Source organism: Cavia porcellus, unplaced genomic scaffold (genome assembly GCF_034190915.1).
Source record: "Cavia porcellus strain 051 isolate PalLab524CR breed Dunkin Hartley unplaced genomic scaffold, mCavPor4.1 scaffold_19, whole genome shotgun sequence".
Lineage (NCBI taxonomy): Eukaryota > Metazoa > Chordata > Mammalia > Rodentia > Caviidae > Cavia > Cavia porcellus.
Window position 1 is genome coordinate 59,235,893 of NW_026947502.1, and position 129,625 is coordinate 59,365,517.

At 44.8% G+C, this 129,625-nt stretch overlaps 1 protein-coding gene and 1 long non-coding RNA gene across 12 annotated transcripts; one reads left to right on the forward strand and one right to left on the reverse strand.

The window, feature by feature from the left end:
• Nucleotides 1–265: 265 nt before the first annotated feature.
• On the reverse strand, nt 266–64,369 carry LOC106027132 (uncharacterized). 11 transcript variants are annotated; one of them, XR_010041229.1, is made up of 4 exons: nt 64,070–64,369; nt 41,832–41,928; nt 5,376–5,551; nt 266–692 (listed from the first exon to the last, which is right to left on the reverse strand). XR_010041229.1 is itself a non-coding variant. In XM_063231111.1 (4 exons), the coding sequence occupies exons 1-2, from the start codon at nt 61,596–61,598 to the stop codon at nt 44,767–44,769; spliced, it is 948 nt and encodes a 315-aa protein (XP_063087181.1). In that variant the 5' UTR covers nt 61,599–64,063; the 3' UTR covers nt 24,532–27,735; nt 31,194–31,381; nt 41,832–44,766. The 11 variants fall into 11 exon arrangements, 4 of the variants coding, with proteins under 4 accessions (XP_063087181.1, XP_063087180.1, XP_063087183.1 ...); XR_001200709.3 differs by lacking the exons at nt 266–692; nt 5,376–5,551 and adding exons at nt 24,532–27,835; nt 31,194–31,381; XR_010041225.1 differs by lacking the exons at nt 266–692; nt 5,376–5,551 and adding exons at nt 24,532–27,835; nt 31,194–31,381 and having other exon boundaries at nt 41,832–44,999.
• On the forward strand, nt 17,872–21,357 carry LOC134471664 (uncharacterized). Its single transcript, XR_010041231.1, has 3 exons — nt 17,872–18,240; nt 19,328–19,485; nt 20,925–21,357. It is a non-coding gene; the product is annotated as an uncharacterized LOC134471664 (long non-coding RNA).
• Nucleotides 64,370–129,625: the final 65,256 nt, after the last annotated feature.

Here is a 129,625-nt window from a genome sequence, read left to right on the forward strand (position 1 = left end):
TAAATGAACACATGTAGTGCATCCATTGCTGCAAGGATGGACACATTGAATTATAAATAATATTATTAATATAAGGTTAACTATAAATATTATGACATTAATACTTAAGTAAGTAAATTATAAATTATAGTTAAGTATTTGTGCCTTTAGATGAGAGGTAAATGCCTATGTAAACAGATGAACTTGAGACTTAACCACCAAGTGACCAATTGGAGCACAGACACAACACACAAATAATACAAATGACAGACTCGGTTGTGTCCAACACAAATTTTCATAATTTGCTATGTTGTGTGTTACAGCAGATTACTTAATTCATGTAATGAAATAAACATTTTCTGGGTTTTGATGCCTGCAATTTTTCATCTTTTTTGTGTGGACTATCACTCGTGACTGTCACCGTTTTTGTTGCCTCTCCTGTCTCTCGAGTCTTCAGGGAACACAGATCTAATGGGAACTTGGTGAACTCCCGCCCACAGGAGGTCGTGCCTGGGGTGAAGGATTCAGGGATAAAATCACTGAGGGCTTTGTTGCGCTCAGAGAAGGCTGCATGGATAAGAAGCGCTCCTGTGAGGAGAGCCCCGTTGCTGGATGCCAGAGATCAGCACCAATGGTCCCAAAGGAGATGGAACTGCAAGAAATTCAGCGTGTGCAGCGCCGGCATGGCAGGTGTGAATGCAGGAGATCAATTCCTGGTTTAAAAAAAAAGAGAGAGAGAAAAAAGGGAAAAAGAAATTCAGACTTTAGGGAGTTATAATAATGCCCTAGAAAAAGATGACAGGATTGTATTTGAATAAATGTGGATTTTTAGTTGCAAATGATGAATAAATATAGAAAACACAAGATACCCCCCTAAAATAAGCCCTATTGCATTTTTTAGAGCAAAAATTAATATAAAACCAGGTCTCATTGTCAGAAAAGTACGATGGTAGAGCCAATACACTACCCTGATTCTCTCCTTCGGACTGGGCACTATTCCCTCAGCTGCCACAGACTTTGATAGCTCGAAGCTCAACTGGACGCCCTGCTGACAAAGATCCTTTGCTTGGACAAATTTAGGCTCTTGAACTCCCCAGCCCTATCAGAGCACTTCATGTAAAATTTAGTTTTAACAAGAAAGCTGCTGGGTCATGTTAGCGAGAACATGCCATGCCAACACCCAGTGCATTCCTCATCCTCTTCCTCCCGGCCTCTGCTCTGCCCCAAGTAGAGCCTGGCCAGCTGGCCTGTCTTCAGCAAGAATCCTGTTAGGTCATCTTAGTGGAAGCCTCTTTGCCCCTGATCTTTCATCACCCTGCTCTCCGGCAACTTCCATTGCTGCAACGGTTCTGAATAACTTCTGTTTCCACCGCTTTAACTAAAGTCCAGCTCGGGCTTTTCTTTGACACCACTCCCTGCCTCAAGAGTGCCTCGGCCAGGGTCATGCCCCATCCTGGGCAGCCTGTGTCCGGTGACCAGAGAGTGCGGGGCCATCGGTGTTCAGAACAAGTCCTTAATGCCATCCCTGTGCCAGTACCAGCCCACCTGGCTGAGGTCATCACTGCCAGTGCCTCACAGCCCGGCTTCTCCTTTGGCCCAGTTCCACTTTCTACTCACAGATTTTGCTCCCCAAATGTAAACCTGTCTCTTTCTATAAAACTGGCCCCATAAACTTACCTGCAATTTACATATAAACAATGTCACATGTGTACAGACTATTTCACACTTCTTCAATTTTGCTGTGCACAAAGCCTTGCTCTAAGTGTGCTAAATCCTTTTAACAACTTTATGAGAGGACACTTTATTATATTGCACAGATGAGCAGAATATAGTGCCAGTGCAGATGAGGAAACTGAGGCACAGGACAGTGCAGGAACTTGACTGAAGTGTCAGACAATGCCTGGCAGAGGTGGCATTCACACCCCAGCACTCAGGCTTCAGGAGTCTCTCTCTGTTGCCAGAATAAATCAACCAAAGGTGCACAGAGGCATCAATCTCTTAGCTCTTATCCTGATATCCTCCACTTTTTCTTCCACCGTAAGGTGGTTTATTAGTATGCGGGTTACAGGAAAAACCCCAAGGATTTTGAATTTACCAGTTTGGCCTTTGGGGAGTTGTTTTTATCTACAGCAGTGTGATAAACCCAGAAGCAGATGTTTAGTCAAATCTAAGAATCTGAAGGAACTGGAATTGTACAGCCTGCAGGGGTCAGGCAGGTGGCCTAAATGAGGGAAGTAGGAGACTCCGGCAAACTGGGACACTTCGACGTGTGCAAAGGGGGGCAGCTATTCCCCAGCCCCAGTCTAGCGCTCCCAGTAAGAAAACAAATCCAGTGGAGACAGATCTTACCATTATTTCAAGCAACCCGGAAATACAGATAAAATATTGTAATTTTTAAAAATTACTTAAAAAAATAAGAATGTGTTGCAAGCCAAACAAAATGTTTCAGCAGGCTGTCATGGCCCATGATCACCATTTTGAAACTTCTGACCTGGATGACAAGAGGGTGGCTTCCCAGGTGGTAGAATGAAGGAGCATTGGGAAAGTGACCTCGTTCCCCTGAGTACCTTCCCTAGCATGGCCTGAATTGCCACTATTTTTAATTTATCCTCCAAGTTAAAATTAAGTTCTCTGCCTTCATTTAAAAATGTGATAGGGAAGGGCAACCTATTAAAACCCATCTTCAAGCTGTGAAAAAGCGATCGGGCACTCCAAACCTCCTGCTGGATGGGGACACCGTCAAAACCGTCCTTAGATGGCAGGGGACAAGGCCACCACCCAAACGGAGGGCTCGTGGGCTCCGGAGCTTTCTTCCCTCGGCACACACCCCTCCGGTGCCTTCCTCTTTACCTCAGCAGACCCCGGCTGTCCTGCTCTACTGGGGAGAAAAAAGAGTAGGACAGAGAACAAGAAAGACAGAGGCAGAGACAGGAACAGACTGGTTCTAGAAACTAGACACTGCGCTCTGGGAAATCCAAGGCAGAGCTGGCTGGCGCGAAGGCTTTCTCCATCTATCAGCTCCAAGTTATGCAGGCTGAGTGTCCCCCACCCTGAAATTCGTGCACTGAAACCCTAATCTCCATGTGAGTGGAGTAGGAGGTTGGACCTTTAGAAGTTGATTTTGTTGTAACTTGGCATAACTGACACCATCTTGAGCCCTACATTTAACTAGTGTCCTGTATTTGACCCAGGAAAAAGGAAAATTACTCAGGGTATAAGTGCCATGAGAAAAGTACCCACAGAAGAAAAATTAAGCTGCTCAACAAATAAGCAGGATACAGGTGTCAACCAAATTTTAAAGTAAGGTTCTAGCTAAATTTCTTCAAACAGGATGTCTTTTTGTGGTTCTATGTTTAAAAGCTTTGTAATTTTCCAGTTTGTGGCCACTTGGTGAGACTCTGCAATGGGTCCATGCGAGTGGTCACTGAGCTCAGCTAATTACATTCCAAATTTATCAATTTGGACTCCTATGTTGTTTGTGAACCCATCTCAGATTCGCTCACAAAAGGTGCAGCCCACATGAACAGGACCAATGCCTCTAAAAGAGGCCCAAGGGAGACTCCTACCCCTCCTGCATGGGAGGACAGACAGAGACGGTATCAGTGATGAGCCAACTAGGAAGCAGACCTCATCACCGTCACCTCAGTCGTAGACTTCCCAGCCTCTAGACCATGAACAGTCAATTTCTGTTGTTGTCCTAAGGTTTTGTTGCAGCAGCCTCAATGGACTAAGAGAAGTGGCCACCTCTGAGTTCATGAGACAGCCAGAGATACCAAGTCCTGCTCCCCTCCGGCTTAGCCCGCAGCTGATCACACATCTGAGGTGGGACTTAGGCCTTCAGAGAGTGACAGGAGGGCATTCTGGAATCAACAAGGCCAAGCCTGCCTGCCTCTCTGGAATTCTGCATTCATCTTCCACAGGTTCCTTGGTTCTCTGCCCATTGTCTACATCTAGTTGTTTCTGTTCCTGGCAGCTCTGTGAGCTCCACCTCTCCCCACACACTTCATCCTGTGTGCCCCTCCCGGCAGGGAAGAGCTAATTTACTTCTCTGGCCCTGACCTTATTCCCACTGTCAGTGGCAGGTCTGAGACTGTCACTGCTGCAGGATCATAATGCCCGACACACCCAGGAGTCATGAACCCATAGAACAAGTGGAGAACAGGTTTGCCCTGCCCCAGATACTCCTAGCATCTCTGGAGGGCCCCAAGGACAGGTCTAATGTCACGTTCTGATCACACCTGTGGTTAGGAATGGCTGCTTTTCTCATTTGAGAAATTTCCTTTAAAACTTGTATAAATAATCCATGTACATTATAAGATATTAGAAAAATATAACCGAGAAAAAGAAGAATACAAATTATCTTTAGTCCCACCACTCATAAGAAATCCGTAGCTGAACTGTGGAACGAATATAATTGAACACATACGTTTTTGCTGTTCTATTGTCCTATGTTTTTCCAGACTTTTTTCTATGTATCTACATGGTCTTTATAAAACCAAAATCTTATTGATTCTTGTTTGCTTTGGTGAGGAGAAGCTTTAAACAAGTCATGGTGAGAGCATTTATGCCACAAAAACGATCAAATGTTATACACAAGAAATTTTTAAAATTCCTTTTGTACTTACTCTTTTTTTTTGTCTTTTCTTGTACTAGTGTACATTTGCAGTGCACGCTATTTACCTTCATCATAGAGGCGGGATGTATGCGTATAATATGTTTTTGTCTATGTTTTTAGATTTCCTTCCCCCTCCACCCATCTCCCTTCCCTCTGCCTCTAAATGCCTTTCTCCATTTTCTTTCTTGTTACTGTCATTCTTAGCTCATGTCCATCACATGTGATGTTTACAGTCCCTGAGGTGATTAGACTCCTGGACACAGCACACCTTAGTTCTGCTTACCTCCTGTCCCTCTGCCCTTCTCTTCTCCATCTCCTAGACTCCTTTCCCATTTGCAAGAGGGCTCCCTTGTTTCTTTCTGTCCATCCTTTATTATTTGTTCGTGCTTTGTCTTATCCAAATGAGAGATACCCTGTGCTCTTTAAGCTTGCACGACTGACTTCTTTCATTCAGCATTATATTTTCCAGATTCTACATTTCTCTAAGTTACTTCTGTCAGTTAAAAACATATATTAAGCTTCTCTGTGTCTCAGAGTGGCTTTATATCACCATTTTATGGTAGATGAGTAGCTCAGTATGTAGTACTGGAAGAATCAAAACTCAGAGAGATAGAAGCTCAACTCAAACCAGCATGAGACCACTGAGGAATGTGCTCAGGCCTAGAGGCAGACATTGAGCATGGCTGGACCTGAGGACCCCAATGACCCCCTCAGGACCCAGCCTCCTTCCACATCCTTGGTGTTGGCTCTCTCCTGCATGCTTAGATTCTCCAAGCCTTACCTCCAGAGAAGACTCCTGGGTCTCAAATGTTCCAACAAGAAGACCCCAGGGAGTTTCTCATTGGCTCGGCTTAGTTTGAATCAGTCACTGTCGGCAAGGTTTGGAAGGCTGAGTGGTCAGGCCAAGGTTCCTGTATCCCCAGTGGAGCTGGGTTGGGGATTAGTCCCTTCCAGCACCTGCAAGGATACATTTTTCAAGTTGAGATGCTGTAACTATTAGAAAAGGGACAGTTGCAAGGGTGGCCAAAACATGGAATGTTAATGATAGAATTTTGGCATGACTTTATTTTAAGAATGTGGGGAGAGACCCCCTGACCCTCCGGGGTCTGGCATTGTCTCCGGGGGCCGGAATTCTCTCTGCCGGACACGTGGGGTGGGGGCATACATGTAGCTTAGGTTTGGGGTGGTGCCTAAAGGGCCTTAGTGATGCACAGGTAGCCTATTGGTATTCATTTCGTGCCACAGGTAAATTCTTAGGGGCAAGGAAGATGACCTCAAGATAGAGCCTCTTGGTTCCGCCTCCAAGGCTTTATCAGCTACAGTGTCCCAAGTGGGGCAAAACCCTTTCTTGAGCAAGCATCTTCCTTTCTTGAGAGTTATAATAGATACAAGAAGGGGTTAGGTGCAAAGACAAGCGGTGGTAACCAGGGACAGGAGTGGGCTGAATTAAGATTATAGAATAGGATGCAAAAGCTGATGAGTAGCTGAGGTGTAAGATGAAAGGAAATAAAGGAATTGAGAAGCAGGAACACTGGGAGTTTTATCTGGATGAAGCCCCCACACCCACAGATCTGCCTCTTTGTCAGTCAGTCAATATTTATTTAGATGCCGAAAACACAATAGATGTGTCAGTTCTTCCTTTGCTGTAACAAGCTGCCAGACACCTGCAACTTAGAGGTGGGGAGGTTTATTTTTGGTGCAGTTTCACACATTTCTGTCTGTGATTAGCTGGCTCCAACACATAAACATCATGGCAAAAGGGCTGGGCAGGGCAGAGCACACAGGAAGAGCATCTGAGAGAGACGCACCCTCCAAAGCCATGCCTCCACCTGGACTCCGCCTCCTCGAAGACATTCAGTGGTGCATACACATGGACTAGTGCACTGATGCACACAGCTCCCCCAGGGCCCGTCAGCTCTCCAGGAGTCTCTCGGTTCAGTCAAGTTGACTGCTAAGGTTAATCACCATAGCAGAGAACAAGCTACGGAGGTTATGATTGACTGCAAAGAGAGACCTTAGCCAAATGCTTAAAGATAACAACGGTCCCTGGGGTGACTGGATGGAGAGAAAGGAAAACTCACTACAAGCCTGGCATTCGTGTGGAAGCACAAGTATAGGGTCCAGGACTGTGCGGAGCACTCACTGGGCATTACTTGTCTCTGCTTGCCTCCCTGAGTTGATTTTCTCTGTCTTCACTGGGATAGGCAGCTATGAGCGCTCAGCCATCAGCACCAGAAGCAAAACAGAAAGGAAAACTACAAATTGGGTCTTCAGAAGGGGAGGGAAGGACTCTAACTGGTCAGCACAGTTCACCTATGCCCTGAATCATTAGAAGGGCAAGGCATGTGATGCACAGGTAGCCTATTGGGGAGAAGAAATGGGCAGGCGAAAACAACAAATACCCTCCCCAGGGCCAGTCCTAGCTCTCCAGGCTAGGCTTGGGAATGCATGGCAGGAAAAAGTTTGAATTGTGAGAGGCCTTGAGAGAAAAGGTACAGGTAGGCTGTAGGGCCTCTTGTACCGTGAAGGAAGGTGGACCTTACCTCACTGACCGTGGGAAACTATTGGAAAGTTTTAAGCAGGTGGATGATACACATTTTAATGTTATCAGCCATGGAGCAGGAAGACGTCTCTGAATTTGTAATCGTCTGTGTGAGAGATGATGGAGATCTGAACCAAGGTAGTGGAAACCGACATGATAGACTTAAGAGCTCCAAGAAATGGATTTTACAGGAGGAGGGAGGGTAAGAGAGAAGAAGAGACTGAGTTTCCTCCAGTTCCCATTTGATAGGTCTTAGAGTTATTTACGAGGTCTTAGAGGTATCTCCCAGTCCAAGGCAGCTCCAAACTGTGAGAAAGACTGGGACGCTGTGATTAGAAAGCACAGTAACACGAGAGACAGTTTGTGCCGCTGGGGAACTTTCTAAAGGCTGGGAGCTCAGACGAGTGTGGATGAGGTGTACAGTTGAGTGTAGCTCGGTGGGAGAGCACTGATCTGGTGTGTGTGTGAGCCCCTAGTTCTGATCCCCAGCACCGAAAAAGAGAAGAGAGAAAGGGAGGAAGGAAGGAAAGAAAAGAAAGGGAGAAGAAAAAGTAAAAAGAAGTAAAGAAAGGAAGAGGAAGAGAGGAATGTGCAGCATAAAGTCAGTTCATTCAAGAAAAGAAATGAGATTATAAGGAAAAGATACTTCCATCTGGTTGGCTGATGAGGACAGGCGTGCACACGCACACACACACACACACACACACACACACACACACACATCTCGTCAAGATGGGTTTTAAAGAATGTGAAGGATTCCTGGAGGGTCGAGTTGGAAGTGGCATTTCAGAAAAAAGAAGCTGCATGAGCAGTCATGGGTTGAGCAGACACAGCATCGCTGGAATGCACAGCTGACTCATCCGGCTGAATACTAAGCAGCTGCGAGACCACAGACTGCAGGTGTGGAGAGGGAGCAGGTTGTTGGCTTTTTCATGCTCTTCCACATGATTAAGCTATTTGGAGTTAGGGGAACTTAAGAAAAGGAGGCCATTTGAGGGAAGGATACTGAGTTTTATTTTGAGCCAATCTCCTCGGAGCTAACTGTAGGTCAACCCTGTGGAGATACTCAGAGAGCACCACTAAGTCAGCATTTGAATTCTTGATGCACGAAGAGGACCAAACCATGTACAAAGGCGTCACTTTGCATAAACATGCATTCCTTTATACCCGACTCATTCAGAAAACAATTCGACTGCCATACACAAATATGAACAACACAATTTTACAAACAGAAAAATCGAGTGAAGAAAAGTAAATACAGTAAAATTAAATTATTAAATTAAATTGAATTACATGGAAACCATTGTGTCTAATACATGATCTGCCTACCAGAAGGTCAGAACCTTATCAGGGGGCTGAAAGGCAAGTTTGGTTGAACTTCCCTCCACCGGAGCAAGGAGGGAGGCAGCCTCAGCTGTAAGATTTCTGGTGGGTGAAAAGCGCACCCAAGCCTTCTGCAGAGAGACAGAGCCAAGGCCGCTGAGAAGGGTCATCGGCTTTGGCAGGGGCATCTGCGGCTTTCCTCTTCCTGAGTGCCTGCTGGTTGGAGTTCACTGTGTGCCTGAGACTTGTCCTGTCCCGTGAGCGGCAAGCACAGCACTGGGTCCCCTGTCCATGTGGAAGCTCAAAGCCAGGACAAGACATCTGTTTTCTACCCTCCCCACAGTGGCTGTGAGGATGTAGAGAAGAGAACACAGAGGAGGAGAAGGAGGACGGAAGGAGAATGGACCGCTCAGCAACATCGGAAGGATGAGATTAGAAGAAAGCTGGCAGGGAAAACCAGAGTGCAAAGTGAAAGCCAAGGACCCAGCACACCCCGAGCGTGGTAGGCCAGACTCTCGCCTCGGCCAGCTCCAGCGTTCGCCCACAGTCATGCAACCAGAGCTGCAGACTAGTTGGTCTTCATAAGGGCAGGGAAGGCTGTTGTTCCACAACAGATTGTGCTTCCTGCTGAGAAAAAGGAAACGGACGTGCTCTATCTCTTACCGCCACAGACCCTAGCAGAGCTGCCTGCAGCCTGCTTCTCTGTCGGATGGGAATGATTCCCCTCTGCGGCGCTCTGAGCATGAGCACACGCTGTCCACAGGTACAGGGTACAGGCGTCTGTGCAGTGAAGACCTGGGCTTTTCAAGTTTAATTGTTTCATGTTTTTGTGGTTTGTTTACCTATTTACAAAAGTAACACATATTCATTTTTACCTTTTGAACCCAAATATATCAGTAACAGGCGTGTTCCAGTGAAGGGAAATCGAGGCGCGGGCATCCATTCTCGACACGCCAGGCCCTGCAGTCCCCAGCAGGCTGTGGTGGGGACCTCTGGCCAGCCTTCCACCTGACCCGAAAGGAAAGTGGATGAAATCCCAAGGCTTGCCACCATCCAACCCTGCAAACACTCCACAACAGTCTCATGGAAGGAGAGGAAAATAATCATGTTCCTCGACTCCTTTTGCTCCAGTTTGAGCAAAAGTCCTCTTTTATTAAACAAAAGAAGTGATCTGGCAAATAAATGAATTTTTAAGTTAGATGCATACTAATAAGAAACACTACCACCTAGTGAACATACCATGCCACACGCCATGCCAGGTGCCAGGTGCTCACATCCGCCTCTTCTGTCCACAATGTGGTCTGAATGTCCTCTGGTATCCAGGAGGTGGCTCCATCCTCCCTGATGTCTGTCATACGGTCTACCTGGCTTCAGAGGCCGCCAGCTCATTCTGGATCCACCCTTTGTACTTAAGTTCCCACCTAGGTAAGAGGCTCTGGGAGCTGGCAAGTTTGGGGCACTTGTCTGTAAAAACCCTTCGTATGAGATCATTCCCAAGCCAGGAAGTGTCTGAAAGGTAATTCAGATCTGCTATGTATACAGGCTGGCAAAATGTACCCCCAGTCTGCACTTGAATATTTTAATGATGGAGACACTTCACTAACAGTCAGAGAAGAGTGTTCTTCCAATCAGTGTCTGCACGATGGGACTCATCACCCGACATGAAGGCTGTGCCATGGAAAAGCCCCTTCTGGAAGCTCGGCCTCCTTCTGTCCAGGCAGTCTAGCCCTCTGCCCCCTATGCACAGGAGCCTTCTTTGCCCCTCAGTACAACCTAATTCCATTCATCATGTACACAACAGCACTTTTGAACATCTGCCGCATGCCAGACATTGTGTTAGGCTCTAGGCAGAAAGACCGGTGTGACCGTCCTGCTCTCCAGGTAAAGCCCGGGCACGGGCATTAGTTACACTGAGCCTAGGGTGAATCCTGCTGATAAAATGTGTGACTTCACATCAATTACTAGACTCCTCTGAGTCCCAATTGCTTAATCTGTAAAGCAGGCTAGACAATAATTTCTACTTCAGAGGACTGAAGGGCTACCTACATGAAACAATGAACACAAACTTCTCATTAGAGTGACACAGGACAGCATTTTGAAAGTGACAGTTAATAAATACAGATATTAGAATACTGTCAGTATTCATTTTAATCCCAGGTTCAAGCATCACTTGTTCAGGAAAGTCACTGCCCCAGAATAAAATGTTCCTTGATTTCATAGCCTCAAGGTGCTGCTCACTGACCTTCATAGACTGATCACATTTCACCCACATATTATTATTATTATTAGTACTATTATTTTGGTGCTGAGAATACACATATACGCATATTGCGCCCAGGGCCTCACATGTGCTAAGCTCACCTTGTACCACTGACTGTACTCCCAGGACCCTGCATTCAGACAATTAACTAATATCTCTCCACGCCCTCTCCCATCCCTAACCCAGTCAGACAAGGATCTTTTCTATTTTTCCTGACTGTTCTAAGCCTTGAATCACAAACAGTTTCCAGAACCAAGCAGGCACTCAGGAAATGATTAGGAAATGAAGAAATAAATAATATATGCAATTAAACCTATTCTAATAACACCGAGGTATTATGTAGTGGAATCAAAACTTTTAGCATCTGTAAAACCAATTAGTAGCTATTAAGGAGCTAGAATTGGATCAGGGGGGGAAATGGCTCTGCCCTGGCAGCTGAGAGAATTTGAAGCAATGTGAAAAGCAGAGGGGGGCTCACTGCTCGCTAGAATAGCAGCTTTCAGAAGACAAGGAGTGGCTGACAGTTGTGCAACACGCACACCTTGCCAGTCATCATCATGCTTTGCACGTGTAGCTCGTTTAATCTTTATACGGGGCCATGCAGTAGGAGTCATGCAAAGGGAATAAGCAAGAACCTTAGGTTATGCAACACCTGAGGGTCTTACTGCTGGCCCTTGGGTCTTGGTCATAATGCCCCTCTACTTTCTGGATCTGCCTCTTAGCGCTTATCCCTGACTCCCAGACAGCCTTGCTTCTGAGCATTCGTAACTGCAGTCTTCACCTCTTTCTTTCCAGGCCCTTGATATGGTTGGATTTCCAACATCCGTGAGAACGCTAGTACTCAAGCAGTTGACAGGGATTATTTGTGTCTTCCTGCTACACTCATCCTCATGACAGTCACCCTAGATGCCTACTTCTGACCCAAAGACCCTTGTCTAGCTCAAACAGAGTTGTCTCAATCATTAACTGGTTAGTCCTGGAGTCAGCTGGTGTCTTCAAGGTCATTTAAGGTAATCCTCCATTGAATTCGCTAATCTACCGACTAACATTCCAGCAATAGAGCTTTCCAGCCTCTATTTGTATACTGCCAGTGATGGATAATTTATCAACCCCAAGATAGCACAGCCCATTATTGCCTGTTAGGGAGATCTTTCTTTATCAAAGTTGAAACTTAGCTCCCTATAATTTGTCCTCATTGGCAGTGGTAGATCAAGTGGTGGAGGAGCTGTGGAGCTGTCTGTTCCAACAGGAGGGAACAGAATATCACTGAAGCTGTTCAGCATTTCCAGAGTACAACGCTAACACAGTACATCTCCACCTTGTGAGGTCTGTCATTATTTTAAATTCTCCAGGGAGAATGCACACCCTCATTGCCTGGGCAGAAGCAACTCTCCGTTCCCACTTTCTAGGGCATCAGAGGATGTGTCTTCCTCCTTTCCCGTGGCGGTTCTTCCCATGTGGGAGGCAGCCTGCGTGCCTCCCCCACCCCATCTTCCTTTTAGCTAGCTTTTCCTAGTATGATCTCATCATCCTGTTTAGCCTTCTCTAAAGAGCTGTGTACCACTTAACAACCCTGTACCTCCTACAGCGCTTTCAAGTTTCTTGTCATAAAAAATCATCTCCAAAGAGTTTGAACAGTAAGGAAGCTTGACTTCAGACAAGTCTCTGATCTAGATGTTCATGCCAGCGTTAGGGGTGCATGTTCACATCCCTGTAATGTTCTCAGCCTTCGATTTTGTCCTCAGAATGATGTGTTGAGGGTAGCAAGATGGCAGCTTTTCATTCTCTTCTCAGAAGGAAAATTATATTTTTCCTCCATCAAGAAATAAAAATCCTGAGCCTCTCCATGACTGGTTTCTTAGGTAACAATCTCTAATTGTATTGTTTCTCGTGCCGCATGATGCAGCCAATGGGAAGGGGTAGCATGGAGGTTGGGAGGTGTTTCATCTGCTAGGAAGCTGTAACAGAGAGCCTGACTGGACATTTGAATCAGCAGAAATGTATCTCCTCTCAGCTCCGGAGGCTTGAATTCTGAGATCAAGGTGTCAGCAGGATTGGTTCCTTCTGAAGGCTGTGAGAACAGCTCTGGGTCTCTCTTCCTGGCTTACTGATGGGTCTCTTCCCTGAGGCTCTCTACAGTATCTTCTGTGTGTGTGTCTGTTTTTTGTTTAAAGACATTTATCCTGTTGGGTCAGAGGCCAACCCTATTCCACTATGATCTCATCTGAACTAAGTGTATCAGCAACAATTTGCTTCCAAATAAGATCACAGTCTGCTGTACTAGGATCTGCAATATAGGGGGTTAGGGTCCCAGCATACCTTTAGAGGATACAGGGTTCATCACATGACCCACTTTAAAACTAGAGGCTTGGAACTAAGCACAGCCTGAGGTGCAATTTAACTTGTAGGAAGAACTGTAGCATAGATTTAATTTCTGGCTTTAGAAGAATGGGAGTTCTTGACTTATCGCCTAGTTACCAACTCAGCTCCAGATGAGATACTGTATGCCATTGTCATGGGATGGCACCACGTGAGCTCTGGAACCTTATCAAACACCCTTCATGTGATGGCAGAAAGCTCTACCAGGATTGCTCAAATACAGTGCCACTCTGGAATCTTCTGGCACAGTTGGCAAAGAGAGAGACCAAGCACTAACATCAATAAAATCCTGTTCGTGAGCCAGATACGTAGCTAGAGCTTGATCCTCTGTGGTATGACAAGTTTTGGCAGATTTTTCCCCTGCCATAGAGGCAATTTATTCACTCATTCACTCACTGACAAACATTTTCCAAGTACTTGTTATGTTCTATGCTCAGATGCAAAGGAGATGGAGGGTTACAACGAGCACTGTCACTGTCACAGTCCTGGGTCTGCAGGGAAGGGGATGACAGGGACACTGAAGTCAGAGTTGAGGCTGGGTGGCACCCCAGCATCCACTTTTTGAGAGGTGGGTAAACTTGGGCAAGTTGCTTCATCTCTGTGGGCCTTGATTTCTTCATATTTTAAAGGATGAAATCTGACAGACACTGTCAGGAAATAGGCGGGGACTTGCCATGGAGTCCCATGCTGAGCCTCGGGATCCAAGAAGAAGCGACTTCGGAGCTCCAGGGACTAACAGGAAGGCAGAAGTGGGAGTCTAATGAGATCCAGATGGTGAAAAGAATGGGGACTGATAAGAAAAGTATGAACCCAGGAATGGGACAAAACACTAATGGGACCCAGGATAATGGTATACTGGCTATCACACACCCAACACTCATGTTCTCAGCATATTCTAACGTGTTTGTGTATTCTAAGCACTTGGCTCACACTGACTCAGGAACATTTCGTAAGGGCTCTGAGATAAGAACTAGGCAGCCATGAAAATGGAGGCACAAAACGACTGAGCCCCTTGCCAGGGTTGCATATCCTGGAAGTGTTTTGTTTTGTTTTTTGTCTTTTTCGGTACCAGGGATCAAACTCACGACTGGCTGCTTGCAAGGCAGGCACTTATGCTGCTGAGCTAAATCCCCAGCCCCTTATCCTGGAAGTGTTAAAGCAAGGATTTGAACCCAGAGCATCTGGCTCAGAGCTGTGATCCTTTGGGGGAGCAAACCCCAAGTGAGGGAGCAGCTGGGTGGTGGGTTTGCACCGCAGCTCTGAGACCTCCTGAAGCTGAGGAGTGAGCTGGCCTCTGGGAAAGAAAAGAAAGGAAGCTCTCAGCAGTGAGACGGAAACACAGGAGCAGAGCAGAGCTGCAGACTCAGCTCCACTGTGTCAGAAGCCCAGAGGTAAGTCCTCGAAGAAGGGTCCTTCCCAGATTAGACACCATGCATCATTCCTGGTGCTGGGCCTGGTGCTAACCATTCTGTTCTTATTATCTGCACAACAGCCTGCGAGAGGGAGTTACCTGCTTTCTGGCTGAGAAAACCTGTTGGTAGGGTTGGGTAATTTGCCCTCAATGGCAGAGGTGGAGACTGAGCCAGGATCTAAAGATGGTTTTGGCTGATGCTACCTGTCTCAGGTTCCCTTGGCTCCCTCACACCATCGCTAAGCTTGTGTCGCCTGCTTCTGCCCCCTTTTCCTGCTAGCAGCCCACCCTAAGGCCGTCTTCCAAGGCCTGCCCTTGGGCGATCAGGCCTGCTGTGCCCACAGAGAGCTCGAAGCTTTGGAAGATTCGGGTCTAGGCAGTCCTCAATTGATGAGAGCACCATCGCCCTGCTGGCCCCAGTGGAATGGATTCCAAGGCATGCCCTACGTGACAGAGGCCTCCTGTGGGGTCACACGGAGGCTGGGAATTGGTGGACATCAGCCCACGGTGCCAGACTAGAGTCTCCCTGGTTTGAGGCCTGCCCTCTCCCTTGCTTATCGTTTTCTCCCCTCCCTATCCCACTGCCCCCATTCCCATCCTGGTCTCTCCTGAGAGTTGGTTGAATCTGAATCCTCTTCCCACAGAGTGCATTGGAGACCCCAACCCAGGATACCCTTAGCCTCCTAACACTCTGACATTTTGCTCGCCACCCACTCCTTCTAGGAGCTACTCCAAATTCCCGCTGGAGCGGAGGCCACTCGTCCCTAAGCCCCTTCCCCTGCCATGTGCTCCAAAGGCTTCTCCTGCCCAGTCCTGAGGCCACACCACTGGCTGGAGCCCCGCATCCAAGCAAGTATGAGCTGAGCAGGCTGGGGCCGGACTTCTCTGCTCCAGCAAGCTGAGACACAGCCCACCTCCCAGGGTGTGGGCCGGGCCGGTAAACTCAGCGTGGTTTTCAGGCCCTGTTCAGACTTGTGGGTGGTGCTGAGCCAGACTCGAAGGGGATCAGCCTTAGGCATCTGGGAAGAGACAGCCAGACAGACCACTCCCCAGGGAAATACGCCAGACCAATAAATAAAGGCCCTGCATGGAAGAGTAGGTCCCGGCTCGCTAATTTCCTGCACCATGAGTAACACACAGTCAGGCATAGTCACTAAGGTGCATTGTGTCAGATTTCCCCCCGGCCAAATGTCTGGCTACAACTAACAGGGAAAAGATGCTAGGAAACCCCGTGGCCCCTCATTGAGCACTGACGCACGGGGGCTGTGTCTTAGTCCATGTGGACTCAGGAATTGAGACTTAAGATGCTGCTGTTTGCTGTGGCAATATGTGTCTTCCAAACCAGTCTACTTTCAACTCAAAGGAGAGGGCGGGAGGGGGACTTGGGGACTTGGCTGGGGACTGAAGCATGGTTGGGGTCACTCTCCATGAACCTCATTTTCCTCATCTGTGAAGTGGGCCTGGCATTCTCTGTCAAGTCTCCTCCAACTTTCCACCTAGCACCAGCACTTCTTTGCACTCCCGACTCTCAAATATGAGGAGTCCGTCTGACGTCCAATCCCAGTTCACCCTCTGACAGGGCTTGGATGTACCTGTTCATCTGTTAAGGCTCAGTTCAGGCCACGTCTTCCCTAAAACCAGACTGGTCTCTCCCCACTGCTGGATTGAGTTGTGTGACCTTCTTTGGGTCCCCATGTGGCCTTGTAGTTTTCTGTCACTGCATCATTAGCACGTGTGCTGGCCTCTGTGGCTAGGTTAGACCTGTGTACCGCGGTCAGATCTTACCTCTGAAGTTCTAAGGCCTGCCACAGTGTCTCGGACGTAATGGACACTCACTAAACATTGATCGAATAAACATCCCTCTTACGGGAATGTTAGAAGAACAAATGAGGTCATGAATGAGAGGGCACCAACTGTAAGATGCTACTGCATTTGTCATTGCTTTCCATGGGTATTCTTTTTTTTTTTTTGTCTTTTTCCTTTTTATCGGTACCAGGGATCGAACTCACAGCTGCCTGCTTGCAAGGCAGGCGCTTATGCCACTGAGCTAAATCCCCAGCCCCTCCATGGGTATTCTTGAGAGTTTTAGCTACCTTGCCATAAGTATTTATGTAACAATACGTGCCACCTCTCACGCTGAAGTCAAATGTTGCAATGATCATCAGAAATACACCTACCTAGCTTTATCTGTGTGTTCATCTCTAATCATAAAACTAACAAGAGGACATTATTGCAATCAGCTGGTGGAGGGAGAGGTGCACCAGGGCCCTCCCACTTAGCTCGTATTTCTCAGGAGAGCAGGAATGCTGACAGACTAAGCCATTTCCTCCTTTCTGGGAGTGGGGAGGTGGCTGAGGAGGGGACCTTGGGATGTTGATAGTATTGTGGGAGTTGCTTCAGAAAATCAAGGCAGAGCCCAAGCTTGCTGTCCCAGCCCTGTCAGAATATAGCCTGCCAGGCGGGGCTGCCACCTCTCCTAACACCTGACTCTACCTGCTGAGTCAGCGAGCGACTCTTCCTTATCACCCCAATACTCAGGCCCAGTGATCCGTGCACAGAGCTGCAGAGGCACCTCCTGGGCTCTCAGCCTGCACCAGCCGCAGCTGACCGTGCACACTCTGCCAGGACTTCTAGAAATGGTCTTCCCTCTCTCCATTCTCCCTTCTTTTTTCCCATGATGAAATTTACTTAATTTTTTTAACACATTCTCAAAGTTAGAAAATGATTATCAAGAAGTTAAAGTGTTCCCCCGCTGGCTGCCTCAGAAGCTCTGGACCTGCTGTGAGTACTCTTCCAGGGATTTTAAAAGACTGTATACATGGCATACTCACATGCTAATTTCCACATACATCCGCACCCTCTACGTTCCTCTTTACTATTAGTCTGCCAGTACGCAGTGTTTTGCTGCTCAATTTTCCCAATAAACAATATGTCTTGGAAATCTTCCCGCATTAGAACAGAAAGAGCTTTTGCTATCATTTTTCATAACTATCGAGTTTTTCAGGCCACATGACTTCTTTAATCAGGCCAAAACTGGGGAACATTTACAACCAGTGCTGCCTGGTAACCTGGAGCGTATGCCATTTCCCAGTAATCTACTAGAACTGAAATGGAATTGGTGGGGCAAAGGGTGGATGGACCTGTAGATTTCATAGCTATTACCAAACTGTCTGTAATAAAAATTGCACCAACTTAGACATTTGCCAACGAGTTGTAAGAAATGTAAACGTTTAAAATAGAAATAATACAATCAGCGCCATCCTACATACTGAACACGTTTCATGTATTATCTAATTTAACCCTCATTGCAACCATTTGAGGTGGGTTATTGTTCTATCGTCAGGGGAAACCAAGATTAGCTGATGGTGAGAAACGTTTGGCTCTTCCACACGCCTCGCTGCCTTTGATCTCTCATCCAGAAGCCTAGGAACCAATGGATAATCACCTCCATCACCAGCCTTTGTGGGACACCTAATTAGGCCAGGCAGACTACTGGCCGAACCCGTAGAACAGTCCTATAACACAAGTTCTGTTTCCACCTCCCAAGTTCAGAAATGAGAAAATTGGAGCTGGAGGGACAGGAGCCCTCAGACCAAGGTTACAGGACTGCAGCCCACACAGGCTGACCCCACAACACGAGCCTTTCCCAACATGACACGGAGGTCTCAGGACACGCGGACTTGGTAATCACCTGCGGAGACTGATGCCCAGACACCAGGTGAAGGGACAGGGTGAGTGGCTGAGTGGGGCTGGTTCCTTTCCCTTGACTCACAGACAATCCCCTTGTCTTTACCCCTTGCTGCACATAAGGGCCTGACATCCTCAGCCCTGAGCTGCTTCAGAAGCATGTGTGGCAGGTCGGGTTTTTCAAACTGCTTCTAGCCAAGAAGACAGAGAGGCTGGATTCTCGGCTTGGCTCTGCTACACACTTGCTACCCTTTATGATAATGATAAACTGTTATAACTTAAATCTAAATTATCCCCCAAATTCCTCACTGTTCAGAAGTGGAGTTTTTCAGGTGACCAGATTGTGAGGGTTCTAACTGCATCCGTGTGCTAATTATCGAGAAGTCACAGAAACTTAGGAGGTACAGTGTAGCCGAAGGGCTAGGTCTTGGAGGTACACCCTTGGGGATCACAGCTTGTCCCCCAGCCCCTTCCTCCCTGGTTCTCTCTCTCTCTCTCTCTCTCTCTCTCTCTCTCTCTCTCTGCTTTCTGGCAGCTATGACAGGAGCAGACTTCCTCTTCCCTGTTTTTCCACCATGGTGTTTCTGCCTCACCTAGGACCACGGGGAGTGAAGCCAGCTGACCATGGACTGACCCCTGGGAACCCGTGAGGCACCTTTCTCAGATGCTGGGTCACAGGGTGAAAGTTTGATGAATATAAAAACTAAAGCCAGTACCCATGCTCTGTACTAGGCAGTGTAATTAATCACTTTGTTCCTTTAATTCTTACAATAGCCTACAGCTCAGAGGTTAAGTGCTTTGCTCATTGTCACAGTCATTTAGTGACAGAGCTAGAGTTTGAAATGAGACATTCATTTTCTCTCTCTCTCTCTCTCTCTCTCTCTCTCTCTCTGTCTTTCTCTCTCTCTCTCTCTTTCTCTTTGGTACTGGGGATTGAACCCAAAACCTCACACTTGCCAGGCAGGCGCTTATGCCACTGAGCTAAATCCCCAGCCCTATCTGTCTTTTCTTGATTCTCCTATTTATCGCATCAAAGAGCCCGTTGCCTTCCATGGGAGCAGCTTCAGAGGCTTCTCTGTCCTGTCTGTCTGTGGAATCTTCACAGAACTCTCCCTCTTTTCCAAATTTCAGCACCCAGTGCCACCCCTGTGCCCACCTGCCATATGTGACATCAGCTGAATGTGGAGGACTCGGAGAACCCTTCAGACGATTTGGCCAGAAGACCTCTTTCTGAGGGAAGCAAGCTCAGTCCCTCATGAGCTGGGGCCCCACCCAGGGCAGTTTATCCAGTAAGTGTGTAGCTGTCCATCCCTGCACACTCGGGCTCTACAGACAGGTGGGCATTGCCCCCTGGGGAAGGGAGGGAGGGAAGGGGAGGCACGGGAGAGCTAATCCAGGGAAAGTAGAGGACTGGCCCTCACAGGAAAAGGTGATTCAGGACACGAGCTGCCTAGTTGTTTTCCATGGTTTTCATTACACAGTTTGAACTTCCATGGAGTAAATGTTTCTCAGACTTATTTTGGGGAATCTAATTCTGGAATGACAAGGGGCTTTCACTTCAAGGGAGGGAAGGAAACGCCTGCCACGCCCACTTAGCACAATTTGCCAGGGAATTCTGTGTCCCATAACTGCATATTACTTTTTCTGGTAGGGCTTGTTACCAGTCATGGAGGGGTGTGGTGGCAATGAATACTGGAGTGGCCACTCTGAGACAAGGCATGGGGACGTTAGGTGATTAGTTTGAAGAGATACGGCAAACCCTTGAAGCCAACTCAAGTGGTCTGAGGCTGAGCTAAGACTGCTTCCTGCCTCTAGAAGATTTCACAAGGCCAGGAAGCTAGCAGTTCTGGGGTCAAGTGAAGAGGAGGCAGCTCCGGACACACCCAGAACAGCTTCTGGTCAGGCATTCCTGGCCACGTGTGGTGCCACAGTGCACCCACGCCTCTTCCATGATGAAAGCTGATAGGCAAGGCTGAGTGCCCACTGGGGCCGCCTGCGTGGTTTAGGGGCACTGAGCGGTCTCCCTGCTAAAAATATCTCCTCCCCTTCCTGTTGTGGAGGCTGAAGTAATCACATGGAAGTTTCCTCCCTTGATCTGAAGCATTACTGTCCTCGTAGATCTGGTTTAAAAATTAAATACAGTTACGTGTAGAACAGAGTTACTGACATCTTCTAATTGGCCTTCATTTATAACCACAGAAGGATTTGAAAGCTTTCGCATTTATTTCTCAGATTAGACAGCTGAGGGAAATTTTCCTCGTTCTGGAAAATCCAGGGGTGGCAAGAGAAGCAGAGTTCTCCCTTGGACACCTCGAACACCCTTTTTGCAGTCAGATTTTACACATTTTAATACCTTTTGCTGGTAGCGTTAGTGGCTGTTTCAGAGGGTCCCTAAGTGTGGTGCTGTGACGCTGCCCAGCACCCTAAGTGCGTGTACCTCACAGAGGGGTCAGCGCACTGGGTCAGAGGCACTCAAGCAGGAGTCTGTTGCTGTTGGCCATGTGTCCAGTGTCAATCAATGGGTTCTATTCAATAGGGCATCTTTGCACAGAAGCACATGTAAAACAAGATTAGGCATCGATTGGTCCACCATGCCAGAAGCTCATAGGAACCCAGCCCTGTTTTCCCAGGTGCTATGGTCCAGTATTTGTTAATTCAGTGCTTGCAGTGACTTTATAGAACTTGTACCAATAATGAGGATAATCTGTATTTTTAATCCTTTTTTTAGGGATGCATAACAAAGGCAACCAACAGGGTGGCTTGAAGCAACAGACCTTTATTCTCTTACTGGAGGCTGGAAGTCTACAATCTCCAGGAACAAGGCTCTGCCCTGGGTCCTTGAGGGATCCTGCCATGCTGCTTCCCCATCCCTGATGACTCTTGGGCAACCTCAGTCCTCCGTGCTCTGCCTTGGTCATGGCTCAGCCTCTTCCTGGGCGTCCCTGGCTCCGTGTCCCTTCTCTTCTTGGATGCGTGAGTTCTATTAGACATTGGGCCCAACCTTCTTCATAATACACGGCCTCAGCTTCATGAAGTCTATCTCAGAGACCCTGTCTCCAAACACCATCACATGCTGAGTCCCCAGGACATGAACGAGGGAGCACTGTGGGACCCAGGAAAATATGAGGGCCAATAAAAAAAGATGGTGTGTTTAAATAAAAGTGTGTTACAGTAAAAGACACATTGCCATCAATCCTCCTCAGAAGATGGCCCCTTGCTTCAAACATGCTTGCCACTCTGAAGCAGTTCTAGGAGTCCCCTTTCATGTCTTCATGAGGAATGATAGAAAAAATGTGGGGAAGGCTCTGATGGTGACATCTGAGGTGAAGGCAGGCTCATGGAAACATTCGAGTGGTCCTTACCCTCCTTACTCACCCAATTGGGAACTATGAGACTTCTGGCTCTTCCCCAGAGTCAATAAACGATTTAAATCAATTTAGGGCACCGAGGCGGACACAACAGCACACCTAAAGACACTCAAGAAAGAGCACTTCCAGAGCAGGACCAATGGAGAGAATACACATGTCGGGGAGAGATTATTTTAAGGGGGATTAATGGTGAAGGGTCTTTATTGTAGTACACTTAAACATCTTTGAATATCCATCAGTTTCATCGTACTTAGTATATATGCACAGAGACCACTAATTTTAGTTTACCAAATTGGTATCTCTCTCTCTGCAACTTGGTAGAAAGGTCCGTGAGGTAGTAAAATAGCTTACTTATTTATCCTTTTTCTCCCAGTATTAAATCCAGCCTAATAAATGATAGGAGCTTCACAAATATTGGTTGAGATAGAATGAGTGAATGAATTGCAAAGCTTCGAGTCAGAGATCATCATAGCAGCAAGGATCAAATTCACCTGGAGTCCTGGGCTCCTGTGCAGGCCTCATCTCTTGGGTGGGTCAAGCAAAGAGACCAAGTGGATGGGCTCGTGCTCTCCATGCCCTCTCTACCCCACCACATCTGGCACTCTGCTGGTATTGGTTTGTGCATTCTGCTTCTCTGCAATATCTTTCTCTAAAAGCACCTTCACACGCATAGAAGGTGTGGAAGCCACTGAGCCTACCCCCATTTCGTGAATGAGGAAAGAGGTCCAGTGACACTCAGGGTCTGCCGCTGGCCACCAGCCTGTCAGGGTAGACCCAGGCTAAGTCTCATGTCTTCGGCACCCTATTCCAACAGCTTTGTATTTGCTCTCCTGCCAAGACATACAATGGGAGTACTTTGGAATTTGCCCTCCTCGAGACCCTGTTTTTCTATCAGGAGCAACTTCTGAGAGAAGCAATCAGAGCCTGTAGCATGCACCCCTTCCCGTAGCCCCAGAAGGCCCCTGTGCCAAGTTTTGCGGACATTCCAAGGCCCATTTTAGGCAAGACTATCTGACCACAGGTCACAATCCTCGCCTTCATCTTTGAGCTGGAGTATTTTGGCCTTTCTGCTTTTAAATGCACCCCTTGCTTTCTTGGAAGCTGAAGCCAAGCCAGGCAGGCCCAAAGGCCTCTGGCAGAAGCGTGGGGTGGGTGGTCAGAGGAAGAGGTCTGATTTGCAGACCTGGCCTGAGCAGAAAACCCTGCTGATTATCTCCCAGGCCAGCTGCAGAAACAAACGGCTCAGCTTGGCAGCAGATTATAAATAGCCCACAATCCGCTCCCAGGCACTTGAAAATAAGGAATTTTTTCTGTTAGAAGAACAGGGCTTCACAGCTATGCTGAGCCCCTTCCCCACCCCCATCCCCAAAGAGCTATGATTTATGTCATAGCACCATTATTGGGATCAAGGGTCACACAGCTCCAATAAACGATGATTAATTCATTGCCAAGTTCAAAAAATAAAAAAGGAGGCATTCCTCTGGAAGTTGTCACTTTCACTTGGGCACAGACACAGTGACCCATGAGCTCGCGGTGCAGTTTCTCTGCAGGCTCACCACCCCGGGTTTCATCTGGCAGAACGGGGGCTGGGCGAGGGCAGGAGGGACTGCAGCTGGAGCACAGCTCCTCTGAACTTGACTGTTTGCTGAGATGCTCTGGAGCACAGCGCCCAGAGATGCTGCTGCACTCTGTCATTTACACTTGAGTTTTCTTTAGAGGGAAATTCCCCTCTCTTTTCTCAGTACCTTGGATTATAGCAAGGGCCCTCACACTGAGCTACATGTCCAGCCCTTTTTAAATTTCCTTTTTTAAACTTTGAGACAGAGTTTTCCTAAGTTGCCCAGGCTGAGTTCAAACTTGTGATCCTCCTGCTTCAGGCTCCCAAAGGGCTGGGATTATGGACTTACATCAATCTCCATTCTAAGGAAGCCGGGAATCGGGTCTCCTTGCAAACATACTAGATAACCTTGGACCATTAGCTCTCTCTGGGACCTTGAGATTGAAAGGCAGGTCCTAAGGTACAAAGCACTTTTCACATCCTGCTCTCATCTGACCTTTACAACAAGTGTTTGTTTTGTTTTTCTAGAATCGACCATAATGCTGGCTAGTTACAGACAAACTTAGAGATTCAGAAAAGCATAAAGCAGAAAAATATCCCACCCAAATCTCACCACCTGAAGACAGTGATATTGTCATGAACATCCTTCCAGACTTCCCTTATTGGATATGTAAATGGGTATCACTTTACCTAAGTGAGATTATGTTATTGAATTATTGGGGCTCTTGACAGAAATACAGAGAGCATTTGACTGGGTACATGAAGGAAAGTTCTGCAAAGGGATTACTTACACATGTGTGGGCAGAGGTCAGGAAAGAGCAACACACCCTGGCTACAAGAGGGGAGCGCTGTTTTCACCTCCAGGCCTGAAGGGCAAGGGAGGGTGCACTCACTGCAAACCAGATCCTGTGCCTCCCAGGAGACAGACGCAGCCAGCCCCAGCTGTGAGGGAACCAAGGGAATAAATAGCCTCCGCTTACTCTCCTCTCATCCCACACTGCAGCTGTGGTGCCTCCCGATCAGAGGGCTGACACCCAGCAACGGCAGAAAATACCCACTACATCTGCTACCATGCTGCTTCAACACTCAGTGGTAAATCAAGAAGTTTGTAGCTCAATCAGTATAGACTGACACCGTATTTTTCGGTGGACTTCTATGTACAAATTGTAATTTTCTTAACCAATTCTCTATGGATGGATATGCAGTTAGTTTCTAATGTTTTCAGAACATAACCAGTGCTGTAAAAGATACATATAAACTTTTTGTGAACCTATGATATATCCTTTTTTATTTCCTTTTGATGCATTTGGGAAACTAAGTCCAGAATTCATGAGCTTTGCCCCCTCTACAGTGGTAACATGGTTTTTCGGAGTCTTTAGTTTTCTTCAGTGATGAACATCAAGCCCGTCTTAAGAAAACAAGGAATAATACATTTTTAATTTTGAAAGTAAAACAAAAACACTGTTTCCTGTGTGTCATCAGGGTTTTCAAGCAATAGATTTAATATAAGACATATAATTTATTTTATAGGATTATTTTATAATATATACTCAAAGAGTCAAATACAGAAGAGTGCAGGAGATCTGTACACCCTCGAGACCCAAAAGGCTTAGCTGAGGGCCTAGAGCCCAGGAGAATGTCCTGCCCGGGTCCAACTGTAGACCTGGAGCCCAGGGCAATGTCCTCCATGCTAGAGGCCTTCTGAGCCCACGACAATGTCTCATGCAAGTCTGTATCAAGGATCTGCACTGGGGAGGCCCAAAGGCCAGTGGTGGAAGCTAGAAAGTCTGCACCCGCAGGGTGAAGGATCTGTGCCAGCAGGCTGAGGGATCCGCACTGGAGCCAGGAAGCAACGCTCAAAGTAAGGACCAGAGCTCTCCCCGAGAGAACTGCAGCCATCCTCAGCAACAGGGCGGTCCCGAGCTCCTCCGGTGCTGAGATCAGCTGGGCTCATATCAGGAAGCCAGCGTGACAAGCTTCTCCAGGAGAATCCACAGCGCACCGTCTTCCCTGCCAGTTCTGCTTTATGCTGTTGGCAGCCGTCCTCAGGTGGACCTTCCCCGCCCAGCACCACACTGACTCAGTTCAGCTGCGTGTTACAAGTTGCCCATGAGTTTATCCACCACCCTGTGTGAGTCCCATGTCCCACAGGCTCTAAAAGAAAGAGACCTTCGGTTTCCAAAATGGAGTCTCGGTGGCTCCTGGGGACAAGGGTTGCCAAATCAGAGGCAAGACCTGGAGGATGTCAGGATGAGGACCTGGGAGGACAGGAAAGATGCCAGGCTGGACATCAGGAACGGGGAGAGGAAGTGGTGGCAAAGGACACCCTCGCTGCTTTTCGATCATCACCTTGAGAGATGGAATCGTCTCTGGAGGAACCTGGATAAAGGCGGGAGGAAGTGGGCTGGGAAGCTGCAAGGAGGTAGTGGGAGTGGAAGGCCGCCTCTGCTGCTCACTTCCTGTCGATGGATGCCTCTGTCTTCACATCTGAAAAAGTGGATATGATGCCTGCCATCCTGGCATTCTGGGACTAAGGCAGGAAAATCACAGGTTGAAGCCCATCCTGCGCAACTTAGTGACTTACGAGACCTTGTCTCCAAAAATAAAATGTAAAAAGTGAGCCCTGAATGCCGTTTGTGCTGTCTGTATTACAAGAGAGGGACCCACACTCATTAGGTGCTCAGGGAACCCGCACTTCCTCCTTTCTTGCCCCCAAACTGGGAGCCAAGCAGATGAAATCTTTTTAAACACAGAGGCAAGTGGTTCTTTTTTGTCTTTATTAGAAACCGTGAATGTGTGACACCTGGGGTACCTCTGGCTTCTGGGCCAGTGGCTGGGCTGGTGTCCTTCTGTTGGAGCAGGCTTGTCCCCTGAGCCTGGGGACCTGCTCACAGCCATCTTTGCCCTCCCATGTGGAAGCTGAATGTCTCGCATCTTCTGTACCCGCAGGGCCCTGTCTGTCTCTCTCAGACCCTGTCATGTGATGTAGGACCGATGATTAAGAGGTCTGGGGTTGGACGGGTTTGGCTTCCACCAGGCTCTGCTGCTCCCTGACTTGATGTCTCAGTCTCATTACCTGAAAACTGGGGACAAACGAGTCTGTTCCTGAGACTGGTGGTGAGCACTGAGCACAGACACGCACAGCCTGAAGAGCAGCATCCTGCACAGAGGAATTCCTGGTAAGCATGGGAAGTTGGTCCTTGCTGCCCGCCTGGCACAGGGCAGGCACGCTGCAGACGTTTGGCAAAAAGAATGAAGGATGTGTATTTATTACCAAAATAGCAGGATAAAATATGATTCAAAAGCGGCCAGGACCCCACAACACACAAAAGACAAGACATACAGTGTGACATGGTGTGTGGAGAAAAAAACTAATTATGATGAACAGCCTGAGAAGGTGGGGTGCGGTCACTCTCCAGGAGAGATTAGCGTGCAGGAGGAGCAGGAGCTGCCCGGTCCGGCACAGCCTGGCCCTGCGGTGTGCTGGCTTGCATTCACACTTTAAAGATGGGCATACAGAGCCCCTTAATCCTGGGAGGATGGATGGGTTGGTGCTGGCCCAGGGGGAGGAGTTGCAAGATTTTACTATGCTCAAGTTTCTCAGGGCAGCCCCTGCGAAGGGTGGCTCCCTAGCAGGAGAGGTGCTTTCAAGCTGTAGTCGTCCTGTAGGAGCAGAGCCCACCTCCGCTGACCCCAGGCCCTTGCCGAGTGCCCATCTGCTGGGTCTGCCCAGGCCAGAGCGATGAGGTAGAGGCCTGGGGTCTGAGTTGGATGCCAGCCTGGGCACTGACTTGCTTCCCGTCATGTCCCTGCAGGCGCCATCCACCCGCTGCGTGCCCTGGCTTTCCCTCAAGAGCAGCATGGCCGCGGGCCTTGGTTGCTGTGGGGACGGTCTCCCTGGAGGCCTTGCCTTCCTCTCCTGACGCCCAGTCCTTCCCTCCAGCCACAGCTGACGTACTCTTCCCCGAGGGCGGCCTTCCCTGGCCTTCATTGCCTCTCGCACCCATTCATTCAGTAGTGAGCATCTGCAGGGTGCCCCTGCGTGCCCGGCACCACTTAGACCACTTTAGCTGCTTGAATATAGAAGTGAACAAGGCAACAGAAACCCTGCCTTTGTGGAGAAAAGAAAACTAATAAATTTTTAAGATACGAAGGAAATAATGCAAGAGTGGCCTCTCGTGGAAGTGACATCTGATAGAGGGCTGAACATAATGAGAGAGTAGCCATGTGGATATGAGGGGAAGAAACGCTCCAGACAGGGGCTCAGCTGGCACAAGGATGTGGCATTGGAGAGTCCATGAGGCAACCCAAAGTGCGGGAATGAACCTGGACTGGTGTAGGAGGTCAGGCATGGGCTCTGGGAGGCTGTGCCAGCGTGCTCGCGTTTATGGAGTCCAGCAGGGGAGCGGTGCTGTGACTCTGTTTTCAGTTTCATCCTGGATGCACAGTGGAGAATGGGCAGGGGTTGGTAGCACCAGTGGAAACAGGGATCTTAGCAGAAGGTTGCTATGACTGTCACCATCCAGTGAGACGAGACCGTGGCTCAGGGCAGTAGTCAGTAATGGCAGTGGATGAGTGGAGGCCGATTTTGAAGGTACAGTCCGTGGAATTTGCTGTGCAATGGGAAGCAGAATGGAAGAAAATGTGTTTTCCCAAGAATGACTCCTAGACTTCCAGGCAGAGTAAATTGTGATACTTTTTCCTGAAGTAAAGCTAAGGAAGGAGAAAATACTGGGATAAAACTCAGTGTTCAGTTTTGGGCATGTTAAATTTGAGTTATTAAACAAGAAAACACCATGCCATGCTCCGGACATATCTACAGTTATTACATGTTCATCCAAAAACCTTTTTAGTTTCTTTCATTTTTTTATTAGCAGGTGAAGGACATACTGTTTACATGCCTGGTGGGGAGCTGTACATGTACCAAACCCATTCAATTCCCATTTTCATCCCCTTTTCCCCTGCTGCCCCATCCATCTCTTGATCCCTTTCTCTTTGTTGTGCATATTTACTATATGTAATGTTTGCACAAAATGTTTAAGGAGAAAGAAATGTTAACTATGTCGATTTGATCATTACACACTATATAGGTGTATCAAAATGTTACAAATACCCCTAAATTTGTGCAATGGAAAATAATTATTTATTTTTTATTTTAAAAAGGATAAAACAGAATAAAACCAATCAAAACAAACCAATGTAAGAGATACAGGATTTCAAAACATTACAAAATCAATAGTTACCATAATGCTTTTGATGGCTTCAAAATAGCTGAAGATACCTTCAGAAATAGTAAAAATCAAATAGAACAGAATAGAACAGACACAATAAAAACAAAACTTTGAATGCAGTAAAGGACTTCAAAACAAGCCAATAGTGAATCCAAAATTGCTACCATAATATGTCTTGCTATCTTTAAAATAGCTGCTCCTGCAATTGGGTTTGGCATAATCAAACAAAACAAAAGAGAGTAAAACCTAACCCAACAAAACAATGGAAATGATATAGAACTTCAAAACAAGACCATAGGTAATCAACAATGGCTGCAACCCTCAGAAGGAGATCCCCCCTAGATGTCACACTGTGTACCACTATCCTCTGAGCCTATGATCAAACCACCTCCAATGTCAGTGAAACATCACAGCACCACAGCCATCCAAATGCATTTCACCTCCATAACTATCATCACAGCCTATGTTTCTTCAAAGCCAGATGCTTCCCATGGGGAGTAGGGGGCAGTACTTCTTTGCCAGCTGACACCAGAAGGGGCTGGTGTCCAGTCTAATAGTGGCCCAAGCGTGGTGCTGGTTCCCAGACTGGGCTTGCTTGTTGGTGTGGCCTTGGTCTCTGTACGCCCAGTTTGCAAATCACAAAAATAATTATTTGTTTTTTTTAAAAAAGGAAAAGAACATATAACAGTATCTTAAAATACTTTTTAACCCTAAGGATTCTTTTAAAATAATTTTTAAAAATGAAGATGGAGGAGGAGGCTGCTCATCAAAGAATGTGGGTATCCTTTAGAAGCCTCTAGAATGAGAAAAGCAAAAAAAAAAATGGATTCTCCTCTAGGGCCTCCAGAGAGGAACACATTCCTGACTGCATTCTTAACACAGGAAGTCTACTCCCTAACTTCTAAACTGCACAAGTGTAAAGTAATGATTCTGTGTCATTTTAAGCCACCACATCTGTGGCGATCAGTGCCACAGAGACAGGAAAACAGCCCCAGGAGGAAGGGATCAGCTCATCCAATCACAGCCCAAGGCTTTGCAAGTGAGAATGGAAATTCTCCAGTGGTTTGGGCAAGGTGGAGATCACTGGGGGCCATGATATCAGTTCAGGGGTACAGACTGGAGGGTACAGAGTAAAATGTGAGAGGAAGACGTAGATAAAGTCATGGACTGGGCCAACCTTTCAAGACCTGCTAAAAGAGAAGGCTCAGAAGCAAGGCAGAGATGGGCACGACTTACAGCAGTTTTCTGTTCTTGTTTTTGAAAATGGGAGATATTACTGCATGCCTGTGAGCTGATAGGAATGAAAGAGGCAAAAATGTGATGAAACCAGAGAGCGCCTACATTCCAGCTGGAAGTCCCGTGCTCCACTGGCCTGGGGGAGCGTTCTGCAGTCAGGAGCAGAGGTCAAGGTCTTGTAGAAGATCAACGCCCTGTCCAACTTCTATGGAATGCAAGGCTCTCCCCTGAGCAGCATGGAAGCAGGAGCTTCTCCAGGGTCGATTCTGCCACACCTTGACCAACCCTTTCCACACCTGTATTCTAGGGGAGCTGTGAGACTTCAAGTTCACACTTTTCCCCGAGCACTAAGATTCCACCTGTCTCGTTCTTTGTATCTCCTTGCTTGGTCGAGATAACCACACACAGAGGGCATTTGATAAATGTGTCTAAGCATGGTGGCAGCCCCTCTATTGAATGCTCACTGCGTGCCAGGGGCTCTATTGACTACGGGAGTGACCTCACACCATCCTGACAGTGTCTGTCTTTCCCATTTTATAGACAAGCAAGCCGAGGCCCTGGTAGCTTAAACAGCTTGCTCCAAGATCACAGAGCTGGTGAACAGCAGGGCCAGGACTGTGGATCAGGAGGCTGCTCTCTAAGCAGAGTCATCAATGGCACATGACCATGGCAGGGAGATCACGGGCCCTAGGTACAAAAGATGCCTCAGAAGTGATGCCTGAGCTTGGAAAGGAAGGATAGAAAGTCTAGTGGGGGGGGGGAGTGAATTCTAAGAGGAAAGTGCAAACACATCAGGGTGGGAGATGCCGAGGGGCAGCCGAAACGACTGAGGCTTGTTCCATTTCCCTATAGGCAGGTGGACGGAGGCGGAGTCCTGAGTGTTGGGCACAGCTAAGAACTCAGGCTGTGTTTGGTAGGCAATGCAAGTGCCTGGGGAAATGCACAGGGCCCCAGGGCTCCCACCAAAGGTCCAGATGCGGATTTGGCCCCAGTGCTAGAGCAGAGCCAGAGACAGCAGCATCCAGAGCTCAGTGTGGTCCATCTCCCTACAGCAGACGGACAAACGGTTTGAGTCTGCTAGGATTTAATTCAGTTTGGCACAGTGGCTGCCAGGCACCACGCCTGGGAGGGAGCTGGGATGGTGTCAAAGGAAGGAGCAGGGGCCAAGCTCTATGTTCTACAGACAAAGAGAGAGAACAGGGCCAGAGACTGGACAGCATGTGACACCTGGGCTGCAGGCCTACGCATCAGCCGCTGCAGCCGCAGAGACAATGGCTCCCTTCGAGCTGTGTGTGAATTCTCCAGGAAAGGATGACTTCAGGGCTGCTTCTCCTGTCTGCACAGTGCTGGCTGTGGGGGCCCCACTGGGAGGGAAGGCCGCCTCAGCATTTGGGGAGCACTGAGGCCAAGTCACTGCCCTGCCCCTTCCAGCCCTGCAGAGCAGGAAGCCTGGGTGCTCTGCCAGAGGCTCTGGGGGGTCTGGCAGGCAAGGTGGAGGTGTGTCCTGCACTGCAGGAAACCAAAGGATCAAGAAACCCTGAATTTGACAGTTTTAGGGGCATCCATGCCAGCTCCTCCTAATTCTTGCCTTCCCCAGAGCTTACCTTCACATCGTTGGCAAGCACAGGCTTTGGAGCCAAGAAGGCTGGCACTGCCACTTGCAATAAAAAGTCACTTAGCCTGGAGGAGCCTCAGTTTTCCCATCTGCAAACGGAGTCACAGCACCTCTGGCATAAGATTGTCCAGAGAAATGCACCTGACGTGCTCAGCGTTCATGCAGCCTCTGGTGTAGCTGGATGAGAGTGGAAAGAGGGAGGGAGGAGAAAGAGGAAGGAGCTAAGGAAAATCAGAATGCTAAAACTGTGTTTTTCCATGGTAATTTCAAGCTCTGTGGCTCCAGCTCAGTGAACTGCTCTGAGACCCTCAAGTTCATTTTGAAAAGTTAATTCGACCAGTTGCCATATTGTCCTGTTCTTTTCTTTAAAAAAATTTTTTGGGTACTGCATACAAATTACATTTTGAAAAATGTTAATTTTTTTATGTAGTGTTCTACATAAAAGGTAGCTTGAATTTTAAATAAAAAAGTAAAATTATACTTTTAATCTAAAATGCAGATTCAGGACATAAACCTAGTCAAAAATTCTTAAGGACACAATGGACCTTGGGCCATGTTACCTGTGAATGGGCTGTATAGCTTGGTTACCTAAGAATAAGTCAGTCATTTTCATTTGTAACTTGAATCTCTTCAGGTTCACAAGTTCTACAGATTTGCACCCTCAACTCTGCCTTAAATATAACCAGCAAGGTCATCCCTCTATCTCTTTCTCTCTCTCTCTGTTTCTCTCACTTCCTCTCCTTCTCTCTCTCTCGCTTCTTTCTATTTTTCCCTCTCTCTCTCTCTCTTCACTCTATTTCTTTGGGTATTTTAAAAATTTCTACTAATAAATCTCTTCATGCTGCCTACTGATGTGTCCTGAAAATTCTCTCTGAGGTGGCAGCCAGCAGACCTGCAGTGACCTATACTGTGGCTGGGTGAGTCAAGGTTCCCTATATCTGCTATGGGGACTTCCTCCACCCTTGTCCAGTGACAAAAGTAGTAGGCCATCCCGCTTGTGCTTGAATTTCTCCAAGGCCAAGATCATTCCCCAGAGTCCATTTCCAAAAAGAGTACAAATCCACTTCTTATCACGGCTATGGAGGTAAAGAAGAGGGGGGTATATTTCTTAAACTGCTGCCATGTGCTAGTGTTATTATAAATAACTCAGAATTTAAGTCCAAGGCTACTTAGAGGAAACAACCAAGATTTGAACCTGAGTCTGTCCGAGCCTCTCTGCCACACTGAACACAGCTCCCGTGGCCCCCTCGGTGCTTCTATTCTCCAGGGAAGGGATCCCTAGAGCTCAGGGGACTCAGCTTCATACTCCTCCACCCTCCTGGCACCCTCTGCTCTACAGCCAGAAGCTGGCTGGTCTCTACTGACTCCAGATTGTTACTGCTATCCTGACAAATAGCCTCCAGACTCAACATACGTGTTGTCTTCTGACCAGAGCAGAATAGGAAAGAGTTCTTGCTCTATTTATTCTAGGTGCTACTGTTGCACTGATAAAATCCATGGTGGCCTGCAGTTGGACAATTCACATTCTCTTGGTGGCTCGCTCTCTCTCTCTCTCTCTCTCTCTCTCTCTCTCTCTCTCTCCATTCTTTTGCTCTGAGCAGTCACAACAGTCTTTGCAGATCATCACTGAAGACAGTAGAATTCTTCTCAACTAGTTTCAGCAAGTCAAGCCTCATCACACATGGGTGGCTCACAAGCCCCCCCACCCCCCGCGGGGCTGAAGAGCCAGAACAATTCCCCAGCCACCCCGACCAGGGACACCACCACCACTGTCAGATGGCCCCACATTGCCAATGCCACACTGCCAGTGAGTGAAGCCTAATCTCTACAACCGCAAGCCCTGCTCCGCTGAAATCTGGGTCTCCCAGACTCACCGCCTTCCTAGCTAGTCTCCTTTCTCTAAGCTTCCCTGGGCCAGTCTGGAGGTCGGATGAGCAAAGACTCGGTGACTAGCCTCCAAGACGGCCCCACTGAGCCTCACCTCCTCGGATCCATGTGGTTATGCAGGCCACTCTCACACTAGGTCAGGCTGATTCGTATAGCCAATAGGATGTTGCCAAAATGAAATAGGATTTCTAAGGTTGGGTCATAAAAGATATTGTAACTTCCACCTGGGCTCTTGAAGCCCTCACCTGGAAGCTGGCTAGCATCTCAGACGCATATTTAAGCAGTACTGGGGCTAGGATTCCACGGCAGAGAGCTGAGGCCTCCTGCACACCACCGCACAAACGGGCCCAGTGCTGAGCCTCCCACATGCGTCCTGTAGTCCCCCTTGAGCCTTCAGTGATGCAGCCTCGGCTGCTTCTTGGCTGCAACCTTGGCAGAGACCCTGCGACAGCTAAGCTGCGCCCAAACACCTGACCCAAAAATCTTTATGAAAGATAGTAAAATAAAATAATATTTAATATTTGTTATTCCAGGTTTGGAGGAATTCATTAGCGATCGGTAGATAACTAGAACAATTTACATAAAGATACTGCCCGGCTCATGGTCAGCACTGCTGGGTACCATCAGTATTTTTATCCTCACTCATCTCTGGGCCCAGGGTCAGAAGCAATCACCTCAGCAATCCAGGGAGCCTGGGAAGTGGAAAATAGTGGCAACTGTACTTAATCCCCCTGCAGTTATACACCTGAACAGATTAGTATTCGGGTTGTACAGTAAGAACAGCATGAATCACTTGCCTCAGGCTCCAAAGAGAAAGTCCCAGATCTGAGCCCTGACTGGCTGACCCCCAAGCACCTCCACACTCAGGCTGGCTTTCTCCACGGGGGCTTCCAGATGGCTGAGTTCTCACTTTGGGGCTCCGTGAGGATGGCGTGCAGAAGGTGGGGAAATCGCACAGCAGAATGGAAATGAAGCCAGGGGCTGTGAGGAGTCCAGGGAGTCCAGAAGCAGCCGGTTAACCCCAGATTTCACATCTCCTCATCACAGCCCGTTGGGCAGAGATGTCACAAGAACCCAAGGTGACTCAGGCCACAGGAAGAACCTGAGAGCTGACAACTCCTTACCAAAGATGTTTTTCTGGATTAAGGTGCAGGCTTTCTGGAACCTGCCAGTCCTTCTCCCAAGGATTCCCCTTAGGCTGGGCTGCCTTCCTCACCCAGCTGGCACGCAGACTGCTTGTTCACATTTAAGCTGCCACCTCCAGCTCTAGCCTCGGGGACTGGCCCTGTCCCTTTCCCCATGCAAATCCTAGAGTGAAATCTAAACTCTCCTCACTCACTTTTTTACTATCTTGCAGACAGGCACCTAAGTCTCATTTATTGTCAGATTTTTCTTGTAGATTACTGCTGGAGAGAGTGTGTAACAAAGAATAATAACCAGAGGAAATGTCTCAGGAACACACAGCATAAAGTAATGGAGAAAACCACAGGTGGAGATAGACTCAGGCTCAGATTTTGATGAAATTGTATCATTGACGTGGTGAGGAACCAAGAGTACAACTTTCTTGAGTCTCAGTTAAGTCTTCTGAATAATGAAGACTGTCCTTTGGGGAAAAGCATTTAACAAATCTAAAATGTGCACATCGGGACACTGCCCTGCAGAAATATTGTCACATACACTCAAAAGCCAGTGCATCCAGAGTTCCAGCACAACATTATTTATCAATGCAGATTTTCAAATATTCGCCCCTCAGGAAACCTGGAGCACCAGAGGGGAATTGCCTTGCCACTGTCAAAAAGAACGAAGCTGAGCAAAGCAAGCCTCTCAGCAACAATTTTCCATCAGCCTGCAGGGCGGGCTTGCCTGTGCTGGGTCACTCCTCTCGCTGTCTCTGGCTCCACAAGCAGCCAGGCGCCTGGACACAAACAGATTCTTCGAGGACCTTGTGAGCAGAGGGGCAGTGTGGCACTGGACTCCACACCGTAGCAGAGAAGGTTCCTGGCCTTTTGGAAGCCAAGGCCCATTGCAGACCAGTGGCTGTGGTGGTGGAGTGGGGATTCCCATCCTTAGCTCCTGCTAGGGCCTTCCCTGAGGCTCCCCTTCCCATGGTGCATCTCGCTGCTGCCAGGGTCCTCTCCTACAGACAGCGCGGCCACATGCATTCATGTAAGTACATGCTGCTGTCCCATCCCTGCTGTTTTCTGAGAATCCTTTCTGAGAGGAGACTTTGCTCTGGCCACTTCCTGTCAGGTGACACCTTCTGCTTTGTTTAAACTGTTTTGTCTCCACCTGTGAAATTCTCCATTCCTTCACCCCCCTTGCTTGCTTTTTTGTTGTTATTTTGTTTTTGTTGTTGTTGTTTCGTTTTGTTGTTGCTGTTAATGTACGGAGAATTGAACTCAGGACCTCGCACTTGCCAGGCAGGCTTTGCTGTGCTGTGAGCTATCCCCCTGGCCCCACCCTGCTTTCTTGCTGGGACACTCTCTCCATCTTGTCACACTCCAATTCTACTGATCCTCTCACAGGCAGTGCTGCTCCTCCCTCAGCCCCAGCCCTCCCACCTGGCTGGCCCCCATTCCACCATTCACAGGACTGATCTCCGCTCTCCGTTCACTGTCAGGGTAGACACAACTGTGATTTCCCTCCCACTCTCCTGGGACCTGGCATTTGTGAGGCAGCAGATGCTCAGTAACTACTTGAAAAATGATTAATGAGTAAAGCAGAGCGGTAGATTACTACCGGAATAATTTTCAAGTGAATTAAGGTGTAAATGAATGACTTGCTTGGAATTCAGGAAGGAATGGTTAAAACTGACCCTGGTGGTTCCTTTGTGGCTCCTTTGCTCCAGATAATTGAAAGCCAACAATGCAAAGGTCCCTTTAGTTACTGAAGATGCAGTTTCCTCAGAATTTCTTGAAGACTTCCTAGTACAGAACTACCAAAGAGGGAATATAGATAATCCACAAGTGTATGGAAATATAGTTGACCTCACTCATAATAAAAAAGATGCCATTCAAAACAAGACATAAAGCAGCATAAGTGCCCACAAGTCAAACAAAGGTCATATTTGATTCCCAGTACAAAAAAAAGATACAATTTTGTTAAATGTACAGTGCATGGTTGGCAGAGGTGGAGAAGCATACGGACTCAAACATTTTTGGTAGGAATGCCACCACACCCAACATTTAGGGAGAAGATGGATCTGAAAATTTTAAACTTCAAATACACATACCATTTGACTCAGTTAATCCTGAAGAAATAATTGGGCGAGAAGATAACCTGTGAGCATGCATTTTTATTTCAGTGTTGTTTGCCAGAATGAAAACTAGGAAACAGTATGAGCTATGTGTGACAATCTAGGTAAACCAGTTATGCTTCAGTCACACGTACAGCCAGGCTGGAGTCCTGCACAGCCCTTAGACAGGACTCTGCACAAATAGGACCAGCACTCCCTTCTCAACAGCTCGCAAAAGCAGAGGAACCTAACAAGTGTGCGTAGGTCTATTTGAGAACAGAAGAATTACGAGAACACACACATTAAAGCAGCTAAAGTTGTGAAAGAAATTGCCTCTGAATTTTGCAACTTTTGTAGTATGCTTAAACTAATCCTTGACTACTTTTAGAATCATTAAAAGCTAAATCCTGAAGCATTAGCCATTAGCACGGGGCAAACACAGGGATGGGCTGCTCCTCCCTTGGCTTTGCTCAGGCTTGCTCCAAGGTCACTCTGCCTGTGACTACCTCCCTGGCCTTTCTTTGACTTCACCAGCTGTATTGCCAGGCCCAGGTTTTAGCAGAGTCCCAAGTGAACCAGATCTGGAAGAAGGGGCACAGGTGTTCTGTGGGCATGGAGGCAACATACAACATTTGCTAGTGTAGTTACGGGCCGCTGAGTAGACAGGAATATTTTAGGTAGTCAGACAGGGCTGGGCCCTCCAAGGAGCCAGTGCAGAAGACCAGGTACCTTGCAACTTTGGAGGAGACAAACACCTCCCGCTATGGGCCAGATCTCAAGACAAAAGATCAAAGAAATACACCCACATCCTAAGGATTGATGTTCTAAATAGTTCTCTATCACCCCGAGGAGGCCAGGAGTCACCATCCTGTGCCCCTATTCATGAAGAGTCACTGCTCCTTAAGAACGCCCACTTGCTACATGACTCTCTTCTCTATTTGTTCCTGATTTAGTCAGCTTTACCTGAGCAATTAATCTTACTGGTTGCCCACAGTTCTGTCCCACCTTATGCCCACCTTGTGAGTGTTCCACCCCCTGACTCCCCCAACACACACACACACGCACACGTACACGCACACATACACGCACACATACACATGCACACACACACACCTGCCTTGGACCAATATCACCTCGTGGTTTTGCTCTGTAAAAGTCTCTAGAAAAGACAGTCTTGGGCAACCCACTCAGGACCCCTTCTGTTTCTCTCTGACAGAAGCTTTTTTTCTCTCAGTAAATATATTCTGCTCTTAACCGCCATTGTTCCTAAATTCATTCTTTGCTTTTAGAGAACATGAACTCATACCAGACATCTGGTAATTTGGGAGTCTCATTCCCTTGTATCAGGGTGTGATAACAGGCGGATGCCTGTGCTGCATTGGTTAAACCTGGAATCAGTGGCTTTGGGTGAGAACCTGATCTCTGTGACTCTAGTTTTTCCATCTGTAAAATGAGTTAGCAATGCCTGTTTCTTGGGGTTTCTGGTAGAATAAATAAGAGATATTAAGATATCAAACTACTTTTGTGCTCCAAGTTTCCTGCCTTATTTACCCGTATCATGGACCTGGATGATGTCAGCTGATCCGTTAGGTGGAGAGAATGGCTGGGACCACCAGGACCTTCCTCAGTGAACAAATGACCCTAGCAAGGAGCTGGACAAGAGCTAATTAGTACATGAAGGGGGAGCTCAAACCGCTCCTAATGGAGGCTGTCTCAAGGACACTGCAGGTGAGGATGTTAAAGCCTCAGAGGTGGGCATTGGACTGTGTCCCCTGGCACACTGAAGTCCTAGCCCCCAGTGCCTGTGAGTGTGACCTCTGTGGAAACAGTATCTGCAGATGATCAAATAAGCTGAGTGCTCACTAGGATGACTGTGGATTTACTAAAAAAGAAAGTTTGGACACAGAAAGGCACACAGAGAAGGCCACATGAAGAGATGTACCAGAGATTGGGTGATATATGTCTCCTACTCAAGACACACCAAAGATTGCCAGCAAACCTCCAGAAGCCAGGAGAGGAGACAAACACTTTCTCTCACACAGCCTTCACCAGGAATCAAGTCAGCTAACATCTCAGTCTTGGAGTGCCAGCTTCCACAGCTAAGGTCATTTCTATTGTAGATAACACAAGGTTTATACTTACTGCATTTACAAATATAAGATCTAATTACACTGCTTTGAATTTTCTCTGCTCATTTAACCTGGTGTCTTGAAATTGTCTCCATACCTATCCATTAACATTGATGTTTTGCAGTGGTTGCATAGGTACCAGAATAAATATGCAGCCACTAGTCTGTCTTTGGACATGAAGGTGGTTCCCTATATATTTCTAATGAAGCCACAGCTGCAGTGAGTTCTTGATAGTAAATCCCTGAGACATGAGCTAATTGTTTCTGCAGAAGACTTATCTAGAAGTGAAAATGTGAGATCATTTGTCTAGGGGAGGCTTCTCTGTACATTATAATGAGTCACCTTAATTTTGTCCAAAAGTTTCTCTTCAGAACCAGTTTTGAGAGTCTACAACAGCCATAAAATGTTACTTACATTTCATCTAGAACTGTCAGCAATCTCGTGAAAACAAAGTACAATCTCCATTTTACAAACAATACCAACCTAGCAATAGAGAATTATCTCAACTTGATATAAAGCATTTACCAAAAAATGCAAATCTAACTCATGTTTAATGGTTAAGTCATTTTAGCCCTCAAAGTTTGAGAACGGGACACGAATCTGTTCAAACTAGTACTGGAAATTCTAACCAATGCAGTAAGACAAGAAAAAGAAGTATAAAATGTACATTTTGGGAGGAAGACATGGAATTATTCCTAGTTGCGGATGACACAATTATCTATGTAGACAATCCCAAAGATTTTTTTTTAAAATTGATACCAGGGATCAAACTCACGACTGCCTGCTTGCAAGGCAGGAGTTATGCCGCTGAGCTAAATCCCCAGCCCCAATCCCAAACAATTTTAAAAACATAAAAACAAAAATCCTGGGGCTGGGGATTTAGCTCAGCAGCATAAGCACCTGCCTTGCAAGCAGGCAGTCGTGAGTTCGATCCCCGGTACCGATAAAAAAGAAAAAGACAAAAAAAAAAAATCCTCTTAGAACTAAGAAGTGAGTTAAATAATGTTGCAGAATACATATCAGCATCAAAAAATTAAATTCATTTCTTGTTAGAGTTTTCTGGCACAATAGAGAAGCAGAAAGTACAAAAAAAGATTTATTGAGGACTTGGAAAGGAGTACACACTCATGGTGGCTGGGCTGTCTCCTTTGACCAGATACAGAGAGGCAAGGGGTTATATGACCTCTGATCAGAAGTGGCACATGGGGCAGATTTTGATGATGTGTGAGGAACTGATTGGAATTTCCTTTGTGTGCAAACAGGAAGGGGAGTTGCAATTAGGGCTGGAGAAGGAGGAGGAAGTGGTAAGTGTTCCTGCTTTGGCCTTCCACCACCTTAGACCACCATCATAAGAGTAATTTACACTAGGGCAAGAACCTTCATTTTTAACATTTGAACATGTAGAAATTTAAAGTAAAAACACAGAATAAGCTACAAGCATTTCAAAGTATACATAACACTTACATATCACAAAAGGACCACAGGATCTCTATGCCAGAAATATAAACATTAATAAAAAGTTTTTTCAATGACTTCCCTTCCATGCCTATGACTAAAACCATGGGCCTAGTATTCTTCTTAAAAAACTAATATTTTACCAAAAAATTCTATACAGAACTAGTATACAATGTTCTAACTATTTAGATCATCTTTTCACCCAGGAAACTAGAAAAGCACAGGACAACCTTAAATGCCCAATAGTTGGTATATTCATACCATGAATGAAGTTTGTTACTGACACAAAACTTTTGTTACTATTATCCTTTTCGTTTTTGTGTTATGACTATGTACTTTTTGCTCAAGGGACATGAGGCAAGCAAAGAAAATAATAGCCAGAGGATTCTAGTAATATAAAAATCAGACTCAAAGAGAGCTTCCTTGTGTATATGGCTAAGTTCAAAGTATAATTAGAAGAAAGGTATTTTGTTTGTTTAGGTTGTTTTTTGTCTTTTGAGACAGAGTTTCATTATACAGCCCAGGCTGAGCTCAAACTTGCAGCAATCCTCCTTCCTAGGCCTCCAGAGTGCTGTGATTACAGGCATGCACCACCATGCCCAGCCTGGAGAAAGCAGTTTGACCGGGATGCTAAGCAACCTGCGTCCCTCAACTTTTCCAGTTTGCTGCTCTGAGATGGCTCTTGTCTCGGTCACCAGTGAAATCCACATTGCCAGGTCTCATAGACAGTCATGGCCTCCTGTTCGTAGCATCTGACCTCTCCTCCCCATACACTCTTTACATGGATACTCAAGTCCATATTCTGTAGCTTTATACCTCCCCAAATCCCACTGGCTTTTTTCTTCACAAAGTGTACAGAAGGCACCATGCCGAAACCACCCCTAGACTCCTGAAATAGCCTGCTAACTGGTCTCATGTCCCTGCTTTTGCCATCATCACCTACATGCATTCTCAAAGCAGCCACCAGTAGGATCCTTTACAATGTGGCAAGTGTGTCAAATCCTCCAGTGGTCCCCATCTTCGTGAATCCCTGAACCCCTACCCCTCCCTCGCACAGTGCTTTCCTGCTGTCCTTTGATCCTGAGCACCAGCCCCTCCAACAGGGATCCCCTTTTCTCATTCCTACTACAGTCCCCAGGTCTATAGTGCTAACTTCATTGCCATAAAACATAAATTCATGTCCCCACCAAAGCCTATTATAAGCATTTGATTTTGAATTCCAGTCCATCCCTGCCCCATCATCCCTACCCTGACCTACTTGTTGTCTTTCTTTTGGAAAACTTTACCACCTAAATATATATACCTGATCTCCCATATCTTCAGATTCCACATTTTGTTTCAATGAACTGTGTACTGAAGCAATGCTTTCTTTAAAATTGTGTTTGTACTGAACATGTATAGAATTTTTTCCCCAAAAAATTTATTATTTCCCCCAAAAATACAGAACAGGGGCTGGAAGTGTAATTAGGTGGTAAAACATGTGCATAGCCTGCTTGAGGCCCTGAGTTCAACCTCAGCACCAAAAATTAAAAATTCATTATTAATAACTACTTCATATCATTTCTATTTTATTAGGTATGGTAAGTGTCTTGGTTACTTTTCTCTTGTTTCTGTGACAAAATGCTCCCTGGTGACTCTCTCAGTTAAGCTTCTAAACTTCTCAAATTGACACAGTGTATCAACCATAACAATCCACCCCTTGTCAACTTGGCAACCAGAAACATTCCTCTAAACAGGTTTCCGAATACAAAGACATGCTTCTTACTACTTTACAACTCAAACATTATAACCCAGGTTTAGCAATCCTTAATGACTGATATTAAGCCTATCAACATTATATTACATTAGAACCATAACATTCTTCCTATGGCCCTCCCAAAGATTCATGCACAATGTTTTATGCAAAAAGCATTTAGTTTACCTGTAAGAGTTGCCAAAGTCCTAACAATTTTAGCATTGCTGTAAAGTCCAAGTCCCAAGTCTCCGCAGAAGTATAAGGCAAACTCATCTGCAAGCCCCTGTACAAGTGAAAACAAAGTTAAACACTTCCAACATGCAATGGCATAAGATAAACATTTTCATTACAACAGGCACAAACTGAGATACAAAGGACTGTCCAAAATCCAACAGGGCAAATAGCTTCCCTCGTGGGCTGGCATTGCTCCCTCCTCGCAGCTTTCCTTAGATGATCTACACTTGTGGCTTTTCTAAACTAGTGGGGTCTCCACTGCACCTTTGGCTTCACACTCACAGCTGCACACACTGCCCTCTCAGGGGTACCCTGCCTGGCCTCCCAAGTCTTCTGAAATTGGGGTGGAAGCCTTTTTAACCTCAGAACTGTTGCATTCTGTATGCATCTAAAACCAGCACCATGTGGATGATGGCAAGGTCTGTTGCCAGCTGAAGCAATAGCCAGGCTTTCTTCTCTCTTGGCTATATGGGTCAAGTGCCTGGATCACTGGGTACTCTGAATCCAACTCTGAGGAAAAAAGTTTTATGATGCTGCCACTCTGGAACATGGTGTTCTCTGGCTTTTGCCCCAGAGCAAAGTCTTTCACTTTTTCAATTTTGAGGCTGCAAAGGTTCGAGACTTGCTGCTTTTTGTGATGCCTTCAGGCCATCTTCTCTATTTTCCTGTTTCTTCTCAGCAATCAAGATCTCCTCAGGTCTGTCTATACAGTCCACAGCTTTATTGGTGCCTCCTTCCTGGTCAAACTGGCAATGCTTTACATCATCCTGCTCTTTATATCATCACCCTTTGCTCTTGGTTCTCAACATACAGCTGGCTAAAAGCCCCCAACAATAGCAATTCCACAGCCTCGACATTTGACTGCCTTGAAACTTTTTCTGCAGATTAATCAATCCTTATCCCAGTCTCAGGCAAAGTCTCTGGACACGAGAAAAATGCAGACAAACTTTCTACCAAGCCGTAACACACATCATGGGGAGTCCAGCACCCAGTGCAGTCCTTTTCAGCAGAAACTTCCCTAGCCTGGTCTTTACCGGCAGGATTTCTGTCAGCCTTCTGGTCTCCTGAGCTCTGAACAGAATCTCCCCTGCAGAACAGCCTAAGCTGTTTCAGCTCTATGCATTCAGGTGACATCTCTGACCCTTTCCAAACTCTTACCACAAACCATTCCCAAAGGCTCTTGAACCACATGTTCTGGTACAGTCACAGCAATGAACCCCACTCCTCTGGTACTAAATCCTGTCTTGGTTACTTTTCTCTTATTGCTGGGACAAAACACCCAACCCCCAAAATGAAGGAAAGAAAGGCTTATTTATCTCACTGTTTGTGGAGGTTTCAATCCACAATCAGCTGGCTCCAAGGCAGGTTGGCAGGGCACAGGGGCAACATTTCAAGGCAGCAGCCAAAGCAAAAGGGGAGAAGAGCAAACATCTTCTCCTCCCTCGTATAGTACACAGGCCACCCCCACTCCAGGGAAGGTGTAGCACTCACAAAAATCTCCTTACCCTCCTCTTGCATCAGATGAGGATATTTACAAAGTAAGGACCCTGCCTGAGGCTCTCAGTTAAACTTCTAAGCTTCTCAGATTGACACAATGTATTAACCATAACAATAAGTATTAAGAGATGATTTAAAGTACACTGGAAGATGTGCCTGAGTTACATGCAAACATTACACCATTTCACATTGGGGACCTGAGCACCTGTGGATTTTGGTCATCACTTCAAATGACACTGAGGGATGACTGCATATTACCACAACATAATTTGAAAATTTTACCTAGATATTAGGTGCCCTGTTTATTTGCCATCTCCTAGATAGGACACAAGCAAGGCACTCATGTCCTTCAGTTACTGGTATCTAGAACACTACCCCAGCATCTAGAACAATGTCTAGTACACAATAGGTGCTCCATAGCCATTGGTTGAATTAACTACCTAAACTTTACCTAACTTCTACAATTAATTTCCAGTGTATTTACTGTAAATCGTTCATTACCTCATTTGATCTTCATAGAAAATGATGTGAAGCCTGTCAAAAGATGTTATTATATCCATTTTACATATGAAGAAATGATGCCTCAAGGAGGTTGAGGGTTTTCATTTATTTAAAGTGTTGTCATTCATTTACAGAGCAAAAACATACTGAATGTCCTTATAACAGAGCTATGTTTAGAGTGGAGTTTTCTGTATGTTCACTCCTGAGTGTTTCTGCTTCTAAGCAAAAAACGGAAGGAGAAACATCAAAATCCTCCTTTTGATTCTCTCTGGAAACCATCAAAGTCTCATGTCCCTTCCGCCCCAGTAGCAAAGTGATACACGGTGCTCACAAGGTAAGGGCAGGCCTTGGAGGCTGGTGTGTTTCAAACCCTGCTCCCCTCCGCCGCGGCTCTGGGACTCAGGACAGGTCCCTCCGCAATGACTCTCCTCAGGCTGCACCCTCACAAGACAGGCATGGCATTGACATCTACATCATGGCCTTGTCTCCTGTCCCATGAAACAGTGCATGCAAACATGCGGTTATCAGTTGATGTGTTTGCTGTCTCCCCCTGCCAGTCAAGAGGACTCTACTCAATTTGCCGCCTATAATTTGCATGACAAAACCAGCAGGTTCATTCTTCCTATTTCCAGATATAAAGACACACTGGATAGGCTTTGCTGGCTTCGGAGTGTGGGTGCCTCTCAGCGTGCAGGTCGGGAAGCGTGACCCCAAGTCAAGAGTGGGCTGTGCTCTGTGCCCTCCCACTCCGCATTTGGACCCATCTGAGGAAGAGCCACTGATTTCCAGCTGCAAGATTGAAATGGAAACCGGCAAAAGTGCAAGCAAAGGGCTCAATTTCCCAATAGCAGCAGCTGTCTAGCACCCGGAGCTATTTTTAAATCCTTTTTCAGAAACTCGGTGTTTGCAATAGATCTATTTTCCTAACTGCCAAGAGATAATGCTTAAAAGGGATAGCTTGAAAATATTCCACAGTGCTCAGAAAATGACTGAAATAGATGGTGTGTATAAGACGGCCTTTGTCTGCAGCGGCGGAGGAAGGCGCGATGCAGTCTTTCAGACCCCAGGGCAGCGGTGCGGCTGGATCTGCTGCTGACAACCACGGCTTTGTGTCTTGAATGTCTGCTATGACCAGAAAAGGGAAGAAAACCAAACAGTAATTGTAGAGAACTTCAGAGACCTGGCATTTAAACTGGTCACCAATCCTGGAAATAGGAGACCCCAAAATAGCTCCCAAAGAATGCTCTGGACTTGAGCAGGGCCTTATCTGGTAAACCCGTCCCAGCGGTCTGCAGCAAGTTCGCTTTCTGTCCCTTGCCTGAACTCCTGAATTTTCTGTTTCACTTAGTAAAACCACCCACCCCAGAGTCATGTGTCACAAATGTAGGCATCAGCTTCACTCTGCTTTTCTTCACCTCCCACACCCACCGAAGTTTTACTAATGTCGTGTCTCCTACAAGATGTCAAGTCGTGTTTTCTTTTTTCACTTTTTTTAAAAAATCTTTTTATCAGTACCAGGGATCGAACTCACGACCGCCTGCTTGCAAGGCAGGTGCTTATGCCACTGAGCTAAATCCCCAGCCCCAAGTCGTGTTTTATCTCCCACAGCCAGTGCCCTGATCCAGTCTTCCATCACTGCTCATCTGAATCTTTGCAAGGACATCCCGTTTACTCTTCCTGAATCTATTGACCCCTCTCAACAATGGACACAATGGACAGGGCTTCATTATGAAGTTCAGGCTGACCTTGCACTCACTTTGTAGCCCAGGCTGACCTTGAATTTGTAGCGATCCTCCTACCTCAGCCTCCCAAGTGCTGGAATTACAGGCATGCGCCACCACCTCTGACTTCAACACAAGGATTTTTTTAAAAGAATTTAAATGTCTTTATATTTCCTCCCACTTAGAATCTTTTGTTGTTTCAAGCCCCATAGTGTGGCAGGTGGGCCCCTCTTTACCTGGCCCTTGCACGGCCCTCCACCTCAGCTCTTCTGTACCCAGCTCACATTTTATGCTCTAACAGCATTAAGCTACTTATAATTTGCCACCCTGTATGTTATTTCTATGACTTTTATGTTATGTAGCTTCTCTGCTTGCAGTGCCATTTGCCTCCACATTTAAAAGGAAACATTTCAATGCACATGGAATGAATATAGCAAAGTATGTATATCTTCCATGTACTGCTTGGTGCATTTCTGCAGAACTGAGAGACTCGGGTAACCATCACAAAAATCAGCGTTTAGAATATCACCAGAATTCTCCAGAATCTATATCCTACCGTTTCTCAGACACACTCCTAAAATGCAGTCTTCTGATTTTGGTTCACATTGGTTAAATTTGTCCAGTTTTGAATGTTAATTAAATAAAGCCATATATTTACATTTTTATCTGGCTTCTTTATTTCATGTTGTTTTGTAAGATTTATCCAATTGTTTCACATGATGTGAACTTGTTCATTTTTTATGAAGTGTAATAGTCCATTATATAAATATGCTACAGTTTATTTATCCAATCTAGTGTTCAGAGAAATATGGACAGTACTATTAATATATTTTTCAATTACTGTAATGAACAACTTGAGGCTGTGTACTTTATAAATAAAAATATTCATTTTGGCTCATGGTTTTGGAGATTCAAGGTTAGGGAGCCATATTTGGTAATGGCCTTATTACTGGCACAGTCTAGAGGCCTCATGGCCAGACACAGGGAGCACGTGTTTGGCAATATTCACCTTTTAATTGTAGCATTTAGACCACTTACATTTAATGTAATTATCGGCATAGTTGGATTTAAGTCAACCATCTTTCTATTCCTGTTTTATTTATTTCATCGTTCTTCGTTCTTTTTCCTCTTTTCTTGCCTTCTCTGTGTTATTGAGTACATTTAGTTCTAGGATTAATAGTATGCCCCTTTGAGAGAACACATCCTATCTTTTTTGTTTTTGTTTTTGTTTTCTTTTTTATTGGTACCAGGGATTGAACTCACGACCACACACTTGCAAGGCAGGAGCTTTTGCCGCTGAGCTAATCCCCAGCCCCAACACATCCTATCTTTAAGTAGTACTGTAAAACTTAATGCACAGTGTAAGGAACTTCTAAATGGTATTTTAATTCCTTATCTTCTTTCTGTCTTTTGTGCTTTATCATATCTGATACTTCCACACACAATATGAGGTCTACAATGCATTTTTGCCTTAAATAATCTACCTTTTTTGAAAAAAATAAGAAAAAGAATCATCTACATTTTGACATATTTGCCATTTCTAAAGTTCCTTACTGCTTTTTGTATCATTTCTTTTTAGCCTGAAAAACTCTTTATTCATTTTACGCCAAATTTTCTAGTGATTAATTTGCAGTGACTGTTGTTCAGAAGTCATTTATTTCATTTCATGTTTGACAGATATTTTAGATAAACATAGGATTTCTAGAGTGACTTTATTCTGTTTAAAATATAGTTCATTATAAATATATCACTTTAAATACATAGTTGTATTATTCTTGGGCTTGCATTCTTTCTGAAAGGGTTTTGTTCCATAGTTTCTTTAAATTTAGGGTTTTGTAATTATTAATGGTCACTATGGAAAGGAATCTGGTAATATCTAACAAAGCTACAAATAAGTTCATGCTTTGATTCAGTAGACTAACTTCTAGGGATTTACCGTGACGATTCATGTTCATACTCTATACGTTAATCTATTTCTTTTCTGTACTTCACGTAGTGTTTTATCTGTTCCTAAATCTGGACATTCCTTACTGTCCTGCTTCAAGCTTCCTAATCTTCTCTGTTAACATATCACTTTTGTTGTTAAACTCACACATTAAGTTATTAATTTCCATTATTGCATTTTGAGCTCTAGATTCTCTGCTTGACTGTTCCCCTTTGAAGCATTTCTCTGTTAAAATTCTTCACCTTGCTATCCTTCTCTTGAAAAAAATTACTCACAGTTAATTGGATGACTGTGTTAACCTTCAAGTCTGAATGTGTACATGTTTCTATTATGTACCTTTTCTGCGGGGCTTTGATTTTTGGGTTCTGTTATTGGAAGGTCTGCTAATCTTTTACTAAAGACAAGGTGTTTGCTTACAAAATTGTGCCAAACCTCATGATGTTATTTCTCCCAAGGAGATTCATTTTTCTTTTTTTTTTTTTTTTTTTTTTTTTGGTCTTTTTTGTTTTTATCGGTACCAGGGATCAAACTCACGGCTGCCTGCTTGCAAGGCAGGCGCTTATGCCGCTGAGCTAAACCCCCAGCCCCTCATTTTTCTTTTTTAAAGCCACTAATGTAGGAATAATTCAGCTTCATCTGATCAGAGACTGAAAAACTTGAGAGTGAGTTTTTCTTGTAAGGCCACCTCTATTTCTGGTTGCCCTTTACTAGAATATGAACTTTCCATGATCTCACTGAACATGAGGTCTGTCCAGCAGGGTTTTTTCTTCTTGGCAGACCCTGAATTCCTCCAGGAGTTTGGTATTGCCAAATTTTTGCTTATATTCTTAGACTTTTAACTGTCACCTTTTGTGGACTTTCAGCCTGTTTCCTAAAAAAACTGTAAATGTCTTAGGGCTGGGGGTTTAGCTCAGCGGCATAAGCGCCTGCCTTGAAAGCAGGCAGTCGTGAGTTCGATCCCTGGTACCGATAAAAAGGAAAAAGACAAAAAAAGAAAAACTGTAAACGTCTTTAGGGAGAAAGTAATACAAAATATTGAATTCTCATTTCCACATTTCCCCCTGGTATAGTGTGTTGGCCTCTTAAATCCTTTTACCTCGATTACTCTCCAATCTCTTAAAAAGAGCTTTTGTTTTTTTAGTTTAGTTGGTTGTTCAGTTTTCAATCTAGCCTCTATGAAGCTATTCTTGGTGGGTAATTGGCATTTTAAAAGTAATCATCTAATAGAGAGAAGCTGATGTGTTCCTACCCCCCTCCTTTTTTGTATGTATACTGGGGCTCAAACTCATGACCTTGAGCTTGCCAGGCATGTGCTTTTGCCACTGAGCTGTATCTCCAGCTCTTCTCTCCTTTTTGACTGGTAGGCTGCTACTCACAATTTTAGGCTTAACATACCAGAAAATCTGCCTTTAATATCTCTCAGGTCCATCCTGCTCCCTAGACCCCCCACATCACTTCTACAGTCCTATAATACCCTTACGAAGCTCCCACATAACACATAAATTGGTGTTTATAATCATCTTAACTCTTTCTTTTCCCATTAAACCACGAGAAATTTTTTTTAAAAACCATGAGAAAATTAAGCCAAGGATTATGAATTATGACTTATTTGTTGCAACATCCTCCATGCTAGAACAATACTTAGGCTCAAAAAACATGCATTAGTACAAACCAAATTCACTCTCAATAAATGCTCAGATAAATACAAAATATCAGCCAAATTACAAAAAAAAAAAAAAATGGGTTCTTTCCTGACCCTAGAAGTTACCAACCTGAGTTTCAGACCCACCTTCTTTTACCTATTCTCCCACTGACCCTAAGACCGCGGCCACTCAGACGCTAATGGTGTGCCCTGTTATCCTGTGCCACCACCTTAAATGGGTGACAGTGACTTTCCCAGACAAGTCACTTCTTTCATCTTCTGGGGTTTTATGTGAAAAGCAAGGATGTTAACGTGTGTCTTTCTAGGCTGAGTCAGTTATAAATTTAAATTAAATACCTGGACTTTGAAATTGGACTATCTAGCTGCAGACCCTGGCTAACCACCTCCCCAGTCGTGTGACTTTAGTCCAGTTACTTTACTTTCTTGTGTCAGCCAAGAATAACACCCAAAAAGTGTAGAGCAGTTCCTAATAGCAAAGTAAATATTAGCCATCAATATTCTATGAGGACCAAATGAAATACAACAAAAGCAACCCATGGAGTCCCATGTGGGCACCATGATGGTTTAACATGGTCATGATTAAGTCATTTCCCCTAAAGAAGAGCAGCTGCACCCTGAGGCTTCTGTGGATGTCACCCAGTGACCCAAACTTTTTACTGTTGGCTTCTTTAACTCGCTTTTTTATAAAAGGTACTTTCACCTGGATCATTTGCTCTGAATGAGTCACATATGAGAACTGAGGTTTCCCTGCAGGTCCTAAAACCTGCAACCAGAAATCCAGAATATCTCATCCTTTCCCAGCTGGAGCGACAGCAGGCATGGGACAGATACAACCAAAGAGACTTGAGAAGGAGGCAAAGATGTCCAGATGGCAGTGACATTCCAGGTTCTATACCTTGGGTCTCCATGCTCAGGACCAACGTGAGCTCTGAGGGTGTCGCAGAGACGGGTATTGTGAGGCCAGGATGTTGGCCAGGCCATAGGGAACTTTGAGGAGGAGTTTAGAGGGGTTTATGGGATCCAAAGAATAAAAAGGCAAGAGAAATGGGGCAGAGTAGCCAGGTAGGACTTGTAGCATACACGAGCTGACCTCTCCCAGAGAGAGGATCCTAGTCAAGACAATACAAAATCATGCTCCATGGAGGGTCCAGGAGAAAAGTAAAGGATGGTGAGGCCCAACAATCACCTAGCATGGAAGAGAGAAGGGAGACATAGAAGACCCATCCTACAACCAAGAGTTGGGTGGAACTGGACAGTGACAAGTCCAGAGCTACAACAGAGTGATCAGCAGAGAACATTGAAAGGACTTGCTAACACTTTGGCAAGCATAGGAATACTCTCAAGTGCTTGTCAAACTGCAGATTGCCAGCCCTCCACCCCACAGTCAATCTGGACAGGCTCTGGAATTCCACATTGTTAACTACCTCCCAGATTATTTCAACAGGTGGTTCCTGGACCACACTTTATGAAACCTTTACTGTCCTAAAGGTCAATAATGTAAATTTTATAGGAGTATTTTGTGGGGCACAGGGGGTGCCCTGGGCTCCTAAGGATTGACAATCACCAGTAAGAAGTCAAAGAAGGCAAAGAAACAAACAACCCTGTGTATGCTGAACAGCTATTTGTCTATTGGGTGCATTTGCATAAATTAAAAAATGTGCCCCATTGGAAAGATTAAATTGATAAAATACCAATCAGGCTGGATGAAGACTAACCATGTCTAGGGGACCAGAGCACAGTGTGAGTTTTGGTCTCCACTGTCTCCTTGACTGGGCGACCTTGTGGCACCTGAGACAGGACCGCCATTCAGTGTCCTTTTAGCCATAGATGGCCATACACACAGGAGAACTGGAGGCCCGAGAGGGCAGTGATATAGTTGGAGGGGAACAGAGACAAGAGCTCATCCTGTGGAGCCTGTCAGACTGAACTCAGATTTGTCTCTTTTATTCACAGATCATATGACCAGGAACAAATTTCCTAGCTCCCTACCAAGGCTCAGCAGCTTGATCTGTAAAACAGAACAATATTATTGCCTGCCAGTGAGACATGATCAAAGCCAAGTCTGCCATTCAGCACTGCAGTAAACATCAGTAGCTTCCAGTGACCACAAGGAGGGACACTGTAGGTCTTTCCCCCCACGACCTCACTCCCAGGGAACGTTATAATAAAAGCAAGACATGCTCCCATATGTAAACATAATTAGTGGATAGGCACAAAATACAGCTGTTCCTCCTAGGTTGGAGATGTCCCTGATGTCTACCATTTGGCAGTCCACAAAGTGCCTTAAGAAAATTCTCTCCAGGTCACATGAGGCCTGGCCCAGACATACCAAAGGCCACCGAAGGACAGCAAGAAGCCTAGTAGCTTAAGAGCTGCCTACTTATACACAGCTGTGTAGAAGAGAATCCAAGCCCTTGTCATTCCTATAACCTTTTCATTTTTCTTTAACGATTTTGGTGTTAGTAATTACTTCAGTGACACGTGTCTTAGTTTATTTGGGTCGGTACTACGAGAGTCCTCCTTATGCTAGTCACTGGGCTGGGCGACTTACAAGTTGCAAAAATTTACTGCTCACGGTTCTAGAGCTGCAACTCCAAGACGGAAAACCAGCTGCACGGTATAGTGAGGACCCACTTCCGGGACCTACAGACAGCCATCTGCTTGCTGTGTCTTTACATAGAACTCTCTGTCTGTCTGTTTGTCTGTCTGTCTCTCTCTCTCTCTCTATTTCCTTTCAGCACTGAGGAGTTAACCTAGGACCTTCGCACTGAACAACATCTTCAACCTTTATTATATTTTAATTGTTATTTTACTACTAAGTCATTAAGTTGTCCAGACTAGACTCGAACTTTCAATCCTCCTATCTCAGTTTTCCAGAGTGTTGGGATTACAGGGATGTGTCACCACGCAGAGTTTCTTGCACAAGTGCACTAACCCCCTTCGTTATTTCATCGTCTAACTCCTCATTACCCTTGCTACCTAAATTCTTTCCAAAGGCCTCACTTACTAATGCCCTCAGATTGGGAGTAATAATTTCATGTATGAATTTTGGAGAGACATGACATGCCTCATGATGTGTCTGCTTTGGCCCAACACTTCTTTTGAAAAAGGTTTGCTGTGGAAGACATTGTGACTCCAGGACAAAGAACCTCAACACTCTGCTGGGAAGCTTTGCTTAGAAGGAAGGAATGACGGTGGGTGACAGCTGCCTCTTCCAGAAAGGAAAGCTACAAAGCCTATGAGGTTCAGTGCTTGATGAAAGCATGAGGTACTTTGGGATGAGGAGGACTTTATTTTTGAAAAGCAAAAAGCAATTCAATTGTATTCCCATAGTTAAAAGCCAAATTCTAGTGCGTTATCTGTACAGCATTTTTCAAACTCAAGATTCTCCATGCCTGAACTGCTGTGCCTTTTTCACTATGTAGAGAAGTAGGAACTTGGTCAGCTGCTGACTGCAAGTGGAACAGCCCTATTCCTGAAGAGGAAGTGAGGAAAGCCTTCCGGAATGTACGACGAAGGCTTGTCCAGGCGCTATGGTGCAATCATCACTGGGGATGATCACCAGTGTTGGGAGGGGAGCAGATGTGCCGATACTCAGGGAAAAAAAAAGATTATGCAACAAGCATTTCTATAGGCTGTGCTTTTGTTTTGGTTTGTTTTTTGCTGCAGATCAGTCTAAGTGGATTTTGTTTGAGCTGATACTGAAATGCAACCAGCAGCTATTTGGGCCCAGGAGAATCTGGAACTTCCCAAAAAGACAGGAAGTCAGAAATTTGGATTTGACCATAGAAACATTAATGAGCTAAATTCTCCCCTCTCTTACTTTGCAGCCTTTTTGGTGATCAGATCGAAAGAGATGGTTATAGAGATGAAGTCATGGTTGTCACTGCTGGCCATCTGGAACCTCCAAATGCCTTTCGGCTGTGCGTTCTCTGTGCCTGTGCCCCAGTTCTGTGAACATTGCTGCTAACTGATCTTGCCTTCACCCTTGTTCAGAGCTTTGCCCTCTGCTGCGGGGAGCGAAGAGACCATTCCTTTGACTCCAGCTGCAGTAAATCTGAGATGATTTAAACAGATGCTCCTCAGCTCACAGAGCAGTTACATCCCCATCATAAAATATCCTAAGTCCCAAATGCATTCAATACACCAAATACCACTGAGCATCATAGCTTAACCCAGCCTACGATAAGTGTGCCCAGCATACTGATGTTAGCCTACAGTTGGGTGATATCATCCTACACGAAGAATAGAAAGTTTTGAATATTTTGAGTAATGGATTGAATACTATCCCCAACAAGAAAAAGAACAATAGTATGTGCACACTTTTGTAGCATCTTAAAGTAAAAAATGGTTAAGTTAAACCATCATAAATTGGGGGCCATCTATATTCAGAGTTCCTGGGGGAGCAAGGTGAGCTGTGTCCCTGGCTGAAATCACATCCTCGCCTACCGTCTTCCCCTCCCCTGCCTTCTTCCTTCACTTCCTAGAGCATCTCTCCCAGTAGCATTTCCTTAAGGAATCGCTTTGCTCCAAGCCTTGGCTCAAGGGCAGTTTCTGGGAAACACAGGCTTAAGATGATTCTTCCTACCTTCAAGACATGGAAAGGAAAACAAGGAAAACATGACCACTGTGGGTTCACCCCGGTGGGCCTAGAGCATACACCCCACCAAGAGACCTGGCTTAACTTCAGGCACGTCATTTCAAGCTGGGCATTTAAAATGCTCCCCATTTTTCAGGTACTTGCGTCCCAGGGCCAGAGCTAGAGAAGGAGCCTGCACTGATGCAAAAGGATTGCCATCGGAGGATTCTGGGGTCAAACCGAAGAACCCAAACCCTTGGAGTTCCATCCAACACTGATGCCCAGGGTTAGGGTTAGCAGATTTGGAGCAAAGACCTAAAGCCCACAGAATAGAAGCCTGGGCAACTCTTGTCCTAAGCTCAAACTGAGAAGGATATTCAGGGACAGTGCAGGCCTGGAAAACCAGTGTCTTGGTTATTAACTGACACCCAAAATGAAGGAAAGAAAGTTTATTTAGCTTACAGCTGTTGGAGGTTTCAGTCCATACTCAGCTGGCTCCAAGGCAGGGTGGTGTGACTGAGGGGCAACTGTTTACGATGGCCACAAGTAAAAAGAGTGAAAGGGCAAGGGGGGAAAAGCACACCTCCTTCCCTCCCTTACACTGTATGCTGGCTACCCATCCCTGGGCGGGTGCAGCCCTCACACCACAAATCCCAGCGCTAGACAATGAGCAATCACAAATGCTAGACTCAGCAGCCTCCATGGCTGCGTGAGGCTTTGGGGAACACCCAACACAAACCATAACATCCAGTCTTTGAACTCCAAGTCTATGCTTCTTTTTCACAGGGCCATCTGCCTGCTCTCCTGTGTGGCTTTGTGTTGTGCAAATTCTTTTTTGCTTGTTGTCTACTGACAAATGAAACTCAAGTTTCTGAGGACAGACCCAGACATCTCTACAGTGGGTCACCCCTGCAGCTCTCAAGACAGAGGTTCTGGTGGCTAAGTAACTGTCTAAGCAATGCTTTTTCTGCCTGTGTGTTCTTGTACAGGGATACAGGGCTTCACTTTATGATCACACAGGTGCTGATGACACATTCTACTCAGCGGACAGTTCATGCCAGAGTATACACCACTTAGATAGCGTGTTTCACCTTGTAGAGAACCCCTGGGAAAAGGCAATTTCTCTTACAAAAAGTCTGGAACTTCCTCCGCTTAAACAGACCCACTAGATTCTCTCACGTTCTGGAGAATAACATTGCAGCTCAGGATCTCCAATGCTTTGAGGCAAAGAAGATACACTGCTACACTGGTATGTAGCAGCTGTTTTAGAAAACGCAGTTGAATGTCCTGCTATATTCAATTATACTATGTCTGATGATATAGACAATTTTATTGAAGATAACAAGAGACAACACAGTAACCACAGTAACCATTGTAGAACTCCTTGTACAGTGGTTTTATATGTCTTTTTCATTTCATGTGTTTATAGGATATGTTTTGTTACGTCTTGCTTTGTTTTGTTTCTCCCTCTAATATAGAAAGGATAGAAATACATGTTAGGACCCATGCATGCATAGAACCTATTACAATTTACGAGAACTTATAACACATGATGAAATGAACAACTACTTTGAAGAAAAAGAGACACTACAGTACCCAGTGCTGATGTCATAGCATCATGATGTGAAATCCAGCAATAGTATTATTCTTTGTTCAGAGTGATATTAGCCTGCTATGGTTTGCTTAATCTCATCATAAATGAAGATATGGATAACTTCATGTATGTTTAAGTGTATAGGATTGATAACCATATTTCTAAGTTTTTGTTGGATCATTGAACAGAACCGTTTGCAGTCTCACTGTTTCAATCCCGATTTTGTATGTTTCACTTTTGTATCTTGAACTATTTGTAAGAGGACAGTATGTAATCATCAACTAGTGATTTTTTATGTATTATTTCTACCTGTTTTCTGTTTTTGTTTAGTCTTTCTTTAAATAAAATTAAAGAAAAAAAGAAACCTTGGTTGATTGATGAGCACATCCACAGGCTGAATGGCACAGCATGGCACAGGGAGGAAAAAGAGCAGGCTTTGGGTTCCTTATAATGAGCCCGCCCTGGGCCGAGCAGAGGCTCCCTGTAGCTGCGTGGCTGTAGGCAGGGTCCCAATCACACCCTCCCAACCCCAAAAACACCCAAGAACTGCTGCTGGGAAAGAAGATGCAAACAGTTGGGAGCCACAATCAAGAAACAAGCTTTTGTAGAGCAAATAGAACAGCACAGCATCATGGTTAGAACACAGGTTAAGAATCAGAAACATGCCTTTAAATGGGGACTCTGCAAAGAGGGCACGAGACACTGGAGTAATCTGCACCTTATCACTCGGCATGGCAACGGAGACAGTCAAGTACATACCTTACAATTGTCCAGGGTGTACATAATGGTACCTGTGTGCGCACAGCACAGGACCAGCATGAAATCAGTACATGCTGAATGCATAAAAACAGCCTGAATGAGGAAGAGCCAGGAGGCAAATTCACAAGATGTCCAGGTCCAACAAGTGGTGGACAGCTAACTCATTGCCCAGCCCAGTTGGCAACGGGTGAATGCCCAGTCATCACCTACTTTTCTCTGCATATACTGTGTGGGTACCAAGGGGGTAGAGAAGGGAAGCCACCCCGATGTGTGGTTACACAATGACACAACAAGGAAAGTTGCTTCCACGTCCTTGTGTAAGCTAACTATGGGAAATGTACTCTTTCTATCCTGACACTCACATTAACCTTCGACCCAAGGCAGCTGCTATGTCAGGAAAACCATCAGCAGAGCAGGATAATAAATAACTGTCAACAGTGGAAGCCAGAGAAGTCAATCTAACAACCCCAGAGAGCTAGTTGGTTTGATTGTTGGTGAATCTAGGGGGTTCAGGATGGGAGAGCACATCAGAAACCAACCCAGACAGCCACCAAGAGGATCTAGAAAAAATCAACCTGTCGTGGCTTATGTCTAGATGTCTTCCCAAAACCTCATGCCGTCATAGATGGGGCTTCTTCAGAGGCGGCTGGCTCTAGAATGAGTGACATGGGATTGTTTCATGGTGTAATGCTAGGATCAAGGGCACTAGGATTAAAGGTGTGAGTGCTGCCTGCCCTAAATAGCCTGGGTAAAAATAAAAAGGCTGTGGTCATCCCTTGTTATCACTTGCTTGCTTTGCTACCTTCTGCCCGTCATGAACTGTTTCTCCTCTGTTCTGCCTGTCTGCTGTGCCTCTCTGCCTTGGAGCCCGCTGACTACGGACTGAAACCTCTACAAACTGTGAGTCAAATAAACCTTTCGGAACTCCATTAACTTGTAGGCACTGAGTATTTTGTCTCACCAATGAGAAGAGTAACTAAGGCACAACCCAAACAAAACACATAAATGGCAGAAACATCCTCATTTGGAAGAGGGATTAGACTAAATTTTAAATAGCTCTACGAAGTAGATGTTACAAGGAGATGAACTCGGACCCACAAAATAAGACACGTTAGCAATTAAAATACAGATCGTGGTAAAGGTCTCATCAAGCAGTAGGTACTCCTGGCTACACAAGCTGGATGTTGTTCGTGTAACCAACTTTTGCACACCCAAGAGGCTTAGGAGTACACATCATCATCCTGTACTACCGTACAGGATGGTACAGGATGTAGGGGGTAGGGACTCAGAGAAGCTAGACTGTGTGCTCAAGATTTAATTCGGAAATGACATTTGAGCTCAGATTTTTCTGCCTCCAAAGGCTAACTGAGCCGTACTAAGGCTGCTACAAACAGCTGTGTGTTTTGTGCTTTGCCCAAAGACATCTCAGCTGTTTCTATGAGAAGAAGCATGACTTATGTCTCTTGGTCTTCAAGATGCTTTCCTTCAGCTAAACCATGCATTGGAATTACCTACACCCTAGAAGAGTATCTTTCTCTTTCTGTTTTTTAAAATTTGCCTGTAAGCTAACTGTGGCCCTGGCTACACTGCTTCTTGGACCACCTCCTGAGATGAGAGCGGTTCAACCCCAGAAGGGTGTAGTGCAATGGACAGAGAGCCACCTTACTCTATCCTTACTGTACGCTTACTCATGTCATTCTGCTGCTCTCGGTCTTTAATTTAATGGCTCCCTGTCTTTTTGAGGTCTGCATGATGTGACCCTTACGTACCTCCCTCCATTTTTCTACAATAGTCCCTTTTATCATACAGGCCTTTTCGGGTTTTGCTCCAGAGACTTTGTATTCACGGTGTCCTCTGAGTTCTGTTTCTTCCAAACCCCTTGCTAGATGCTCTCTTACTGATCCTTCAGGTCTGGGGTCTAAACACATTTCTTCAGTGATGCCTTTGCTGACCCACTGGTCCAGGCTGAGAACTCCATATATGGGTCAGATCCAGGTAGGATGGCAGAAACACAGTGCGAGTTTAACACGGAAGGATCTTTGTACAGGTGCTTGATTGAGCAAAAAGAGACACGAAGGTAACAGAGGTTTGATAACTACAGGACAAAGTGGTCAATCCCGGGACCAGGAAAAACAGGGCAGAGGTGAAGTTTCCAGACCCTAGAAGCTTAGAGCTCCTGCAAGTACATCTGAAGAAGCAGCGGGCAGGGCTGCACCTGGAGATGGGAGCCACCTGCTGCTCTGGGGAGTGGGCAGTCACCTAATCAGGAAGCCCCTTCAGCTGCGGTGAAGCTAGCAAGAACAAGCGGAAGCAGGAAGGGAGCCCCTTCTCCCCATTTCTGCCCTCTAGTCTCTTTCTGGTGCCTCCTCTTAGCAGACACTAAATGAAACCTGAAGAGGCCTGGCCCCACACCAGAGAGCTCTGTATAGGACAGATGTGGAGCTGAGAGGCAGCAGGTGAATTACCAGACTCTTCTAGCCACGCTCACAGCACCACACACAATGCTAATCACAAGTACAATCACAATCACAAGTCTGCACGTTTGCCATTGTTCCGTATTTGTCTCTTTCACCAGAATGAAAGCTAGCTTGACTTGCTTTCTCTGCTGCAGTCTCTACTTACAAACATCTGTAACAGGGGAAGAGCTCGGGAACTCTTTTTAAAAAACAAAGAATACAAATGGTGATGCAGAATTTCAAAACAAAATAATAGGAGATTAACAATGGTTAATATATTGCATATTGTTATCTTGAAAGTAGTTGCTCATATTACAAGACACAGGCATGAAACAATGATCAAAGCACAAACCACCCTTTTTGATGAACTAACGGAGAGTAGTATAATTATCTATTGTGTGTGTGTATAATCTTTTCCCTTCTTCTTTTGTACATTTTGGATCTTACTTACTCTTTCAGTTTTTTTACACTAGGGAGACAGACAATATGATGTTTACACAAGAGAGTCTGATTTATTTCACTTATAAATATGGTCTCAAGTTACACCCATTTACCTACAAAATTTATGCCTTTTTTTAAAAAAATCCATTTTATTCAAACATAAAAAGAAAAGAAGGAGGAGGAAGAGAAGAAGAAGAAGACGAAGAAGACTGCAAAATTTTAAAGTACATCAATCAGAGGGTAACAATGGTACATACACTGAACATTGTCATCCCTAAATCAGTCACCTAGAGCACAAGACATCTGCCTTCAATTGTCTGAAAAATACCAGTACAAATTTTTCTCTTCAGTAAACTCGGAGTAATCAGTAGTATAACTATCTTAACTATTTTTATGTACATATACATGCACATGTTTTTCTTTTAGTTTGTCACACTAATGAGACAATACAATGTTTACATGTGTGTCTTATTTCACTAATGAGTATGTTCTCAAGGTACATCCATTTACCTATAAAAGTGTTCACTTTATCATTCTTTATGACTGAGTATTACTCCATTGTATAAAAATACCACCATTGGGGCTGGGGATTTAGCTCAGCGGCATAAGCGCCTGCCTTGCAAGCATGTGGTCATGAGTCTGATCCCTGGTACCGATAAAAACGAAAAAGACAAAAAAAAAAAAATATATCACTATTCCTCAGTCAGTGGGCATTTAGATTGTTTCTAAAATCTGAGCTGCTATAAACAGTGCACATACATCACTGAGTATGATGTTTTTAATTCTTTTAGGGAGATACACAGAAGGAGAATAGCTGGATCTAGTGGGACCTCCATTCCTAGTTTTTTGAGGAATCTCCACACTGATCTCCACAGTGGTTGTACCAGTCTACACTCCCACCAACAGAGGAGCAATTAGACAAGAGAGAGATAAAAGGAATAAGGATAGGAAAGGAAGAAGTTAAATTATCATTATTTGTAGATGACATGATACTCTACATAGAAGACCCCCAAAACTCCTACCAAGACCACCAAAAGACTACCAGAGTTAATAAGCAAATTCAGCAGCCTAGCTGGATACAAAGCCAACACTCAAAATCAATTGCATTCCTGTACACAAACAACAAACTCACTGAGAGAGAAATCAGGGAAACAACACCTCTCACAGCAGCATAAAAAAAAGAAATACTTAGGAATCAATCTAACAAAGGATGTGAAAGATGTATATACTGAGAATTACAGTACTCTGAAAAGGGAGATTGAAGAGGATCTCAGAAAACGAAAAGACATCCCTTGCTCATGGATGGGAAGGACTGACACTGTGAAACTGGTCCTTCTCCCAAAGCTGTTCTACAGATTCAATGCGTCCCCATCCAATACTTCAGTAACTTGGAACGGAAATGGGCTCATGAAGGGAGGTGTCTGAAGTCAGGTTTTCCAGAAGAACCTAATACAGGGATATCTATGCAAGGAGTTTATCGGAGGAGGGGACTTTCAGAAGAGAAGAAGCAAGGGACACAGAGTCAGGAGGCAGGAAGGAGGGGAGGCGGTGCCCTCAGAGTCTGCAGCCACGGGGGCTGCGACGCCAGGAGGGCGGCTGTGTGACCTCCCTGGGAAGCTGGCTCCTGAGAGCAGAGAAGATTCTCCAGAGAAGAAGACAGCCTCGAGTACTGGCTGCCATGCTCACAGCACCAGGCCCAGGAGCAGACAGGGCTCCCGGAGAGCTGTGGAGACTCCGGGGTGTCCTCCTGTTGGGAGAGGCCTGCCATCTTAGGGTCCTCTAAGACACTGATCCCAGAGTGAGTGGATTTCTCTCCACTTCTCTCATCTTGTGGGGGTTTTATCAGACCTGGCAGAAGCTGAAAAGTCAGTCGTCCACATCTCTGGCCAGTCCGGGCCTTGGCACCTTCTCCCAAGCCTGAAGCACCTGCTGGTGTGGCCTCAAAACCCCGCGGGACCAAACAGCAGATTCCACCCTCCAGGCTCCCTCTTCTCTGGAAGAAAGACAGACTCCTCACTCTTTCCCTCTCTGTTTTGCAGGTGCCCAACTCAGTGGTGGCCTGGCAGCCTCCACCAAAGAATGTCACCCTGGCCTGAGGCCCGGCCTTAGACAAAAGCCCTTTTGGAGCTAAGCCTACATCTCTGGCTACAGGACCCTGCCCGCCTCCCCACCACCAGCTAGGGAGGGCAGCTAAATTCATCCCCCCTGAATTGATGGTTTCCATAGAGCAAAGCCATCTCCCCACTCTGGAAGCAAAATGAGCTTGAGCCCTTGCCCACTGTCCTTGGCTTCCAGACAAATAGCTGCCTGTCCTCACACAGAGGAGGGAAGGAAGATGAGACACACCAGCGTCCTGGAACCAGGGCAGGGAGGCCACAGGCGCACAGCACGTGTGAGCAAAGGGCTGGGGGAGGGGCCCAGCGCCAGGAACAAAGGACAAAGGCTGAGCCGCAGCAAACTTCACACCCAGCCCTGCCTCTGCCCCCACAGGCTTGACACCAGACTCACTTGAGTCTGAATGCCTGGCTGTGCTGTCTGTATGTAGCAGGGCGCCCCTGTGCATGCATTTTTAAACCTCAGTTTCCCCTGCTTTCACAGGAGAAGAATAATTGCTGGGTAATTACCTGTTTTGAGAATTAAATAATATATGAGGTCCTAGTGCAACACCTAGGACTTTCTCAGCAAACCAACCTCATTCCTCCCTGTTTAGTGCATGCCCTGAATCTTAGCCTTTTAAGTCCATTTGTAAATCTCAGGATTTAATGGATTTGGGAAACTCTTCCATTTTGTCTCACTAGGGAATGTCATTAAGCCTCTGTGGATGGGACTTCCCAGCTGATGGGTAAGATCCTTTCAAGAGGGCGTCTGTGGAACACAGTGCCTCATCCAAGAGGCCGACAGTGACACAGCTCTTTGTTCTGTGTCTTTTGGCTGACTTTCAGTTCATGAGGAAGTGTCTGTGCTGAAGCCAGTTTGAACGGACTGTGCAAGTAAAATTTCAGGGGCAAACACGCCAGGTGTCTCAGAGAGCAGAGCCCATCGTCTGCTCCAGGGAGCCCTCACTCATGGCTGCAATGAAGAGCGGCTGATTTCACGGTTGGCATTTTATTCCATCTTCACGATTATACCTGTGCAGGTACCACAGTTCTCCCAACACTGCAATTTTCCAATTTAACAAACTAGAGGAATAGTAGGAGCATAGTGACATCCCTGCTCCCATGTGTTCAGCACTCGCTAGCCCGGCATCGGATCCTATCTGAGGAGCGTTGCTTGCATGGATAGTGAGCATCTATTGTGCACCAGCTCTGCAGTTCTAAGCCCTGATGGGGCAAAGAAGAGTAAGACCCCAGGAGCTGAGAGCTGGAAATCAGGGTGCAGAATACTCCGTAACACACACACCCATAAGAGGCCAGGCCCTCCGCTGTGCTCCAAGTCTCCCTTCAACAGGCTTCTTTCTATCCCCAGATGCCCTACGCCCAACACCAACTTCCTTATCCACCTTCCAGCAACCTCAGGTTGTTGACTCAAGGACCGATTTCCCATTCCCGCCATTGAGCATTCTCTCCCCACAATACTTCTTCTTGGGCTTTCATAGCATCCAGCGCTCTAAGCTTTGCCTTCACAGGATGTCAAGCTGCTTCGCAGTCTCCTCTGCTACAACCCTCACCTTGGTGCTCTCTCTACCCTCAGTCAAGCTAGCCCAGGGCCTTTACACTTACTCCTTCCTCTGCTTGGTATAATCTCTCCCATATCTTTGCAGCACTGGATTTTTATCATTCTTTGGAATCTCAATTCAGATATTACCTCCCCAGCAGACTTCCCCTGACCAGTGTTTGCCTCACTTCCTCTGCTGCATTGGTGACCACCTGTGATCATATCATTTGTCTCTGTCATCTCTCCTGTGTGTGTGCTAGGAGATTCCCACACCAGGGCCTGGTGCCAGCGGTGCCTGTGTTTGTGGAGAGCACAACACAGCGTTACACAGAGTTAGAAACTGTTTAGCTTCAGTGAAGAAAAAGAACTGGTTTCTAAGAGGAGACAATGACACGGCAGTTAATCCAGACTGGGTGATGGAGGGGTCTCCCGAGGAGGGTGACGGGGAGACCTGGAGAATGGGCTCCAGCATCTCTGAAGGAACTGGGAGATCACTTCAGGCAGAACAAACAGAACCCGCCAGGATGAGCGCAGGAGAGGAGGAAGTGAGAGAGTCTAGGAAAGGCTCCCGGAGCTTCAGGACTTCCCTTCAGTGTATAAATGCCTGTTAATGTAATGAAGCCATTTCTAGCTGCTTACTCCTATACACAATGCTTCGTTGAATGCCTTGTTTTAAAAGACAGCCATGTCCACTAGAACTGTCACATGAAAAGACAATGCCACGTATCGTTGGCGATGCTATAAAGCAACTCAAACGCTTGTGCCCTGGTAGTGAAAATATAAATTGGCACAAGACTGTGAAAAGCTCACACCAGCGTGTATATTACCCTGTGGGCCGCAATTCTACCCTGGGTGTACTCAGCAGAGGTGTGGATATCTGTCTATCAAAAGACGTGTGCAAAGATATTAACAGCGACACGGCTGGCAGTAGCCAAAAAGGTAAAGTTGAGAAAACAATAAATCTGTATAACTAGAATGGAACGAGCAAGGCTTCTTCCTTCTTGGTAAATAAATATTTTTTAAAGACACTCCCGAAATCCGTTCTACAGCCCACACACATTTCTGCTTTCTCATGCAACTGTCCTGGCCCTGGGCCGCTCCTGCGGTCAGCCCAGTCTTTCCCGTAAGGAGTGCACGCTCCCTGCAGCCCCGAGCCCAGGTGGGGAGGCGTGGGGCCGGCTCTGACAGTGCGGGACGCGGGCTGTTTCCCATAGGCTTCTTCAGCATGGCTGCGCTGTTCCAGCGAGTGTCAGACTTCCTGTCTCTGCTGGCCCTCAGGCCCTGAGAGCGACCTCGTGACCCTCCACTTTCCTGGAGAACGTCCTGTCTGTTCCTTGACACTGCAGCTCCCCGCCTTCCCGCTCGCCCTTTGGGGCCCACCTTAGGTTCTGGAGTATTGTGCTGATGAGTTTTCTCTCTCTGCATCTCCAGGCTGCTCTCCATTCCTCCCAGTCCTGGCCTGGGTCCCTCGAAGCTCCCGAGAAGGACACATATCAGTGGCTGCCCCTCTGCTAGGCGTGGCCGATGAGGCGCTGTCAGAACCAGAAGTAGCAGGAAAGGGAGCCGGGTGTTTTTCCCTTTACCTCCTCCCCGATGGGGAGCAAATCTCAGGACAGCAACAGCTACACCCCGCAGTCTGGCTAGAAGCGCCTCTGCAGTGGCTTTTTCTACTGAGCTAGACCCGCAGGCTTCCTGGAAGGCACAGTTAGGTCACATGACTGCCCCAGCTCTAGGGTGCATCACCACCATAGTGCTTTCCTGCCTCACACAGTTGGAAGTGGCCCTTTAATTCTCCAGTTATGCAATGTGTGTAACGCTCAGATCTTCTGCCCTGCTCCGCAACAGACACATAAATGAGATGGTGCATCCTCATAATATATAGCATGCTCTTGCGTGGGTACATGCACACATACGTGTAATAAATATAGCATTCCTGTACTCCGAGTCTGGTTCCTTCTTATTTATCTCCCTGTCATCTGTTGTGTGTGCTCTGGTTGCAGCCTCTGGCACCTCCTCACTGGGAACCCCTTCGTTCATCTCTCCAGCCCAAGTAAGAAACTACCTTCAATTTAGCACTGGCGCTATCCAGTAGTCCCTTATAAATAGCTCCTCAATTAAACTTATTCCAAGTTCTTCTTACCTCAGACGCAGAATTGTGCAAGACAAGCCAAAAACAGTGCCAAAAGGTTATTTGAAAAGTGAAGGGTGACGGGGTGAGGGAAGAGCTGGCTCTGCAGAGTGAAGCTGAGCCAAACAAAAGCAGAAAGGAGAAAAAGAGCAAAAATAAAAGACACCCTGGCCTGGAAGCCACCACAGAGAGCCCACAGTGAGCTCTTCCTGGCGTCTGTGCTCTTGTGTGCTGGCCGCTTCTCATGGGACCTTGCAACAAGTTCTCCACACAGGGGCCGGGAGGTACGTGGCTGGTCCTGGGATCTCATCATTAACAGGCCTCACTTATTTCCCGGTCGCTTTGCCATGCCCTGCGTCTTATCTCACTACCACACACAATGCCACAGGAAATTACAGTTCTAAGCTTTCTGACCCACTGGTTTTAGCTCTTTTCTAGGTCTCAATTCTGTATTTACGTCAAACACGGCAATCTCATGAATATTCCATGTTGCACATACAGATCTCAAGTCTATGTTTCTCAGTTAAACAAAGTAACCTTTAAATTCGTAAAAGGGACTTTTATAATATTTTTCCTGACTTTGTTTTACAACAATCATAGATTGTATAACAATATAAATAGCAGGAATCACATGGGTGACTATTTATTGAGCACTGTACATATCCTGAGGTCTTTTCTAGCCTGGATTCAGCAAATTCAACAGGATGTAGAGTCAGGTTGGACCCATTTACAAGGACTGATTATTAATTTTTTTTTTTTTTGTCTATTTTGAGACAGGGTCTCGCTATGCAGTTCAGGCTGGCCTTGAGCTCACTTTGTAGGCCAAGCTGGTCTTGAACTCTCAACGATCCTCCCACCTCAGCCTCCCAAGTGCTGAGATTACAGGCGTGAGCCACCACACCCGGCTCAATAATTAAATTTTTAAGAATTTTGTGAGCACATTACTAAACACAGCAGCTGCTAAAATCTCCACTATATAAACTCACTATTAAGTATATTACATAAAAATGTAATAAAAGCATATCAGTTCCTAATTACTACCCCAAATTGTTCTCTAGGCTCAGGTGGTTTATGTGTGTATCTGTGCAGTGGAAATACTAGATATTGCTGCACATCTCTTCCTAGTCTACAATCCATGCCATCTCATTTATACCTTGTGATCAATCTAGTAGTAGTATGCATAGAATAGACTCTCAAACTGTGACCAACCAGCCTCACAAACAACTAGCATTTTTAGGGTTAATTTACCACCATGGTCTTGATCTATGATCTGAATGCTGGCTGCTTTTGTGTTTGTAAACAAAGACTCCCTATGCCAGAAAAGCATGTGCTTACATGTACATTAGCATCAATCTGAGCCCAGATACATCTGGATCACGGTTTCAGTCAATGGTTTTTATAATCACTACCAATTACTGTTAACAAAATGGCCCCCCAAAAAGCTAGATAAGAAGCTAAGGAAGGTGAAGAAAGTGATCACAATCAAAAAGAAGAAAGAAATTGTAGAGAAATATAACAGTGGTGTGTGTGTGACCAATCTCGCTGACATGTACAGAATGTCAAAATCCACCATCTCAACAATCTTATGGAACACAGATTTGTATAAGGAAGCTAGTGTTGCTGAAGGTGTTGCTCAAATGAGTAAGTCATGGTCAACGGTGTTAGGTGGGGCAGAAAGGTTATTACTAGCATGGCTAAGTGAAAGACAGATGGCAGGTTACAGTCACCTGAGTATAATTGGTGGCAATGCAGTGGCTACAGATGCAGAACTCATAAAGAATAATCCATCAGTGAGTTCCCAGAGCATTCAGAAAACATGAAATTCACAAAGAATAGGCTGTGGTCTTGAGGGGATCTAACACAAAAACCTGGGTAACAAGAGCACATTTTCTTGAGTAGATCAGGGAGGCTTTCTTCTTACTGTTAAGAGGTATCAAGAGGACAAAGGTTTACCACTCAAGGCTCTCCTCATCATGGACAATGCTCCTGCTCTCACATGAGATTCAGAAGAAGAATTGGCTGAAGAATTCCCATGGCTCTCAGTTCAGTTCCTCTCTCCCAAAACAACTCCCCTACTGCAGCTTATGGACCAGCAGGTTATAGCTGACTTTAAGAAGCCACACATCTAGGAACTGTTCCTGAAGTGCCTCCAGACGGTCTCGGACACACATTTAACCTTTACAGGGTTCCAGAAGGAACATTACAACATCCTCTCCTGAGTGACCTTAACTGAGAAATCTTGGGCCAGCGTCTCTCTAAGGACACTGAGATGTGCCTGGAAGAAAGAGCGGCCTAAAATGATACAGAAGAGGGACCTTGAAGGCTGTGTGGAGGACCCTGTGGTTGGTGACACTGTCACTATAGCAGGGTCCGCAGACAGTGGTGATGCTGAGGAACTGGTCTAGGATCACTCAGTGGAATTATCTACAGAGGAGCTTCAACAGCTCTGGCTGAGCGGCAGAGAATGGCGGCTGGAGAGATTTCTGAGGAGGAGGCAGATATCAACAATCAGTGTAGCAAAGTTCTTCTGAAATAAAAGAAATCCTGAAAAAACAGACCGAACTACAAACACTTGTAGAGAAGACCCACCCAGCAGCAAAAAGCTGATCGCTGCATTCACTTGCTTAAGACAATGTGAAGTCATATTACAGAGTGGTATAGAAGAAAAGGTAGAAGCAGACAACCTCAGAGCAATTTTTAGTTCTGAAAATGTTGAGACCTAGGGAGCAGGAGCAGGTCCTAATGGACTGCAGACTCTCCCAGGGAGGGAAAGGACCTCAGAGACCAGATTCCGGATGTTCTCATGGAAGGGATCCTCCTTCCAAACAATAACCACCTTCCATCTCACCTCCCTTCCTGCAAGCAGAGGCCATTCTGAATGGCAGGTACAGTATGAAACTGTTGTTTATGGTAAACTAGGAACATTTCATAACTTCTGGTGAATACACTAGGAAAATTATTGGTGCTTTTGGTAAACTAGGTATATACTTTTTTGGTACCAGGAATTGAACTCAAGACCTTGCCAGTAAGGAAATCATGCACATTATACAACTGTTTTTTAAATATAAAGAAAACATTCATTAAGAGATGCTTTGGAACAGACTACAGATATTTCCATTATTTCTTACAGGAAAAACAGCCTGGACTCACAACCAGCTTGAGTTACAATCAGCCCTCACAAATGAACTGAATTCGTAAGTCAAAGGTCCCCTGCACCATGGGAATCTGCAAATGGTTCCCAGAGCTGAGAGTTAAACACCAACCCCTTCATTCTTACAACCAGCCCTGAGAGGAGGATGTGAAGCTTACAGGAGGTATAAAGTAAGTCTCCAAGTTGCCAAGTCTAGTGAGAGAGAAGACCAAGGCTGTAACCATAACGATACCAGCTATGAACACTGCTATGGTCTGAAGATGGTTTGTGGCCCCCAAGCATTCACTGGGCTCAGAGGCTCCTAGGTGGAACTGTGGAAGGAGGCAGAAACTTTGGAAGGAGGGGCCCAGTATGGGACCACAGGTCACAGAGGTGTAATCCCTTCTCACGCAACCCCTTCGGCAGCTCTCAGGGGAACTGCCTGAGAGAAAGGAGAAACCTGGCCCTCTTTTCTGTTCTAGGTCAAGTTGTGATTCCTGCTCCTTTACAAGTTCCCGCCATGATGTGTCACCCACCACTATACTCACCAGACCATATTCGCCGGGCTCCTCACAGTTAGGCTTAGAACCTCTAAAACTGTGTGCTAAACAAACCTTTTCTCTTTATAAAGCTAGATTCCTTGGGTACTTAATTATAGTAATAAAAAGCTGACTCATATACCTCTTCAACATGTATTACAGAACAATCAAGGCATAGATACAGAAACCAAATGGCAGGACTTGGTGTCCAACAGCTTAATGCAAACAAGGAAGCTAGGCACAGAAGGCTGGTTAGCTGAGATTATATAGTTAATAGAGAGAAAGAGAATGGGTTCAAGCTAAAACTTCTCACCCTAGTTCCACCATTTACACACCACCTTCAGATCCAAACACTGAAAATGGGCAGGACCTAGGCAGCCACTGTGCCAACACTGTGACTCTGTTCCACCCTCTATCTTTAAATCATATGGGTTTTTTTCTTTTTCTTTTCTTTTTTTCTTTTTTTGGAGACAAGTTCTCGTCAGGCTGACTTTGGACTCACCATGGATCCAGGGCTGGTCTCAAGTAAATGGATGCAACTTGAGACCATACTCAGAAATGAAATAAATCAGACTCACACGTGTAAATATCTTTTTAAAAATTTTATTTAAAGGAGAAAAAAAAACAGTATAAGGGTACAAGTAATACAGAATTTCAAAAAAACAGTAAGAAATCTCTAGTTAATAGATTACATATTGTCATCTTAGAAATAGTTGTTCAAGTTACAGGATTAAAGTATATAGAGGGGACATTCAGACAGTGAGACTGAAAACAGTTGTGTTCAATGACCCAACAAAAACTCAGTAATATGGTCATCTATCTTAACACACTTACACACACTTGCAGTTGTATCCTTTAGAGCACTTTTTTTTTCCTTTTGTACATCAACCTTTACACATTTTGGGTTTTATTCCTCCCATATTACTTATTACTTACGTGTATATCTTACTTGAATCTTATTTACTCTTTCAGTATAAAAACTGAAAGAGTAAGATCCAAACTGTACCAATATTGTGCAAGTAAAAGGGAAAGAAACTGCTCAAAAGGAAAGAACAACTGAAATGAGAGAGAGGAGAAAAGAAAGAAGGGAAAAGATTATATATATATACATGTATATATATGTGGTAGATAATCATAGCACTAATCTGTTCTTCAGAAAGAAGTTTGTACTTTCATTGATTGTTTAATCATTTTTTCATGCTTGTATCTTATAATCCGAACAACTACTTTGAAATCATAATATGCAATATACTAACCATTGTTGATCTATTGTTTTGGAAATTCTGTACTACTGCTTTTATCCTTTGCTCATTTTATGATTTAAAACAAAATGGCCTCTGGCTGCCCCGTCCCTGCTCCTCTGTCTCCCCAGGATGGCTCTGCCTTCCTCCCTTGGTGGGTGTCCTGTATGCATTTCTACCTCACGCTTCCCAGCTCCACACTTCCTTACCTTGCGAACGGATTCAGCAGCCGGTATTGGCTGTTCAGAAAACGACCACTTTCCAGAGGACGGGATCAGACTGGCCCAGCACAGCTCACACGGAGATCCTGGTTCAGTCAAGTCTGGCAGGGCTGCAGGGCGCCACCCATCCCGTGGGGAATGGGACTGTGCTGGGAGGGTGTAACCTGTGGGTGCCCCGACTGTGCCTACAGCCTTCTCCTCGGGTCCCAGCCAGTGGAACCCTGGGGTGCTCACTCAAGCAAGGGGAATCCCAATGAGAACACCAGTCGCTCCTCTTTCTCAGGAGGTTCTGATGTGTGCTGACTTCTTTAGCACAACTACCCTAGGAAAGCACATGCTAGCAGCAGCATCATTTAACAAACAACGGCACTGAGACACGGAGAGGGAAAGACACTTGCTCAAGACGAAGCCACCCCTCACTACCATGGAGAATGGATTCAGAACACCCCAGATGCCCAAATCCCTTAAACAGTGGTGTGGTGCTGGCACTAACCTACCCAGGCATGTGCTGTGTAAACAGCTGCTATACCATCTTGCTTAGGGAAAAATGGCAAGAAAAAATCTTCTCAAATTCAGTATCAATACAGATACTTTTTTCCCCAATATTTTTTATCGCAGTTGGTTGAATGCAGTGATGCCGAATCCTGGGGAGTGGGGACCTGCGGAGTGAGCAGGAGCATGGCCCTGAGTCCACCCAGGCTGTCCAGCTTGGGTGTGGGCTCTCAGCTGCTTCTGCTCCACCTTACTGCCTAGGTGGGCCAGATCATCCAGATCCAGGAGCTGTCGTGAGGACCAAAATGCATTGAGGAGCCCAAGAAGCTCTATGGAAATGTAAATGTGTTTCCTGTTTCTGTATCCTGCTGGAATCAAGCAACTCTTAGTGCAGAAGCGAAGGAGGGGTGCATTCCCATGGGCCTGCCCTCCCAGGTCTGCTCCAACATTCCCACCAGGAAAGCCACCTGGCCTTAGGTCTCAGGTGACTCCAGAATTCTGTAACCACAGAAATTAGCTTTCATTAGATCAGCAGTCCAGCAAGGTTTCTCTAGGGAGGGTTTCTCCAGGGCTGGAAAGTCAGGCCAGAACGAGCAGGCCAAGCTCTAAGAGGGGCCTGGCTGGAGGCAGTGGGGACCACTGAAACAGAAGTGACACCCAGTGCCAGCAGAGTCTTTACAGACCCTGAGCTATCAGCACTGCCTTGAGGTGGAAGGAGCAAAGGCCCGAGCCACAGCCAGGCTGTTTCAGCCTCTTTTATACATCGTAGGTTTCCTTTGTCGACTTCCTCAAAGTACGAGTGTGTGGAGGATTCCCTGCCTGAGATAGCTGCCAGCGTACCCCCAGAGATGCCAAAAGGACACAGGGCCAGGGACGCTCACCTGCATTCCCTGAGCGCCCTTTCTTCCACTGCTGTCCCTGCTGGGTGAGGTCGTTCCTTACGGTAGGAATCTTTGTTACTCCATATCCCTTCCCAGAATAAATCCCAGATCCCTCCTCTGCTGGTCAGGCTTCTTGTCTTCTCCCTGCCCACCAAGCAACACTGGTACCTGGAACTACATTGCCCCCGGTGCTCCTTGCGTGACCCCCTAAGAAGGGCTCCAAAGTGACTTTTCAGGGGTACCCATGGGACTTTCATTTACCCACCATGCAATTCTTCAACCCTCCTTGTTGTACGTGCAGCCCTGCCGCCCTTCCTTCCCGGCCGGCAAGGATCACTACAGTGACAGTCACATGTCCGGAGTCTCTGGCGCCCATTGAGCCCTGGACGGTTCCTTCTGACATCCCAGCAGGAGGTGACATGATCTACATACTGCAGCAATGGCTCAGAGCCACCCGGCATCAAGTGCACCAGCCCCCATGCCACCACCCACGCCTGCCACCTCAACCTCTACCCCTCGTATTGGGTGGGCTTTGCTTCTCCTTAAAAGCAAACTGAGGCCTCTGCGGGAAACCATTCCCGCTTCCTGCCGCCCCCTCTGAAGACACCAAGGTCCACATTTGCTCTCATTTCTATCCCATGTGCCAGCTCCTCGGTGAGCCCAACTTGTCAAAGCCACCTAGGAGGCAGGCACCGGTGAGCAAAAAGAGTTGGCAACGTCACAAACAAGGGCAGAAGTAGCCTCAAATCCAGGGCCCAGGACTTTAGCGTCCCACAGCTGTCCAAACTTGTGGCTTGTCTGGCTCACACTGCGCAAAGAGGAGTTTTCCTGCGTCACACATAAAGTATATAATAAGTAATAAAAGTTCCTTTATTTTTATATTTTTATTATAACATTAAAAAGAAAAGAGAGTACGTGGCCCATGGGCCACTAGGTGGCCGTGCCTGTGTGCTGCTACGTGTAGGGAACATGAAATATCCTTGATTCTTTCTTTTCCTGTTTTAGTCCAGAAAATTTCAAAGTGTGGCCCTGGAGCACCAGCCCCAGTGGCCCCTGGGAACGGTGGTCTCTGGGTACGGGGCCAGCGATCCGCTATGGCAAGGCCTCAGGTGGCTCTGGTGCAGGCTGGAGAGTGAGGCTTGCTGTAGCCCAGGGAATGATTTTGTAAATAGAATTTTATGGAGACTTTTGTGGCCATGGAGACTGTCTACAGCTGCAGCATCAGCATTGCATAGATGCGGCAGAGACCCTCTGGCTCACAGAGCCAAGAGCTTTGCCATCTGGTCCTTTCCAGCACGAGGCTGCCGTCTGCCACTGGAGCCTTTGGGGTTTACTGGGGCAGTAGTTCCCCACCCCCCCACAACGCCCCCACCCGCCCCGCCCCTCTTTCTCTGCCTCTGAAGTCCTCACCCTCTCTCTCACTCTAACCAACAGGAGGACAGGACTCTGTGTGGCCTTGCCGCTGCTCCCCCCCTGCTCGGGCTGCTGCCCCCACAGCTCTTAGGGTGCAGATGGGTCGGGCCCCACCTTTTCTTAAATTCCTAACCCAGAGCAAGCAATAAGTGCTCCGCTCTCCAGTGCTCTCCAGGATGCGGCACCTCTCTCCTCCCTGGCCCGCACAGCTCCTTTGGGCTTTGGGTACCGAGCTCAAAGCTCAGACTGGTTTTGGGCTCACTGCAGACCTCTGCACCACCCCTCTTAATTTCCCCTGTGCAAACTCTGCTCCTATGGGATTGAGGCCAGCAGTTGCCCGGAAGCTCCCTTCCCAGAGCTCCTCACCTGCCCTCCCAGGTTTCCTCTTGTGGTGCCTTTGTCTTCACCCTTGGGCATTTATGTCCCCTGGCCCTCAGATCATCAAAAGAGCTCACGAACTGATCAGAGATCACTGGTCACATCCCTGTCCTTGCATGCTGCCACCCTTACACACCCGCCAGGTCCTGTGATTGTTGCCTCTTTTGGAGGATAAAGATCATGTTTTATGCACTTTGAATCCTCCTCGGCAAATGTCAGTGTGCCTGGGATACAGTGGGTAGCCAATAAGCATTATTAAGGAATCTCTCTGGAATAATTCTTTCTCTTAAAATTATACATACATTTCTCAGGTGAGTTTTATTTATTCGTTTATTTATTTTTGAGTCAGGGCCTCACTCTGCAATTGAGGCTGGCCTTTAACTAATTATGTAGCCCAGGCTGGCCTCAAACTCATGGAGATCCTCTTGCTTCAGTCTCCCAAGTACTAGAAATATAGGTGTGTGCCACCATGCTTGGCTAGTGAGTTTTATTTTTAATTACTTTTGATTAAAATTGAAATGTTCTGCAGAAAAAAAAATTTAATCTACTGACAAGTCTTAAGAAGGTGGTAAAAAAATATTTATAATTCCTTACCCCCACATAAATGGTGCAGTGGGTTTCTTGGGGAATGCAGAGGGTGTGTTCAAGCCACACTGCTCCATGGTTCTCCTACTGGTTGACTGTTAGGGTGACGGCTGTGGCTAGATCTCATTTGTTCACAAGTAGCAGTGATCAGTAGTAAAACCGTCTTAATTTCTGAAAATTAACTTTTCTGTGACCTCCACCCTCTCACAGTAACAGGAAAGCAAGCAGAGACCCTACATTTAGGACACACTGCTGACACTTCCTGCCTGGCGTCCTCATGAGGCACTTGCTCATAGCTGAGCTCTGGTCAGCACCCCAGGAAAAGCCCTTCAGGGTAGGTGGGAGGAAACATCAGCCTTGATGAGGGTGGCAGAGTCTGAGCTACAGAACCCACCGGGGCTGATGGCAATCTCGGCCTCCTTTCACAGTGACCACGCTCAGCCTGACTCCTCACATAGTCCCGGACAGCAGACAGCAGGGGCAGTGGCGTTTGCAGGAGGTGAGGTCCCTAAGCATATGTAGGGGTGGAGGAGCTGGGCCCAAAGCATGCTGGCAGCAGCTGGATCCCAAAGAAAAAGTGGATAGGGACAGGAGCATATAAATCCATTTCTAATTCCCACATTTGCACCCAGGTAACTCATTCTTCCTTCCCAGAGAAGCTTCCAGAAAGCACCCAGGTGAGTTACCTGCATTGATGTCCCTCCATATGGAAACCCAAAGCCAGAGAAAGAAGGGTTCCACACAAGAGGCATTGTGCCAGGAGTCCTGAGTGCTTTAGTTCTGGACAAATGTGTAAGGGTATATTAATATTGATTCTAAGATGAGGAAACTGAAACAATGTGTGGCAGTACCCTGAGAGGTGCAGGCAGGAAGACTGCAAGTTTGAGACCAGGCTGGGCAACTCAGGGACTTTGAGATACCTTGTCTCAAAAGTCAAAAAATAACAAATAAAAAACTAAGGATGACAGCCCAGTTCAAAGGCCCTAGATTCAGTCCCCAGAGCCACAAAATAGGAGAGGAGTACAGCAAGAACACAGTGATCCTGAGGTAGCAGGCGCTGGGACTAGGAGAGGGATGCAGACTTTCGGAATCAACATCCCTCGTGCTTTCTCCCTGGCTTTGTGAACCGGTGCGTTTGCGAGCAGTGCCTCGCCTGCTGGGACCTCTTCTAACAAGGCATGGACAGGGGCCGGAAGCACAGGAAACACAGGAAAGTTGTTTCAGGGAGTAGGAAGGTGACTGGGGGACCAGGCAGGGAGGCTCTGTGTAATCTGGTCTCTGAAGGGTACTAGCTTGCTTTCTGCTTCTCATTCATCATACTCGCTGGAACAGGAGCATCAGCCCAGAGACCCCCAGCCCCATGGCCGTCTTGTTAATTTCTGGGTAGTGGTTTCAGTTTGGGCTCTGCCCTGGGTTATTGGAAGCGGGCTTGTTACCTTCCCTGAGTTTAGGCCTTTTCTTCTGTGAAGTGGGATCACAATGAATTTTAAATTAGATGTAGTCTCCGAGAGCCCGTGTTGGCCTCCTCTGTCTCCTCTTATTTCATGGCTGCTTGGAAAACTTGTGCCACACTCATTTCCAGAGGACTCCCTGGCAGTCACACAGCCTGCCAGGCATGCTGACAGCGGCTGGACACCTTCACAGTCCCTGCGAAAGCCTTATCTCCAGTCCCTGCACAAACAGTATCTCACCCCTCCCAAGAGCAGAGACAAGATATGGTCCCGATCTGATCCTCCCAGGGACGCCCGCTGCATACACAATGAAGCACATTTCTGTTTGGAAAAAGAGATCTGGGGACGGTGTAGAGCTGGAGCTTCTCAAGGGAACAGTCCTGTGTTCCCCCAGTCCCTGGTTTGAGGGATGAACCATCAGCTGTCGGCTTCAGACAGGGGTAGAACCTATGGAGGTCACGTTGTATGGAAGGTTCTGTGAGGAACCCTAAGAAATCCTGGGTGGCTGGGATCCAAACAAGTCTTTGCATGGCTCTTTGAGCTCCCAGAATGCCTTCCAGAGTTAACTCCGCCTTGTGAGGTGCCATTTATACCCAGGGATAGCTCTGCCCCATTCCTTCCTTCCTACCTGTATGTCTTCTAGGCCACCACACTCACTTCGATAGCAGAGACCATGATTGCTTCCTTTGGTACCTCCTGCTTATCGCTGGCTACACACATGCACACACACACAGCAACTGGTGCTAAGCACATTAAAGGTATGCATTCAGCAGTGGGCTTAAAAGATATGCCACAGCTGTACACTGAACTCAAGGAGTCTGCCGGCTGTAGAAGACAGACTGGGTGTCAGGAGACTGTCCTAGGCCAGCTCTGTCAATATGTAGTAACAGTAAATAAAAACAACCAAGTACAAATAGCTAATATCTGCTCATCACAGTCTATACATTCTGGGAAAATGTAAGGCTCTTTCCAGCCACTTATGCCTTCGTCAATCCTTATAACATCCTTAAATTAACCGCCTCCTCTCCACTTTACAGACAAAGGAGATGGCACCTGGAGAGGTTGGTGCGCTTAAGCTGCCCCAGCTAACGACAGACAAAGCTGGTAGAGGAGCCAGTGGGCTCCGGAGCACCTGAGTGTGCTACCCGCGGGCCACCCTGGCTGCACTTCCATGCCCAATGGGGGGCTTTGGGTAGGCCCCTCTCTGGGCTGTGCTGTCCTCCTCTGGGAGATAGCACTAAGTGTGCTGACACGCTCACTGTGGCAATGCTGGCACTGCATTTCAGTTTGTAAGGCTCTCACTTCTCTTCCTCGTCATGCAGCTGCCTTGGAAGCAGGATTTGCCTAAATGACCCAGCCAGCTCCCTTGAGTCACTACTAAAATCTCAGCAGGAAGGGGTGGCTCCGGGGATGGGCCTCCTGCTGGCTCTGAGGCACTAGGAGCACTGCTTGTCCCTCCAGCCTGGTTCCCTGCTCAGAGGCCTGCAGCACTCCATTGGAGAGTGGTTAGGTCATGAAGCCAAGCAAGGTAAGACTGGACACTGGGAAGGACAGACCACTTAGAGGGTCTCAGCACACAGCACCTGCCTGGCAAGCACAAGGTTGTGCGTTTGTTCTCTGGCACCAAAAAAAGAAAGAGTTCTGCACCCCAGACTCACTTAGCCTGAGGGCGCCAGTAAGGGATCTGTCCTCCATCAATTCCAGTTACTTTATTCATTCATCATTCACTCATTCATTCATTCAACAAACATGTATGGGAATGTCCATGATGGGCCCTTGGTGCTCTGGCACTTAGGCCAAAGGCTGGTGCCTCCTTCACTTCAGGACTTTGAAAGGGTTTTGGCCCAGACAGGACACTGTAACCGGTAAAGCCAAAGAGCTCCTATCTCCCCCTCCCCTAGGAATCTACCTCTGGCGCCAAACAAAGACCAATGGGCTACCTGTGCATCCCTAATGCCCTCTTAGGTTCCACCCCAAGCCGAGGCTACTTATGTGCCTCACTCCACATGTTCCACGGAGAGATCACCAGCTCGGGGTGGAGATGCCACACTCCAGGGGGTTGGGGGTGTCTCTCCCCACATTCCCAAAATAAAGGTCATTTATATTTCATACTTCTTTTCAGCCGTCACCGGTCCCCGAAGTTCTATCAGACTTCATCGTGGGAGGGAGTGGGGAGCCAGCCATACAAACAGACAAAGCAAACAGATCCCTGAGTGGGGAACCCTAAAAGGCCGCTCACTCCTCTGACTCTGTTTCGTCAACGACCAAATGGGATTAAAATATTCCATCTTTTGCCTCCTCTTCCACGGCTTCCCAACCCCGAGCACCAACCCTGTTCACCAGGTGTACACCCTGCCACATCTCAGTCCCCCCGCTGCAGCAGAGGACACCTCCTGCACCCCCTCTGCGGCTAGTTACCTCAGCTTTTCAGCTTCCAGCCTTTCCCAAGGCCAGAGGGGAACCAGTCTCGGTCTCCCCAGCGTGGTTCTTCCCCTGTGAATCCCCAGTCACCCACAGAGAACACCCTGAAAGCAGATTTGCTGAAGGAACCGAGCCCAGGAGCTGAAGTTACCTCTCTGGCCTCACTGCCTTCCCCGCCCGTCCGCCCTCGCCTTGCCCCTTGGCTTTACCTGACTTCCCCCAGGCAGAACAATTATTGTTTCCCCATTAAATTGCAAACTCCTGCACAGACGTGGGGAGTGACGCAGAACGCCGTGTTTAGTAAACACTAGTAAAAGTGGAAAACAAGCTGGTCAGGAAGGCATCGCTGTCTTTGTTTAGATAATGGCTCTCAGGTTTTGTAAAGTGCTTGAGGACTTCGTGAATCATCCTGGAAGCTTAAGCAACCGTCCAACCTCACAGAGCCCCAGGGAGCCTCATTTCCTGACTTGAATCCGAGCTATCAGATCCCAGCATTTGTAAAAAGTACTTATTTCACAACTATTAAATGAGCGTTTTTTTTTAACATTTCAGCAAATAGAATCCATTTTCTTTCTTTAGTAATACATAAAATAATAACAATGTATCTTTCAACCAAGTGTCTCTAGTTATGATGAAAGTCATCACTAGCTGTGTAGGGAAAAAGAAGAAACACAAATAGTTAAATTCATCACGAGTAATCAAAGCAATGCACAGATTATTCTTAAAAGGGGAAACCACGTCCCCCAGCTGGTATCTGGAAGGGATCAGAAGATGAAAAATTGCTGTAATCAGACTCAGAGAGAAGGACAACAGATGCACCACAAATGCAAAGATCATTTGAAACTTCTTGACCCATATCAAAAGGCTAAAAATACGCCTGCATTTTGTCCTGAATATTGCACTTCTGGGAATTTATTCTAGGACAAATTCACAGTTGTACTCAGAGGTTTATCTGTAAGCATATTCTCAGAACCCTTGCTAATAGTAAGAAAAATCAGAGGCAATTTATGCTTGGCAGCTACTGATTAAATAAATGAGGTAAACTTAGGCAGTTGAATAACACAAAGTAATGAAAAATACTGTGCATAATTACAATGAATTATAAATTATGTGCAACTGTGTGTATGTACACAGAAAATCATTTATGATACTTTGCTTTACTAACAACTTTGGCTTCCTTGTGGCTCCACTTTTTTTTGAAAAACAACTCCAGGTTGATAACTACCATGGGACAGGCATGGAGGACCTGAGGGTCATAACATTGCCAGTGTTCTTTTTCACAGATAATTTTTTTTTAATTTTATTTAAGGAGAAAAGGAAGGAGAAAAAAAAAAACAGAATTTCAGAAAAAAAAACAGTAGAAAATCACTAGTTAATAGATTACATATTGTTGTCTTAGAAATAGTTGTTAAGTTACAAAATTAAAGCACATAAAGTAGACTTTCAAACAGTGAGACTGCAAACAGTTCTGTTGAATGATCCAACAAAACTCAGTAATATGGTTATCTATCTTTATACACTTAAATATACATGCAGTTATATCCTTTAGAGCACTTTCTTTTCCTCTCTTTTTTACAATGACAATTACAGATTTTGGGTTTTATTGATCCCACAGTTCTTATTACTTTTTTTTGAAGAGAATAAAACCAAATGTGACATAACAAAACAGAGTCAGTCAAATCAAAAGAATGGACATAATACATAATGTAAAAACAGAAAACAAGGTGATCAACAATGGTTACCATAATGCCTCTTGCTATCTTAAAAAGAATTGCCTAACTCATCAGTTATAATAAAATTGAACAAAACAGTAAAGAACAAAACCAATAAAACCAAAACATTGGAGACATTACAGGACTTCAAAAGAAGATAATAGTCAAACCAGAATGGGTGTCATAGTGAATCTTATTGTCTTCACAGTTGTTGCCTATACTCTCAAACTTGGTACTATCAAGCAAAACAGAATAGAGGAAAATCAGTCAAAACAAGATGGTGAGAGCAATATATCCTGCTATTTTTTATTTATTTTTCCCTTAATTAAAAAGATAAAAATAAAAAAGTAAATAATAAAAAAGGAGATGGAGATAAAAGAGGGCATAACAACAGAACAGCGCAGGTCAAAACATAACCATTTAAGCAAAGTAGTGTTTCACTACAAGATATCCCGACATAAAAGTAGTTGCCATAGTGTCTCTTTCTTTGAAATCTTTGAGTATAACTTCATATACTGTAGCACCAAACATATCACGACAATGTAAAACCGTTCAAGAGAATGACAGTATTACAAGGTATTTAGAACCAACTAACAGAAAATGAACAATGGTGTCTATAATCTCCTTGTCCATAAAAGTTTTTGTTTATATTATCACATATATTATCCAATAAGATACAACATGTTAAGACTGATGGAGACAGAAGAACAAAAGCTTGATGCAAGTTCAAAACAAGATGATATTAAATCAGCACTAGCTATTTTGATGTCTTGTTTTCTCCAAAATAGCTGTTCCTACCATCCAATCTTCTCTGCCTCATTTCTGTTGAGCTCTTTTTCTGTCATTAGTTGTCAGTTTGTCTTCTTCATTTTGCTCTGCTCCATTCATTGTGGCCTCTCTGCCACTGTTTCTGGCATCTTGGTATTTTTCTTTTTTAGAATGTCCTGCAGTATTCTCTGTAGAGTTGAATTGGTGGTTGCAAATTCCCCTAGTTCCTCTTTATCCTGGAAGCACCTTGTTTCTCCATTAATTGCTAGGGACAGTTGTGCAGGATATATCAATCTTGGCTGGAGGTTATTATCTTTCAAAGCTTGAATTATTTCCCCCCACGCGCTTCGTGATTTGATGGTTTGTGCAGAGAAGTCTGCTGTAATTCTGATGGGTGTTCCCTTGTAAGTGATTTCTTTCTTGTCTCTGATGGCTTTTAATATTCTGTTCTTATGTTGGACTTCTGGAATTTTGATTATTATATGCCTGGGTGTAATTCTGTTTGGTTGTAGGTGGCTGGAGTCCTGTATGACTCATACATCTGAGTATCTTTACCTTTTGCTAAATTAGGGAAATTCTCCTGGATCATTTCTGTGAACAGTCTTTGTAGTTCATTTGTTTGTGTCCCTACTTCTTCCTTTTCATTCTTAATTAAGTTATAGATCCTCTTATCATCTTCTAGCCTTTGTATTATTGCCATTTGTTTCCTTGTTATTTTTAAGAAGTTTTTCATTTCATGCTCCCACATTACAAATCTGTCCTCCACTTCAGATAATCTATCCTTAGTTTCTTTCAAGGTGTTATGGCAGCTTTCAATAGAGTTTTTAGTTTCCTGGTAATCTCTTTGAACCTGGTTCACGTAGTCTATGTTTTCTCTATTTTCTCCATCAAATAATCTCCTCTTTTTTTCTCCATTCCACCATCTGTTTTTTCTTGGGTGGTGCTTAGCTTTTCTCTAACTATTCTATTTATATCTTGCTTTACTTGGTTAAATACTTCACTTTTGAGTTCGTCTATGAGCCTCCGGAGATATCGCTTTATGTCTATTGGTACCGTGCCTGATATTGCATGTTTTCTGCCCTCATTCTCCTTTGCATTTACCTTTCCTGGATCAGTGTTCTCAGGATTGGGGGCTGAAGACCCTTTATTCTTGCCTCCTCTTCTCATATTTTTTGTTCCTTCTATACAGGCATATATAGGAGGCCCAGTTTTTTTCTTTGTTGGTTACAGTTTGTTTGAATCCACCGGCTAGGCGTTCCTGCCCACTGCAGTGTACTAGGGAGACACAGACCTGGGCTGTCTCTCCTGGGCCCTCCCCTCCAGGTCAAACTACTGAAGACTTCACTGCTAGGGTGCACTGCCAGGCACTGGGACCTGGTTTGGGCTAGCCTACTGGGTCTTAGTCCGCAGCTTTACCCAGGTCAGGTGCTCCATACCAATCCTGCTTGAGAGGGGAATATGTGACTAAAGTCACTGCAGCGTCCTATTCCACCTAGTCTGCCCAGTCCCAGAATGTCCTCTGTTGGAGCCTCCTAGGCTATGAAAGGGTCCCCGTTCCTCTCACTCACTGCAGGTCGGTGCAGGGCTCCCCGCCAGTCCTGCTCTCAACTCTGTTCACCGATTCCTGCTCTCAGAGCTTTCGTGCATCTCTCTCCCTGCTGTGCCAATTCAGACACAGCAGTGGCGGCAGGAAATTCAAATTGCAGTTTCCAGAGGTGTGGGTTCCAGCTTCGGTGCTGAGATTTTATCTGTTCCGGTCATAGCATCAGGATTGCATTTCCAGTTGGTTTCTCTCAGCTCAGTTTGTTCATGGGTCGGCAGGGTACATCTCCCCTTGCTTAGGACTCCTCACAATGCACCATTCCTGGATTCTAAGCTGGTTATCTCAGAGAGCCTACATAGCTGCTGTTATCTATCCACCATGTTCTCATGGAAGCCCCTTCACAGCTAATTTTAATAGCTTTTAAATAGATAAATTACAATGGTATTTTTGTCCTTCTTTAAATGTATTGTTTTAAAATAATTTCTAATTTACACAAAGATACAGGAATAGTACAGGCAACTTTCTTAATGGGATTTGGGGTGCTGGAATCTCCTGGAGGTGAACTCCAGGTTCTGTTCTGAGCAAAGAACTACTCAAGATAAATGCAAACAGTTGCAAAGTTTTATTAAAAATACGAAAAGAAACAGGTTCTGCAGGGTGAATTTACTTCAAATAAAACTAGGAAAAGAAACACACCCTGCAGCATGAGGACAGGACACCATGTAAACGAGAACATGTTGGCCACCTTGGTGTGGACTGTCAGGCGGAGGGCAGGTCTCGCCGTCCTACCCAAAACCGAGAATAGAGAGAACTCCTTGGGTTCTGCCGAGCAGTCCGCTTTCGGGGTTCCGGGGGCTGTTCTGCACATGCGTCCTGTGTCCAGGCCATGTTTACCTCCCCAGCCAGCTCTACCACATCCTAATCACCTACCTGGGATTTATGTCCCCTTCACAGGATCCGACTTAGTTACCAGTTGTTCTTTCTCCAGCATGGTTACTATTTGTCCCATTCAGTACCAGACTTCTTCCTTGCCCGTTGAGAATTCCATGATGAATCTTACCTGAATCCATTTTAACTATATAGTTACAAGATGATGATTTTTCTTATCTAATCATTTCTTCTTTGTTTATTAATTGTAAGAAAGAGCTTCACATTTATGTCAAAATATACTCACAACATCTTATTTTATGCAGTGGTTACAACTCACTATTGTCAGGGCTAGAGGTGCAGCTCAGTAACTGAGCCTTTGCCACCCATGTGTGAGGCCCTCAACCCAGAGCACCTAATCATATTTATCCAAATACTTAACGTCATGCTAGGTTTTGCCGGTAGGGGCCCTCTCAAACCAGCTTCCAAGCCTTTCTGACATATTCCGTAATTTTTTAAGTACTTCTTGTTTTTCTTTTGGCACAACAAAATGTTCCAGACTTATCTTGTACTTTCTATGCTGCAGCCTGGGAATCAGCCATCCCTCCAACGGGCCAGTTGCTGTTAGTGGATAATGGCATTGGAAACCAAGATCTGGGTCCTTACAGGTGTTTCATTTTTCTTCTTTTCAGAAATAAGAAGGCCCTTCAACTTTCTAAAAGTGATCAAACACATGTACCTTTATAATAATAAAACACTAAAGTCATTTTCACCCTATTCTTAAAGAAAAGGAAAACAAACAGAGAGTGTCAGAGGATAGCCTGTCACAAGCCCCCTGGGAGCCAAAATACCTCCGACCCATGAGAACACTTTTCATCTGTTGACTTTTCAGATGCCAGGAGAAGCATCTCCAAAACTGAGGACCCCTAGAGGTCCCTATGGGGCTGCCTGTCAACTTCAGAGTGAGGGAGCTGCAGGGCCAAGGTGGGGACCCAGAGAAGTGTTCCCTCAGTGACAGGAACAAGGGCCCAGCAAAGAGGACAGATCCCTGGACCTGCTGCTGCAGGAGCAGATGGAGCCATGCTCACATGCCCTGTGCCCCCAACTTTCTACCGAAACCAGGCTGGCAGCCTGGTGCACCGACCGCCCTCACACCCATCCATCCTACTCTGGGAACCAAGGGAAACTGCAAACAGGAGGACATGTTATCCAGGGGGTATGAATGCTGCTATCTGTTTAACTATCCTAATTAATTTTCGGCAAGCTGCCAGCATGACCAGCTCCAAACACACACCAAGAACAACTGGCTAGGACCCTTGTCTTCCCTTGCCAAGGGGCCCTGCTTGACCACTAGCACCACCTTGACCTGATACCTGGCTGTGGCCCTGAGTGACCACCCCACTTCAGAATGGCCCATGGCTCTAATGCCAAAAGAGCTAATCTCTCATGGCAACAGCACCCAAAGGCAGCCATCCTCTGCCTAGAGAAGGCCCTCTCTCTGGGCCATTGAACCCTTTCTCATTCCTTCAAGAAATACTGTGAAGCCTGCACCTCTACATTATACTGTGAACTCCTCCTAATGCCAAGGCCCTCTCCTTCAGTGAGCATCTTCCCTGCAGGCATCCCTGACCCTCCACTAGCAATACTCTTTGCTATGGCTCTTTAGAGTGCTAATCTCACCACTCTGCCATCAGATTGTCACCTTGCCTCCCTGTGAGCTCAGGGGTCAGCGGTCTGTGGTGTTTTACTGTGGTAGTCTCAGGGCTAAGCACAGTGCTATGACAGTGTTCAGAACGGAAAGGATGGAATGGAGGAAGGAAAGGACAGAATGAAGGGAGAGAGGAAGGAGGGAAAGAGAGAGATGGAGGAAAGGAAGAAGGGGGAAGGAGAGAGGAGAGGAGGTAAATTGACATGGACATGACCAGGACAGACCAAGGCTGACCAAAGCAGGAGGACACTAGGATGCAGTGCTTTGCTGTGGGACAAGCGTCGTGGTGATCACTTGGTTTTTGTTTTCTTTTTTTTTTGGTCTTTTTCTTTTCGTGGTGATCACTAGGTCTGAGCAGCCTCCCAGCTGGCTCCTCGCCCCGGATGCTGTCGCACCTGTCGCGATTTGCTCTCAAGAGAAGCCTTTATCACTATCTGAAGTTGGTTTGTGTCCTTGCTTACTTTCTGTCTCCCCCACTTTGCCCTTCTTTCAGCTGATGCGTAGCAGCACAGAGGAACCTGCCTCTCTGCTCACAGCTCCACCAAGGCCCTGGTGCAGCGCGGAGCATACAGCTGACACTCGGCAGCCATTGCCAACCGGGCATGCGCGGGAGGATGGGTGGGTGGGTGCAGGCTGCCTTCTGCCCTCAGCACCTTGCTTCTCCCCATCTTATCTAAACCTCAAATGCCCCTCTTCCGAAAGCCTAGAAGGCGACAACTTTCTCCTTCCCTGTCCCTAGCTTCCTCTGCTGTTTCCCTTTGTCATCTTCACATACTGGCGTTCACCAAGTACCAGCTGGGGGCTGTACCCTGTCCGGACCCGGCCCAGCAGAGGGTCCTGTGAGCCCTAGAGTAGGGACATCAGCAAAGGGCAGAGACGGGCGGCTCTGTCTGTGCACACCTGCTTCCTGCTGATGTGAGCCCTGCCAGCCTCGACTGGGCGCCAGGCAACTGTGTTTATGAAGCTACCAAGGTTGGTTAAAGGCTAAGCGCTAAGTGCAATGGTTTCTACGTCTGAATGTTCCATTCAGCTCTGAGGAACATGGTTCTCTGCGACTACTGCAGTAAAGATGCTTCAGACATCTGGGTAAAACGATGGCCAATCTCTGTACCGGCCTCTGAGACTCACTGAGAATAAGTGGAAAAATTCCTCTCCAGGAGTGCAGACGAGGTAAAGGGAAAGGCTGGAGCTTCACAGGCAAAAAACATGGTAAATTTAGGAGATGCTAAATCTCTTTTTTGCTGTTTTTTTGTTTTGTTTTGGTTTGGTTTGTTTTTTTTTTTTTTTTTTTTTTTTTTGTCTTTTTGAGACAGGGTCTTGCCATGCAGTTCAGGCTAGCCTTGGGCTCACTTAATAGCCCAGGCTGGTCTCGAACTCACAACGATCCTCCTGCCTCAGCCTCCAGTGTGCTAGGATTACAGGAGTACCCTACCACACTCAGTGGAAGTGCTACACACACACACACACACACACACACACACACAAATAGTCAACCACTAATATTTCTGAGAACGTCTCCTCTCTAGGCTTAAGTTTGATTGTGTGCCTTTGAGAACAAACCGCTACATGAGGCCGCCTCTTGCTCTTCTTCCTTGGTGTACCGTAAATATTACATCATTATTCATATGATTAAAAAATGCCTCATAACGGAGGAATTCAAGCTGCAGAATAATACATATAGTCTGGTCCAGCCCAAAATAGCAATGTGCATCTCTGTGCACACATGGCAAACATTACTGCGAAACTTGGAACAGGCACTTTGCAAATTCAACACGGGCTGCATCTGGAGAGGCGGAGAAAGGCAAGGCTGAGGCAGGACCACGGTGCCCCTTGGTTATCGGCTTCATGTGTGACACACAGGGAGACTCGCATCTTTAAGTACTGTGTATATAGCTGAAATTTTCTTCTTCTTTTTTTGTGGTTCAGTGATTTAACCTAGGGCTTTCCCCTGAGCTAGGGCCCTAGTCCTTTATTTCTTATTATTTATTGATTTATTTTGAGACAGGCTTTCACTAAGTCACTAAGTTGCCCAAACTGGACTTGAACCTGTGATCCTCCTGCCTTGGCCCCCCCAGAGTATTGGATTATAGACACATCCAGCTAGCGGAAGTTATTCCTAAGATTTAAAGTTTATTAAGTCATAATTACTCTGCTTAATATTGTACTGTGGGACCTTTATTCTAAGGTTGAACATCAGAATTTTAAAGTAATTTTTAACTATTTTAAATAATTTTGTACTGAACATCTCTGGGTAGAAGTCTTTGTTATAGACTTAGATGAGGGCCTTCGGCTAGATTTCTGCAACTAGAATTTGTTGTGGTTGCTGTTGTTTTTGGTTTTTTGAGATCAGGTCTTGCTATGTAGTTCAGGCTGTCCTTGAACTTGCAGTGATCCTCCTGCCTCAGCCTCTGGAATTGTAGGATTCCAGGCAGGCACCACCAAGTCTGGCCACAAGCAAAAATCTTGGGTTCACCTCACAGTCTTCTGAACACTACCTCTTTAGGTCTGGGTCACTGAAACATCACAAGCACTGAGTGTCATCAATTTTTAAAATCATTACTAGTTTGGTACTGAGTTGTTGAGTGTTTTTATTGCTGGTGGAGCTAAAGTTTTAAAAGTATATTCATTAGCTATTTTCCCTGAGGAAAAATGTTTCCTTATAGACTTTAACAGGAGAAACTCTTATCAGAGGGGAACAATAAGTGTTTTGGCCTTGAATTTTTCTTCATTTCCCCGTTCAAGGGCAATGGAAGATAAGAAAAGGCTGGCTGGGGCCCAGCATAGGCAACCCGAGGCTCTTAAAGTGGATCTTTCCCCAGGGAAGCTCTAACTACACTCGCCATGGACTTGCCCCCTCTTCCAACCTCCTCACCCAACAAGAGCGAGTGGCCCCCAAGACTCCCTGACCACCCTCTCGAGCATGAGTCTCTGTCCTTTGCATGCTCGGTACTGTTTCCCATCCTTCCACTCACTGCCCAGTCTGGAGTCCTCTGGGTGACCGCACTGTGGGTCCTGCTGAATCGCCTCGCTTCCTGATCCCCATGCTGAACTTTCCTTTTTCCAGTGACCCAAATGTCACCTCTCCTTCCTCATGTTTGTATTTATTCCCTTAAAGCGATTTTATTTCACTCCTGTAAACTTCTATTTGTTCCTGAGGTAGGCATCATGGGACAAGGCTCAAAGCTGGGGGTGTGGGTGTGATTCCTAATTTAGCTGTCAGCTTGACTGGTCTAGGACTGCCCACATAGCTGGGGAAGCGCTGTTGCCAGGTGTGTCTGTGAGTGTGGAAGGGACTGGCCTTTGAGCCCATAGACTGAGTAAAGCAGGCTCGAGTTCATCACAGCGGGCAGGCATCATCCAATCCGCTGAGTGCCTCACAGAGCAAAAAGGTACGAGAAGGGCAATCCTCCTTTCTGGTTGAGCTGCCACATCCGTCTTCTCCTGTCCTCAGACATCAGTGCTCCCGGCTTTCTGGCCCTCAGACTCAGGCTGCTACTCGCAGCCATGCCCTGGTTCTCAGCCCTGGGGCTTGTCTGGAGCCGTGACCCCACTCTCATGTCCTCTGCCTGGAAGATGCTGACCGTGGGCTTCTCAGACTCCCTAACACGCAGTAAACTCCTCGTAATAACTACCTTTCTGTACATTTGTGCATTGAGACTTTTTTCTCTGTTCCTCAAAAGAATCCTGGCTAATGCGGTTGGGTTCTCCTACTTCATACTCAGGCAAATTATTAAGGAAACAATATATAATTCCACCTCACAAAAACAGGAATATTAAATGAGACCACACAGATAAAATATCCAGAGATCCTGCCATACAGGAAATGTCAATAACTGCTCAGCTCTACCTCCATTTCTTTTGCATTAGGATAATAATGTTTATGTTTATATCATTTCTAGAGAACAAAATTCTGACAGGAAAGACTGCAGTCCCCACACATGTAACTCTGTACTACAACACCCAGTATAGCACTTCACACGCTGTAAATATGCACTAAATGTGTGTTGAATTTGATTAAGATCAAAGTCAAATCATGAGGAATTTATTTTAACAAGTTCGTGAAATGTCTACTGTTTCTGTAAGAAACCAAGGAAATAAGGAGAAATGATTGGAGCCTGAACACAGGTTTCAAGGCTGGATTTTCCATTCTCTGATCATGGGACTCTGGGAAAGCCATTTACTCCTGTCTGAGCCTTAGTTTCTGTGCCTTTGAAAGGACCTATTAATAGAACTTACCTCATGGAGTTTCTGCGGGAGAAACGCATGAGCTCATGGCAGAGAAGACAGTCCCAGACAGTCCCTGTCTCTGGTGTAGAAGAAGGCAAAGATGAAGCCCTGTGAAAATCCAAGTCCTTGCACAAAGACTGAAGCATTAACCCACTAATCAGTACTGCTTTAAAGCTCCTAAGAATTCTCTTGAATCATAGCATTTGTTTAAAATGTGACTATTCAATATCTTCTAAAGGAGAAATGTTTTGTAAATAAGGAGTGAAGCGCTTTAATGAACGGAAGTAGTGTGAATGGTCCCAGAGTGTCATCATCTGTACCATTCAACTAGGACAGCCAGGCACTTTGCAAAGCGTGCTCAAAGTATGAGGCCCATTCCTGCTGGTCCAAGTGGTCAGCATTTGGTGCTCTCAAAATACAAAGACAACAAATTTAAAAGGTTTCGAGTTAATTATTCCTTAAAACTATAAAATCAGAGAAATAGAAGAAATGTCACATGCAGGTTATTTTTGTTGTGGGATTCAAAAAAAATCTGGGTAGATATATTTTTAAAGCGTTGGAGAAATATTAAGCAATATCTTCACTTTGCCCCTTATTACCTATCAGGGAGTGGAATTTTGCATAAATGAGCTCCCAGGAGAGCCGGGTTTGCACAGTCCTGAGCCCAGGAAGCAAGGCAGGCAAGGAGGCCTGGTGCCCTGAGCTTGACCTCCCATGACTTGGTCAGAAAGCCAAGACAGAAGGCGTGAAGAACGGGGCTGCCTCATTCCATGTTAGTTTGCTCTTGCATATAGGCCTGGTTCTGCTGGCAGCAGCTGCTGGCTCCAGAGACACGTAGGCTCCAGAGTTACCCAGTGCTCTTGTCTTGTTCCCAGCTGCTCCCGAGCAGCACATCCCTAGCCAGATAACCGCAATCATCCGAGTACTGGGCCGGTTTTGATGAGCCCTGGGGACCGACCAGGGAGGCTGCAGACAAGGCTGCGGTGGCTCTGGTCTCCTCCTGCCGCCTGGACTGCACTGTGCGGGCTTTCCCAGCCTGAGGGGTTTCTGCCCACTCCCAGCCCCTCGCCTTCAGTCACCCAACTGACCAGGGAGGAGGCTGCAGAGCAGCTGAGTAGGGGCAAGTTTTCTGGCTTAACGGGTCTGCAAGGCAAATGTTCTCTTTTCTTCTGTCTTAAAGACAAAAACCAAAAAGCAGCTTCTTTTTGACATGCTTACTATTGAAAAAGCAAAGCTATGTACAGAAAAGATGTATTGCTCCAAATCTCTACCATCCGGAAGTAATAATCTTAACATTTTGGTTTATGTTCCCTTTGGAGACTATGTAAACATAAATAAATATACAAAAATGTTTATTTCCTTAGGAATAGTGTTTCATGAGCACAAAAGGAAGGAGAAGGAAATGGATCACAGGTCTTCTAAGACCCTTGTATTTTCCAGGAAGTGGTAAAAGTGCCTTTTAGATTAAGACTAATTAATCAAGGGTGAACATTTAAATCTATAGGGTCGCCACTGAATGACTAGTAAAACCACTGACACACACTACCTGGAGCTGCTGCACAGTGAACAACAAAAAATAGTAACAGGAAAAAACGTAAGATTTGGAAGAAGAAAACACAACAGGATAACTTACATGTTTGTATGGGTTTGAACCTGAAATCAAGCCCCAGTCAAACCTCTGATGCACGCATAACTTGCACTGTGTCTGAGTTGAGTAGTCAGAGTTCAGGGTAATAACAGCTAAGGAAGCCAAATAATTCAGCTAAGAAACTTGAGCTACTTCTACCCTTATAGAGGATAGCGTTTATAGCTCAAGTTCAGCCAAATTACTTACCTACTTTAAGTACTGTTATTTGGTAGCTGGGCGTGGTGGCTCACACCTGTAATCCCAGCACTCAGGAAGCGGAGGCAGGAGGATCGTTGTGAGTTCGAGACCAGCCTGGGCTACAAAGCGAGCTCAAAGCCAGCCTGCACTGCATAGAGAAACACTGTCTCAAAAAGACAAAAATAAAAAGAAACTCAGCAAACATCATTGAAGGAGTCTAGCTATTGAAATCCTAGTCTAATATTTGAAAACCAAAAACAAAGAGAAATATTTTGAAACAGCGGGAGGAGAATGAATAAGTGAACAACACAAATCTGAATGCTTCCTAACTTTTTATTAGAAATTGTAGAGTACAGAAGAGTAAACTAGCATCTTGAAGGTGATAAAAGGGAAAGAAACTATCACCAGAAGTCTCTGTCCAGTGGAAACACCCTGTAATAGAACTAAATGAATTCATTGTTAGCAGACCTACATTATTAAAAAAAAAAAAAGAAAATTATTCAAGCCGCGGGGAAATTATATAAAACAGAAGCTTATATCTCAAGCAGGAAAAAAAAAATACATCAAACATGGTAAGTTTGTAGGTAAACATGAGTTATTTTTCTCTCTTAATTTCTTCAAAATATATATACCTGCATAAACAAAAATTATAACATTACTTTGTAGGTTTATAACTTTAATCCTACGAGTCCAAATTGGCCAGCCTCTGTGTTGCTGCATGAAGAGGAATTATTTTGGGCCACATGCAGAATAGAATTAAAGTATATACATAACAAATTCCTTAATTTTTATAGTTTTATTAAAACATTTTTAAAAGGCTTGAACCAGCTGTGTAGTCAGCACAGGAACTGCAGTCAGCGCTGTCCTATGTCCCCTGCAGTTTCTGATGGCACCTATGCGGTCCCCACTGGAGCCCTGTGAAACCAAGTCATGCAGAAGTATTGCTAACTATCACATCCCAATGCTGAGAGTCGGTGGTCTTGTGGGACCTCTTTACTTGCTACCCAGAACCACATGTGGCCCACAGGACACAGGTTGGGTACGCTGGATTCAAGAAATAGTAGCAACCTATGACCAGGATGGAGCAAAGAATGGGGAGATGGGAGTGGACGTGCATGGTTTTTACCTTTCACAGAAAATGGCACAGCATTAATTCTAACACACTTGGGAACATTGAGGATGGACTGATGGATGACAAATAAATTTTTAAAAAGAGGTATAACTAAAAAGTCACTATATAATTTAAATGCAGTACTAAAGATCATTTAAACTGTGCATTCTCAATCACAGCAATAGTGCATCAAGGGAATTGAAAACTGGATTTGAGCAGTAAAATGATCTTGGCTTTTTTATATACAAAGCACAGATTTTACAGAATACATAAGCAAACATACAGTGTATTTGTGGCATTAAACTTCAGGGAGATGTGAGTGGGGGGAACTGTCCAAAGAGCTCACTAGGAGAAGGTGGGAATAAAAGGTTGGGAGATAGGAAATTAAATCAAAAGAAAGCAGGAAGGTGGCACACAGTGGAAAAAATGGGTGAGGAAAACAGAAAACAAGGCTCGTGTTGCTTAACAACGGAGGTGTGTTCTAAGAAGTGTGTGGTCAGGATGCTTCTCAGAACGCGTCATCCGGCAACTTTGCTGTGTTTGCACATCCTGGTGTGTGCTTACATAAACCAACAGGGCCACAGCATCACTAGGCAACGTAATCTCACGCACCAACATGGTACATGTGGTCCATCGGGGACCCAACTGTCACTGTGTGACTCATGGCTGCGTCCACAGAGGAGACCTGAACCCGAACATATCAATGTCATGTTACAGATCCGTGGACAAGCATAATGCTCAGAGGCTAAAGTTCCCCAGTGTAATATGAAATGGACAGAGCTTTGGAGCAGGAGAGGCACATATGTGCACCCAGTTAGTCATGCTTCCTCGAACGTACATTGGGGAGGTACTCCTATTTCCCTCGCAGAGTTAGATAACATTGTTTGTGGACTGTGTTAGTATAGTTCCTAGCGTCTACCAAGTATTCAATAAATGCGAACCCCTCTGTTAGCATTTATTCTAACAACAGAACAGACAGTGGGCAATTTCTCAAGCCCTTAACAGTATAAGAAAGCTGGGTTCATCACAGGTTGGGATGGGCATGGCAGTGCACACCTATAGTCTCAGTAAGTGGGAGGCTGAGGCAGGAGGATCACCACGATGTCATGGCCAGCGTGGGCTACATAGTGAGTTCAAAACTAGCCTAAACTACGTAGAGAAACCCTGTTTTAAAAAACAAAATCAAGAGGAAAATAACAGGGGTTGGTAAATTATGGTCACTGGCCAAATATAAACTGATACTTAGTTTCACAGATAGGTTTTATTGGAACATAACTACACCCATCCAGTACCAGATGAGATACAGCAACTTTTCCTTATGACAGAGTTGAGACTTGTTCATAAAGCCTACAACAGTCACTGCATGATCCTTTAGAGAAAAAGTTAGTTCATCTTTGATTTAGAACATGATTAGGGAATTTTAATTCCAAAATTTCCACCAAGCTTTTTGGCTCATGGGTTTCCTTCCGACTCAGCCTCCCAAATGATGGGATTACAGGTCTGCACCGCTGCACCCAGCTAATTTTTGTTTTTGAGGCATCTCATAGCAACTTTTTTGATCTAATACTTACAATTCTATTTAATTAGTATTAAATAAATTGCCTTATAACAAGAAAGTGTTGGGAATTCTTTAGATGTCCATTTGAGGAAAACTACAGTCCACATGTGCTATCTGATCTCGTCTCCGAGCCCTCTGCCTTTCCTTATAAACTTTCATTGCAGGATCTCTGGATATCACCTAGAGGAATTGTCCAAGGGTCAAGAAATCCTCAATCTTACTCCAGTATCAGTGAGCATATCCCCGTCTTTGTATATTCACTCTGCTCTCTCACATGCAAGTGAGAGAGTTATTATTCTATCCATTCTCCAGAAGAGAAAACTGAGGCTGAAGGAAACTTGGCCACTTGCCAGCCAATGGGACTCCTCATCTCATGTACAAAGCATTACATTGAGATTTACATGCTCAATATAAATCTGTCCTCTGATGTGTCCAGTCACTGAGGAAGTATCAGCCATGCACCAAGTGTTAAGGCAGCCCAACTCTTCCTTTAATAAGTAACAAAGAATTTGGAAGCTTGCAGATACAAAGGCTCTAAAGCATTTTAAAAGGAGGAATTAAAGCTCTTAGTTAAGCAATTAAAACAATTAGGTCTGGCTTGTATGCTGTAAAAATGTACAAAAGCAAGAAAGTGTACAATACAAGGCAACTGAGTTAGCACAATAATTAGAATTTGAACAGACCTCCTTTGTCCAAGAAAAATCCTCTGTGTGGTGCTAAGACTCGGCAAATCCCACCAGTAATTCTTCAGACTACAAGTGCCAGAGTCCACATTCACGACAGTAAACACACTTCACTTCCAAAATACTGCAGCCCAGGAAGGAGTAGATCCACATACACACATGTAAACATCTACTAAGAGAGAAATCAGCAGATCTGTAGCAAGTAGAGGTACAAAAGGCATTGATCCTTGGAGTTCAGCTGTTCTGTTCTAGCTTGGTTAAGACCAAGAGTTACCAAAGTGAAATCTGAGCTCAGGGCTCTGCTGGGTGTTGCCTATCTGTCCTTGCGGATCTGCTCGCCACCTCCATCTGCTCTGCCCTGTGTCCTGGGCCCTGAGCTCCCTGGGCGCTGAGCATCCTATGAGCCCTGATGGGATGGGTTTAGATAATGGGCAGCTGCAGCAGGAGGCAGGAAGGTGAGAAAAGAGAGAGGTTAGGGTGTTCATTCCCTGGCCCATGTGCCTGCCGTCAGACTGAATTTCTCTACCAAGGGGTGCAATTCCCCTGAGGTGGCTCTTTCTCTCCAATTCAGGAAAGAGCTCTTGCTGTGATCCTCTCAGACCTAGAGCAGGAGAAACACTAGCCCCAGGCTCCACTGCCCTTCCTTGGTTTCTCCTAAACCTGCTGACACATTTGAACTGATGATCGCATATCAAATTCACCTCAGTAGCTCCCTCCGAGTTGCTGTCAGTCTTCTGCTGGGGTGCTAAGATATACTCCGGAGGAGTATATCTCACAGCTACATATCTGCCTAGGGATATGCACTTCAGAGTAAAAAGCAAAACAAAACATACGTCCCAATCCTCCACATATATGTCCCTGCGTGGTCTGAGGCTACTTCTTAACCTCTTTCAGCACAGTTTCCAACTCTATATAAGAAGAATGCTTACCCCCAGACCCACCAGACGGTATAGAGACAGAGTGAGATAATATGTGGGAAATACGTGGGATGAGGTAAGCTCCAGCACAGGCAGGTGTGCCCGCGGACCTCCTACAGGGATGCCCAGGCTACCCAAGGAATACCCCGTCTCCTGGACCCAGCAGGATGACACCGTACATTTCTATAAGGGCTCCATAACAGAAAGGAGATCCTGGATTCATCTTCTCAGCATCTTCCTCCTTTCTCCCTCCCCAAGAGTCACAGCATGCAAGAAACCTCATAAGTGTGAGAAGAGGAAGTGGCCTGGCCTGAGAATGAAGCACAGAGCAAACCAGGATGTGTCCAGACAAAAGAATGGTCTTCTTTGGACTTTGAAGGGCAGGGTCCTCAAAGCCAAAAAAAGTGCAAAGAGAAGAAGACAACATCTGTGCTATAGGCAGCTGTGGGAAACACCAGTGACAGCTACCAGTTCATGGCTTTGTCACTCAGCTTCCTTTCGTTTTTCTCTCTGGCTGCTGAGACTGGTTTTATCAAACTATGAGTTAATTGCCAACATTCATGTTTTTATTCATTTACTTTCATTGTCATCGGTCTGCTAATTTATTCAGTTACTCATTCACTAACTTATTCAAGGGCTCATCCCTCCACTCAGGTACTTATTCCTCCTCTAACAACGTCACATCATTGAGTACCTTCTTACTATCGTAGGTCACTCTCAGTCCTCACTGCAAGCACAGAAATGGCATCACTCGTACGTGCTGCCCAGGCTCCATCACCTGTGCTAGAAGGATGAGTAGGGCTTTGCCAGCATTCGAGTGAAAAATCCAGGAAGAATGAGCAGGATTTTAAGATGCCAGGTCAGTCAAGGTCATGGCTGGCCTGAGCAAAGGAGAGATGCTGACTTTGGCTGTTATGTGGGGCGAGGAAGCTGATCAGTTTATAAGAAGAAAGATTTGTTTTGCTCACAGTTTTGGAGAGTGCAGTCCATGGTTATTTGGTTGCGTTTCCTCTAGGTGTGTTGTGAGGCAGTGTCGATGTCGCTCCCGGCCGGCAGGAAGGACACACGACAAAGTCTGGCAGTGGACAACCTTTTCTTTTATTTTCCTTCTCCGTACAGCCTGCCCTGGGATCGCTCCCAGCCGAAGCCTCCTTTGGTCCGCTCCCCGCGGCTCCTTCTGGGCTTCTACTTCCGGGCTTCTTCTTCCCCCCCAGGGGTGGCACCAGTATATATACGGATACAGTGTCCAATCATGTTAAAGTAAGCAAGGCAAGCTGATTGGCTAACATCATCAGTTGCCAGGCAGACTATATTGTTGAGCAGGTTGCTTACGCGGTAAGCAGGAAACTAACGTGCTCGATGGGAGGGGTAATCTACCTCAGGCTTTACTCTTTACTACAGGCCTCACGTCCGCCAAGTGAGGCGACCGGGCTCGGGGCTGCGGCTCCCAACAAGGCAGAACATCATGGTGGGGAGAATGTGGCAAAGCAAAGCATGGCCAAATAGAGAGAATAGGACAGGAAGAGGCGCAGGTCCCACCAGCCCTCAATAACCCAAAGATCTCTCACTGAGCCCCTCCCACCACCTCACCATGCTACCACTGCCACGTGCCCTTTGGGGACACTGAAGACCCAAGCGCTAGCAAAGGTCATTCCCTAACGGCCAGCCCTGACTGCTTCTGGTTCACCACCTCGGTCACCAGCCCCTCCAGCCTGTTTACTTCTCACAACCCTTGCAAGGCTTCAGCTCAGGCACCCTCAAGCCCTGGGAGAAGACAGCACAAGCTGACTGACTGAGACTCAGTATGACCATAACATGGTTCGAGCCTTATTTTAGAAAATTTGAATTGTTTTTCAGCACATAAAAATCAGAAAACTTTACATTAAAAAAACCTAGCAGGGCCAGGGATATAGCTAGCAACACAGTACCTGCTTGGCAAGTGTGAAGTCCTGAGTTCAATTCCTGGTACTCCCTCCATTCCAAGATAGCTTTCTGGCTCTTCCTGAAAAATGAGACTCCGAGCACACACCGTTTAGCTGTGGCTGTTCCCACTCTGCCTGCTTCCCTCGCTTGCATAACCTAACCCACCCAAGACTTCGTGTTGTGGTCCTGCAAACTGATTCCTTGGGCCCGAGGGAGTTGGGGCATGCCCAGCCTTCTGCATTTCAGAGGAGCCCCACCTGCAGCACTGCTAGGTTTCATGATTCAGATGACACACAGTTACCCTGACTCAAGCATGGACAAGCGACCATGAGAACACAAGATCTTTCATACAGTGTATATCTCTCTGCCTTCCCGCAGCATAACTGACAAATAAAAATTGTATGTACTCAAGGGCACAATATGGTGCTTATATTGTTAAACAACTACTACAGTCAGGAACACATTTTCACCTCACCACTCACCTTTTTGTTTTATGGTGAGAATAGTAAGGACCGCATCTCTTAGTACATTTCTAGTATCAACCGTAATTACCAATGTGTCCATTAGATCTCCAGAAATTACTCATCCTCCATCTCCAAGTGTATCTACCCTTTGAGTGTTCAGATAGCATTATATTTTTAAACAATTTTTAACTTCATTCTTGTGCTCTGGATCATTCTGTCACGTGTCAATGCTATGGTTCTTCTTTACTGTTTTCTTGATAGGAAGGATTGAGTCCAGGGCTTTATTCATGCTAAGCAAGTACTCTTATCACTGAATACATCGCTAGCTATGTATTGTATTGTATTGTATTGTATGTTGTACTGTCTGTTATATTGTATTCAACTAGCCTCAAACACGAAATCCTCCTCCATCACAGTCCTAAGTAGCTAGGATTTATTGCAGGCATGCACCACTGCACTTGGCTCTTCTTCACTTTTTTTTTTGTCTTTTTCTTTTTTATCGGTGCCAGGGATCGAACTCACGACTGCCTGCTTGCAAAGCAGGCGCTTATGCCACTGAGCTAAATCCCAGCCCCTTCACTTACTTTTTTTAAAACTTATTGTTATTTTGAAGAGAACAAGAGATTATAGTAGCCATTGCTGATTTTCCTATTGTCTGATTTGGAAGACCTGTAATGTTTTCATTCTCATGTCTTGATCAGTTTTATACTTTTCTTTTGTTTTGTTTGAATTTTGTTTTGTTTGAATTCATTGTGTGTGAAGATATAGACAACTATTTTGAAAAAACAAAAGACATTATGGTAGCCACTGTTGATCTCCTGTTGTCTTGCTTTGAAATTCTGTGTCACTTGTATTGTTTTCTTCTGATCTGCTTTGTTCTTTTTTGTTGTTTTATTTTACCCTCTTTAAAATAAAAAATACCTGTTGTTATAAAAGTTATATTTAAATGGATTCAACTAGAGACCATACTCATAAGTGAGATAAATCAGACCCATCCGTGTTAAATATCTCCCTACTGTGAGAAGTTGAAAGAAATATATTACAGGTCAGGAAGGCCAATGGTGTCAATAAAAGTTATATAATTACAATTTTTACTCATATATATATATATATATATATATAAGATTATTAAAATAGTTATACTACTAATTTCTCTTAGTACATTGAAAAGAAAGGTTTTTGCTAATATTGCTTGGGCAATTAAATGAGTATCTTGCACTAGGAGTAACTAACTTAAAGATAACAATATGCAATATATTAACTGTTGTTACCCTTTATCTTGATTTGAAATTTTGTTTTATTTTTTTCCTTTAAAATAAAAGTTTTAAAATGTTGCATTTATTGTAGGGAGATATACCTGAAAATGTAGGTAGGACAAAAAGTAGAAAATAAAAATCACCTGAAATCTCTTTACACAAAGATCTCCATTAACAATTTTGTTTGCATCCTTCCTATCTTTGTTCTATAAATTTAGACGTATAGAAAAATGAGAGTGAATTACCCCCAAGGGCTTTATAATCCTTTTTGAAACAATGGCTTCTCACATTGCATCACTCCTCTATAGCATAGTCTTTAATAACATGATATTTTATTGCTTGCACCTCAGTTTACTCAACCAAGTCCCTCTTGTGGGGTGTTTAGCTCTTTGCAGTTTGGGTTTATGCTGAACTATGTTTCAAAGTACACCCTGGAAGCAGAATCAATGAGTCACAGAATATTCAAGAGGTTCCTGAGGCCCGCACTGACAGTGGTACTGCCTTCAGCGCACAGAGCCTCCCTTACACAAAGTGAGTCTGTACTCGAAGGATAGATGCTCAGAGCCAGGGGCCTATGGATAATTCTAAGTGGAGTAAAAACCTGAGACATTTGCATATACACACCAGCGTTTAACATGAATATGCATGGATTCCAGAACTTTGCTCAAAAAAACAAAAACAAAAAAACTGTAGAAATAAGAGAATCAGACACGATTGAGCTAAAGCTTGGCTGTGGACGTTGGCATACAGGAAGGTCAATGGTCACTGCACTGCACGCTAGTCCCTGAGGGAATTACAGCTACATTTAGCAGGAGAATAAAAAGGACAAAGGGAAGCAACAGGCTGGCCTCAGTTCTGGGAACTCACTCTGAAATGAGATCCCAACCTAGAGCATTCTTCAAAGGAAAGGCCAGGTGGCCTTTCCCCCAGGTGGGATGGCCTCCTGATGGTGCCCTGCTCACAGTGGCCACAGGCACTGGAGTTGTCCTGCCCTAGGTAAGGAGGCTGAGGGTGTTGTCAGGGTGGCTACCGACTCCCTGACAGGCTGTGACTGACATTTAGTACGTGACTCCCCAACCCAGACCTTGCACAATAAACGGAAGCTGCGGATTGGTGGATATCTGCTGTGTCCCAGGGAGAGATGTCTAATAAACCCATTCAGTTGTGAAACAGAAGTTTCCGCAGGGAGCACAGGAAGCAGTTAGCAGTGGTCACCCCTCAGGAGTGGGGCTCAAAAGATGCACCACAGGAAATTACCCTTGTGTACCACTTGAAAATGCTTCAAACCATGTACATGAATTACATCTATGATAAAGAAGCATGAAAACAAAAACACAAGTGGTATTTATCAGGGAAGGTACTTGGATGGCAACTTTGGCAGAATTTAAAGAAAGGATATGATTGCTCAAGAACCGAAGGGCAGACTGAGCAAGGCCATGGGTCCCACAGTGACTTAGAACCCTCACAGTCAGTCCCTCCTTCCAGAGGTGACTTGGCTCTCAATTGTCTATCCTTGTGCCATCTGGCTCTGAACATAACATTTCCATGAGAGACAGACTGATTGGCCTCACTCAAGGTCACGCACACTCTACCTCCCTAACAGCCTCAGCAGAATGATCTGAAACGGGAAAAGGCAGCTCCTTAAAGGAGACGAGGAATGCTGCTGCCAACGCTGTCTCTAGGTAGGCAAAACCAAAATATCTACCACAGAAATATAATAAACTATGTCAGGAAGTAGTGAGATTCCTAACCCTCCAGGTGTTCCAGACAAACTGGATGAACGTGAGGTGACAAGGTGGTAATGAGTCCATATCTAGTGGGGTTTGGATTATACTACATCAAGATTTGTTATGGTTTAGACTGAGATATCCCCCAAGAATCTCATGCACTTATAGGCAAGGCTTTTGGAAGATGACTGAGTCATGGGGAAAATATAGCTGACTTGCTCTTAGGAGAAGTGGTACAGTTGGAAGTGGTGGACCCCTGGGAAAATGACCTAAAGTGTACATCTTCCACCCTAGCTTCTCGCTTCATTCTCTGCTTTCTGGCCACAATGATGTGAGCAGTTTTCTCTGCCAAGGCTCTTCTACTATGCTATTTCTGTGTTTAAGCCACCCAAACATGGACCAAAATTTGAGAACTGGGAGCCAAAATAAACACCTCCTCCTTTAAATTATGAGTGTCACGTATTGGTCTCAGTGACAAGGAAATTAAGGTTTGGTAGCTAGAGTGGAGTTGTTCCTGTGGTTGTTACCTGTGTGGTTTAAAAGCTTTTGAAACTGGTTGATGGGAGAATTTGTAAAGGTTTGAAGATTTCTTTGGAGAAGTCCTAGAATGCTATGTGCCAAACTTCATGGGAGATTCTAGTCAGAGCTCAGAAAACCAGAATGCTGATGAAAATGCAAATAGCAAGGAACAGATTCAGAAACAAAGACTCCACTGGCAGTTGGACTCTAGACCATGTGTGTTATGGCTCTGGAACAATATTTGTGTATGTTTTACTGAGACTGCAGAAGATTAAAGTTATGGGCAGTAGATTAATTGATCTGCTAGAGGATATTTCAAGGCAGCCCAATGTTTAGGTTGTGACATAGGTAGTTTTAACCATGATTATACTGAAACTCAGAATCAAAAACCTATTTGATAGGTTTTCAGCTTGACCAGAAAGGAAGTAACTTCAAGATGGTGTCTTGCAGAGCAAAATTGCTGAAAAGATTGAAAAAATCCAAGTACTTTCATCAGGACAATAGGAAGACATATTGAGGGCATTCTGAGTATCTTATTTTATCATTGCCGAGGCCAAATATCCTATACACACCAATTGAGGGAGAAAAAGTTTGTTTCAGCTCAAAGGTTGTAGAGGAGTCAGTCTGTAGTTAGCTGACATAGTAGAGAGGAATTGCAGACAAGAAACTGTCCATGGGAGAGCAGGCAGGAGGCAGCGAGAAGTAGCATCCCTTTTCCTTTGATATCACCCAGGTTACCAGCCTTTTGGGTGGTGCCACTCACACCCGGGTGGGCCTCCCCATCACCCACAGCCAGAACTATACTCTAAACCAATTAGTGGACCAATCCAGTACCACACACTTTTTTTTTTTTGTACTGGGAATCAAACTCAGTAACTTGTGCTTGCCAGGCAGGCACTTGTCCTGCTGAGCTCTATCACCAGCCTGCCACACACTTTTAATCCTGGTGTCACAACATTAATTTACACCTTTAATTATCATCTGCTTAATTTACGTCTGCTAGATCCAACCACCTCTGAAAGCCTCCCATACCAGCAATGTGTGCTATTGTAGTCCACAGTGTTTAATTCTCTTTTTGATTTTTACAGGGGTTCACAGCTAAGAGTTTGCCTCGAGTCTCAGGAAAGAATTTGGACTCGGAGTTTTCCGCAGTGCTTGGTGATGCCTAGAGATGGACTGAATGCATATTTTGCACAGAGATGTACGTTATTTCTTGGTGTCCAGGGGCAAAATGTTATGTTTTAGATCAAGATGTCCTCTGAGAGCCTCCTGTGCTCACAGGTGTTGCTTTGGGAAGGTAAGTGAATCATGAGGGCAACATACCTGACTTGCTGTTAGGAGACACGGTATTGTGGAAAGAGATGCATCACTGGATGCGTGACTGAGAAGGGTTTACCTTTCTCCTGGCTCCTTCCTTCTCTCTCTGCTTCTTGGCCACCATGAGGTGAGGAGCTTTTTTCCTGCTATACTCTTTTGTCATGCTGCTTTCTGCCTTGAAGCCATCCAACAGGGACTGTAAACACAGGCCAAAACACATCTCTCCTCCTTTAAACTGTGGATGTCAAACTGTGTCTCAGAGATGAGAAAGTAATGCAGATAAGATCTCTCTGGACCCTGAATGGTTTTGGTTTTATAACTCTGGGGAAATGCTGTCTTTCAGACACCATGGCTCTAGCACTATACTTCTATCATTGTGATTTTCAGATTCTCTATGCCACTGGCCAACAGAGGAAAATTATGTTTCCATCAGGCTCTTATACCTCATCTGTTTCTTCCCCTCTCATAGTTCATTTTCCTGTCTTCAAACCACTGGGTGGTTTTCTGATCTCAAGAGAATATAATAATTTTTTAAGGAGAAAAAGAAAGAAAAAACAGAAATAGGGTACAAGTTATACAGAATTTCAGAAAAAATAAACAATAGGAAATTACTATTTAATAGATTACATACTGTTATCTTAGAAATAGTCGTTCAAGTTACAAAATTAAAGCATATAAGGTGGACTTTCAAACAGTGAGACTGGAAACAGTTTTGTTCAATGATCCAACAAAACTCAGTAATATGGTTATCTATCTTATACACTGAAATATATATGTGGTTATAGAGAATATAATAATTAAAGAGGCCAGACTTCAGATCTCCACCGGGGTTTATCTCATATGAGATGTGTGACTTTGAGAAAATTACTTAACTTCTTCTGGGCGTCGATTTCATCACATATAACATGGAGATAAGAGTAGTACCTGCTTCATGAGCTTGTTGAGGGAATTAAGTGACACAACTAAAATGCTCAGGGCTGAAGGGCAGCTCAATGGCAGAGTGCATGCCTGGAATGCATGAGGCTCTGGGTTCAACCCCTAGCAATGTCCAAAATAAAATTTAAAATTAAAAGATCATCATAGAGACAGCAATGGAGAAATGGCTCCAGTGCTCCAAAAATGCCATCTCCTCCTCTTTTCCCATCATCAAAATCTTCATCAACAACATAATTATTGTTATTCAAACAAGCCACTTCAGAAGTATCTGCAAAACTGTTTTGGAAACACACTTTGTAGTCCACAAGGGAAGGACCAACATCCCTCTTCTCCTTCTAAATTCTTGTCTCTAGCAAGATTTTGGAAAACATAAGTGCTTTTCCTGTTGCTGAGACAAAATACCAGATATATATAATTTAAAGGAGGAGAAGCTTATTTTGGGTCACAGTTTATAGAGGTCTCAATCCACAGGAAGGTGACTCCAAAACAAGATGGCAATGACACAGAGACATAGCAGAGAACTGCTCCTTGCATGCATATTGGAAGAAGGGGGATCAGGGGAGGAGCCAGGGAAGTAAATAAACACTTCCAGGCCTACCCCAGTGATAGCCTCTTCCAGTCAGACTCCACCTTCCCACAGTAAGTCGGCTGTAAGCCCCGTCACCCCATCACTCTCCCACAGCTCCACCCTTGGGCTCTGAGGGTCTTGGGGACATCTAGATATAACCACAGCAGTGCTTCGTAAGTGACCAAGTAAAAGAATCCATGAGTAGAGGCTGAAGAACAAGGGATGATTCTGTGATGAGATCTACAGAGGTCCTGGAAGCAGAAAAGGAAGGCAGAGGGGCAAACACTCACCAATTCCTAGTGATCTGTGGGAGGGACGTGCAGGGAGAAGCCCATAACCCTCCGTACTGGGATGGTGGAAATAACAGCCCAGACACAGGGCCCCAGGGGTGGGTCTGTTCTGATTTGGGTTTCAGGGTTGAAAGAACCTGCTGGACGTTTACAGGTGAAGCACTTGGGCGATCTATTTTGGAGGAATTATCAGGAGAAAAGAAAATGAGAACTGCTGGTAACCTTTGTGCCCGGCACTATTTAGGGAGGAGGTGATTTCAGGACATCCTGGTAGCCTCATTCTTTAGCTTGTGCACTGCAGAGTCCATGCAAGTGAGTCCTGGAAATTAACAGCACGTGGTACACTAGACAGACCGCCAACGGGCGCAAGGTGTGCACTGTGAAGAGACTGTCCTACGGGGATGGGGACTTCTAAAGTAAACTTTCTCCTAAGATATAAAAAATACATTCAAAATTCTGGCTTGTGTTCCTTATGAGTTAGCATTCTTTCCCAAGAGATCCCCTGCCCATTTTCAAGTGATTGCCCTGGAGTCATAGAACACTAATGTTTTGAAAGTATATGCAATTAAGTTACTCCCTCATCTGTGTATCTCACAAGTATGTGAACAAATATATAAAATACATCCATGTATATATGTCAGTTCCACAAGCACATCCTTCCATAATCACAGGATATATTAAATAGGACACATAAGAAAATTTACAAGGGTTGAGGATATAGATCAGTGGCACAGTGCCTGCCTGGCAAGCATGAGGTTGTAAGTTTGATCTTTGATACAAAGAAAGAAAGAAAGAAAGAAAGGTTATTAATGGTTACCTCAAGGGAGGAAGACACTTCTTATCATACTAATAGCATTGCGTAGAACTGTACTTGAGTCCTGCTTTATTTTTGAGTGAGGGTCAAGGTAACTAGGGCAATAGTTTGACTTTCTAAGTCTGCTTTGAGGATTAAATGAGAATATACATGCAAATCAGAAGGCTGCCGAGCAAGGAACTGGGCACACACTAGCCACAAAGGACACTCAATAAATGCAAAACAGCAAACTGGCCTACGATAAAAGATAGGGCTTTTATTTCCAGGTCTTTGCACAGGCTTTCTGATCTAGGACTTTGTCCCACCTGGCAAAGGTGTGCAAACCCTGAAATGTAGCACACAGGTCTGGTGGTCAGACACCCTGCAGTTTGAGTCTGTGTCTTGGCTTTGACGCTTGCTAGCTGTGTAACCTTGACAGGTCACTTAATGCTCTCTTGGTTTCTTGTCTGTAACACAGGCACATAATGCTCATCTCACACAGTGACTGTGGGATGAAAGGAAAGATTATGGAAAGCCCTCAGCTATGGCCTAGCCCTGGAAAGAGCTAAGTGATAGTTGGTGTAGCAGTTAACTTTAAGTGTGCCCAATGGTTTGACTTAAAATGCCCCAGGGACTAGTCCAGGACACTTCTAGGTGTGTCTGGGTGGGTCATGGAGGCATGACACTGAGTGACACATATAGCTCCTGATCTGTTCCTTCCAGTGTTCTGTTTCCCTGCCACCATGAATTTGGCTCTACCATGCCCTTCCGCCATGATGTTTTTTACTTTGGAACCACCCGTGGGTGGAATCCTCTGAAACCAAGAGCCCAAATTAGACCATTGTTAAGTTACAGAAGTCAGGTGGTATTTCCCAGGCATGGGAAATGTAACTAGCTTTCTGATACTCATATCTGGACTGGAGGGGGTTCCTGCAGATCCAGCCTTAACTGAAAGACTGGTTTTTAGGGCTCAACCCAAAGTGACTTCTGGAGATTATATTGGTCAGCTCCTCAAATGATGGAGTCAGTACAGAATTCCAGAGTATAATTTATCATCTTCTATGGCAATTAGTCTGAAGCCATGCCTAGAATCACATGTTCACATTCTGCTATGGGTAAGTCATGCAGCCTAAAGCTTTCATTTCAACCACCTTTTCTGAACCCTTACAAGCTCAGCTCCAGATTCGGTCTCAAGGAATACAAACCAGAGCCCAAGTTCCTTGTCCTAGATAGTGGAGCTGTCAGGCACAGTTATGCCAACTGGAAACTGCACAAGGCCATTCCAGTAAGACTAAGAGTAGGGGCTGAAATCCAGGCTGTTTACTGGTCACAGGTTTACTGGGCCAGCCTTGCCACCTCCTAGAAGGAAGAGTGCCTTCTGTTAATTTGCATAAAGTACTATATAGCACATAGTAACTTTCTTTAGAAGGCCACTTCTACCTACTGACTCAAAAATAGAAATAAAAACTGCATTTTCTTGTGATAAAAATAACCACATCTCTTCATGTGGAGACTAGTTGAAGAAATCAAGTGAAAGAATAGAGATGAACACTCCGTGACCATGTGTAGAATAACAGCTCTCATACACCCCTGTGTAACCATCCATCAATCGCACAGTGCAAACAAGCCATGCAACCTGGGGGAAGTTCTGCTACGTCTTTGGGCTTCATTTTCCTCCTGTGTAAAGGGAGGGAGATGAGTGAAAGCTGGGGGCAAATTGCTTGAAGATGGCTTTGCCTTTGCTCCAGAGATCCTAACTGAGTAAGTCAAGTGTGGCAACCCAAGGATCTGCATTTTGAGTCTGTAATGGCCGTGACTGTAAATCATAACCCAGCCTTCACTGACCTGTGTTTTATATGTTACAGCAGATGCAAGACCTGCTGAGTATGACAAGACAGGAGAAACAGGGAATAATATCATGACCCCAACATGATTGTAATGACCTTCAGAGGGGTGTGGCAGCTGCGCCCATGTATTCCTGTCCTCAAGCTGATGGGGCAGCCCTGGACATTTACCAAGTACACATTCAAGCTCCAAAGACATGGCCACTCTGCTGAGTGGACCCCACCCATTCTCCAGCTGGGCATCATAAACAGTCAGTCAACAGCTTCCCTTTTAATAGTTCTAAAACTAGAAGTCAATAAATGTCAGCACAAGGCTCTGTCCAGCCTGGAAATTCTCAGCCATGGATCAGCTAAAGCATCACTGTTAGTCAGCTGCCTGTGCTTCACCCAGTTAGTCAGCAACTTCCTCTTTCTCTACACTTCCCACACTAATGCTCCTTCAGCCCTGTGCTGGGGGCTGGGATTAGAAAGGGGTAAGAGTACAAAGTGCTCCCCTTGGGTAAGGTGTGTGCCCAGCACGGCTATAGACATTATTTTATGTATTTTTCTGAACAACTTTATGTTGGATAACACTGCTATCTGCATTCTACAGATGAGGCACCCAAGATCCAGAGAGGTGAGTAGCTTGTCCAGAGCCATTCTGCCAGTTAGTTGAAGGAGGAAGTCCAGTGCCAGCCACAGAACTATAATCCTCTGACCTCATTGTCTGGTAAGAAGAGTAGGCGTTAGACAGGCAACTCCAGTGGCACTGATGGGGTTGTTAATACACAAACAAGCAAACCCTCAAAGATCCAGAAGCAGTACTGGTATACAATGAAAGACATTCAAAGATGTCACTAAAAGGTGACGTTTGTTGCGACATTTAATATTGCTTTCATGTTCTAAAGTGGGCTAAGAGTATGCCTCCCAGTGTATTTCCAGGTGCCTCCCCACTGCATTGTGGGAGAGCCCCTCTCTCTTGCTTGGTTTTAGGGTGAGGACCTGAGTTAATCACTGTAACCAAGGGAGGTCAGGGTTTCTGTTGATGGATTCAAGCTGAGAAGTTTCTTCCTCCTCTTTCCTTTATGTGTGACACAGGTCCATGAAGCTGAACTGCTGTTACTGTTTGGCTACCAACAAAGCCACTCAAAAGGAAACCAACCTAGGGAGGACTGTGTGGCCCAAAAGAGCTACAGGGAAATGGGACTGGAGCCCAGAACTAGAGCCCAAAAGTCACCGAGAGTGGTGGTGCCTGCCTGTAATCCCAGCACTTGGGAGGCTGAGGCAGGAGGATTGCTTTGAGTTTGAGGCCAGCCTGGGCTACCAAATGAGTTCAAGGCTAGCCTGAACTACATAGTGACACCCTTTCTCTAAAAATGATTTAAGAAAATAGCCCAAAAGTCTACTGGACATTTTCAAGAAGGGGTCAACAGATTTCCTTTGTTGCTTTAAATGTCCAGAGATAGATTTTTCGGTTATTACTCAAAGCATTACTACAGATTCAAATTCTGTTTTGAAAATATGTGAAGACATTGATGAAGTGTTTTACACTTCCTATAATTGGGACCAAGTATCAGTTGAGGGTGTTCTGGTTCTATGAGGCAGAAAAGCTAACCTGTACAAATACAGGCAAACAATGGTTTATCAACTCAAAATCATGAATAGTTAGAGTATAAATTGTACTTAAAGGTATAACTGTGTATATCACCAGAAATCACCAGAAACTCCAGTTCGTCTCATATCTATCTCTGCTTAACTCTGTCCTCTTATATGTGGGGGCTCTAATTTTAAAACTTGACCTCCCTTCTCTGTTTCACTCCAGATCTTATGACCTCTTACGTTCAAGTCCAGTGGAAAAGGCAACTTCATCATCAGTTACTAAGAAAATCTTGAGTCTTTCTAAGTGGACTTTGACTCAAGCCCTATCCCCATTCTTGGACTAACCACCGGGATATGCTCAGCAAGTGGACTTCCCCAGGAGACTTTGGTCTACTTATGTGACTGAACACACAAAGGTCAGTCTGGTACAAGTACACAGGTCAAAGTGGGGGTGGGTATTTCCCCCAGAACTGAACCAAGTGATTTTTTTTTTTGGCTTTTTCCTTTTTTATCAGTACCAGGGATCAAACTCACGACTGCCTGCTTGTAAGGCAGGTGCTTATGCCGCTAAGCTAAATCCCCAGCCCCCCAAGTGATCTTTTTAAAAAAATTTTGTATTGATTTTATGTATGTATGTATTTATTTATTTATATTTAAAGAAAGACTAAATAATACATACGTTCAAAGAAAAAATAAACAGTAAGAAATCACTAGTTGATGTTTACATAGTGTCCTCTTACAAATAGTTGTTCAAGATACAAAAGTGGAACATATCAAGTGGGAATTCAAATAGCGAGACTGCAAACAGTTAACTATCCAACAAAAACTTAGTCATATGGTTATCAGTCCTATACACTTAAACATACATGCTGTTATCCACATCTTCATTTATGTTGAGATTAAACAAACTAAAGCAGGCTAAAATCATTCTGAACAAAGAATAATAGTATTGCTGGATTTCACATCATAACACCCCGGGATCAGCACTGGGTACTGTAGTGTCTTTTTAAAAAAATTTTATTTAAAGAAAGACTAAACAAAACAGAAAGCAGATAGAAATAATACATACTTTCAAAGAAAAAAATGAACAGTAAGAAATCACTAGTTGATGATTATAGATTGTCCTCTTACAAATAGTTATTCAAGATACTAAAGTGGAACATATAAAGTGGGGATTCAAACAGTGAGACTGCAACCAGTCCTGTTCTACTATCCAACAAAAACTTAGAAATATAGTTATCAATCCTATACACTTAAACATACATGCAGTTATCCATATCTTCAATTATGTTGAGACTGAATAAACCCAAGCAGGCTAATATCACTCTGAACAAAGAATAATACTATTGCTGGGTTTCACATTATAACACTCCAGGATCAGCACTGGGTACTTTAGTGTCTCTTTTTCTTCAAAGTATTTGTTCATTTCATCATGTGTCATAAGATCAGCTCTCAACTGTTTATAGGTTCTACATATGCACGAGTCATAACATGTATTTCTATCCTTTCTATATTAGAGGGAGAAACAAAACAAAGCAAGATAAAATAAAACATATTCCTATAAACACATGAAACAAAAAAAATTTAAGACTGTTGTACAAGGAGTTCTACCATAGTTCCTGTGTTGTTTCTTGTTATCTTCAAAAGAACTGGCTATATCATCAGACATGGTATAATTGAATATATCAGTACATAACAGTATTAATAAAAACATAACTTTGTATATAATATAAAACTTCAAAAACAGGCAGTTATCAAACCAGTATCGTAGTGAGTCTTGTCATCTTCTGTGTAGTTGCCTATACTCTCAGACTTGATACTATTAATCATATCAGTTTTGAATAAAATCTGTCGATACCAAACAGCAATCAAACAAACCAGATTTAACTAAGATCAGTCATGATAAAACATTATAAGTCATACAGGGCTCCAGATTAAGTTAATAGGAAGTTAAAGATGATTACTGTGCTATATCCTGATATTTTTGGGATAGCTGACTGTGCTCTCAAATCTAATGCAAGTAGATAAACTGGGACAGAATAAAATCTGTCTAAGCAGAGTGGTGCAAGTAATGTGGGTTTTAAATCCTGATACAGTATTAACAATATCTTCTGCCATCTTTTTTAAGACTCTCTCTTCCCTTTCACTTCCCCAGAGTACACTGTGCATTTTTGGGTCTCACCAACACCCTTGGTTTTAAATTGGAGGGGGCAACCTGCTATTTACCTTAGTGGTTCCAAACCTTCTCTCTCCTGGACTTGATCTCTAGTTATATTCCTTTACCTATTAAAGCCTGTCTTTCCAACATATCCACAAACACTGGTCTAGTTGCCCCTATTATTCTCTGGTTCTCTGTCACATAGAGCATTGTTTTCTCATATTTGATTTTCAGTCCATGTACTCTTTTTCATGTTAATTATATTTCCTAAAAATATCATCTCGGTGGACCCTACCTCCTGATCTACTCTCTACATGTTTTTTTTTAATTTAGTGTATCAAGGCCATCTATATTAGAGATTATAACCAATCTTCTCTCCTCGTTTCTGTTATGCTCTTTTTTTTTTGTTATCAGTTGTCTGCTTATCTTCTTCATTCTGTTTTCTGCCCCATTCATTGAGGCCTCTCTGCCACTGTTCCTGGAATCCTAGTACTTTTCTCTCTATCTAGAATGCCCTGCAGTATTCTCCATAGAGTTGGATTGGTAGTTGCGAATTTCCCAAGTTCTTTGTTTTGGAAGCATCTTGTTTCTCCATTAATTTCTAGAGACAGATTTTCAGGGTATATCAATCTGAGCTGGAGGTTATTTTCTTTCAGGCTTGGAATATTTCACTCTAGGTTCTTCTTGACTTGATGGTTTGTGTCGAGAAGTCTGCTGTTATTCTGATGGGCCTTCCTTTATAGGTGATCTGTTTCTTGTCTCTAACAGCTTTTAATACTTTGTTCTTATATTGAATTTCTGGGATCTTGATTATTATATGCCTCGGTGTGGCTCTGTTTTGGTTGTAGGTGGCTGAAGTTCTGTATGCCTTATACATCTGCATATCATTTCCTTTTCCTATATTTGGAAAGTTTTCCTTAATTATTTCTGTGAATAGCCTTTGTAGTTCCTTTGTTTGTACCCCTGCTTCTTCATTTACATTCTTTATTCTCTTGTCATCTTCTAGCCTTTGTATTGTTATTGCTGGTTTCCTTGTTATTTTTAAAAAGTTTTTCCTTTCATAATCCCACATTGCAAACCTGTCCTCCAGTTTGGATAATCTATCTGTGGTTTCTGTCAAGCAGTTTTGCCATCTTTCCATAGAGTTTTTCATTTCCTCGTAATCTCTTTGAATCTGCTTCATGTATTTTATATTTTATTTTTATTCTTCATCAAATGGTTCTCTTCTTTGTTTGAGTTCCTCCATTGTTCCATCTGTGTCTTCTTGAGGATGCTTAGCATGTCTTTTACTAATCTTGTTATATCTTGCTTTACTTGGCTAAATATTTCCTTTTGAAATTATCTATGAGGTCCTGAAGATATTGCATGTTTGCCGTCCTCATTCTCCTTTGTATTTACCTGTCCTGGGTCAATGTTCTCAGGGTTGGGACCTGGGGACTTTTTCTTGTTACTTCCTCTTCCCATCTTTTTTGTTTCTTCCAGGAGGCCTCAGTTTCTTTCTTTGTTGGTTGCGATTCTCCTGAATCATGCTGGCTAGGTGACCCTTCCCACTGCAGTGTGCTAGTGAGTTGCAAACAGGGGCAGCCTATGCTGGTCCCTCCCCTCCGGGTCAGTCAACCTGTCGAGGCCTTCACTGTATTAGTGTGCACCGCTGCCATAGGGAATTGATTTTGGATAACCTATTGGGTCTCAGCCAGGTCACGTGACCCAGGCCAAGCTCACTCCACCAATCCCATTTGGGAAGGGAACAAGTGACTGAAGTCACTGCTGCCCCTTGTTCCTGCCAGTCCTGCCCAGTCCCAGAATGTCATCTGTTGGAACCCCCTTCTCTGTGGAATGATTTTATTCCCGTCACTCATCACAGGTTGATGCAGGTTCCTCGCTAGCTCAGCTCTCTGTTCAGCTCACCAACCCCTGACCTCAGTGTGACTGCGCCTCCAGTGAGTCTTAGTGGCGGGATTTTGGACAGCTTGGTAAGTTGCTGCTGTGTGAGTTCAGGCACTGCAGCAAGAGCACTGAACCTTTAGCTGTTCCAACAATAGCACTGAGACTGTATGTTTGATTCGTTCTTCTCACCTTAGTTTCTTCCTGGGATGAGAAAATTCATCTCCCTCTGTTTGGGACTCCCCATGCTGTATTATGTTGAATTCTAAGTTGATCTCAGGGAGCCTCTGTAGCCTGCTGTTATCTATCCACCATCTTTGCTCCTCTCAGTTTTTGGAGGTTTCAGTCCATACTCAGTTGGCTCCAAGGCAGGGTGACATAGTGTGGCTACAGTTCATGGAGGCTGAAAACAGCAAGGCAGAAACCGACAAGAGAGTGAACCAGGTGATGTTGAATTAGGCAACAAAACAACACATGCGCCCTGCAGCTCACTTGAAAATGCCCCGCCAACATTCTTAACATTGCCTATATATGCAACTGGTGCCCTAACAGACAATGTTGTTTATCATGACTATGAATTCCTTTCCTGAGTTGCCAGTCTAAAATCAGAAATGGTTTATGTGGGTGATTTTCTTCTTCTATGAGTGTGTTTATTTTTCAACAAATATTTTCAGAAAACTAATAAAGATACTGGTAGTACACCTACTAAACACTCATGGTGCACATGCATTATCTCATTGGTCTTTAGTCAGGGGTCATTTTTCTTCCCAGACAACATGTGGCAATGCCTACAGACAGTAGATTGGCATAACTTGGTGGGTGCCACTGGTATCTAATGGGTAGAGGCCTTGAAAGTAGCTGACCACCTTTCAATGCATAAGACACTCTCCCCAGAGCAAAGAAATGCCCAGCCCCAAATGTCAATGGTGCCAAGGTTGAACTCTGTACTCACTGTTATGGTTTGTGTCTAGATGTCCCCCCAAAGCCCCATATGGTCATGGAAGTGTGAGCTTTTCAGAAATGGCTGAATCTAACATTTGTGATTGATTCATGACCCAGTGCTAGGATTAAAGGTGTGAATACTACACCCACTCTAGGGCAGGTAGCCTGCATACAATATAAGGAACAGAAAGAGGTTCATCCCTTCTCGGTTTCTCATGGTGCTTTTGCTGTCTTCAGCAGCTGTGAACTGTTGCCCCTCTGCCATGTGTTACCCTGCTTAGAGCCAGCTGATTATGGAACATCTACAAACTATGAGCTAAATAAGTCTTCTCCTATTTAACTTTGGGTGTCAGGTATTTTGTTCCAGCAACAAGAAAAGTAAGTAAGATGATAGCTCATGATGCTCTAATGATTTTGCAGGTAAAGAAAAACAAAGCTTAGCAATTAAGTATCATGTCTAAGCTCTGCAACTGGGAAATACTGGGGTTGGAATTTTAATCCAAAAACCTCACTTTTATCTGTTATTTATTGAAATGGAATTAGAATTTAGTGTGCCTCCACTCTACTCCACCTACTGTAAATTTGGATTCTAAGGGTCACGGCACCAGAATCAGTATAACAACTGTATTTCTCAGTCATCTTTGCAACCAAGAATGAACACGTGACTAATATCTAATGGCCAAAGAGAAGCAGATGGAAGCATTATTTGGGATTTCTTGAAGGGCTGCTTTAAATGAGTCTGCTTCATTTGGTAAATGCCTCTTCTGTTTTCCCTCCTCTTTCCAAGAGTTCTAGCCGCCATCCTGGACCACAAAGTGACTTTGACGAAAGAAGCCAGAAGCTAGAAGAAAGAGCAGACAGACCAGTAAGACCAAGGAGTTTCCAGGTTTCCTTAATGGCTAACTTGTACACTTCTATGTGAGAGAAAAAAACTTCATCTTAGGTCACTGTGTGTTTATGTGTGGCAAAGCTAATCTTGACTCTGTATCGGCACATGGATACACTCAACAAATATTTGACTAGTGAGAGGGATGCCCACTGTGTACAGAGCACCCCAGAGGAAATTAATGGGTGGGAGTGGAAACCATGGAAACAAACAAACATCAGGGTTTCCTTGGGCTCTTCATGGTAAAGCACCCCAGATGACTCATGTCTGGCCAGTGGCTTCCTCCCTGCAGGGGACCTTTCTTTTATAGTACTAGCTACCAGGTTCTCTATCTTCAGGGGAACCCTTCCTTCCTCCCCAAGTTTGCACGTCATGGAGAATTTAATTGCCCACAAGTGAAGGAAAGCTGTTTAACATTCTTTCTTTTTTTGACACGAAGGCCAAGAGAATCCCCCAAATAACAAAAACAGCGGCATCATCAAACAGACTTCTCAGAGGTCTTCTCATCATGGCCGACGATGTGTGTGCTTCCATTGGCAGCACACAGGTGGTGCAGATGGGGAACCCTGGCTCTGACTTTCAGCAACCCTGGCTGTGAAGAATGACGTAGGCGCTTAGTAGTGTGAGGACGACTACACTGTGTAGTTTCCTCATGTGTCGGTCTCCCACACAGCAAAATAAACCAATAACAACTTTTCCAGAGCAATGTTATGACAATAAATAGTGCAAGGGGCTGAAGTTACAGTTCTGGAAGCTTCTCTCTATCCTGACAACCAGGACTAGAGTTGTGTCAGGGTAGTGGTGTGGTATTTGGGTGGATCCGCTGCTGCTGCTATGGAAGGGCAAAACCTTGCAGCCTTGACACTTCCTTCCTTTCCTTTTTTCTTAGCCTGCCCCCACCCTCAGTTGTACTTCCTCTTTACTCCCCCACCCTGCTTCACAGTGCTGGCAGAACAATCCCTACAATCAGTGAAAAATCCCTTTTTTCCCTCTGTGACATTATTTCATACAACCTGCCTCACTGGAGCAATGCATAACAGCTAGCACCACAAGGACATTTTTAATGACACACTGGTGGCCACACATTGTCATTTTCTGGCAAATGAGGTCTTGACATTGTCTTCTCCAACAGAAGGGTGGTCATAGGACACTTGGGAACCTGGAGGCCCTTTACATAAAGGAGGCTTACAAATGCAAAATAGTCCATGTCCCAGGAGACGTCTGAAAAAGCTATTAGTGCCATGCACAGGGAATGAACGACCCAAAAAAAGCCGCCAGCAGTGAACAGGATCCCACAGCCTTCCGCATGTGAACTGGGCTCCACAAGGCACTGTTCACAAGGCTATAAACTGAACACCACTTCCAGTAATGGTGTCAAGGGGAAGAAGGCAAGTGCCAGGGAATGTAAGGCCAGCGGATCCTGGGCGGCACCCCTGGAAGCATTTGAGGCAGAGCTCCTTATTGGGGGACTCAACCAAAACAACCCAAGCAAAGGAAACAAGAACTAAACATGGGTCTGGACCTGAGTGGGCTGGAAGCAAATGATCCCTCTGTTTTCTAGCACCTTGTGGAACAAAGCCTTTTTCATCTAACAGGGCATGGAGCCCTAATAAAAGGCACCAGCAGGCATCGGGAAAATATGAATAAAAGTCTGATGAGGCCAAGCAAACAAGCGACTGTTTGCATATACCAGCCTTTCCCTGTGGTTGTTAGTAGTCACAGACCAGGCAGAAACATGAATAAAATCAAACAAGAAGGCTGAACACTCCTGATTTCTGGTGTCTGTGGGATGTGATGTCAAACCCTGTGCCAGTTAGACAAAAGCCGTCCATTCATTTACACAGTCATTTCATTTCACAACATCTGTTCACTGTGTGATGGGCCAAACATGCAATCAGGAGCCTGGGAGCTTAGGGTGATGGGCACCTCTGCTGTGCCTAATTGTCATTGATGCCACAAGGCAGGTGTCACAAATCTGGTTCCTGAGTCAAATGACCTTTGTAGAGTCCTGGCTTCATCACAACATGACGACTGGGGATGTGTCTGTACCCTTCCCTCACCTCCATTTCCCTATGGAAAGCAGGTGCTGACGGCATCTGTCTCGCAGGGTCAGAATGAGGCTTCCAGAAGAGCTGGCCAGTACTTTTCCTTGTGGTGGTGGCTGCATTAGCTGGGCTGGCCCGAGGGGCTAAGGAAGAGAGCTTTGAGCTCCAAGAGCTGGGAGGGAGGTCACAAAAACACTGGCAGGAGGGACTCCTCCCACAGCCAGATGTATGGCTGGTGACAGGTTCTGGATTGCTGGGACCCAGACTCCTGGGTTCTGATCCAGCCTCTGTCCTCAGCCTGCTGGGACCCACTGGTAACACAGCTATGGTACACAACTGAAATATAAAGCAGCGTGCCACTCGGATACAACGTCAGCATCTCCTGTCCGTAACCAGCCAGAACAAGGGGAGCAGAGTGGAGGCCCCCAGAGTCAAGCCCTAGTGCAGACTGGACGTCACCTTGCTGGCTTCACAACCATGGGCAAATTGCTCAGCTTTGCCCACCTGTTAAAGAAGGCTGACAGCAGAACCCACTTCATTGCGTTAACTGGGGACCCATCATGTTTAAAATAGCAGCTGCTGCTGCAGGTATTACTGTTAAACCCCAAGCTCAGCTGAGTGTGGGCATTCACTAACCCTCCAGTTCCTAAATGTCTGCTTTGCTGTCGGGTTGGTTAGTGCTGAGTGTAGCAATGAAAGGTTCTTTGTGTTCCTGAAACCCTGGCCTGGAGGAGATAGCTGGGATGGTCTGCCTGGGGATGCCAGGACAATCTCCCCAGGATGGAGGTGGCTGAAACAAATTGAGGGCAGGCTGCTATTATTAAGGAACCAGACATAAACTTCTTAACAGACAGCTGGTTATTTTTTTTTAAAACATTAATCACACATTTTATTTATAAAGGCAACATAACAATACCATTAGGTAATTTTTAATAACAGTCGCACTGTCGCATAATTTACCATCATAAAGTTCACCCCTTTACATGTGTAATTCAGTGGTTTTTAGTCACTGAGTTGTACAACCACAACCATTAATTCCAGGACGCAGTATTTTCATTACCCCCAAGAAGAAACCCACACCCCTGGGAAGACACCCTGCTCTCTCCTCCTCCCTCACTCCGTCCTGGCCTCCAGTTCTGGGCAACTACGAATTTACTTCCTGTCTCTGGGTTTAGCCACCATGGACATTTCACATAAATGGAATAAATAGCAGATGTGTCCTTTTGTGTTTGGCTCCTATCACTATCTTTCATTTCGCTCTTTATTTATACTTTGGGTTTCTTACATAAGAAAAACCATGCAATATTTAAGCTTGTGTGTCGGATTTATTTCTCTTAACATTATGGTCTCAAGCTTCAACTGTTTGAATAATAATCTAGTGCATGGCACGGACCTAATGGTGTCTTTATCCATTCATCAGCTCTTAGATCTTTTCTGTTGTTATTAATGATTTGCTATGAACTCATGGATAAGTTTCTGTGTAGACATATGTTTTCAATTCTTTTGGGCACACATAGCATCGGAATCCCTATATCATGAAGAAACTCTATGCTTCACCCTTTGAGGATCTGCCAAGCTGTTTCTCAAAAGGCTGTAACGTTTTGATGCCTGTTAACAACACTGAGCATTCCAGTTTCTCTGCCTCTTTGTCAACATTTATTACTGTCCGTCTTTTTTTATTATATCTATTCTAGTGAATGTGAAGTAAGTTCTTAGAAAAAACTCACAATTTTTTAGTCATAAAATTTAAACCAGTACCTGGCACAAAGTAGATATTTGATATACCATTGTTAAGTAATAAATATTTTTATCATCCCAAGTGATTATTCCCATCAATTATATTCCAGCCTGTCTGCACAGTATATATTCCATATGCTTCTAACTATAATTGCATATGTTTTTCTCCTTTTTTCACCTGGCATTAAATCTAAAATATCCTTCATTTCTGCATGGCCTTCATCATTATTACAGTGTGGGCTTGCCTGACAGTTCCTTTGGCAGATGCTGCAAAACCCACTAAACCAAAACATGGTCAGCCTTCCTCAATTTCTCAACAATGAGACTGTATTTAGCAAGGTGGGTTGGGCAGTACTAACTTGACGACATTTTTCAGAATCCTTCATGGTAATGTGATGTGGGAAGAGGGCAGACAGAAAAAAAAATACCTGTAGCAGAGTTTTCCAGAGACACCAAACCAGTAAAATTCATTTATATATGTTTGTGTGTGTACATGTGAGAGTATGTGCGTATGTGTGAACAAAGATACTTATCAGAGAACTGGTGTGTATGACTATAGAGGTTAGAGGCTAGCAAGTCTAAATCTAAGTGTGGGCTGGCAGGCTAGAGACCCAGGAGAGGGCCTTGTGGGTAAAATCCAAAGGCAATCTTCTGGAGAATCCTCCTGCTGCGAGAAAGGCTGGCATTTTTATTCTAGCCAAGCCTTCAACTGATTATGGAGGGCAATCTGCTTTACTCAGAGCTCACCACTGTAAATGTTAACCTCATCCAAAAATATCTTTCACGTTGATACACAAAATGAGCAAATCTGGACGGATTCCAGGGTCTTGGTTTTCTGTATGGTTGCTTGTGGATAAGAATGTGAACCACCTTCTTCATTCCATTCCTTAACCAAAGACGACCTAGAATGAAGTCGGGAGAACAGAAGTGACAACGCAATGAAGTGTGCTAACTTCCATTAGGACAGTCCCATGCCATGAGCAGGTTTTTGCTGTCTGTGTTCGTCATTCTGCTGTCCTTACTCTTCCTGAGTCGCCCACCTTAGCTCCGTCTGCCTTGAAGGCAAGGACTGTGTGGGGGAGCTCTAGGGACCACTAGTGAAGTGTTCAGCAAATTCCTTCTGATTTTACTCATAGCGTTCTACCTTCGGCCTGTCCCTGAGTCAGGGCTTTGGTGCTTGGTTTGGTTACATATGCAGTGAAGAGGGATTTTTAAAAAAATGTTGTAGCATGCCCAAAGGAATTCCTGCTTCCCTGTGTTGGGGGAAAGAACAAAGCCTCTAGAAAGCATCCTCTTTCTCTGGGCAGAGTCCCTTGAGCAACGTGTCTCAGCAGATAAATGGGAGGCTGAGGCACGAGGAGGCTGGGAAGAATGGGAAGGTCAGGACGCTGGCTCTCCTAATCTCTCCCTTGTGAAGTCTGTTCTGACCCTTCTGTCCCTCATACCTCTGGAGGAGATAAGAACAGGCTGTGTATAGGGGGTGGGCAACAGGGAGACACTGGTAGAGATAAGAAAAGAAAGCTCTAGATAAAACAGAACCTTGGGTCCAGTTCACTAGCAGGCTCACTGCTGGACAGACTTTCCCTAACCTTTCCAGCCTGCTTCCCAGCTTGGCCCTAGTGAATGTCTCTCCTGTCTTTTCTAGAAAGTTCTTCTCCCACTTGACACAGTTTCTATTACCCACAGCCTTTGGCTGTGCGTCTGAACCACACAGTTTAACTCTTTGTTATACCAATTCCTCACATGTTTTCTTTTTAAATCCAAAGACCTCATTTACCCTTTAATATTTTATTGACCTGATCTAAAACATGCACTTATAAAAGTAATTAAAACAGTAAAAAAAATGTATCAGATGCAAGATGAATGCCCCTCACTGTGTCCTGGGTAGAGATAATCACTACTGATAATTGCTTTTGTGGATTGTTCTCTACATAGATCATGGTAATAGCAGGGTTGCTCTTACCAGATGTGGTCTAAAAGAGATTCCCCAAAGAGGAGGTGGAGATCTATACTCACAACCACAGAATAGGCGGCAGTTCACAGCTCCTGACACAGAAACAAATGTTCAGGATGTGTCAGTGAGAAGCATAAAAACCTTGCTTTGGCAAAATTAAGTACTCAGAGAGAATAGAGTGCAGGCTCGGGGAGACAGGTGCATTCAACCTAGGGCTGAGCATATTAGTGTGCTAGGGAGGGTGCAAACCTGTGGGATTAGTGAAATCTGTGGAACGCTCTGCCTCAGTTAACAGGAGAACTTCCACAAGTGGAAGGATCATTTGTCAGAAGAGAGGCATAGGCCCAATAAATTGTACATTTTAAGACTCAAGAATTTAGAAATGAGAAGCCCAAAAGGGAAATATTAAGTTAGTTCTTTCTTTTAGGACAGTTTAAGTTTACAATTTTCCTTGTGTCCTTTTTTTTTAAATTTGTATTTATTTTAAAGAGGATAAAACCAAGTAAAATAAAATAGAATAAAACGAATTTTTAAAAACCAATATAAGTGATAAAAGACTTCAAAACCTTACAAAATCAGCAATAGTTACCATAATGGCTTTTGTTGTCTTCAAAATAGCTGCAGACACCTTTGGACACAGTAACAATCAAACAAAACAGAATCGAGTAGAAACAACAAAAACAAAACAATGAATGCAATAAAGGACTTCAAAATAAGCCAGTAGGAAACCCAAAGTAGCTGCCATAATATACCTTGCTATCTTTCAAATAGCTTCTCCTGCCATCAGATTTAACATAATAAAACAAAACAGAATAAAACCCTCCTCAACAGAACAGTGAAAATGATACGGTTTCCAGGTGGGGAGCCCCTCCTGGGGAGGCCTGGTTCTCTTACCCCACAGGTCTCCTTTATTTTTATTTCTTCTATTCTCTCACATTACTAACTAGTATTACAATAAACAAAGCACTTACTAAGCATTTTATATTTTATCTACCTTGTCTAATCTTATAATCCTAAAGCAGGACTATTAGGCTCCATTTAACAGAGGAGAAAATTGAGGTTCATGGGGCAGGAAAAAACAAAACTAGCCAAAGGCCCAAGGCTAATTCAGTGAGTGTAGAAGCAGGTTCAGGTCTGGCAGGCAGCGGGGGCCAGGGCACAGAGGGGGCACAATGGGGGTATAGCACTTGCCTAGTGTGTGCAAGGCCCAAGGTGCGTCCCCAGAACCGCAGGAGCAAAATGACCCGCGACAAGCAAACAAAAAGCAAATCCCAGAAGTTGCTTTCTTTGCCACTCTGAGTTTTATTACATCTATTATTTGGAGTAATAATATATTGTTGCACAGCTGGCTTTCACACTTAATACTTTTCAAACTAGTGCCTATTGATGTACTTCATGTTTTTTGGTACTAAGGGTTCATGCACTGGTCCTGAAAAATAACACAATTTCAGAGACTCTACTTAATAGTTACTGTGTATTCTAAATGCATGTGTTTTCTATACTACAACAGTAGCTACAAATATTTGAAGACAGTTTGTACATAAGTGAGTCATACTATTTTGGAAATAAAGCTCAACCAAATGAACAAAGCAAGGACTGTTTATGCTCTTATTTGCTATAGTCAAGAATCAGTCACCAACACTCAGGTCCTGGTACAACCTACAGGCAGGCAGGTGAGCAGGGAAGCTCCTCAAGTGGCAAAAGAGAGATCCAGGTACGCCTTCTTCAGGTGCCACTGGCCTGGGAGGGCAGTAACAAGGAGCTGGTGCCCTATGGACTTGGTGAAGCGTGCACATTTGGCTTTCTCTGATTGATCCTAAATGGGAAGTGCTGACACAAATTAGGGAAGGTGTCAGTTATTAATGAAGTCCTGGCCATTTGGGGCTGATTGCTTTAGAAGTCACTGTGCATCATCCTGGATTATCCCTAGAGATGGAAATCTGGCTCCCCAAGGTCTGGATTAGAGTGGGCTGGCTTCCTGGGCTGGTTATTGCCGATTAAGGCTTGGCTTGTTGGGCAGGTTACTGCGAGTCGTACGAAAAAACTGTTTTGATGTGGCCATTGTTGTCTGATAGTATCTCAACACACTGTAAAAGGTAGCTTAGTCATTTTTGTTGCTGTAAATGCATGCCACAGACTAAGTTGTCTATAAGAATAAAGCTTATTCAGTTTATGGTTCTGGAGGTCTAAGATCAAGAGGCCTCATCTGGTGACACCCTTCTTCCGGGCAGACACTGCTGAATCTCAAGATAGCATGACAAGATCCGGCATCCAAGCTCCCACCTCGCCTCCTCTTCTCACAAAGGCACAGTCCCATTGGACTAGGGCCCCACCCTTAGGGCTTCATTGAACCTTAATTACTTCCCAAAGGTCCCAGCTCCAAATGCCACAGTCAGATTACATTTCCACCTTCTTAATGCCTCACGGTAGGGGTCAAATTTCAACATGAATTTTCATTGAAGCATCCACACTACGACACAAGGTCTGGTGCTTCAGAAGGACCTGTGAACGTCTTGCACTGAAATGCACAGATGCCCTTCTCTTCAGAGCCTACAGAAAGGCACCTACTGCTTTAAAATGTCAGAAGGTCATGCTAGCAGGCACATATCCAGGCCTTAGCTGCTTTTTGTGGTGAGCAACTTGGAGTCCTGCGCCTCCAATGCCAGATGTTTTGTCAGGTGGGGAGAAGATCTCCCGCCATCATGCTCTCCTGTCCTGCATAGAATGAAGTCCCACAACCTGGCTCTAGCTGTGGTACTCAGAGGACACCATGTAGGATGTTAACGAAGATTTCAAGGGCTATGGGTGAAGGGCAGTGGTAGAGCACCTGCTTCACACGTACAAGGCCTTAGGTTTGCACCCCACATTGAAGTGGGTATAGTTGAAATGAGAAGCCTTGCTCCTGGCCCCACATGTGCTGCATGCTATTAAGAAAGCCACAGCTGTAAACCCATATCCCCTTCTGGAAATGGATCAGGAGTCCAAGGTGGTCCTTTCCTAGCTGACCCCATGCATGGGTCAGTGTAATACCTGCCATAACATCTCTGGGTTATTTCACAAAATGCTGGGTTATGCAAATATGAGTAATATCAGGATTATACAAGTGTTACTGCCTGGAATCTAGCATTTGAAGGGATTCATTAATGGGATGCTCTTTAAAACCATTTTTCCCCCTGCTGATATTGTTCTTAGCCTATGGCAAGGGGAGGCTTCCTTGATCGCTGATTAGGGCTTTAAAGCAGCACACAATTTCCAACTGAGTTTTTCAATTAATCACGTCTGTCCTAATAACAATGGCCCTTTGGATTGTCTGGATATTGAAAGCCATCGCATCTGGAGGGGCTGCCTTTAGTCCCACTTCTCCTGCAAACAGATCAAATGGCCTCCAGGGGAAAGTAGATTAATGGCAAAATGAATTAGTGGCAGGTTGGGAAACAAGAGCCAAATGGTTACCTTCCTTTACACGAAGAGGTGGTCTAGTAATGCATCTAAATGGGCCTTCCACAAATTGAATCAAAATGCGCGAGATTGCTATTTAAAGACCCTGGGGGGAATTACTTGATAAAAGATCTTTCCATTTTCATGAATGAGTCCCACGAGAGAACTGGTTTTTCTAAATTTGAATGTTTATAATTCAGCGTTCAAATTATTATTAGGATAGTTTCAATAACTGAAAGAGTTAGAGATGCAAGGCCTAAAAAGTAGCCTTTCCTCACAAATACCTCTAGCCAGGGACGTTCACGTTCCTTGGATAAAATGGCAAATCATTTGCATACAACATGCACATTCTCTCATATACATGAATAATCTCCAGATACCTTAGAAAAACCTAAAACAAGGTACAACTAGGTAAGTATACAGTACTGACTTGGAAATAATGACAAGAAAAATCTGTATATGTTCAGTACGGATGCAACTTTTTTCTAATATTTTTCAATGCAGTGTTGGTTGAATCCAAGGACACAGACCCCAGGATGTGAAGGGTCAAATACATAAATTAGGTGGCCACTGATAATCTTCCGAAAGATGAGGTCTAAAAAAAGCTGATGTGTAAAGTGTAGGTCCTACATGCAATTCACTTCAACAAAGGCAGAAAGATTTTAATTTAAAATAAAATATCTCAAATAAATAGGTGTGTCTAGTAAGGAAATGGGCTGCCATTTGGAGTATTAAATGCCTTTTCAAAAAATGCTATGTTATGGAGAACAATTTTGCACAAACCTGATTTGGGAAGTGCAAGTGGGAGGCTTTTAAAAGTTAGGTTAAGATCGCTTTAGGATAAAATAAACTGGAGCGAGTTCAGGGGGAAAGGAAATGCTCAGTGGAAAGGGTTAAGGGTCAAGGTCGTCCTGCCTTGTCTGGTGCTGGGGGCTGGGAACTCAGCTATTTGTATTTCTGTCTTTGCCACCAAGGTCAGGGCTAGACGAAGGTGTCATTTGATCAGAGGCTTACTTCTTTCACTGTGGTTTAATCACTGGAACAAAAAGCACTCATCCCTTCCGCAACCTCAATTAACAGGTAACTCTGAATCACATAAAAACACACACACACACACACACACACACACACACACACACACACACACACTCAGTGACAAACACATATGTTCATCTAAACGTGTAAAGCAGACAAGAAAGAGAACTGAAAAACCAGACCTGGAAGTCAGCCAGAGTTCTGCGGAAGACATCTTTGACATCACCCGGAAGGGGCCGACTTGTCATTTAACAGATGAGGAGAGTGAGGCCCCCAGAGGCTCTGACTCACCTGACACTCAGGTGTGCAGGGCCATTTTTCTCTGCCTCCTGATGTGTATCTGTGGGGAGATCGCTACTCAGCATCATTCCTGCCTTGGGGACAGGGAGCCAGAGGCCAGCGTGCTTGATAGTTGGGCAATGGCTGCCAATGCCTTTGAAGCTCCTAGATAAGATCCCAGGTAGATAGCAGCTCCCCAGCAAGTGAAATGGCTTCCTGCACATAGCTTCCTTTTCACTCACTGCCTGTAGCACTGGCTTCTGTGGCTGCAACGATGACCCCCGAGCTCCGGCTTGCAAGTGTCCATTTGCTCACAAGCTTCAGCAAGTAGGAGGGCTGGGCTTGGCTCTTCTTATTAAAAGTAAACAAACCTAGTATTAAAGTAAACAAGGCAGAACTGCTTCAAAACAACTGACTAAATGCTTCAAATCGCAGAGGCCTAAATGTATCCTTAGTATCCCAAACAAAAGTCTTCCTCTTTCCTGATCTTGAGTGCCTGGTACAGACTGCATCAGTAACCTCATTATCTCTAAACCTCAAAGTAGAGAGGTGAGCACTGTGTATCTCATCCTATCAATGATGGCAAGAGCAGGTCCAGTCATTTTCTCGTAGATGCAGTTGAAACCTGGCAACACCAGACTTGAACTTGGGTTTCTGTGCCTCTGAGGCCCACTCAGTCCATCCACCTCAGCATACTGCTCCAGCTACAGACAGGATCCTGTGCCCTGCTTCTGTTACTGATATCAAAGGAAGCTCAGGTCTTGGAGAAGCAAGCCTCCTCTCTACCCACATAAAACCTCTTGAAATTGCAGTCATTCTGGTAGGGCTCCTGGGGAATGAAAGCCCTGAGCAATTCTGGTACTAAAATGTGTTCACTGGGCAGAGCAAAGATTATACACAGTTAAATTGCTAAGCCTCAAAATCTTGCTCCAGTGCCAACTAATTCCAGTGTCATTTAGCGCTCTGATGCCCAAACAAACAAGGTGCAGCAAAAAGCTTACATATGAGGTCCAGAATTTTGGCTTTGCAGGAACCTAGAGTCAAGTTGACTCTCAGAGACTTTGGCCGACTGAACTTCTGCCCAACTGATCTATACGCTGAATATTAGTTCTGCTTACCTAGCAGCCTTACTGCTAGAAGTGTCTAAAAAATGGCATGTTCTCAAGTGAATTATAAAGTCTTTAAAATCCAGCAATTGGAAGAATATAGATGACTTGCTATGAGTGCAAATCTAGGCAATGGAAACATTTACCACGTCACTGAAGAATACTGGGGACAAGACAGCAGACAAGTCCTGTGAAGTGGATGGACAGTGTCAAATGTTATGAGCAGATCGACAAGGGTGCTATGACAAATATAAAAATATTTGTAGAAAAAAAGTCATGGTCCAGGGATTTAGCACAGCCATATAAAAGTCTTCTTGGTGAGCATGAGATTGTGAGTTTGATTCCTTATACCCAAAAACAAAAAACAAAAAACAAAAAACTGACAAATTACTAACCAGTGGGATCATATTAAGTTAAAAGGCTTCTTCACAGCAAAATAAACAACTGAGTGAAAAAACAACCTATAGAATAGGAAAAATGTTGGCCGCTATTCCCCAGACTGAGGACTAACATCTAGAATATATAAAGAAGTAAAAAATAAAAGACCCAAAAAGTAAAAAATAAAAGACCCAATCAAAAAACTGGCAAATGAAACAAATTGATAGTTTGTAGAAGTACAAATGGCCAATGATATATGAAAAAATGCTCAACACTGCTGGTCATTCAAGAAACACAAATTAAAACACCACTGAGATTCTATCTTACCCCAGAAACAATAGCCATCTTCAAGAAATCAACTATGAACAAACTCTGGTGTGGCTGTGGGAAAAAAGGAACTTTCTACTGTTGGTGGAAATGTAAACTACTACAATCACTTTGGAAATCAGTATGGAGATTTCTCAAAAAACTGAAACTAGAGGTACAACTTGACCCATCTATTCCCCTTCCTGAAAGAGTAAAAGACACGTATACCCATGTTTAAACTTGAATAATTTATAATAGCTAACTCTTGGAAGCAGCTTATGTGTCCATCATCAAATGAATGGATAAACAAAATGTGGTTTCTCTTATATAATAAAGCCAAAGCATTAATAAAGAGCAAAATAAAAGATAGATAATAGGAAGTAGTGTTGTGGTCAGGGGCTGCAAAGAGAACAATTACATACAGGACACAGAATTTATAGTATTATTTATGGTGGTCACCAGAGTTAAATACAAGAAGGTACAGGAAATCTGTCCACAACACTAAAGACCTAGAAAATGCAGCTGAGGGCCAGGATCCCATAGCAATGTCCTGCACGAGTCCAGATGAAGACTCAATAAAGACCCATGACGATGCTTCCCATGAGTCCAGCTGGAGGCCTACAGCCCACAACAATGACTCATGCAAGTCTGTTTTATGGATCTGCACTGAGAAGGGCCAAAGGTCAGCAGTGGAAGCTGGAAAGTCTATGCCAGCAGGATGAAGGATCTGCGCCAGCAAGTTAAGGAGTCTACATTGGCGCCAAGAAGCGATGCTCAAAATAAGGACCAGGGCTCCCCTGAAAAATATCACAGCCATCCTCAGCGACAATAAGGTCCCAAGCTCCTCCGACAATAACAGCTAAGTTCATATCAGGAAGCCAGCATGACAAATTTCTCCTAGAGATTAAACAGCACACATTTTCCCCTGCAGAGCTACGAAGCAATGCTCAAAGTAAGGACCAGAGCTCCCCTAAAGTGAACCACAGTCGGGGTTGGGACCGATAAAAAGGAAAAAGACAAAAAAAAAAAAAAAAAAAAAGTGAACCACAGTGATTCTCAGCAACAAGGTCCCAAGCTCTTCCAATGATAATAGCCAAATTCCTATCAGGGCAGCCAATATGAGACGCTCCTCCAGGAGAACCAATGGCTTCACAAAAAAAACTTAGGAGAGTCCACAATGCTACTCATCCTCTCCAGGTCCCCTTTGTATGCTAGCAACAGTCCTCAGGTGGACCATCCACGCTCAGTACCATGCTGATTCCATTCAGCTGGTGTTTAAATTGCCCACCAGTTACCAGTCCACTACAATCAGGATAGCAGATCTTTCTCCAGGGGAAGAAGATCAAAACATGGAGGAAGACGGAGGGAAAAACGGAAAGCGGATGATAACAGGAATTGGGGTGCGTTATATACGTGTACTGACGCCACACAAAGCATGTAAACTTTATGTATTGCAAAAAAGGAGACAGCTGAGGGGCAGGAAGGGTAAGGAGGTAACAAAAAGAATTAACATATATTATGTATGTGTACCAGTTCCCCATAAGCAATGTAAAAATTATGTACTGTAAGTGTGTACTAAGAAAAAAAACTCATGAATTACATGGAATAAAATACCATTTACTGGAAAACACCTTGGCAGTTCCTCAGATGTTTACATAGATATTTTCTATGAGCCAACAATTCACAAACACATATTTCCAAGAGAATTAAAAGCATACATCCACATTCACATAAAAACTTATATATGAATTTCATAGCACCTTTATTCAAAGAGTAGAAATCAAAAAAGTAGAAACAAAGTAAATCTCTGTCAATTGAGTAATAAATGAGTAAGAAAAATACGGTGTATCTGTACATAAAAAGGAATAAAATATCAATCCAGGCTATAACATAGATGGACTTTGCTAACATTATGCTAAATGAAGAAGCCAGACACAGAAGGCAAAGACCTATGTGAGATACTGATGTGAAATATCCACACTATGTGATTCCTTAAGGACACAAAGAGTATTAGTGACTGCCTAGGTCCAGGGCCAGGGAGGTTGGAGGAGATAAGTGACCGCTAGTGGGTGCAGGCTTCTGAAATGCACTGTGGCGATGATTGCAGAACCCTGTGGATGTACTAAAAATTCTTAAAATGTGCCTTCTACAAAGATGTATTCTATGGGATATGAATTATATCTCAATAAAGCTTAAAAAGAAAAGAAAAACTACCCGCCACTAAGCAGGAACCACTTGGACTGAGTATCTTCTGTTGCTTCCCTGGCCCTCAGCTTACTCTCCATCTTTCTTTGCTTCGATTTGTCTTTCACGAAGCTGTTCCATAGAGACTACATCAACAGGCACCTTTGCCCAGGTGATTGAAGCATTTGTTGTCCAAACTGGACATGTCTGAGAAATAAAGACTGGGGTCAGCCCCAGTGTCTGGGCAAACTACTGTTGGGGTTTGGTCCCTGTTCCACAGTTGATTGCAAGGCCCATGGAGGGGTACAGCTCCTGTCACATGGCCCACTCCCACTGGCTCTGGGCTACCAGCTCCCTTCTTCATCCTTTAGGTCTGGTGATGGCTTCTCATCACTGAGCATATGGCCCTCTGGCTTCGCTAACCCTGCCCATGTCCTTGGAGATAGTTCCCTTCTTAAACTTCCTCTGCTATCCAGTTTGAGTGGGCCATCTGTTTCCTGCCAGTACCCTACTGACACAGAACTTCAAATAAACAGCCTGAAAGATAACTTTGAAAGGAAAGGTGTGGTCAGTGCTGTGACACTGCTAGATCTCGCCCAGATCCTGGTCTTGGCTCTCCTTCAGTTGCTACAGATGTCAGTCACATCCAGTCCTGATAACAAATGATTTCACTGAGTCTGGGTATGGTTTACCCTCACCTTAAGCCCAAACCAAGACTATCAAGTTCTAGCAACAAGGATATTAGAGGATGTACAACATTCACTTTTAAAAATTATTGGAAGAGTTTCTTTCCTGCCTTGAAAAAAAATGTGGTATATAGTACAATTTACAATTTTCAAAATATATTCATTCGTTTTAGCTTGTTCACAATTTACTGTGTTCCCTAAAACTAAGGATTTATGTGTTTCATCAACTCTAGAACAGTCTCAGCTAATACTTTTGGAATATCTGCTTTGCCTCCCTTCATTCTCTTTGGAATTAGCAATATGCTCTATTCATAGTATCCTCCTTGTCCCCTAATCTCTTTTCTATCTCTTTATTTCTATGTATTTTCTTCTGAACTTTCTGATAAGAAATTTTCTTTTCGCCTTTGTGTCTAGTTCTCTAGCCTGTCCATGCAAAGGTCCAGTATAGATGCTAATTTCATGTATTCTTCATTTCTAGATTATTTGATTCCTTTTTCACAAAGCCCATCCTCTTTTCTGCAGAACCTTGAGTTTTTCTTTTTTTGATATTTGAGTCATTTTAAACTACTTATCTCTATTAGACCATTTGATTTTCTCCAGTCCTGTGAGTTGACTCCTGCTTTCTGTTTGTGTCTTCCAGCTGTTAAGCATGATGGATGACTGTTTCCTCGTATAATTTATAATTTGAGTTGTGAACTCATTTCAGAGAGCTGTGTCCGTGGGAAGCCTAGAAAGATTTGAGTGACAGTGAGTCCCTTCAGAGCCATTTCTCATTTTCCTCTTCTAGGCTATCCAGGCTTATTTTAGACCAGTAACAATTTTTCCACACTAATTCTCAACTTGGATAGTATGGGTCTATTCAAGAGAAGACAATTTAAAACCCCACAGCACAGCTGTGGACGGT

Coding starts and splice junctions, on each gene's coding strand:
- LOC106027132 (XM_063231113.1), bottom strand. CDS start 61,598: ATGCACAGGGGCGCCCTGCTACATACAGACAGCACAGCCAGGCATTCA. Junction 45,000..60,883: donor GACTTTTCAGCTTCTGCCAG/GTCTGATAAAAC, acceptor TGGTCATAGCAG/ACATTCAAGACACAAAGCCG.